The sequence below is a fragment of the Herpailurus yagouaroundi genome, unplaced genomic scaffold (assembly GCF_014898765.1).
Source record: "Herpailurus yagouaroundi ecotype Mexico unplaced genomic scaffold, PumYag 140, whole genome shotgun sequence".
Classification (NCBI taxonomy): Eukaryota; Metazoa; Chordata; class Mammalia; order Carnivora; family Felidae; genus Herpailurus; species Herpailurus yagouaroundi.
In genome coordinates, this window is record NW_024412395.1 from 39,521,071 (window position 1) to 39,665,249 (window position 144,179).

At 37.8% G+C, this 144,179-nt stretch overlaps 1 protein-coding gene across 3 annotated transcripts; it reads right to left on the bottom strand.

The window, feature by feature from the left end:
- Positions 1-31,789: 31,789 nt before the first annotated feature.
- On the bottom strand, positions 31,790-108,669 carry ACVR1C (activin A receptor type 1C). Of its 3 annotated transcripts, none has more exons than XM_040475134.1 (9): positions 108,402-108,666; positions 73,358-73,588; positions 51,792-51,971; positions 46,901-47,131; positions 43,906-44,073; positions 42,383-42,539; positions 40,488-40,612; positions 37,472-37,602; positions 31,790-32,106 (listed from the first exon to the last, which is right to left on the bottom strand). In XM_040475134.1, exons 1-9 carry the CDS (start codon positions 108,472-108,474, stop codon positions 31,981-31,983), a joined length of 1,422 nt encoding a protein of 473 aa, XP_040331068.1. In that variant the 5' UTR covers positions 108,475-108,666; the 3' UTR covers positions 31,790-31,980. The 3 variants fall into 3 exon arrangements, with proteins under 3 accessions (XP_040331068.1, XP_040331067.1, XP_040331069.1); XM_040475133.1 differs by having other exon boundaries at positions 51,792-52,031; positions 108,402-108,663; XM_040475135.1 differs by lacking the exons at positions 46,901-47,131; positions 51,792-51,971 and having other exon boundaries at positions 108,402-108,669.
- Positions 108,670-144,179: the final 35,510 nt, after the last annotated feature.

Genomic DNA, 144,179 nt, shown 5'->3' on the forward strand with positions numbered 1-144,179 from the left:
AGACTAACTAGACAAGAGTCTGGTAACTGCTTTTAAAAAATGCATGACTTTCTGATGAATCAAAAGGGAGGTAAGCCTTTATGTTTTAAAGATGTTAAGTAAGGATTCTAGTCTGTCCTGGGAGTCACTAGCTCAACCCACTTTGAGGCTGAACATAGAGGCTGTTGCACTCCTCCGTCAGCAACTTACACATATTTTAAAAGTCTAGGGAATTATAGCACCACTTTAAACCCAGCCTTCCTCCCCAGCAAACACTTCCCTACTGACAGAAACTATTAGAGTTCTAATGTTGATCTGCCACTCAAGCGTATAGGTTAACACACAAACTCAGTGAGATTCAAGCCCCATATCTTAGTCCTTAAATAGGGTCTTCATTTGGCCCCAAACTGCCTTTCCAGCCTCAACCTCCCCCTCCGTTACTCTTGTCACAGCACGTATGTCTGTGACAATATCACGCTCTGCCTTTCTGCCTTGAAGGCTGCTCCCCTGCCTCCTACTCCAACACACACACACACACACACACACACACACACACACACACACACTTTGCCCACCTGGAAAATTTTTCATTCTTCAAGATTAGATGAATTCTTTTGGTTATTTCTTCCTCAACTCCCACACCGCCACCTTATCACATATTTATTTATATAGGTCTCTAAAGCTTGAATGTCTCAGGTTTTGAGATCATATTTTATTCCTTTGTATCTTCAGCAGCTAGTATTAAATTTTTGATGAAGTTAAATTTTCTACAGAACATCAATATAGCACTTATGGAGGCTGGCAAGGTGATCAATTACACTTGGTTTTACTCTTCATCTGGAAGCACAAATGGGAGGTTTTAAAATCCTTTATTAAACAGAGTTGCTAATGAAGAGAATAAAATTAATTAAATAAAATTTTCAGTTAAAATTATTTTTGATTCAAGAGCTACTATATTATCAAACACCGTTGTCATTCAGCTTTGCACCGTTTGGATGACCAGCGACTTAAGAGCTGGGACCATATGCTACTCCAGTGGTAATAATGGCACTGAAAAGAAAGGATAGGCATGCTTACGCAATTGCTGTAGGGGACAAGAAATGACTCACCCTCAACAGCAACAACAATGCTAGTGGAAACAACTTATTTCTGGTTTCAAATCAAACAGGAGGAGAACAGGAGGGAGAGGAATAGGGAAGGACCCAGAACAAAAGAAGAAAGGAGGAAAGAGAAGGATTGGATTTCTGTAAAGAATTATTCTTAGAATTCGTCGTGGCCATTTTTCTGTTTATAAAAGTGAGAAATATAGACATTCTTAGCGGTTATACAGAACATAATGATGGGCAGTTGAAGGTAAATACTACTTAGTAAAAAGTTGCTCTGTCTCCAGAGCCACTCGCAAAAAATTATTTTAGGATATCCTGCTTTCTTTCAATATGTTTAGGAAGGTTTCTTTCATTCTCTAGACTTGAAATATTGGTATCTGTTTTCTAGTTTTACCCAAAGTCAATTTTCAGAATTCACTAAGAGTCAATGATCAAACAGTGTTGCCTGGTACTTTTGTGTGAACCTCATGTGTGTATGTATACTCTTGTATGAACCTGTGCATTATATATATATATATATATGTGTGTGTGTATGTATATATATATATATATATATATATATATATATATATCACAGTTCTGGTGGGCACAGTAAAATACTTTCATATAGATGATCAGCTGGCTCCAACCTCACAACAACATTTCAAAGTGGGTTTGGCACCTGACACATGAAGAGACTTCATTTTGGAGAGATTTAGTATCTTGCGGAATTAAACTCAAGCAGTCTGATGGTACTCCCGAAGTGTTTTCTACCCCATCAGGCCATGTGAATACTTTAAAACTTATTAGAGACACAGCTTTGGTTCTTTACATTTCTTTACAAATGTCTGCACCCCCGTTTACTGAGCAAGAAGTATACACATGATAATGATTTTTTCCTGGATACCTGGAAATCCCCTAAGAAACCAGATGTCATTGAAAGGATGTGTTCTCTGATTAATTAGACCTCATCACCATGCAAGCAAATATTTGTTTTCGGATAAAATCAAAAACTTTCCATCTAATTAATCCCTTCGCAGGCCATGCACATTCATTCTTCCCGCCATATCCAGCAGAGGGCAGGATGCTCCCACCAACAGCCGGCTCACTGGAGCCACCAATCAAACCAGCACAATTACCCAGAGCAGGGTTCCCGCATAATTAGAGCAGTTATCATTTTCTCATCTGGATCTGAAAAAGAGTTCAGGCTTGAGCTGAGAACAGGGGCTGTGGGATGGAGACTGGGGAATGTCAAGGAAAGTTTTGCTTTGGAGGCTGCCCACATTTTGTTGGGATTTGATCTTCAAGGTACCTGGAAACTAGCGAGTTCCAATTATCTTCCCAGAATAGCTTGCTGAGGAGGCCACCCTGGGGGATTAATGTAAGACAGAGCGTGATCATTTGTTTCTGGTTTTAGGCTGTCTCAGGTCACAGTGGGCTATTGCGCTCACAGGCCTTGTCGGGCCCCCCCACCTCAATCCATCCTGAACCTACTAAATCCCCCTGTGTCCTTCAAAACTCCTAATGGCTCCCCACTGCATAGCCTCCTCTGTCTGACATTACTGCACATCGATATAAGAGAATGACCTCTGCTCCCTAATTCAAAACTTCCCTTTCTGTCCCTAGGTCCAGTTCTGGAACCATCTCAAGAAAATTTCTGGAAACCTTGGCCCTGCGATCATTACCAAGAAACTTTCACCAAGTGAACCAGTAGACGAAGGCTTTGTGCCAGGTCTTGGGTTTAAAAAGATATACTCCATTCTTCTAGTCCAGTTTATAGCATGGTAAATACAAAATGGAAGGGAGCAGAATGAGTCTCCAGTTCACAGGAGACAAACTTCTAGCCCAGAGTTTTCAAACTATGGTCAAAAAGTTTGTCAACTGTACCTCAAAGGCTCCCAGAGTGGAGTGGCGACTAGGAGTGTGGTGGTCACTTGGGAAGGCTCTGCATTATTCCTCAGTCCACTCCTCTCTCCTCCCCTCCCTTCCCCCAACCAGATGAGAGCAGTTCCATTTTTACCTGTATTATTTATGTACACCCCTGTGTATTATATGATTTCTTTTTAGAAAAGGAGCCTGTAAACATAAGCAAACAATGTGTTCATCAGTAATTACAAAACAAGATAAACGTTAAAAACAGCATGAAAATCATTGCTCAAAACTTTAAAGGCCTTTCTTTTTCTATTTTTTGAGGGGCGGGGGGAGAGACAGAGAGAGGGGGGACAGAGGGTCTGAAGTGGACTCTACTCTGACAGCAGCTAGCTTGATGCGGGGTTCAAACTCATGAAGGACTTCGACCTGAGCCAAAGTTGGATCCTCAATCGATGGAGCCATCCAGGTGCCCCCAAAGACATTTCTTTATTGTTTAAGTAACCTTGCCTGGAAAGAAAGAAAGACCGGAGGTGGATTGGAAGCTGGAGGGTGAAAGAACGGGCACTTGCATACTTACATCTAGTCTCCAAAGCCAGAGATGCTTCCCAATAAATATAGGGCTTGCATTGAGCCTGAAGGAAGAGAGGCATTAAATAAAGGAATGGAGCATTCAGTCACTTGTGAACAGAGCATTCCAACCAGTGGTGGGTACTCCAGAGCAAAGGTGAGAGACAAAGGTGCTTGCAGGGGCTTGCTCAGCAAAGAAAGACTAAGGTTATGGTTTTCTGCATGTTTATTGAACAATGTATTCAGCACTGGGACAGAGTGGTGGATGAGATAGATGGGCACCTATCTGTGTTCATGGAGCTTATATTCTAGTAGGGGAAACAGACATGTGACTGTAATTTGATAAATGCTATGCTGGAAAAGTACAGGGTGCCACAAGATCATTCTTAAACTCTGTGACTTGTACCACCTCCTGGATTATGCATTTGTCCCCATCACTTCAATTACTCAAGGAATCACCTATTCTAATAGCACCGAGTCCTGCCTGGCTCTCCAAAGAGCCTCCCCCAACCCCCAAACAAGACAAAATCAAGTATGTCCTCTCAGTCACCTCCAATCTGGGACTGGTCCTCAGTCACTGTCTCTTTGTCTTTCGTGACCTTGATATTTTTTAAGAGTAGGGGTCAGTTGTTTTGTAAAATGTTCTTCAATTTAGGTTTGTCTGGTGTTTCTTCATGATTAAATGGAAGTTATGTATTTTTGACAAGAAATTGCAGAAATAGCATCATACCCTCAGGGCATCCTGTCAGGAAGTCCAGGATGTCAATGTGTCACATTATTGGCGACGTTAATTTTTATTACTTGGTTGGATAGTGTCTGCCAAGTTTCTCCACTGTAAGGATACTACTTTTTCTTTGTAATTAGCATCTTGTGGTGAGATATTCTGAGATTATGCAAATATCTTGTTTCTAATTATATGTTTACCCACTAATTTTAGCATCCATTGAGGCTTCCCTAAAACAATTATTACAGTGGCATTTGCCAAATGGTGATTTTATATTTCCACTATTCATTTTACATTTACTCATTGCAATTCTACTGTAAGGAAAACCAGTCCTTTCTTTTGTGTTTATTTAGTTACTTGTTCAATTATCTGTTTTATCCATACAGACTTGGATATTTATTTTATCCTATGAATTATAATCCAATATTCCCAGTTTTGGCAATTGGGAGCTACTTCAGGTTGGTATCTAATCTTTTCATTAAGCTTCCACCCCTCTTCAACGTTTACTTTCTAGTACCACAACATGATCCAGACTTTCTTCGTGTTTTCTGTGCTCAGCCTTGGACTCAGCTATTTTATTGAAAAATAGTGCTTAAAAAACCAAGGCTAGGGCATTAGGTATATTCATTGTTGAGGTGTCATTGTTTCTAGGTCTTCTAAGTGAACCAGAGCAAGGAAATATATACATGCATACACACACAAATACATGCACACCTGTATCTATCTCTGCATCTACCTCTCTCTATATATGTATTGAAAACCAGTAGTTAAATCTTATCTCTATGATCCTTATCCACAGGGTTCATTCTAGCCTTCCCTCTTTCCTCATTTGTAACTCCTTTGGACAGTAATAAATTGGCCCTCACTATCCACAGTTTATTTACTTCTTTATTCAATTTTAGAGTATACGTAGTTACAGAATTACTAATACAAACCTCTGATGAAAATAAATTTACTAACAAGAGGGCAATATTTGTGTCTTTGGCCTTGTAGACCATGTTCAAAGTACTGTTTTCCAATATTAGGCTTATCTTCTTTTATATCTCATTTGTTAGAGTTGTGGTATTTATTTCTAGCAGTTAGATTCATTGGTCACCATGTGTATTCTCTTTGCCCCCCCCCCACATCTTGATGGATATTAATTATCTATTTTTTAATATGTGAAACACCACTTGGTCCTAAAAGTCAGAACTATACAAGATGGTGGGCTTAGAAGTGTGCCCCCATGCATGCTTTCTACCCACTCTTACTCCCACATCCTTTCCACTCCATTCCCACTTACCTCTGTAGATAATCCATCACTTTAGTGTATAATTTATTCTTCCCATATTCCTTTTTGCCCAAATGAGAAGAGGTATGTATATATTTTTATATCTCCTTTATTTTTACTTGAAGGGTACCCTACTATTGATATATGTATTTTTCTTTCACATAAAAAATATATTCTGGATATCACTGAACGTTGGTTTGGAAAGGTATTCTTCATTTTTTTTTACAGCTGCATAATACTCTCTATTGTGTGGATGAACCATAGTTTATTCTACTACCCTCTTATGTATGAGTATTTAAGTGTTTTTCCATATTTTGCATTCACAAACAGTGCTCCAATGAATAGCACTGTGTATGTTGTTTGTATTGCTGTCTTCAGAGTAACTTTCTGGAAACAGGATTGAGTCAGAAGGGAAATGCATATGTACCTTTGTTAGTTATTGCTAAATCTTCGTGGGGAGATTTTCGTACCTAATGATGTCCAAGCCCTACCCCAGAGGTTCTGACATAACTGACTGAAAGATGGCACCAAGCATTGGTGTCATTTTTTACACTTTTTCTCACTTTATTGAGGTATAATTTGCACCATAAATTCACCCACTGTAAGTATACAATTCAATAATTTTTTAAGTAAATTTCTAGTGTTGGTATGTTTTTAAAGCTAATGGAAATCAAGTTTAAGACCACTGAACTGGTACACGATTGTTGGTACCACATGGTACCACATGGTGTCACTATTCAAGGCACATTGTGCTGCTTGGAGGCTCTGGGCTTTTCTTATACGACAGCGCCCCTGCTGGTTTAGATCCAGTGGAACCTGTTTCACACTGAACAAAAGCATGTAGCCCCAAATCAGTCCTTATTCTTCAAAGCAGAATTAGAATCACTGGGCTCTAAACATTGCATTGGAGGGAGCTTCCAGTCAAAGTTACACACTTATGCAAAGCAACTTTCCTCCAGTAGACTCTCGTGCTGTGAAACTGTGTCATGAAACCAGACTTCACTTGTGACTTCTTTAAAGGTGTTCTCTCTTTTAAATTTTTTAAATGTTTATTTATTTTTGAGAGAGAGAGAGAGAGAGAGAGAGAGAGCAGAGGAGGAGCAGAGAGACAGAGGGAGACACAGAATCCGAAGCAGGCTCCAGGCTCTGACCTGTCCACACAGAGTCTGACACAGGGCTCAAACACACAAACTATGAGGTCATGACCTGAGCTGAAGTCAGATACTTAGCCAATTGAGCCACCCAGGCAACCCCAAAAAATGTTCTCTTATTCATGCCAATTAGTCCCTTCTGTCCCAGCAACCAGCTGAAGCATAACTCTAAATGAATGAGAAGCCAACATAAATTTTAAATAATTCCCATATGAGACAACTCTTTGGATGTCTTCCTTAAGAAGCACTCATACAGTTCCATATAAGAAGGGTGTAACCAGCATAGACCCAGTCTGGGAAATGGTGGGAATGGTTTTCTTAGGCAGGCGATATCTGAACAGAGCTTTAGTTGATGACTCCTAATTAATCTGGTGAAACACAGAGAGGTAAAGGAGTACACATCCCATGCAAAGCAAGCAGCTTGTGTGGAGAACCAGTAGGAGGAAAGGACAGGAAGGCTAGCATGACTGATGCATGGAGAGGTTATGGGGGAATATGTTACCAGACTAGATGGGTAGACCTGAGCCAGATCTTTCAGACCCTTTCAAGCCTGAATGATTTTGCTCCTAATCTTCAAATCAGCAGAGACCCACTCAAACATTTTAAGCGCTGGATTAGAAGAAGGTAAGGGGGAATTGCGTGATCATATTTACTGAGAAAAGTTCACTGTGACAGCAGCAAAGAAAACAAACTGACGAAAGTAGCTACTAGAAGACCAACTAGGAAACAAATGCTCTGAAACAGAAAGAAATGATTTTTTTTAAAAATCTGGCTGGTGACTGGAAAATAGTGCTAATATTGGGGAAAAACAATAGATTGACAGGACTTAATGATTGGTTAACTCTGGCACTGAGAGAGAGAAGGTATCAAGGATGACTCAAGTGAACAGACTATACCACCCACTCCTCCTGATTGTAGTCATCTCTGGTTCATCCCTCATTACTCCTCATCATTCTTTTGAAACATTTAGCTCCTCACTCTCTGTCATTCTCACCATCCTGTGATAATTCTCGATGATTTCAATGTATAAGCAGATAATCCTTCCATTACTTTGATTGTTTGGCTCCTTGATTTCCTCTTCAATCATTTTGTATTCTGTGCTACCTTAGCCACTGATGCCCATGGACATATACTTGACTTTTCACTAGTATTAATTGAAATCCCTCCAGAGTTTTATTTGTAAAGCCCCCTTCTGGTACTCCAACTTCAATAATCCTTAGACCCCACTGGGCCTTGTCTATTGATCCTACCAAGATCACACTGTCTCTCATTCCATTCTGTGCTCATTTTCATTACTATGCAAGTTAAATTCCAGAACCAATCATTCCAATCACTCTTTCTTGTATCCTCAACTCACTTACCACCCCCCCCCAATCTGTGGAATCTCTTGGCCAAGCCACCATTATGACAGTTAAATAATGTCCTTTGACGTTGAGTAAAAATAAGGTGAATAAAGACACCTTGTGTTCTCATCTTAAGATCCCATCTCCTTCCTTCTCTCTACTCTATAAGCTGACCTATAGGGACTACATGTACAGTACTCTCATGCCCTTTGGCTTTCAAATGGTCCAAGCAATGGAGAGGCCCAGCAGGAAATGGAAAGGATAGAAGATAATTGATTTCTATCTGGTTTCATCCCTGCAAGCTCACCAAAGGTTGTTTGTGTCCCTATATGAAGTCAGTTCACTGGCCTGCTGTAGGGAACTCACTCTCCCAAATTTTGGAAAACTCTGCTCCCACCCTGGCCTTCCCCTCTAGAGATGTTAGTAGCTCTACTTCTGGTAAACCTGGGTTCCTACATATCTCTGTAGTTCAAGTGCACCTTACCTACAATTTTTTTATTACATTTATTGTTCAGATATATTGACATAGTGAAATGCCATGAGCCAATCAACTTTGATAAATGTATGTACCTGGAAATTCCACATTCTAATCAAGATATAGAACATTTCCATCTCATCAGAAAGTTTTCTCATGACCCTTTCCAGTCAGTGTACTCTCTGCCACGGCAAGAACTGGTCTGATTTCTATCATTACAGAATACATTTGATTATTTTAAACTTACATAAATTGAATCATATAGTTTTTATTCTTTTGTGTCTTGAGTCTTGCTCTCAACATGATGTCTATGAGATATATCACATAGTTGAATCTTTAATATGCCTCCTTTCACCGTCTTATTCCATTGTATGAATATACTACAATTGATCTCTTCTAATCATGGACATTCTAGTGGTTTCTAGCTATTGGCTTTTATACATAAAGACGGTATGAGTACACTTGTACAATCTTTTTGTGGGCACATGTTTTCATTTTTCCCAGACAATTAAAGAGGAATGGAAATGATGATTCTTAGGGAAAATCTATTGTTTATCTTTTTAAAGAAATTACCAGTTTTTCAGAATGACTGAATGATTTTATATTCCACAAACAATGTGTGATAGCTCCAATTACTTCATAGTTTTGCAACATTTGGGGTTGTTATATTATCTCTATGTTTATAGATATTTTACAGAGTGTTTAGTAGTATCTCATTGTAGCTTTAACTTGCATTTCTAATATTGAGTATCTCCTCATCCACTTTTTAACCATTTGTTAATATTCTTCTGTGATGTGTTCTAATTTTTTTGTCCAGTGGGGAGATGAGTATTTAGCTTCTCATAATTGAATTATAAGAATTCTTTTTATATTCTCAAAACAAGAATTTTTATATTCTCAAAACGAGGCCTTTGTGCATATATATTTTGCCAATATTTTCTTCTATTTAATGTCTTGTCTTTTCATTTTCTGTTGATTAGAGGATAGAATTGTATCAATGTTAATTTCTTATTTGGATCATCGTACTCTGGTTATCTAGGAGAATGTCCTTGTGTTTAGGAGATACATATTTAAGTAGGTAAAGGTAAAGAAGCATCATGTCTGCCATATATATGAAAGAGAGTGATATAACAAATGTAAAACATTAACATGAGGAAACTAAATAAAGGGTAATCAGGAATTCTTTATACTAGCAATGTTTCTGTAAGTCTGGTTTTTTCAACATAAAGTTAAAAAAATATATTTTATAAGGGGCACCTGGGTGGCTTAGTTGGTTAAGTGTCCAACTCTTGCATTTGGCTCAGGTTCATGAGATCGAGCCCTGCACTGGGCTCTGTGCTGAGAGCACGGAGCCTGCTTGGGATTCTCTCACTCCCACTCTGTCTCTATCTCTGCCCCTCCCTTGCTTGTGCTCTCTCTTTCTCTCTCAAAATAAATAAATATTGAAAAAATAATTTATGATATCAAAAAATCATAGGAAGAAAGGATTTTAATAGGAAAGATAATGTTTTTTACTGAATATTTGTGTCTTCCCCAAATGCATTTATTGAAGCTCTAACATCAATGCGATGATATTAGAAGGCAGGGCCTTTGGGAGGTAATTCGGTTTAGACGAGGTCACGAGGGTGGAGGCCCCAAACTGGGATTAATGCCCTTATAAGAAGAGGAAGGGAAACCAGAGCTTCCAGCGAGAAGGCAGCTGTCTGTAAACCAGGAAAAGAGCCCTCATCAGACACTGAATCTCCCAGCACTTTAATGTTTGACTTCTCAGCCCCCAGAATCATGAAAAATAATGTTTTGTTTTTAAACTATTCACTCTATGGTAATTTGTCAGGGCAGCCCAAACAAAGACAGAAAGATTCATCAAACTTATGGGCTAATGGAAACTCAATTTATTTAGAAACTGATGTATGTTGGAAAGGTACGTAGAAGGTAAGTGGTAGAAACCTTAAATGTCATACTAAAGGTAGTTAATTGTATTCCTGAGAGCAACTGGGATAAATTAACAGTTGTTGAACATTGGTAAAACAAATATGATGGACTATTTTAGTAATATTAATCTGGAAAAAATTCTTGGGAAAACAAGAGGCTAGTTGGAGACATCACTTAATGAATAATTGCCAGCCCAGCAAATGAAAATTTGGACTTAAGTGGTAATGAAAGTAGAAAATCAGGGATAGACATGAAAAGAATTATGGTGCATGAGCTCTGAATGGGCCGTAGAAATCTATAATTTTCAAATCTCTCCAGAAAATTCTGATTCACAGCCAGCCATGGGAACTTTGAGACTAGAATAGGTACTGGCACCCTAAAGTGACATTAATTGAGACATAATGTCAATTATGGGAACCAGATTGAAGCTAAAGAAAGCGGAAAGTTACTATAATAAAATTGTGGGTTTAATTATTTTAAGACAGGACACTTAAACAAAATAAAAATTCAAAGTACTAAATCCAAAGGAAATGTAATGAAATTAACAACTTTGTATTGAGCCAGATATATGGATGGGACTGTTCAATATTGTTTAGGTTCATATAGTGTCACATATTGATTAAATTATAATGCCTTTAAGTTGTTTTTAATTTTTTTTTGGGGGGGGGACACTATCAATGAATAAAAACATGTGTGATACAATACAAGCTCTATTTACTCCCATTCCCTTTCATCTCCCTCATTATCCTGAGCTGTAAAAACCTCTCTTGAATATTTCCTAAGGAGTGAATCAAGTGCCTGTTCAGAAGACCTTGCAGTTACACACTTAATTCTCTGTAATTTCTACCTCATGAGCCTTTACAGGTCAACATAAATGCTTTTGTCAGACAAAATGGAATAAAGTCACCCTGCCAAAGTCAAAGGAACAGCATATACCATTTTCTTTCTTTCTTCCTTCCTTTTCCTTTGTTTCTTTCTTTTTTCTTTCTTTCTTCTTTCTTTCTTTCTTTCTTTCTTTCTTTCTTTCTTTCTTTCCTTGTTTCTTCTATCTTTCTCTCATAGGATATAAGATCCTATCTTATAGGATATAAATAATTACTAATAGTGAATATATTTCTAAGAAAATGAAGTTTGGCTAACCCAGAGATTAAATACACAAGCAGATAATGACATTAAATGAGAGCCAAACTAATAAAGCACTTGCTACATTAAAGGAAATAAGTAAATAGCAGCCTCCTCTCCCACCCAACTCCATCCACTATTGGAGGAGGATAAGAAGTGGAAAAAAAAATTGTCACAATTTGAAAATAAAGTTCATTTGTGCTTGCTGCCAATCTCAGGTCTCTCCCCAGGCAATAATTAGTTTCTGTTGGGTCCTGTTGGGATATGGAGTTTTTTCCAAAAGGGGTGCAGAGAGGTTACAAAGTAGCTTTCAGGAATATTTTTTGCTTATTGTGGGTGGAAATAGAGAGTAGGCAAAGAACTCTGGGAACAAAATTGTCTCTCCCACAACTTCTAACATTTAAAGATTCATAGTAGTTAATGAGCTGTTCTTTTAAGGTGCAAAGGTCTCATAGGGTTAAGCCTCATTTGCACCTGGGTGTCATTAAACAAATAATCTTTTTTAGCTAAAATTCACGGCAGAATTTAAGGGGAGGAGATGTGAAAAGCCTTTTGGAGAAGTAGGGGAAATGGCAGATCCAGACACCTAGAGGCTCTGAGGGCAGTGAGTATCTGAAACTCAGGGAAAAGATGGCAGGTGGCAGTATGCTTTCAAAGGAAAAAGGGTTAATGGCCAAATTCAGCGCAGACATTTTGATCAGAAGTCAGAGAGAATGAATGTGTACTACTCATATTCCAGCAAGACTTAGAGATGACTACATTAAGACATTCAGACCCATAACAATTGTTTTTCTTTTTTCGATACAAAAATTATAATCACTACAACAATTTTGCAAGACAGATATTATAGATAGCATCATTTCCCAATTTAGGAAACTTGCCCACAGAGAAATTGTGTGGCTTTCTCAAGGTCACAACAAAGCTCATAAATATAAGGGCAGAATTTGACCATAAATTTTCTTGACTGAAAAGTGTGCCTTGTTTTCAAGGAAGGCCTGTATACACTTGGCAAGCTACAAATCTCTTCTTTCTGCTGGGCTCAGTCTTCTCAGGCTAGAGCTTAATGGACTTTTTAGTTCAACTCAGTGTCTTTCTGGTCAGCCTATGCCTTTCCCCAGAATTGGGTCAAAGAGTGGAAAGAATTCACACTGTGGATTCATGTACCCTGGGATTCACAGCTCAGCTCTCCCACTTACACACTATGTGACTTTTGGTATATTTCTTCATCCGTAAAATAGATGATAATACCTAGCTTACAGTATTCTCGGTGTTCATCTGAGTTATTTATTGCTGCATAACAATCACCTCATAATCTAGTGGTTTAAAATTTGGTGTTTATTTTGCTCATAATTCTGTAAGCTGATCAAAGTCTGGTAAGGATAACTCATCTCTGCTCCACTCAGTGTCAGCTACGGAGCTTGAAGCCTGGGGAAACGTAAAGGTTCCATTACTCACAAGTCTGGCAATTGATTCTTGGTGCTGCCTGATACCATAGCTGGTGCTGTCAGCCAGAACATCTATACGTGGCCTATCCATGTAGTTTGGCTTTCCTCCCAACATGGGATTCCAAAGGTCAACATTCCAAGAGAACAAAGTTAGGTGGAAGCTCTATTCCTTTTTATGTCCTGGCCACAGCATCACTTTTGCAGCATTTTATTCACTGATATACTCACTAAGTAGACCCAGGTTTTAGGAGATGGGGCATGCATTCCATTGAGAGGAGTGATAGCAACCTCCCGAAAGAGCATTTGGAACCAAAAGTATTATGGAGGCTGTTCTTGGAAACTAAAATCTGCCACAATGCACTTTTAGGCCATAACAATTCACATCTCTTCAATATGCAAAGTATACCCACTTTCAGGGCACCTCGGTGGCTCAGTTGGTTGAGCATCTGACTATTGATTTTGGCTCTGGCCATGGTTTGGAGTCCTACTTTCAGCTCCACATGGAGCCTGCTTATCATTCTTTCTCTCCCTCTGCCCCTCTCCCCGCCCCCCACTTGTGCACACATGCTCTCTCTCTCTCTCAAATAAAATAAATAAAATAAAATAAAATAAAATAAAATAAAATAAAATAAAATAAACAGATTCACTTTCTTTGCCATGATCCCTCTCTCAAGCTCATCAGGCATCGGCTTGAGATCCTGGATTTTGTCAACTAAATCAGATGAAGTTCTTTGGGTGTGGTTCCTTGGGTTTAGCCTTGACTGCCATTCCTCTGGATCTGCAGATGATTCCTCTATTCCACACACACCTGACAAACAATGATGTGATAGATGGGGAAAACTATTAAATGTACTCACATTCAAAAAGAAGAAACAGGATGAAACACAGCTGTCTGGTTCATTCCAAAATACAACCAGAAATGGTTATCAGTTCCTTGACCAGGGCTCAGTCTTACCACCTAAGAGTTCTCCAGGGCTCCTTTTGCTCTGTCTTTGGGTTCTCTCAACCCGCTGTCCTATCTTTTCTATTCCATAAAAACGTAGATCATCTTTGTAGTTGAATGATTTTCTTAGTCTGCTTTCTGCCCATAGATTTTTTTGGAATACAAAGCCCTCTTAATTGTGTACAGTCTTTATCCTTTTCAGTACAAGAAGAGAAAATTCCTTTAAACAATTTGTGGGTTTCTTATGAATCACTTTACAATCCACCCCAGTACACAAAGTAATATGTCCAAATATCACTAAGATAAGCCTTTTTTCTAACTTGGGATTTCTTTAAAGGCACCTACCTTATGATTCTTAGAAACCCTATTGTTTTATGTAAGGGATCTGTGAAGCATCCCTTAAGATCCTTAGGGGTACTTCTGTCTATTTGAAGTGGTCTATAAGACACTATCTTAAAATTTTATGAGGTTTTAACAAATGGTTTTAAATTTAGACCATGTTTTCCTGACAGCACCCTGGATTTGATCTCTGCTCAGAAGCCACATCTTAATTTTAGCATCATTTGCCATCTGGAGAGGCTGGGAATGAGAAACGGTTTTCTTTTCCAACCCAGCATGTCCTGGAGACTTTATATATAACAGTTCTTTCTTTAGCTCATCTCTCTTCCTTACATTTTACTACAGGCAGCTAGAAACAGACAGGTGGCAAAGCATTCTCAACCCTCTTTCTGCAAATCTTCTTAGCTGCAAAATAGGTATGTTTCTTATTTTCCACCTTACTGCAGGAGACAATGTTGCTAAACTTTCTGTCACCAAATCACAAGAGTCTCCTCTTCTCCACCTTCCAATGCCATTTTCCACTCTTTCTTTTAAGTCTTCACCAACATCCTTTTTAGGTCCATGAGGCTTCATATAATGGTCTCTTTGACCCCTTTAAGATTTCACTGACACTTTTAAAGATCCTTCCCATTTCTGCCTGCCTCCTGGTCCTAAAGCTGCCGCCACATAACTTAGGTTTAACTCTGTCCACACTTTACTTCTTAAAATTGAAATGTGTTCCGGTTATGCACTGCTGCTTATAAAAGCACCCTAAAACTTAATGGCCTAAAATAATGATATTTATTTTGCTCAGAAATCTTCAGTTTGAGGAATACCCTGTGGGATTGCTCATCTCTGTTCAGTTCAGCCTTAGCAGGGGCATCTCAAAGACTAAGGACTGAATTAACATTTCACCTCTGCTCCATGATGGGCTTGGTAACTTACCTGGTAGACCTAAAGTTTATGAATGGCTCTCAGACAGGATCCTGAAATCATCTGAGGGCTTCTTAACTCATATGTATGATGGTTGATACTGGCTGTTGGCTGAGATCTTTACTGGAGCTGTTGGTCAAAACTTCTATGCATGACCTTTCCACGTGTCCTTAACTTCCACCATGTAGCTGAATTCCAAGAGTGAACATTTTGAGAAAAATAGTGAGCCAGAAATAATATGTATTGCCTTTCAAGACTTTGACTCAAAAGTCATGTAGGTCCCTTCTGCTGTAGTCTTTTCGTTGAGGCAGTATGTTGGCCCTAAGTTCAAGTGGCAGAAAGAAAGATTCCATAGACAGGACTGTGACAAGTTTCTGGAAGGGCATGCGAGACTAAAACATATTATTGCCACCATTTTTGGAAACATACAGTATGCCTCAAAAGAGTTAAACCAAGTAAGCATGCCTGGGTGGCTCAGTTGGTTAAGTGTCTGACTCATGGTTTCGGCTCAGGTTATGATCTCATAGTTTGTAAGTTGAAGCCCCACATTGGGCTCCAAGCTGACATGTGGAGCCTGCTTGGGAATCTCTCTCTCCATCTCTCTCTACCCTTCCCCTGCTCACTCTCTCTGTCTCTCTCTCAAAAATAAGTAAACTTAAAAAAAAAGAGTTAGACAAAATAATTTACATCAAAAAGTATATGTTCAACACATGGCAGGTTCCCAGTCTCAAAATATATATATATATTTCTCTTCTATCTTCACCCCAAATACTGCCTGAACATGGGGTATATTCATGATCATTAAAGATAATTCGGATTGAATGTAAAAGCTAGTCAGTATATATCTGTGCACATATATTTTTTTGATGTGGAGAAGACCCATTAGATTCTTAAAATATCAATGACCAGGAAAAACGTGAATAAAAACTACTGCTATGGTCTGTATCATACATACACTAGAGTACACTATAAAAAAAAAAAATATATATATATATATATATAGGAAAAGGGACCTATCTCCTGTGTGTGGAAGGTCAATTTTACACATGTTTCCTATGGAGAAATTAGCAGAAGGAGAAAGGAGCATTGATGCAAAAATATTTACATTTTCTATCATTTTATAATCCAATCAATATGCATTGCATATTTTTAAGCAAACACATATTGTCTGTTTGTTCCATCCTGCCCTTAAATAAGGTCTCTCAACTGAAAATGAAATCAATTTGCAGTAATTCAGTATTCCTATTTCATTAGAGTGGGTACCAAAGTAGGTAGATTATGGTAGTTGTGAAAGCCACTGACGACAGTGTCAGCCTGCCCTGGAGTTGTTTTTTTTTTTTTTTTCAAATTTCAATAAACAAGCTCTGGTTTCATGAATCTATCCTCAGAAGACTTTAAGCTAAATTTATGTGGATTATGACTCAGAGGTGGCCAAGCCATTTGAAGGAGGAACTAATGAAAGAAAATTATTTTCCTCTTCTATACCAATCCTTACCACTGTAATTCCCATTATCTACCCCTTCTTGAGTAACAAAGAACAGGAAATGAAAGAATACACACAACCGGAAAAGAAAAGAAGAAAAAGTGGTAGTCATTACAGGGGAGCATAAGTGCCACATTAAGAACCACGTCACATACTATGTGACTTTTAGCATATTTCTTCACCTGTAAAATAGGTGATCATACCTAGCTTACAGTATTCTTGGTGTTCATTTTAGTTATTTATTGCTGCATAACAATCCCTCATAATCTAGTGGCTTAAAATTTTGATATTTATTTTGCTCATGATTCTGTAAGCTGATTAAGTCTGGTAAGGACAACTCATCTCTGCTCCACTCAGTGTCAGCTAGGGAGCTTAAAGCCTGGGGACAAAATCCTGTAAAGGCTCCTCACCATTCTCAAGGAGAAAAAAAAGTGATAACTGTCAGAAATAAGATAGAAGTATCAAAAGTATATATAATTACCTACATTCATTTAGAATAATAATCAGTGGTTTTGTTTTAGAGTTCTGTAAAAGTTGCAAATTTGGAGAGAACTAACACAAAAGATCCAAGTAATATAGGTACCATACAAAATATTATGTTCAAGCTATGTCTATGATGAAATTGAACATTGCAGGTACAATTCTGAAGATGTTTGCACTGCATACAAGTAGTCCATTCTTCTAAAGTTATTATCATTCAGGGGTGCTTGGGTGGCTCAGTCGGTTAAGCGGCGAACTCTTGGTTTCACCTCAGGTCATGATCTCATGGTGCGTGGGTTCGAGCCCTGTGTTGGGCTCTGTGCTGCCAGTGCAGAGCCTGCTTGGGATTATCTCTCTCTCTCTGTCTCTCTGTCTCTCTGTCTCTCTGTCTCCCTTTCTCTACTGCTCCCTCATTTGTGCTCTCTCTCTCTCAAAACAAATAAATAAACTTTACAAAAAAGTTAGTATCATTCACTATCCCCCCTCATCTGTTTATACCAACCCCTCAATATGAACAAATAATCATGAAGCTCTTGTGACCTTTCTCCTTGTCCCCTAGTCACTCTTTATATTACAAACACATATTAATAAATTGAACACTTCCAAAATTTTACATTAGGTACTGGTTCTGTTGCATTTGACCTGATTTAGTTTTAATAGACTGAGTACATGGACTAGATAAGCTGGATAAATAATTGGAAAAACAAATAAAATACATTAGGAACTTTAAAAAAAAATAAAGACTCTTCTGCTTCCATCCATAACAGTATCTGGTACTATAATTGCTTTCCTGCCATAAACAGCTGAAATTCTGAAATGGATGAAATATATGTGCAATATATGTGTGAAATATACATGAGATATATACACGAAATATATATACATGAGATACATATGCATATACATATATATCAAACTTACAACAATAGGAAGCAGCACCGGATTATAATCCATAAAACAAGGGAAACACATGAAACAAGCATCCCCATTAGGATCTTTTCCTACATACACTCCTTGGAGGAGGGTGAGAAAGGAGGAACCAAGCTAAATATGGCAGTCTGGTTGAGTTGAGGAGACAGAGTCTGGAGTTTGAGAAAGCTAAGATAACTTGTATTTGCAGAACAAGGGGGAGTTTTACAGAGAAATAGTTTCCAAAGTCTCCACTGAGGGACCTTTGATTCTTTTGCTAAGTGCTAAGTTGTGCTACTTGAGGTGCATCTTCGTGAGACAAGGCAAAGAACACTTATTGAGAAGCTGTAAACTGCACAATTTACAGAGTTGACACAGGTCTGGGATATGTTTGAGTATTAATCAGGCGTAATATGAAAAGATTGAAACCTGGGGCACTCAGTTAAAATCCTAAGAGAGTCCCACCTGTCCAGTATGGTTAAACTAGCTCTAGGATTAGGCTACTCTAGACCCACCCTAACAACGGTTAAAATGACAAGACCTAAAAGAATAAAATTATTCCTCAAGCCTTTTCAATGCCTTCTAAATCAAACTTCCAATCTCCAAAAAAAAAATGACAATAAAATCCAGACACTCAATAATATAAACTTTATGATGTCTAGCATCTAATAAAAAATTACTAGGCATGCAAATAAGGAAAATATGATCCATAAACAAGAGAAAAAGCAATTAAAAAACAGGCCTAGAGGAAGACAAAGACTTTATCACAGTATTATAAACACACTTAAGGACTACAAGTACATACGAAAATAGTGAGAAGAGATATGGTATTTAAAAAGATCTAAATAATACTTCTAGTGGTGAAAAAGACAATATCTGAAATGAAAATTTCACCAGAAGAATGAATCAGGAGATAGAAAAAATGCAAAACAAAGGAATAATGAACTTGAAGTCACAAGAAATCAAAATAAATCAAGTTGAAGCACAGAGAGAAAAAACCAGCAGAAAAAATGAACCGAGTTTCTACTCAGTTACCAACAAAGCAACGCCAAGATGTCTAATACACATGTATTTGAAGCTCTCTATAAAAGAGAAGACAGTTTATGTGGCAGAAAAATTCTGAAGAAATTGTGGGAATTAGCAATTTTCCAGATTTGATGAAAATTGTACATACACAGATCCAAGAAATTCAATGAAACAAAAGTAGAATGAAAACTAAGAACTACACCAAGGCCCATCATAATCTGATTGCCGAAGACCTGTGAAAAGAGAAAATCGTAGGACAAGAGCAAAAGGCCACAACACACAAAGAGGAAGATAAGAATTAGCACTGACCTTCTCATCAGAAACAACGCAAATGGGAAGATAAGGAAACAATGACTTTAAAGTGCTGACAAGAAACACTCACAAACAAAATAAGAAATCCTGCTAATTTAGAATTCTATGTCCAGTGAAAACATTCTTCAGAGGTGAAAGGTATTTTCAGATTAACAAAAGCTGAGAAAGGAAACTGAATGCTGTACAAGGAATGTTAGGAAAACTTGACTGAATAGTATCAGATTAAAAATCAGGTCTACACACACAAAAATGACGATATCGAAAATATGATGGAAAATAGTCCTTATTTATGGGGAGCCTGGGTGGCTCAGTCAGTTGGGTGTCTGACTTCGGCTCAGGTCATGATCTCACAGGTCACGGGTTTGAGCCCTGAATCAGGCTCTGTGCTGATAGCTCTGAGCCTGGAGCCTGATTCACATTCTGTGTCTCCCTCTCTCTCTGCCCCTCCCCTGTTCACACTCTGTCTCTGTCTCTCAAAAATGAATAAATAATAATAATAATAATAATAAAGAAAAGAATCTTCATTTAAAATTGTTTAAATCAATTTCATGATTTAAAATATATTTGACAATTTAAAGCAAAAATTAAATCAATGTATTGTAAAATTATACCATATATATAAATAAATCGCACAACAAAAAAACGCAAAGGACAGGAGGGAGAAAATGAAAATTTGTAAACTGTAAATGTGATGTGATGGTATTCAAGGTAGATCAGGATAAATTAAACATGTCCTAAACTATATAAGGTCATTCGTGAGCATAGAGAAGGCAGATAGAAGAGGAATGAGGAAAAGGTCCACTGTGGTGGATAGGGTAAGTGAATGGGCGGAAAGCAGATGGGGACAGACAGTGATACCTTGTACAAAAGTTTGTTTCAGGAAGGAGAGAAGAAATAAAGAAGTAGCCAAGCCTATGAATTTTTGAATGTCATCTTCCTACCTGATTGTAAATTGGGGGCATTTACTAAGTACTTCGTAGCAAATGGATTCTCAGTAAGAAGTTCATGATATTACCCATGTATTTCTGGTAAAGGAAAAGCTGACTTAGAGAAAAATGCATTTCATGAACTAGTTCATGTATTATATAAAAGCAAAGATGTCGATTGCAGTATAGAATTGAAATGTGTTTTTGCCTTCTTGCTTTTGCTCTGTACAGAAAACTAGACTCTTTTTCCTTGTTCTGGTTCGCTTATATCTCTGTGTCACCTTGTGTTTTACCATTTGAAAAAAAAAAAAGGCGAACTCAGCAGTTCCTTTTTCTTAAACTGCTTCAGTAACCAGCAGTTGCCACATTAAAAGCTTCAGCTGGAAGATTATAAAAATAGCTTAATGCTTCCTAGCAGGTAACTACTTTTGAACCAATTCTCCTTTTGGGGATGGAGTGAGGTCAAATCAAATGGCCAAGGAAGGACGGGCTATGAGAGAGAAGAAAGCTGGTTGACATTCAAAGGGCAAAAGGGCATTGTGTTTGGAATGTTTTGTGTAAATGTTAAACAGTGCCCACATTTAACCACCTGCTTCTTGTTTAGAAGAGTTCAAACGAACAATTTCAAGCACAATTGAGTAACACTCAAAAGAAAATCAACTGTAATTTCCTAAGTTGCTGAAGCAAGGGTTCTTCTATGAAATCACCATTAGTATTTCTAAACCCAATTTGATTATATTTGAAATGTACTGCACACAGTTCAGTGGCACCTGGAAAATTTTCATGCAGACATGGAATTACGAGGAAGACCTTTTGAAATGATTGTTTCTCTCTCTCTCTCTCTCTCTCTCTCCCTCTCCCTCTCTCTCTCTCTCCCTCTCCCTCTCTCTCTCTCTCTCTCTGTATGTGTGTGTGTGTTGTAAAAATCCCTGGGTTATATTTGCAATCATACTAAATTATTAAAGATGAAATCTTTAATAATCTCTAATTTCTTTTTCTATCTTCCTTGTGAATATATTCTGCTTTGCTTGTAAGACACATTACAAAGTAGAAAAAAGCACCATATAAAGACACCTATATCACACCAACTGTAAAGCTCATCTTAAAATTCTTCCCCTGTCTGCTATCTCTAAATATCCACCAATTAGGGAAGAAAGGTAATGGAGGAATCCTCAGGTCTGACACATCTCCTAAGAAGGTAACATTTTGAGTTCCTTGATTAAATCTAGGCGGACCTTTGTTTGCTTTGCTTCTCTTTATCGAACTTCACGGATATTGCACTTTTTACAAATTGAAGGTTTATGGCAACTCAGCATTAAGTGAATCTATCAGTGCCATTTTTCTGACAATGTTTGCTCGCTTTGTGTCTCTGTGCTGAATTTTGATAATTCTTGCAATATTTGAAACTTCTTCATTATGATTATACTTGTTATGGTGATCTGTGATCATTAATTCGGACTTGCCAAAAGCCCAGAGGATGGTTGGCATTTTGTAGCCATGAAATATTTTGTAATTAAAGTATTTACATTGTCTTTTTGGACATAATGCTCTTGCATGCTCAAAAGACTACAGGATAGTGTAAACATAACTTTTATATGTACTAGGAAAACAAAGAATGAATTTGACTCATTTCACTGTGATATTTGCTTTGTTACGGTGGCCTGAAATCAAACCTGCAATATCCTCAAGGTACGCCTGTACCAACTTCCCATCATCCTTGCTGCTTTAAGACCCTCAGTCTCCCTCAGAGGTAGGATCAAGTTTAAGTGCTGTAATCTGAACCTTATAAAACCCCTCTATGCTACTTCTATAGGTTACTCACTGCCTTGAGCATTCCTGCCTTTGTTTCAGACATTTTTCCTACCGGGGACTTCACTGTCAATTCCACTTATACATATTTTTCCCATCCTACAGGATCAATTCATTAATTTTCTTGAATATTCCAACTTAACTCATACCTCATTTCTATGTCTTTGTTATCATTTAATATCTGTACCCACACTCAACCTTAATAATTTTCTTATAACATCTCTTATATTACCAGCTTCTAAGGTGGGGCAGCTATTTGTGTGCACGTCTTGTGTTCCTTAAATAAATTATCTTCTTAAATGTGGGAGCTTATTGTTTCCTTGGGAGTACCTACAATAACTGTTATGATACTATGCACTTTGCAGCAATGTTTGATAAAAATGTGTTGACTAATATGGGGGGGGGGGGAGAATTTGAACCTATTTTAATTACAGAAGTGACTGTAATTACAATTTTGTTAGATATAGCACTAAAAACAATAAAAACTTCCCTATAGGAAAGCTTTTCTCGTTAAACAAATCTTAAAGAAACTATTCAAATCAAAGTTCAAATACTTTCTTTAACCACGACATATATGGAGAGCATTTCTTTAAAATCACACTTGCAGAGGGGCGCCTGGGTGGCTCAGTCAGTTAAGCGTCCGACTTCGGCTCAGGTTGCCATCTCACGGTCCATGAGTTCGAGCCCCCGTCGGGCTCTGTGCTGACAGCTCAGAGCCTGGAGCCTGTTTCAGATTCTGTGTCTCCCTCTCTCTGACCCTCCCCCGTTCATGCTCTCTCTCTGTCTCAAAAATAAATTTAAAAAAATTAAAAAAAAATAAAATAAAATCACACTTGCAGAACACCCCATAAGACATTCTGGATTTAGTTAACCCCTAATCTCAAGGAATCTATCCTAAGGGGGGAAAAAAGTTTGACTAGCCGATTTTAAGTTCACTCACTAGGTAAATTATTTCATCACTGTGAATGTTCCTCAACTTTTGCACACATTAGTGTTAAAAAAAGAAAGTTGCTGAAAGGCTGTGACAAAGTTAGAGCTGTAAAAACCCACTACGACTAGTCCTGTGGAAACCAAAGTGTTTGTTTTATGTCGGGCATGGGTTTCACACTCTAGACTGACAGAAGATACATACTTTGCTTTCCTCTACAACTCCAAAAGAAGCTAATCATGAAGCCAAATGAGAACCCGACTTAATGGTTTGTGAGGAAGAATATTTAAGTGTGAATCCGGTTAGTACCTATTTAATGCAATGAGGACACATGAATAAAACTGCCCTCAGAATGAAAAAAAGAAAAAAAAATGAAGCAAAAGAACTTAAGAACCCGTACCAAAAGTAAAGCCAATGCAGTATTCTGCCTCTCCGTGCTAAGTCCCAGAAAACACTCAACTTTGTAGGGTTGAAAATATAAACCAAACAACCTAATTTTCCCATCATGTCGTTCTGCAACAGCCACTATAAATTTGGATAAACCGTTCCTGACTGGGTTTGTAACCACCCTTTAAGATTTATTACAGACATGGGGGAGGGGTGGGCAGGTAATGAGTCCCGCAGAGTATTTCTCACTGTGCACAATATATTATTCTTCATGTTTTAAAACTACATCTTCAAACTTAAGAAAAGACTCCTTCCTAGTCCTAGGGCTCAAGGTATATGATATAATATAATACCAGTTAATGCAAAGTACTATAAAGAAAAATAAGAGGCGTGTGGGTGGCTCAGTTGGCTAAGCATCTGACTCGTGATTTCAGCTCAGGTCATGATCTCAGGATTGTAGATGGAGCCCCAAGTGGGGCTCAGCGCTGAGCGTGGAGCCTGCTTGTGATTCTCTCTCCTTCCCCCTCTCTCCCTGCCCCTCCCCTGCTCACATGCAGATGCGCTTGTGCTCTGTCTCTCCCTCAAAAAAAGGAAGAAAAAGAGAAAGAAAACAGGCTAAGTGGACAGTGAATGGCAAAGCATGGCAAGAAAGGCCTGTTTGGTGTGATATATTCTTTTTTTTTTTTTTTTTAATTTTTTTTTTCAACGTTTATTTATTTTGGGGACAGAGAGAGACAGAGCATGAACGGGCGAGGGGCAGAGAGAGAGGGAGACACAGAATCGGAAACAGGCTCCAGGCTCTGAGCCATCAGCCCAGAGCCCCACGCGGGGCTCAAACTCACGGACCGCGAGATCGTGACCTGGCTGAAGTCGGACGCTTAACCGACTGCGCCACCCAGGCGCCCCTGGTGTGATATATTCTAACAGAGACCTATGCCATACAACTATCTGCGGGAAGCATAATCCAGGCAGAAGGAATTGAGCAAATGCCCAGGGCAGGCAGATGTGTTGCAAGTTCCAGGAAGAGCCGGAAGCAGAAATCTGGAGAACAGTTAGGGCTGGGGGGGGCGGGGATGCCAGAAATGAAGGCAAAGGAGTTGTCAGGTTGACCACATGAGTGTTCAGGATTTTAAATGTGAAGAAAGCTATTTTTGACTTGAGAGCAGGCCTGCTCAAGAGTCTTTCAGTAAATGCTTAAAGAAGTACAAAGAATGGATACTCTACAGGAAAAAGAGGACAAAGACTATTTTGCTGAGTTTCGTGTAGAGAAATGTCTGTTGAAGAAGCGAGTGTCTCTTCCAGAAAGGAAGGGAGAAAATGTCCAGTGACCATTGGAGCCAGCATTTGAATTTCCAAGACCCCTCCATTTACTGCATACAAATATAAAGATAATTTTTAAATAACAGAACACAGAAGCCAAAATATGACACATTTTCTTTTTATTTAAAATAGAGCTCTATATGCTTCACAGAAACAAGTGCAAGGAGTGATTGATGTATTAACTTTGCCACTTTACAAAACAATACATTTTCAGAAATGCATACATAAAAATATAACATTTAGGCAGATAAGTATTTACATTGGAGGCAGCTACAGTTAGTTATGCAATAATATTTTAAAAGCTTTAAAACAAATACTTTTATGACTTGCTGTTGGGAAAGTTAAAAATTTTGGTATGAAGGCTATCACTGAGTTCTTACTAAATTCTAAAATACTATTATTTCTAAACAAAATAAGTATATATATTACTATAAAATGCATATTTCCATAGACTAGAAATTAATGAAATATCTGAATATTATTCATTCCTCTTTGGAATTTGGGATTTTTTTCAGCTTCAACAATTAAAATTACAACTATTAGAACTGCCATCTGCATTTTTTATACAATTTATTGCCCAATTCTCACTTTGAAACCTAATTTATTTCTTTATATTCCTTATATACATTCATTTGGGCCTATCTGTTGAAGGGTAATATCTTTTTACATACCTATGAATATTAGCCAGCTTACAATAAGTCTTTACAACAATGATTCTTTTCACAGTAGTTCAAGAGTTCAAGGCATGTTTTGCAATGTCAAAATGCAATGGTTTTGACATTTGTAATATGTTCTTAGGTATAAGAAAAGTCACACTACCAAAAGAAAAGTATAATTAGTATTAGTACTTTGAAAGTCAATCCAAAATTCTTTTTTTTTTTTTTGAGATATGAATCTAATTTTCTGTTTTTAGGACATTTTAAAACCTGACACACAGATTGCGTTTGAATAATTTTCTCCAGCGTAGGGTCAGAAGAGTACAAGAACTTGACACTGGTCATTGTCGAAATGAACTACAATTGAATATTTTGGGTCAGATACACTTTATATGCTGAGAAAATAAAAGTTGGATGTTTAGAAAATATCTTAATTACTTATATTTAGTGTATTGAAAGAAATGGAGATATTAGTAAATCTCATTTTATACCCGCATTAGCTAGACAGACTTTAGGCATGTCATTGCCTCTTTACAGGCAAAGTCAATAACAGGTTTGCACATGAAAGGAAAACTCAACTGGAATATTAAATGAGGTTCCACATGTCTGGCTGCAGATTGTCTGGGTTGAAAATTAAATCAACAGAATACACATACAATCTCTTTTGCTCTCTTGGAAATGCCAGGATGAGAATCTAAAGAATTTTTCCCCTAAGTTCTCTAGTCAATTTATAGATGTCAAAAAGCATTTTGAAAATGTAATTCTCGTTTTCTTGAAGATATACAAGCAGGGCCCTTTTTCTGAAGATATATAGCATAGAAGGTGCTTTTCTGAACAATATAAAAATGTTTAAGTTGAGGAACCAATTGCAGGTTGGATTTCAGCTCCTACCCGCCTCTCAGCTGAGAGTATTTGTGCAGACATACCCAGCTGGGTGTGGTGACACTCAGTATAAGGCTAATTTCCTAATACATTCCTAATATCCGAATGCATTCATACTCATAGTGGCTCTGTGGACATTCAGGTTCATGTAGTCCAAGGTAAAAATCTTGCAGTTAAAACTATTACATCTGGAGGGAAATTTTTCTTGTAAAACATGGACCAGTGATAAGAAAATATAGCCATATCTGAATATATTAAAATCTAGGATGAGGCAGAGTGATATTCTCCCAAATGTTGTGTTAATTTACAACTGAATTAAAAAGTATCCTGGAAGTTCTTAATAGAGGGATTTTAAAATGGGGATTATTACTTAATTTCCATACAATGTTAGGTTATAAAGCATACGGCATAATGGCTTCATTTTAAAAGATGGCCAAAGCAAAATAAAGCGCTTGTATGAAACAGCAGAGATAAATTTAGCAATCACATTATGAGACATATATTTCACATTCTCTGTCCAAGTCATCATCTCTGAAGTGGAATTTGGCATTAAGGCAAAAGTAGACATTCCTTATATGTTAGCTAAAAGCTAGAATATAACTACACTGGTAGTCTTTTTAAAATGTAAAAGAAAATCTTCTCTGCCATTAGCAAATACTCTCTTTATTGTGCCAAATGAAAGATCACTGGAAAAGGCACGAGACAAAACCTCTCACACGTGGCTATGGCACATTACAATCATTTTAGGAAGTTCCGTGCAGAGCAATCTGAACATGAGCTAGAACACCTAAAAGAACAGGAATTACAGAGTGATTGGAACTGATATCTGGCAAAGAGGTTTTTTTTTTTTTTTTTTTTTAAATTTACCAAAGAAAGTGAACGCCAAAGATAAACTAATGAGAAGTTGAGAAGAGAGAAGACAATATGCTACTAGCCGTGGTCTGAAAGTCAACTACGAATCAGCTCTCACTCCCCATCCCAGGCGTAAAAAGAACAATCCCTACAGAAAGGGGTGAAAAAATATAAAAAAAAAAGAAGCAGAAGTGTCTCTTACCATTCCTTGCCACTTGCACTAAGAAATTCTACATTCTCACAGTTCCTAAATTTTATTCAGCACTCAGTGGTTGCCTACCTAGCTTGACAGCTATTTTACCACTCTTCCCTGGCCTGTTACAGTTTTTCTCACTGACCTCACCATGAGTGAGCAAATTATTTTAGCAGAAACAAAAAGAGAAGTGAGATTTGGTCATCATCACTAAATGGCACGTTATATCAGTGCACCTTCAAGGTAGGTTTAGATGCAGGCTAATGATTTTTTAATTAGCAAACGTTGAATGTGGTAGGGCCGTATGGTGGGTGTCACCACTGGGTTTTCCTATTGGTTCTAATAACTAGCAGTCATTTATCTCTGATCCTTGGTTGTGTCATCTATAAAATGTTGGGAATTGAATTATAAAGTCTCCTGCATCCTTGGCATTTTCCAAATTCTGGTTTTTGTCTGTGACACACCTGAAATAATTCAGACCACCAAGGGATTCTCTTTTATTAGAAGGCTAAGTAATTAGAACGGTTAAGGTAAACAATAGTTGGTTGCTTTTTAAAATTAGGGACTAAAGATAATTTTGGAAGAGAGTAAGGGAATATTTTAAAAGGAGGTGAGAAAAATAATGGAACATAAAAGTAAAGCTAGAGAGAAAAAAGAATGTCAGATATCTGAAAATGTGCATTAAGACACTTTGAAAAAAATGCCTATTATAGAAATTCTATTTAATATTACCACTTTAATGAAATTTCTGTATTCCAACCGACATTTTTTTCTGTTTAGAAGAAGCCCTCAGAAGGAAAGGATTACTGTCTTCACTAAATAGCGCATAACATCCATGCAAAGTATTACCTTATGGAGGGAGCTAATACAAAGCATTGTCAAACAGACCAGCATGTTTTACAAAAGAAGAGATATTTAGAATATCTTTGAAAACCACAATGATGCCATTTTAAGACACTAATTCTTAAATATTTCTAAGTTTTCTCCGTTTCTAAATTTATTTAAAGGAATGCTTGTTGAAGACATCAACTGCCATCAACTTGACTCATTTGCTACTGTTGCTTTCTTAATTTCCTGATGGGAAATAAAACGTCCATAGTTTAAATAAATTTATTGAAACAAAAAAACATCTCCATATTTATTTTAAATAAATAATCAAAAAGTACTCCCTGCTAAACCATTTTAAGTTGAACTTTGTATAATGGCGAACGTGGGCTCCCTGCTTTCAGATGATTTGCTCAGTAGGTTCCCTGGTATTTTTACGTAAACTCTAAGACAGCCCTGAGTTTTCTCTGCCCCAAAAAATCACATGGTGGCAAAATTCCAGCACAGTAGTAGTTTTGTTTAATAATTCCCACTAAAGTAGAAGTATTAAGAATAATAAATTATTATGGAACTTGCAACCTAATGAATCTATCACAGATCCTCGTTTTAAGATAAAAGCTGATTTTGAAGTCTTCAGACACTGCAACCAGGTTACTATTTTCATACAATCATGGAAATTTAAAATGCGAAGTTAATTGAAAGTATAAAGATGAAAAGCAAGTGCTATGCCTAAAATAGTGCACGACACAGTCATGTTTCACTTCACTTTCAAGTCAGAACATAAATTAACAATTCTAGATGTGACATGCCAAATACTTTAGACATAGAAGAAAGCACCCAAGCACACAACAGAATCTTTACCAATTACACACTTAAACGTGTAGCTTAAAGGCAACAAGTTCATGCTGTAATATTGACGACAAATAATGTTTCCCTTATTTTAAGGAAGTGATGCTGCATAGAAACTCCATCACCACTTTGTACTGACATTTCATAAATAGCATTCCCCAAGCTTTAAATTATACCCAAAGTCAAAATATTTGAAAGGAGTAAAGAACAATGACACAGTGAGCCTATGAAAAATATTTTTTGCTTATAACACAATTCAAATGAAATAAATACTACACAATGATATTTCATCAAAAACAAATAATATGAAGTTTAACAGTATACGTATATACAATAAATTTGTTTTATGTTCTAAACTTTACCCTATTTTTGTAAGTGCATATTTTCTATTTATAATCATGTTGAGAGTTGAGAGAAATTAGAACTTTTAACTTTTCTTTTAATCATTTTTGTTAACCTACCTCTTTTCTTAAAAAGTGCATCTGGTGATTGAGATGTAAGACTAGTTAGAAGCTACAGTTAACCAACATGAAAACAAGAAAAACGTCTCAAAAGGTAAAGATTCCTCTAGAGGAAAAGTTGAACCAAAAAAATATGGAATCATATTCGGACACCCTCAAATAAATTATAAAACACAGTGTCAAGGAAAATTGGGGATGTTAAAACATTCCCTTAAAAATTAAATAAGTATATTCACCCAATATAAGTGAATAAAACAGGAGATATTATTCTTGTTTATTTTGACAATCATGTAGCTATAGTACAACTACAGTAAATAAATAATTTCATTCTCATATATTCATAAACAATCTCTGAGAAATCAAGGTAACAAGCACACACAAGTTTACCCCTTCACGTAAGCTCTTTTTAAAATCCCTTCACATAGTCACTTTAAAAAACTGATGTCTGCAATAACCAAATGAAGATACTGTCTAAATGTTTTGCAGATTGAAAGCAATTTCAGGAACCCACTGTCTTACAGAATTCAAGACTTTCTACTTTGTATTCTATTTGTCAATTTATTTCCTTCCCCCCAACCCAACACCTACATCCCTGTTCCCATTTCCAAACTGGCTTTTAAAATCCCCAGGGGTAGAACGTATCCATATTTTCTCTATTGGCCCCAATATTGTGGCAATGAAGATATGGGGTCCCCTATCTTATTTAATGAATGGATAACTGCATGAATGACAGTGCCACAGCCATCAGATTTGGACCTTTGATATCTTATCCCAGTCAAACGAAGATGGGGTCAGTAACATATTTCCATAGTGAAATGAATTATAACCAATAGATTGTGCTCTACATGAAAATACATAGATATATCCTTTAGAACACTGTTACTCAAGTTATGCTTTGTAGAACACTAAAATGTGGGACAGTAAAAAGGTCTGCCCTGTTCTTAATAAAAAGGGTTCCAAGGTCAAATAATTTGGGAAATCTAATTCAAAGAAATTCAAGTAACATCTCTTAACTGCTATATTCCTCAAAGCACATGATATACTAATGTGCAGTATCACTTTCTAAGAATCTATCAAAGAACGGTTTTGGCCTTGGAACATCTCAACAGAAGCGTGTTCTAAGGAACAGAGTTTAGGAAGCAGTGTTTTAGGACAATAAAAGATAGCATGTTAAATCTCCTTTACCAAAGGAGAATTACAGATTTGAAGGAAATACTCAATGTTTCATGTATTATTCAGAATTCATCACTTCTGTCTCCACAGGAAGCAAAATAAAGCCGAAAGTATCATGAGGCTTCTTCTGCATCTACTTGCTCATTTTGAAAGAGTAGGGAAATATCTATTTACAGTTACTGAAGAATTTTCTTAATTTTTCTCAAAACATCTCCTGCTTTCCTCTTCCCTCTGTTCTAAGTGTGTATGTACAAAAGTAGTAGGGACCTCTGAAATAAATCTGAAAGACATCTTCTAACAATGGATCTATATGCCCGATTAATCTCTGGAAGTACGCAGAACACATTAATATTTATCTAACAAGCAGGTGGACTATGAAATTTCCATGAGGAAAATGCCAATGGGTATTGTCAGAGTTCATGCAGGTCCATTATGATTGTGCAAAATGACCCGATTTGTCTTCTGTGTGACTAGACCGCGAATACCACCATGAAAGATGTCGTTTCTGCACAGGGAGAAAAGAACTACACGGATTTTAAGGGAAAGGAGGAAGTTGGCTAAGTCTACAGATTATCACAAGATTTGGACCAAGGTCCAGCGCCACCACTAGCTATGTGACTTTTGGGATTTCTCAGTGTCTCAAGCTGTCAGATGTCTCATTTGGAAATGAGAGGAAGTAAAAATTTTAGTGGCTTTCACACTGTTGCGGGGCTGCTGTGGTAGAGGCTTATGGAGAGCAGGACACTGGGAAGAGACAAGGCCAAGGAAGTGGCTACTTCTGACCTCACTTTCACCTTCTAACCGAGCGGCTCCCCTTTTACATGTTTTAGACACTGAAGTTCAGAGCAATATTTACTTTTTTAAAAGATCCTTCTTAATTAAAAAAAAGAGAAAACCACAGATTATATCATCTAGAGTTCTGCTGAGATATAATGTGCTCTAGTTCACATTTTTAATGAAACTGTTTTCGTCTCAGGAAAAAAAAATGCTTTTACATTTCTTTTTCTTCATTCATGTGCTCTTGATTCAAGTAAAATAAAACCTTAATGGCTTATATTATTTTTATATAGCTTATTTTATGTTTTTGTCATATCTTACTAAATAAAAAAGATGAATCGATGTGTTGCTTTTCAAAATAAAATTAAAGACAACACAGAGATGGGATGAAGTCAACTCCTGCCCATGCTTGACTTTAGAGTTATTTTTCATGCTGCCTTTGGGCTCTTAAATACTGTCCTGCATTATCTTTGAGGTAGAACAACAACAAAAAAAGGCAACAACATTCACATAAAGAGGGAAAATGAGAAAAGAAAAGCTGTGAGAGACTTCTTTTTAACACAATTATCATCATTAGGCTTTGCAGTCTTCTTTCACACAAAGTTGAGAAATAGTCTTCTTAATACGAAGGGCGGTCAGGCGGGCTGCCCCATTGGCATACCAACACTCACGCATTATTCTCCCCATGACTCGGAGTGCCTTTAAAAGAGAAAAATATCAATCATGGTAGCCCATCACATAAACACAGTACAAGAGAAGTATAACCACAAACCCAGGAACTGATGCTAAGGTCTGAAGAAAATCGTAAACTTAATATGAAAAGATAAGGACCCAACCTCCTTAAAAATCCAGTCAAAACACACACATTAACATTAGAGAAACTAACTTTTCATTGAAAGTGCAATCCATTGATTTCTGGGAATATGGAAAAGTGGCCAGTTTTTAAAACCTGAGAAAGGCCATGAAAGCCAAAAAAGGGATATGGGATGAGTAGCAAATTCCCCATAGATTGGTCTGAATGGTAGGTACATATGTGTATACTTTTTTCTAAATTCATCAAGCTGTATATTAAGATTTGTGCATTTTAGCGTATGTGGATTATGCCATCTTAAAATAATGATCTAAGTATAAATATCAAAAATTCTGAGTTAAAAAATAAAACCTGTAAAGTGAACTGGTAAATAAATAAATACTCAGAAAGGAAAATAATGAGAAAAGATGAATCCAGAGAGATGCAAGAAATCACTGAATCAAGTGGCCACTCTGGCGACATCTGCTGATCTCATAGTCTAGACTTTCAGAATCGACGAACAACATGTGAAAGTTAGGAAACACAGCCCGAAGTACACAGAAGGTGTCAAGTCAAGATGTTTGCCAAGTCCTGAATATAAGGATGAATCAGTCTGACAAGGAATTTTGTAAATTATCTAAATTTATTTAGATTATCTAATAATTTTGTAAATTATCTAAATTTTGTAAGTTACCTAAATCTTGACTCTTGGTAAGGAAAAAAAATCAAGCTCAGGCCTTAAAATGTTAAGCATTTTAAGCAACAAGCCTAAGATCATGACAAAAATTCAAGCACAAGAGTGAAGAAAGTACCATAAACAAGGATCAAGTGAAACAACAAGCAGTAAAATCAGACCCATCAAAACATTAGATGCTAGAATTAAATGATATAAAATATGAAATAAATATATGAAAAATAAATTTTTAAAAAGCAAAGAGAAAATTCAAAATATAAGTTAAAAAGATCATTTTTTAAAAAAGAAAAAGTACCAATAAAACATTGTGACATAACTCTTCAAAGAAAACCAAAGCAAAAATAAAATATTGGGACTACAACAAAGTTAAAAGCTTCTTCACAGAGAAGGAAATCATCAACAAAATGAAAGGGCAACCTACAGAATGAGAGAAGATATTCACAAATTATATATCTGGTAAGGACTTAATATCCAACATATATAATTTATATATACTACTCAACACACACAAAATACAAATAATCTGATTAAAAAGTGGGCAAGGGACCTGAATATACATTTGTCCACAGAAGATACACAGATGGCCTACAGACACATGAAAAGATGTTCAACATCACTACGCATCAGGGAAGTACAAATCAAAACCACAATGAGATATCACCTCATACCTGTCAGAATGGCTAGAATCAAAGAGGTAAGAATAACAAGTGTTCATGAGGATGTGGAGGAAAAGAAACCCTTGTGCACTACTGGTGGAATACAAACTGGTGCAGCCACTGTGGAAAGCAGTATGGAGGTTCCTTAAAAACATGAAAATGTAAATAGTGTACGATCCAGTAATTCCACTATTGGGTATTTACCCACCACCCCCCTTCACAAAAACAGCAATGCTAATTTAAGAAGATACATGCACTTCTATGTTTATTGCTGCATTATTTAGAATAGCCAATATACAGAAGTAGCCAAGTGTCCATTGATAGATTAATGGATAAATTAAATGTATCTATATTTACATCTATATATATATATATATATAAATAGAAATGTATCTTCTCTATCTACCTATCTATATAAATATATATATAAATCTATGGTGGAATATTACTTGGTCATGAAAAAGGACGAGATCTTGCCATCTGCAACAACATGGATGGACCTAGAAGGTATAATGCTAAGTAAAATAAATCAGACACAGAAAGACAAATATCACATGATTTCACTTGTATGTGGAACCTAAAAGACAAGTGAAGAAATCAATGAACAAAAAGCAGAATCAGACCCATATAAACAGAGAATAAATTGATGGCTATGAGTAGGGAGGCAGTGGGAGGAATGGACAAAATAGATGAAGGGGAGTGGGAGGTACAGGCTTTCAGTTATGAAATGTATAAGTCACAGGGATGAAAGATATAGCATAGAGAATATAATTAATGGTGGTGTAATAGCATCATATGCTGACAGATGGTAACTACTACACTTGTGGTGAGCACAGCATGATATATTGGGTTGTTGATGTTGTATACCTAAAACTAATATAATGTGTCTCAACTATACTTCAGTAAAAAAACAAACAAAAAACCTAATAAACTCACTACCTTTTTCTGACTGAAAAAAAAAAAAACTTCTTGACCTGAAAGATGAATAATTTTAATACTATTTAATATTATCATTAATATTTTTTATTAATATTTTTTATTAAAAGAAACTAAATGGATGAGATAAATGGCAGGTTAGACACATTTGAGGGCCAAATTAATGAACTGGAAGATAAATATGAGATGCTACATAAAGATACAAATATGGAAAACAGTAGAGAATAGAAGACACACAAAAAACTGAAAGGTCTAACATGCATCCAATGAGTTCTCTAAAAACGGGCAAGAGAGACAATGAGAGGAGGAGCTATCTGAAGAGATAATGGTGCAGAATTTTCCAGAACTGAAGAACATCACAAATCCTTGGAATTAGAAAGTCCAAAAATTACAAGAAAGATTAATCAAGGGACATCTATACCAAATACATCATAGAGAAACTGCAGAATACTAGAGACAGAGAAGTTCTTAAGGTAGTCTGAAAGAAAAGATAAAGGAACTAAAAAAAAAAAAACCAAAACAAAACTCAGTTGACTTCTCAAAAGTGATAATGAAAGCCAGAAGACAGTGAAATAACAACTTTATTTAGAGAAAATAACTATGAACCTAACTTTGTTTATGATAAAGAACAAAATAAATTTTCAGATACCCAAACACTGAAAGAACTTACAACCACTAGGTCTTCCTAAAAAACCAATTTACATAAAATACATTTAAAGAATGCACATCAGGAAATCAGAAAATGATCTTAGAAGGAAGCTCTGAGAGGCAAAAAGTAACGTTGAATAAAGAAAATGATAAACATGTTAAGTCTCCACACACAATAATGGTATAAAATCACATGAGTATCTCATGAGATTAATACAAAATAAGAAAACTAAATACTGGACACAAATGGACAAAAATCGCTTATATCAGCAATGTACAAAATTGTTTGCATAAAAACTATGTTAGATCTTTTCTAGGAATGCATGGTTGGTTTAACAGTGGAAAATCTACAAATGCAATTTATCACATTTAGAGACAAAGAAGAAAGGCCATATCATCACCTCATACAGAGGAAGAAAGTTTTTATCAAAACAAAGTCAGCTTTTATTTAACCTGATTAAAGTTATGAGAAACAAAACCTACAGCAAGTATCATACTCAAAGGGGAAATACATAAACTTTAAGGAGTAAAACAAAGATATCCAGTATCAATACTTTCAGGCAACATTATATTGAAGTCCTAGAAACTGCAATAAGAAAGAAAAGGCTTGAGGATTGGTGCTAGAACTCTCATTATTTGGAGACATGATCATCTATGTGGACACCCCAAAAGAATCTACATTTTTATACTCTAAGAAATTTTTCCACAACACATGTTGTTTAAAAATATTAAAATCACACATAAGACAAAGAGCAGAAAAAGAAATTTTACTCTAGCAATATAATGAACTACTGCACAGATATGAAAATGAACAGATTATGCTATACACATCTGTAAGGGAAAGTGAAAAGAAATTAAGAAGAGTATCTATAGTAAGTTTCAATAATATGTTTCATAATTACACAAAAGTAAACAATACATTTTTAGTGTATGTGTGTATGTATGTGTGTGTGTGTATATATATACATATACATATATATATGAAATACATATATATAACATATATATTTTTTCTCCTACAAAAAAGCAAGGCAATAATAAATCATCATAACAGTAATCTCTCAGAGGGGCAAGGAATCTTTGAATGTTCTATGTTTTAAACTCGGTAGTGAATTCACTGCTTCTCATTTTATTATTATACTTATACTTTACATATATGTTATATACTCTTCCATATACATGAAATTATTAATTTTAGAAAAAAAACGCACTTAATTTCAGTTTGGTTGTAAATGTCTCAAATTCTTCTTCTAAAATAATTAGTGGATAAGATACCTATACGAAATAGAAATATCAAGACATAAATCTTCCCTTAAGTGGAAAAAGAATTGAATAAAGCATGAAAGAGGGGGGAAATGAGGAAAAAACCTACTGTATAAAATAACCCTTAGGATAAAGCCAAACTAAAAATGTCACTTTCAAAAGACCTCACATATTACAATTAAATATGGTAGAATATATAAGGGGGCTGGGAGAGATTAAAGCATTAAAACAGTTCTGGAATTAGTTAGGTGGTCTGTAGTCTTTGCCTCATCTTCCCTTCTTTCTCCGTGTGCAAACTAGAAAAGTCTCTTCCCTCACATAGGGCCAAAGTAGCACTGCAACGACCATTTATTGTGTGTATATTCCATGGTGGTCACTGTCTGTGCCGTTGGGCATGAGGAGATAACAAAGGTCTTGGCCGTGAGGAGGCTTTTCTGATGAAAGGAAATAAGCTCAAACTTCAGCAAGTTAGGGGTGAGAAATAATTTAGTGACTCTAGGGATGATTGAAATTGTAATACTCTGTCTGGCATGGACATAGACTACCAAACATGTCTGTGTCCTTACAGTTACCAGCCTCTTTGCAGTCAGATGGGACTGTGTGACTGACTCTGGTCTATGAACCATGAGTGGAAATGATGTGACTCACCTGAAGCCAGAGCATCAGAGAGCCACGTGTGACCGTCCAGCTCCTCTCTTTGCCTGACCTAGACACTTGGAAACTATGCGTTGAGACAGCAGCATCCCAAGATCAAAGTTACCTGCATTACTGAATCAGCACAGGGAGCACAGCTGCCTGACCTGTTGGGGACTTTACACAGCAAGAAATCAAGTCTTGTTGTGTCAAGTCATTGGGATACCAGGGCCTGTTACTGCCACTTGACTTAGCATTCTGTATATATATAGCTAAAAGAACTAAAATCCTTCTGAGGACTGATGCAAGGACATACACTTACATACGTGGAAAGAATTGGATGCCTAGATTAAGACAGAAGAACTATGTAGTCTCCAAAAACCTTCCCTGGTAACTTACCTCAGAATTACAATAGGTAAAACATATATAAGAACACAGCCTTACTTCACAGCTTTGCCACTGGTTGGGGATATTTGGTCGAAACTTCTGGTCACAAACAACCTTCCGCATTTCCTCTACTGATGGATCTGAAGGCACCATGTCATAATAAGGCAACTGGTACTCCTCAACAATTCCTATAAGAAATTTGCATGATAAATTTCCTAGTGTGAATAATAAACAAAGATGCTTATTTCCAAAGACAACCAATTATGTCTTCTAGGTACAAGGGGCACCCTGGGAAACTGGAAAGTCAGGTTTAATAAAATTTTGTGTCACTATGAAACCAAAGATATAGGTATTAAGTGCTCAGCTGAATAATTATTATATAAGTTTATAAAATTTATATTATGAAAATGTATATAATTTTGATAATTACATATATCTTATATAAAACAAACATATCTATTTTATGAAGTATATAATTTTGACAATTACATATTATATATTATGTATGATTTTATAGAAATACATCACATTTACAGGATTTTAACAATGATATAAATGTAAATATATAAAATATTTTACATAATTATAAAGATTATGTAAATTCTGATTTATATAAAATACCATTGTGCAATTCAAAAGTAATGCCTAATTGAAAAACTTATAGCATGGCCTCATTGCTCTGGGAATGAAGTATGTTTCTCCATGAAATAACCTTTTCAAAACAGAATAGCTTACTCTTTTTGAAAATTGATGGGCAATCTTTTAAACGCTGTGTTTCTTACATTTGGATTATAGAAGTACCATACCTGAGAATGTGCCAAAGAAGCAGCAAAGGTACTAAATAAGGACAGTTCAACATGAAGGTTCATATTAAAAGAGTCTCAAATACAAAGACCTGATCTAAATGATCAGAATATTACTTGAAATTGAGAATTTCCTTATAAAATTGCTTTAACTATAGTACTTTTAATGTAAAATATTTAAGATGTGCCCTAACAAATTACTATTTCAATAGTTGAAGAAAATTTAAAGACAATGACCTAAAAGCACATCTAGACAATTAATTTTTTTTTAATTTTTTTTTCAACGTTTTTATTTATTTTTGGGACAGAGAGAGACAGAGCATGAACGGGGGAGGGGCAGAGAGAGAGGGAAACACGGAACTGGAAACAGGCTCCAGGCTCCGAGCCATCAGCCCAGAGCCTGACGCGGGGCTCGAACTCACGGACCGTGAGATCGTGACCTGGCTGAAGTCGGACGCTTAACCGACTGGGCCACCCAGGAGCCCCTAGACAATTATTAATATGAATTAAAAAAAATTGTTACAAACATGTTTGAGTCATGCTTTTTACCATACACTGTCCTAAGCCCTTTACATGTTTTAATTTTTTAAATTTTTTTATTTATTTTTTTAACGTTTATTTATTTTTGAGACAGAGAGAGACAGAGCATGAGCAGGGGAGGGGCAGAGAGAGAGGGAGACACAGAATCTGAAACAGGCTCCAGGCTCTGAGCGGTCAGCACAGAGCCTGACGCCGGGCTCAAACTCATGGACCGCGAGATCATGACCTGAGCTGAAGTCGGACGCTTAACCGACTGAGCCACCCAGGCGTTCCATTCTTTACATGTTTTAACTAATTATTTCTCAAATCCACAGACTAAAAGAGGAACCGTATTATCCCTACTCTGTAGAAGGAGGAAATTGAGGCACAAAGAGTCATAAATTTGGTAAAGGTCATAGAGCTAGTAAGTGGCAGATCTGGAACTCAATCCCAGGCTCCAAAATCCTACTGTAATTTTATTGCTTCTATAAATAGCTTCATCTTCCTGAATAGTGTACTATTTCATCTGTGAATAAAAGGGGGAAAATTATGTTTTCTCATTCAAGTATAATTTTAACCTTGGAAGCTTAAAAAATTTTTTTACTCATTTGAAAAAAATGAGATTAGCGTAATGCAAAATGACATCAATGCGAAATATAAAAACTGAAGTTGGTTTGATAATGACAGTTGTTTTATTGAATGTTTACTATAAGCATGCTCTATACTAATTAATTAATTAATTAATTAAATCAATTTGTTAGATCCTCAAAGCCCAAGGGGTCAGTTTTATGATTCATTTTACAGATGAGGAAAGTGAGACCAAGTAACTTCACTAAAGTCAGATATTCAGGAATTTGCTAAACCACAGCTTAGTTTTAAGTCTTTCTTCCTTGGAAGTGAAAACTCTAATCCATTTTCTAACAGTAGTTAACTTTTCTCTGCTGAGGCCACAACTCCCTCAGACTGCATTTGTAGGGTTTCATCCTTTCAAACTCTTCCTCTCATTATTAATCTCTGAACTGCTAGGAGCATTGAGTCAGGAAGTTAGTCTATGCTCACCTCTGCCCACCATCGCTTTCTCTCTTCCACATGCATTATCACAGAGGGAAAAAAAAAACAAAACAGGAAAAGTCTGAAAGCTAGAAGACTTCAGCTCTTATGGCTCTTGTTAAGTCATTTAACATCTTTGGGTTTAATTTCTGGTATAAAGTAGGGTATTAATTTCTGGTATAAAGCAGGTGCCTGGGTGGCTCAGTTGGTTAAGTGTCTGACTTCAGCTCAGGTCATGATCTCACAGTTCGTGGGTTCGAGCCCCGGGTCAGGCTCTGTGCTGACAGCTCAAAGCCTGGATCCTGTTTCAGATTCTGTGTCTCCCTCTCTCTCTGCCCTTCCCCTTCTCACGCTCTGTCTCTGTTTCAAAAATAAACACTAAGAAAAAAAAATGTTAAGTAGGGATACAGCTAACTGCATACAGACTGAAGAAAATTTTCAAGTGCTGTGCAAAATATCATTAAGAAAATCAGAATTATCAGGAGAAATGTCACTCCCACCTAAGCAGTAATCACAATATAAAATCAGCATTATACGTAGGATGCTCCACTTTTGCCAATGGAAAGCTATCCCTAAAAGGTAGTCTCTTAAATTTTAAAAAATGATTCAATATGGTGCTTAGAAAATAATACATACAAAATCATATCTTATATTCAAAGCATCAAGGAAAGACAGATACAAAATTATCCCCAACATCTTACCTCCAACTGAACACCTTCGGGCTATTTCCCAATAAACCAGACCAACAGAATAGATGTCAGCTCGTTTGAAGGACTCGAAGATATTCACATTCATAGTATCATCAAGCATTTCAGGAGCCATATACCTTGAAAAACATGCACATTTCAGATTCTGTGTATGACTTTACAGCAATCCAGTAAAATACAATCTTAATAAATCCTGTCACAAAATATAAATTAGAATAGCTTACATCATTTTTAAAAGTAGATCTAAGTCACTGTAATAAATTAAATTTAAATAATACAGTTATTGAATGAACCATAATTAAAAAGTTTTTAAATAAAACCAGAGGTCATCCTACTCAGTGTCAAAGCACAAGTGCCAGGAGCCAAATGACTTGCAAAAAACAAGCTAGAGGGAAATTCAGTAAACAAAGCACTCAAGAGGAAAGAGGGAACTCAACTCCCACCAACAAATGTTGCCATGTAAAGCTCCTTGAGGGCAAGAAGCATCTCTTATTCATGGTGGGCCCAGGACAATAATGCAGTGCTCAGCAGCATACCCTAAATACCTTCTAAGAATGAACAATTTTATTTTATACTGGTTTCAAAATATATATACACAATATACATTGGCTACAAGAAAATTACAACCTTGTTTGAATAAAACTAAACAAAAGATATCTACAGGCCACAGGACCTGACTGAGTCTAGCTGTCCGAGGGAGATTTTGATGATTTCCCAAAATATTAAGATCAGGGTGCAGTACTCTCCCAAACTCTTAAAAGCTTTAGATCCTCTTAAGGAATCCAGCATCCAAGGCTTCCCTGGGGGTCCCTAATGTGGAGACTGTCATATGGGCAAGCTGAAGTTTGCTTTTCAGAGGGAAAAGAAGAAAGGTCCCATAGGGCCGCCTGGTTTGAACAAACTGCCCTGACGTGTTCCTGGGGCCTCATTAAATTCTAGGGAACCAAGAGAAGAGCTCAGAGTGATGGGCTTGGAATCTCTAATCTGGCTTGGAGGCCAACTGAACCAGAAATTCCCTACTCGCAAGATCCTTTAACAACTCCAGGAAAATGTTTTGGTTGTTTCTGATTTCAAGGTCAAGAGCCCAGGAATTATATCAAAGGAGCATGAACCTGATGTTCAAATAAAAGGAAATGGAAGTATGCTGGCTACAGGCTGGCCAGAACAAGAAAACACCAGAAATCTCACTCCCAACGGGCCTATCGTAATGCATACGCAGTATGTTCTGTTTATCTCGTTCTTGTTCTGAACCTTCAGAGATTCTGTTCCCTGAACGTGGGAAATATGTCCAAACTCCTATTATTTTAATATACATCAGTTTGGGAGACTTAAGGATAAGTACAATTACAGGTAAATACAAAAACTGTTACACGTCCTTAAATACTAAGGGAGTACAATAGCACATGTATGTATTTATTTAGAGTCCCTCACTTACCTTGCTCAATATACTGATTCGACATCTCTTGTTTAGAACCTGAAAAAATAGATCTAGCCCTGAGTTTCAGTGCATTTATAAGTATAAAGGCTTTGGAGGAGCTATATACTAATGACATGTTTTTCCTCCTATCCCTAGGAAAATGTATTCTCAGAAAGTGGCACACGAAAAATAATGTATCACCATCTCTTCCACCATACCTATCTACTGGATGCCTTACCCAAATGACTACTGTCTATACAACTAAAATGCCACCTGTCCCTGCTTTATAAGCATTATGCCACTGACTTCTCAATGACCCACAGAAGACTTCTTGCTTTCTTGGGCCTAATGATTTTCCATTCAGACCACTCGCCACCAAAAACACCAAAACGCACACACACATCCATCCCATGACGTCACGTTTGGGAGGCAGTCACATGTCTCAGGGTGCTACCAAAGCTAGTCATCTTACCTTTTGGTTCCTACTTTAGGATTCTGAGGTATGTCAATAGTGTTCAGTACTGAATCATGCTTCACAGCCAACCCTAAGTCTGCTATGGCACACGTTTCACACTTTTTCACTAAGATATTCTTTGATTTTATATCTCGATGAGCAATCGCAGGTTTACCTATGAAGCATAAGAAAAAAAATACTCCTTTTTTTTTGTTGTTGTTACTAAAGATTGACTCTCTCCAAAGGGAATCACGTTGAAGACCTGGCTCAAATGTCACCTCCTAAGACAAGTCTTGCCTGACCACACATCCCACATCCCCAGTCATTCTCCACAGAGTACCTCGTTTTGCCTTCTTCAGAACCCTTATTACTGGCTATATTGTTCATTCCCATGTGTGTCTATCTGTCTTTCCCAATTAGACTGTAAGCTGCCTAAAGGCCTGTGTCTTATTCATCCGCGAGCCTCTGATGCTCAGAACACTTGTTGGCACTTGGTGGCCACTAATAAATTTTTGTTGAATGAACAGGGAAAGAATTGGCATCGCTACAACCATGTAAGAATATAGCAAATATTCTCTTACAAACATGTTTCAAACTTTTACTACCCTACACCAGCAGTTCTCAAATGTGACCCTAAAATCCCTGGGAGTCTTTGAGTCTCTTTTCTGAATACATATCTGTGTGATATTACCTTTTCTTCACACACTTCAACCAAAACAACATATCGGAACCAAGTGGATGAAGAACATGCATGAGAATCCAGACATTAAGTCAGACATTAAGGAGATTTGCAAAAATGTAAAACAAAACCATTATTTTCACTAGATATGGTTTTTGTATTACAAAAAAAGGATGCAATTTTTTTAAAAGATGTAAATTTTTGAAACGTATTTCACATTTAATCGGTTAATTAGCATTCAGTAAATTAATAAATATTTTTTACATTTCTCAATTTTCATTCATAATATAGTAAATGTTAACAGGTAGAACCCAAATACACAAACACTTTTGGGATCCTCAGTAGTTTTTAAGAGGTTAAGGGCCCATGAATCCAAATTAGAGAATTATTGCCCTGTCTGGACTAATGACTTTCTAGAGCCAATTCTCTATTAACTCAATAAATAGTAAGGACAGTGCATATTATTTGGCCTTTGAATACATGATATGTAAATATCTTTTCAAGATCACATTACCATCTCCCATTATTTTAGTTATCAAAGGTAAATATTTAAGCTATCAATATTCTCTGAATATAGAGCATTTGCCCCCCCCCCCCCCAGTAAGATCTCCCAGGTGTATGTGCTAAATGGCAAAGCCGGAGCCACCAGTATAAAAACATTATTATGGCTAATATACACAATGGTGAGTATATAGATGAGAGTTGCCTGCATCATGATAATACCCTCAGTTTTATAAAGCACCTTAGTGCTTCTTTACATTTGATAATTGGAATAAATTAAAATACAAGGAAGCACTAAAACACAATTTGGTGTTTCCATCCTCATATTGAAGCAGAGAGAACTTAGAAAGAAAACACGTACCTTGTGTACCAACAATCTCCATATGTAAGTGGGCCAGACCACTCGCTATGGAAAGTGCCAGTTTGATCATGCCAGCCACTGTTACTACATTTCTATTCAAATAGTCATATAAGGAGCCCAGTTCATGGTATTCAGAGACAAGCCAAAGTTGAGTCCAAGTTCCATTATCTAAATGGAAAAAAAAAAATCATTTTGTTGCATTAAAAATCACTGTATTATGTTAAGGAAGAAACCAAAGGCTTTTAGCAAATGTCAGTATTGAAAATAAATCTGTATTGTTAACAAAGGAAAGTTAATTACTTTAGTGATGATGCTGACAGTCCAAGTTAGTACAGTAAAATTTCTCACTGAATCCCTGAAGATGTTGATATAATAAAACCTGTTATACATACTGTAGCTATAGGAAGCTGTGAGAGTAATTATGATAAGTGAACAAGTCTTTCTTATTCTCTCTATACATTGATAACACCACATTATAGGAAAAACTACTGACAGATGCTCTTAGGCTCAGTGTTGTGCTATAAATCACTCTGAGCTTTTAAGAAAGATTTTTCCAATAAAAACCAGAAATGCAACAAATGTACACAAAGTATTATCACTATAATAAAAGCCCAAAAATTCTAAGAATGTTCATGTTGTTCACTTTTCAAAATATGAAGTTGATTTTCCCCAAATGCTTACATTAAGAGCCAGTTATGAAACATTTTCAAATAATTTACTTCATCTAACCAAAAGGTAATCCATCTTATGAAATATTTTTACCAGAACAGAAATTAGCTTAAAACTTCTGTAGGTATTAGAGTCCCTAGAGTTAGTTTTAGCTTTTGGAATGGAGTCTACAACAGCCCTGGGAAGCCCTGACCAGTTCTGATGCTCAGAGTAGGAAGCCATAATAAACATTTGCTCCGGACTTTTCCTATTAAATGCTTTATTTACAAAAGCTAACTCTTAATCCAAATATTTAATTTCCAAATCCGGGTAGCGATAAAATTTCCTAGGAATACAAAAATGAACATAACGTGATAAAGCTCAGTAATAAACTGACCATGAATAAAACTAATCCCTACTCCTACCCCTCTCTCTGCTCAACGCCAATGGCTACCTTTGTCCTCTCACATTAACGTCTTTGTCAGAGAGTTGACTAACCAATGGAACTGTAAGTACCACAAAAGATTTAGAAATGAGGATGAAAGCAATGTTAGAGGTCATTTGAAAGCATGCACAAAGCCACTGATTAGTAAGCCAGTGACAGGTAGACCAGTTAAACTGAAGAAGGAGATCATCAGGGATGATGTCTTTTGGGCCTATTGTTTTTTATAATCAAATAAACATTATGATTAAATTAGACCCATCAAGCTGATCCATATAACTAAAGTCATTACTGCTTTGACAACAATGCTAATTAATCTAATCAGTAGGTATGCTTCAACTCAATCTTAGGAAGGAAAAGTTCTTAGCTCACTAAGAAATGTCTCATTTTCGATAGTCTGGATATATTTTCAAAGTATATGTAGTTGAGAATTTGGAAAGAACATCTTTCTTTTTAAAGCTCATCTTGGCTTTACTCAGTCTATACCTACCCACATGAAAAAACACAAACCATCAGCAAACACAATTGCTACCAAAATGTACAATAACTCCAGGCCTCTCTTATGTCATCTAATCAATAACAATAAAGCTTATAATAGATCAAAATAACCATAGATTTTAATTTCCATAGGTAATGGTGAGTCCCTGATACCCATAGATCATCTGTTTTTTAGATAGATGTTACAATCTCTACCTCACCAAAGTTCTTCATGAATACTACTGATTCAAGTCAAAAACATTGAGTGGGTCAAATTTTGCTTCCCTTTGTGCCTTGTCTCCCTTTATTCAGGGAACTAATGCACAGTTAGATGACTAAAATCTATGCAAAAAGAAGAAAGTACAGGTAACTCACAAACTTTATACCCAGTCCCTGATTACTCAGGGATTTACACCATATTTTCCAAATACAGATTTAAATACCAAGACACTGATGTTCTGCCTTGCTCCTCAAAACTCAAAAAGTGATACTGTTTAGGGTTGTTGATGTTAAGCCTCAACATATAAATCATGCTCAAAGTACATTAATAGAAAATTTCACTAGAATTGATTTGCTGGCTGCCATTCTGATAATGTTCATGAAAAATTGGAATTCTGGAGTTGAAGCCTGTTCATACAGATGAGAGGTACCGTCCTAGCAAAGGTGGATATTCAGCTAGCATTCATTGGTATGTCTGTGCCAGTTATTAAAATATTGAAATATCTCTGTCCTCATCAGCTAACAGCTGCTATCCAAAATTCCAATCCCATTCCTTTGCCCTAGACACCCAAAGCAACCTCCCCCACCTCCCACCCCAACCCCTGACAAGGTGCCTCCAGATTTCTCCACGAACCAGAAAATAAGGCATAAAAGCTAGCACTGCAGGGTTCTCTCAGGACTCTGTTCCAGTTGAATCTTCTATTCTGACTGGTCGATTCTTGTGCCATACCAGTCACCAAATACTTTAAATATCAACCTGGCTATGGTGTCATCATGATTTCATATCACTCGTCTGCCCTGCCTTTATTGTATGGATCTGTATGTTTATCTGTGGAGAAGAGGAAAAGCATTTTCTATCCTCAATAAAGAAATTAGACTAGATTTTATTAAAACAAGGACATTATTTAGTTTGATCTGATGACAGACATAACATTTTTACTTGATGAACTCAATTAGATTGAAAATACCTTTGTTGGGGGCACCTGGGTGGCTCAGTCGGTTGAACGTCCGACTTCGGCTCAGGTCATGATCTCACAGCTTGTGAGTTTGAGCCCCACACGTCCAGCTCTGTGCTGACAGCTCAGAGCCTGGAGCCTGCTTCAGATTCTGTGTCTTCCTGTTTCTCTGCCCCTCCCCCTCTTGTGCTTTCTCTCTCTCTCTCTCAAAATAAATAAACATTAAATCAAAAAAAAAAAAAAAAGAAAATACCTTTGTTGTCAGCAGCTATGAAACCAAGTATGTTCTCATGTCTCAGCATAACCGTCTGGTAAATTTCTGCCTCACGAAACCAAGATCTTTCATCTCTGGAGGAGAATATTTTTACAGCCACATCTTCCCCACACCATCTTCCATGCCAGACCTCACCAAATCTACCTTTTCCTACTATCTCCTGAAGTACGATCGTCCTTGCAATTGTTCTTTGAACCAACAGAGGTAGACCTAACCAAAGAAAAGATGAAATTGATTAAAAACAAGGGAGTGCCAGAAAAGAACCATCATAATGGCCATTATTTTCACACAAATAGGGAAACATTTAAGTGCTTTAATAATTTTACTGATTTTAAAGAAACTAGCACCATTATACCAAACCTTAATGTCAAACCATTGCTCAAAGGAATACTCCAAATTCTTACTATGATTTTCTCTTCTCATATTCACAAATGAAAATTTCCTGAACATAGACTACTGCTACATATATTTGATTTTTCAGAATTGCTGCAAATCTCCCCGATTTGCCCATTAAAATCAGTCAGGTGTTAATGGTTAAAAAAAATATGCCGTTAGCCTCTAAAATAAAATATAATGCTTCTAGTACAACTGAGGAAGCAGAAGAACTCTCTGTGTAAAACTGCCAAGTGAAGAATAAAATTCAATAATCAAGGGAGGTAATCACGTTACACTAAAAGTGAGGTATAGTCATAGAAAATATCAAATGGATATTCTGTGAACAAAAAAAAAATTCAAAGAAAATATATTCTGAGTGTATGTAAAAAGTTCAGGTTCTTTGAACTAATAACCTCATGCCTAGAATTCTTTCTTAAAGATTTAACTGCAAAATGCAGAAATATTTATGTCAAAATATTTAATATGTTATTGTTTATAGGAAATAGAAGGAAAAATATCAGATAATAGAAAAATTGTTAAACATTGTACAGAGATTAAGAGAACAGATAACAAAGACCTGCGTTCAAATTTCAGCTGTGCAACATAACCACCAGCAAGTAACTGAACTTCTTTGAGCTTCAACTTCCTTATCTAAAAAACAGGGGCTATGGAGGGATTACTCCATAGGGGTAATCCAAGAATCAATAATCACGTTAAGCACCCAGCATAATATCTGGTATGTTAAGTGATCAAAATGGCTAGGCCTTAATATTCTGAGAACGGATTACTGAGAGTAAGTGATAATGATGCTGCTTATGAGGTATTTCTTAATGACATGCGAAAACACTTTTGCGATAACGTTAAATGAAAATAGCACAGTAAATTCTATCCATCTAAATGAGCATACCTAGCTATTCAAAATAGGCACCGGAAAAAGGCTAAAAAGGAAATCTATTAAATGCTCTGACGGTTATTTCTATTTAGTGGGATCGGGGTGAATTGTGACATTCTTCCGTCTAACATACATTTTCTTAATTTCCACAATGGGTACTTACTACAATTATAATTAGAGGAAAATAGTTAAAGAGGTTACGGTACAAGCGTACTCTGGAAAGTCATGTTTAGTTATTATCATTGTAGTGGGATGGCTCGGAACCTCTCACTGCAACAGCCCTCTGAGCTCTGCAGGCTTCAGCCTCTGCTCCTGAAATGTGCCACGGTTTATTCAGATGTTCTCATCCTCGTGAGAACCACCCACTGTGGCTAAACAAGCACAGACTATAAGGTGGCTATTATGGGTCTTAACAATTAGTCACGGAGCCCCACGGTCAGCAAGTTCTGAGTTCGTCTAGTCCAACTTTATCATTTTAGAGATGAGAAAATCGGGGTCCCACAATAATCGAAGACTTGCCCAGAACTAGGCCGTAGTGGGAGGCAGAGCTACAACTAAAACACAGGTCTTCAGTCCAAACTCTTGCTCTCACCATTCAGTGGATACCACCCCACCCCCAGCCCTCTCCTGCTCGGAAGACTTCCAGCAGCAAACTATAAAGGCTGTTTTTGTAGACTACAGTCAATTTTACTACTTGGCCACACAATAAAAGTTGTACTAACAATTAGCAGGCCAAATTTCAATCTCAAACTCTCTCCTCCCTCTCCCATCTTGCACACACACACTCGCAAAAACATCACATCAGAGCTAGATAAGCCTGTGTTTTCAAACTGCAAATTGATCAAGTGCATGACCAATGCCCCAGACCATGGGCAAAGTAAGAGAACATCATCTAAGGTATTCAGCATGGCAATTAAGCTGAGACACTAAAATTCGGTGAAAGTTGCTTTGGTACCTTTCAAGGCAACCATTCCAAACAATCTAGTTCTGCTTATACGCTTAGAAATTTCATTAGAAGAAACATGGACTCCGCTTCTCCATGTAGGTTCATTTCACTCTTCTTTTGTTTTTTTTAAACCAGGGTTTGTAGAAGCTGATGCCTATCTGATGGAAAGGTAACTTTCAGTAATGCCACTACTCATCAGAAGTGTTATCTGGGGAGAGGAAGGCAGCAATGTGCCCAGACTCTTAGAAGCCACCTGAGACACGATCCGTTCTCAGAAACAGTCCCGCGGAACATCGGTCCACTTGCCTCTTAGGATTTCTATCTCTTTGAAATGTGTCCCTGACCCGGTCAGGGATAACTTTCATGATTTTGGTTTCTCAACATCTAACAAAACTGCCTTTGCCTACAGTTTGCTGGCCAGTTAAGAAAAGCAAAGGGGAAGCAGAACCACCTGATTTCCTCTCAGTGAATGAGTTTTCATGATGGAGGCATTGCTGCAGCTGGACCCATTCTCTCTGATTACCAAAGGCATTTTTAGCCAGTGCTCACTGCCAAATGTATGTATCTGACTTGGAGAAAAAGTGCCTAAAACTCTTTCAAACTGGTCATTTAAAAAAACCATCTGTGCTTTGGTATATTTACAGCTTTCTTTTTAAGAAAGATCTTAGAACATCCTGGGACACCTGCGTGGCTCAGTTGGTTAAGTGTCTGACTCTTGATTTCAGCTCGGGTCATGATCTCGTGGTTCGTGAGTTCGAGCTCCACGTCAGGCTCTGTGCTAGCAGTGGGGAAGCTACTTGGGATTCTCCCTCTCTCCCTCTCTCTCTGCCCCTCCCCTGCTCGCTCTTGCTCTCTCTAAAATGAATAAATTTTTAAAAAAGATCTTAGAATAATATAGAGACAAGAGCCCAACAGTTAATAAATCCAGATTTAGGTTTAATGATGCACAAAAACACCACAAATCTTAATATTAATTTTTTACTTCATGTCCTGACTCATGATTACTTTCTTAAACTAAATATCCAGTCTCCAGTTATAATATCGCTATTAATTTTATTTGAAAGGGACGTTCTTAGTCATCTTAAATATATTCCAGGAGTAGCTCTAAAATACACATTTCTATTTAACATCTTCAACTGAACTGAAGTTTTGGGGGGGGGATATTAAATAGGAGGTTATTTAATCACTTGAACCTTATAAAGATACTATATAAGGTTTCAAGGAACTGGGTACAAATCAGAGCTCTCTGTGCTCATATTTTGTGCCTAGAATGTCACCAGTGCTCAGGAAATTAGGGAACAGTAGTCCCCAGGATGTAATAGGGAGGACTGAGTACCAATTCTGGACAGTTTTACTTTTAAACGAAGAATGCCAGCTTTCTATGCAAGAATTTAATTTGGATTTTAGTTCTACAAACTTTGCAGTTTGGAGACAGTTCTTTCCAATATTCCTCCTTTGAAAACATGCTATCTAATTTATGCAGGGATGGCATAAACACTGAGACCCTGTTCAATGAGAGAGCAGGCAGTCTTGCCCTCAGAAGCAACAAACTGTGTGCGCTCTCTGGATGACATAATTAGACCTCTCTTTTCTGGACTCCGGTGAGCCTAAAGCTGCTTCATGTTAAATATGGATGCTCATACAGATGTTACCGCCACTCTGTCGTCTGCCCTTGTTAATCGTGCCACGCTCCTAAAGGCCATGGGCTGGGGAGTTTCTCAAAGTCCGCTTGGGGGAATCATCCTTAATGATTCTTCCAAAGCAAGAGGGGATCCAGGGCCTTCTGAGGTGACCCACCTCGGCTCACCCTAGTTCACATGTCTGCAGTACCACATGCCCTCAGGATTCCTGGATGTACACATGAGGAAAGGCCAGATTAGAGAGTCTGTTATTACGGAGGAATCTGCTCTGTCACCAGAAACCCAAAATGCCCTCATATGGTTTGTGCTAAGAAAAAGGTTCAGTGAGGACATAAAATAGCCTCGTATTTTGAATGGCTTCACCAGGGGTTCTGGAGTTCCATTCAAGAGGAATAGAGTTATCGTCTCACCTCGGCAACAGCCAGCAGAGGAGTGCTGTGCTGTTCCCTATCATCTCTGTTTCTATGCTTTTAGAACACATTCTTGATTTTGATTTCAGGTCAGCTCTGTGTTCACTTCACACACACATCCCAGGGGATGCTGCGGATTCCGAAGACTTTCATAACCATGAGCAAGGGCACTCTAAGAATACCACTTTGCACAACTAACAACATCTTTCCCCCAGAACCCAATTCCTTAAGTATGGTAACGTTTGTGCCCATGAAGCATTACTAAGAGAGCCACAATGATTATCACCAACCATAACAGAGGCAGGGGGGAGAAGAGAAATTCTTTCTTGCTTCAAAAAATAAGTTGTGAAGGAATATAAAAGTGAGACTCGGAACACCTAAAGGCAGACAAGGCAACTGAGAAGACTTAACTCTTTCAGCCGTGACGTTTTTTTCTCTTCATCAAATCCTAAAACAGGTTTCTATACCAGAACTTACCAGGTACCACGCTGAGCACTCTAAATGATGCAATTCATAATACTGGGGCCCTTTTCTACAGGTTAGAAATTGTTTTGATTTATTTTTAAATGTGAGTTTTCTTACTGCAAAATGGACAGGGGGCACATACCAGAGCCAGAGCCAGAGGCCGTCACATCGTATATCAGATCTTTTAGAGTTTTTCCAGCATTTACCAGATTGCACTCAGAGAGGGGTTCCTCCACATTCTGTCTCTTTTTCTTCCTGTCTGTGCACTGGCGACCTTGGCACGCCCATATCATCAGCGCCGCTGCCATGGACAGGAGGCAAACTGGCACAGTAATAACAACGGTCAGCTCCATGGGTCCGAGTTTTGGGGCATTTGGAGATGCTTCAGTTAAAAAAGAAAGAACACGACCATAAATCAACCCATTTAAGATACTCTAGAAATTGTAACCAGGATCACCAAAATTTCGCATCATTGATGTGGAGCTACCCAGCACGCCAGAGTTAGGATGGAGATGGGATCCAGATGGGAGCCAGAGTTAGGATCATGGAAAGCACCAGCACACGGGAGCCCTTTTCAATCCTCCAAGGCATTTGCCATTTTTCTACTATCGTCTCCCCATTCCTCAGCAGTCCATCCTTGGAGCACGTTCATTCACTCATGCCCCAAATAATTACCGAGCTCTTGCAATAGCTCTTGCCACCATTCCAGGTGCTGGAGATACAGCGGTGTGCGGCAGCCAAATCCTTCCTCTGGAGCTGCTTGTGTTCCCACACGCCCACTGAACAGATGGATGTGCAACAAGAGGCCTTACGCACTGTGAGGAAGCAGAGGGGCACGCGCGTGCCGCCGGGATGCCCCTTGGCGGCAGAGTGCTCCTGGAAGCCGCTCTGGGAGGCGACAGGGAGCAACGCCCGGAGGGTCTCCGCGAGCCGCGCGCCAGGCAACGTGAAAGCAAGTGTGCAAGACCCCGAGGTGAGGCCCATTCGGGCTGCTCAGGCACAACCCGTGCCTGGAGGGCAGTGAGCGGGGAGGAAGGCAGAAGAGAGCGAGGCAACCAAGACAAAAGAGCCTGTGGGGTCTGGTAGGCTAAGCGAAGGGCTGTGAATTCTATTCCAAGTAGGAGCTGTCGCAGGCCTTGGAGGAGGCGAACTACGGGATCTAAGGTTCATCCTGCGTGGCCGCAGAGGGGCGCAGGAGTAAAAAGCGGAGAGACAGAGGGAGGGGACCAATGCAGTCATCCGGGCGCGATGGTCTTGGCTGAACCTTCGCTGAAATAGTAGGACTTCCTCCCGGGTTCTGGTTCATCCTCCACCCTTTTGCTGTTGTGTTTTAATCCCTGGGTTGTATCACCACCTGGCACATTATATATGCTTAACCGACTGAGCCACCCAGGCATTGTTCAATTCCCTCCAAAGAACGCATGCTTCGTGAGGGAAAGAATTTTGTCTGCTTAGTTCTCAACTCTATCCCCAGTGTTGACAACTGGAGACGACGAGTAGATCTTGAAATGGTGGAACCGCTAAAAGTTCTACTAGTTTGTTCTTAGTAAGCAAAGGATAAGGTTTTTAGTTTTAGAAAAATAAACATTATCATTGAAACCAAGCAACATAAAGGGTGTAATCAAATTTGTGACTCTCCTGTTAAAACACAGACAGCCAATTTTTCTAAAGTTCATCTTGCATTTAAGAAATCTTTTTAATTTAGGGGAAATAGTGATACATTAAAAAATCTATGATGACAGGTATTTCCTGTATTTTTCAAAGAAATTATTTTGACACCTGAAATGAGTACATAGTTCATTTTCTTTTCATTCACTAAAGACAGCCTCAGCATCAATTTAATTTCATCACTGGGTCCTATCATTAGGGATGCTGGTTTTTGTTTTTAATAAGCCTTGGGAAGTATCTGATGGGATACAGGAATAGAATTCTGGAGTCTTAGGTTCTCAGACATGAAGGAGAAGTGGAAGAATGCAGACTTTGGAGAAAGAGAAGCCAAAGTGAGATGACACTTTCTCCATCTGTGGCTATAGTGCCTTGGGCAAACTGCCCCAGCTGACTAGGCATACCCAGTGAGAGGGTTAGAAAGAATGCATAGAAAGCAACGCCCAGCACCTGCACCTTAGCATCTAAACCGATGACGGTGATAATGGACCCTGTGAATTAAGCCATTCCTCAGAATTCCTTCTTTGCAATCCCAGAGAGCTTATCATATTGAATACGCTTACATTTGGCTTACGGTATGTCAACCAGAATAGGTAAAGACAAATTTATTTATTTTTTTTTTTAAATTTTTTTTTTCAACGTTTTTATTTATTTTTGGGACAGAGAGAGACAGAGCATGAACGGGGGAGGGGCAGAGAGAGAGGGAGACACAGAATCGGAAACAGGCTCCAGGCTCCGAGCCATCAGCCCAGAGCCTGACGCGGGGCTCGAACTCACAGACCGCGAGATCGTGACCTGGCTGAAGTCGGACGCTCAACCGACTGCGCCACCCAGGCGCCCCGACAAATTTAAAATAAATATTATGTCATTCTCAAGGAAAAGGAGTCATCAAATTCCTCAAAAATGTGTTCATGAAAGTTTCATCATAATCATAAAAATATGTACATGTATATATTTTTTTTATTTTTTTATTTATATATGAAATTTATTGTCAAATTGGTTTCCATACAACACCCAGTGCTCATCCCAAAAGGTGCCCTCCTCAATACCCATCACCCACCCTCTCCTCCCTCCCACCCCCCATCAACCCTCAGTTTGCTCTCAGTTCTCAACAGTCTCTTATGCTTTGGCTCTCTCCCATGTATATTTTTATCACTGATAAGTGATATATTTAAAACTGTTTAGAGAACTCTGGAAACAAACATAATCCACGCTCTTCCACTTTGCCCCGGGAATTCTGGCAGACCACCAACCTTCCCTCTCCTAAAGGTCTCAGGGTTCCTCTGAAGTCATTACAAGTTGTACAGGTGCACACGAGAAGAGGTTGGCCTTGAATGTTCTTACGACAAGGTGCTAAAAGAGTTCCCTGACGTGACTTTGTTTTGGAAATCATTAACTGTTGCACGTGCAACTTCGAAAGCTTGCTAATATAAAGCAGTTTTATCATCCATTTACCTATGGTCTTTCAATCTACATGTCAAGTCGTACCTAGATTTTTAGGTCCTCGCAATGCTATTCTAGGAATTCTAAGAAGGCCACAGAAAGCATTTAATGTCTTGCAACCTACATAAACATCTACTTGAGTGTGCTTTTAAAAATAAAAATAAAATTTAAAAAATAAAATTCAAAAAATAAAACGCCACTATTAGCTACATTTATCAGGCTATATCTTATTCCGATATATGTTATCAGGAACTATCAATATAAACATTAGAGTTAAAAAGCTTATTGATTGTCTTCCTTTTAGTAAAGCTCTATTAAGCAGAGCTCAGATCATCACTATGGCAACCAATAAAGAGGCGAAAGGTCAGCAACCCTGAAAATAGAATACTCTCTATAAAAGTGTACTGCTCCCGTGAAGGTTAACAGCTCTCAGAGATGTTTATTACAGGTGGGCAATGTTTCTACTTTTGTGAACAAATTTACTGATACGAGTTAGTAATAAAAAAAGATTACTCAGCTAGAAAAGGCTAGCAACAACATCCAGAAAGAGCTCCTTAAACACTGAGCAATTTTTAAAGCAAACATTTGTAAAACTATCTTCTAAACCAAATGTGGATTATAATCTCTACAGGAGATAAATGAAGAAGAACTGTAGTCTATACCAAATGAGTCATGGCAAAAGGAAATAGTAGCACAGTTAAGAATACATTTTAATAAGTTACCTTTGATGAGCATATTAGTTTTTCTAGCAGGTTTTATATTCTTGATCATAGGAGAACGCTTATTATTCAATAATTTCCCATTTGAGATTGACTGTGCCAACTGAAATGCATTCTCCATGTTATAAGCACCTCCATGGTTTGGGCAGTGCTTCGTTGTTCATTCATGTTATTTCACTCCTTAGAAAATTAAGTAGAATAGAATGGGAATGGGGAAAAGCACTAACCCAGATGGGTGAGAGCCTAGCTCACAAATACCTCCCCTATATAAGCTCTACAATACATTGAACCAAGACAACAGAAGGAAAGGAAGTATTAGCAAGGCAGGGAGAAGAGAACATTGATCCAGATGAGGTAGAAGATTCTGGACATCTGGAGAGAGTCATGTGAAAGGCAGATGAACGTACAACAATAAGATAAGACAAAAGAACAACAACCGAAAAGAACGATGAACGGATAGATGCAATACTCAAAACAAAAAGAAAAATATGGGCACGATCCTCATGATCCCCGTGTTTCCTTCCTTGCTGACCTCTTCTCTGTCCTTATTATAAGTTCAAAACTTACTGATGTTTATGAGACTTCTATGAACTTTGAATTAATTAGTTTATATCTCCTTAGTATTTGCTATTAGCAGGAGATGGCTTAGAACTGAGTTATGGACTTGATCAATTGCTTCAAATGGCCCATACTGACCACTGGCACGGAAATCTTGTAGAATGTCTACGTTCTATGTAAAGACTTTTTTTTTTATACTGTATTTGAATGACCTTCAAGTGACTAGAAACTTAAACATTATAGTGGAGTGAAGAATAGAAACTCTTTGAGAGTGACTGAAGAGCTATGCACTGGCTGGACATCTGTTGAAAAACAAAATCAGACAAAGAAAACAGAGGTCTCCATCGAACCAAAGTGAATTTTTTGTGAAATTTATAAGGTTAGTGCTCCATTCCCAGAAGCTGCTGTGGCAAGTAGCATACAGAATTTAAAAAAGATCCAAAAAACCCCTGAAGAAACCCCAGACTAATATTAAAACCACTCCTATTCCTTTTATTAAGGGTTTTTCCCTAACTGAAAAGACACCACCCTGCAAGGTTGTATCCATGAATGTATAAATATCAAGTCTTCAACTGCCTCCCCACCTATTCCCCACAAAAGGGGAAGCATTTCTTCCTCCTGCTTGTAGCCTGTTCTCAGGCAGTAAGCCAACCCAAAAAGACAATGTTCCCTGAGATGCTTTCTGATGGGTCCATTTCTGTCCTGGCACATGGAAGAAATGCCACCACGGTCAACTGAATGATGTGGTCCATCCACCTACCCCATAAACCCTCTATGACACAGGCCTGTGGCATCAGTGAAAAGGCTTTGTTTAGTTTAGTGTAGTTCACAGGCTTCTGGGGCAAAATGTGGAAGTAATGTCTGCAGCTAAACCAAGAGAGAACACATTGCCTCTAAGATGTTCAAAGCTCCCTTTTTAACTAGCCCAACAGGAATCATTTCTTTTTCAAAAAACAGAGTGACATGCTAAGCATCGAAAAATCTCCCAAATCTTCATGATGAACCTCCTTTAACCTGCCATTTCAAAACATCATTAAATGTGGATACCATCATTTCAAACATTTGCTTGACGGTAATGAAAATGCATTTTGAATTAGTTTCTTGCTGCTCTCCTAAAAGACTGGATCCAAAGGGATTGCTTTGTATAACTTTGCACTGAGAATGACTCTTGAGAAAAGATCCCAGAAAGTGGGGCACAGTCCACATCCTGATGGAATTTAAACCCTACTAAGGAATACATGATCCATCTGGGGAACAATTCTAAAGCAATTTTGAAAATAAAAAATATGAAGAAAACTATATAGGAGCAAGGGAAATGGGAGGTAAGAAAAGATCATCATGAAGAATTCTATTCATGATAAATCAGTCTAATATAAAACAGCATGGAACTGCACTTACATGTGGAAAGTCTACAGATGTGAAATAGAATGGGTCTCAGTTGCTAAGTCAAAAATACTGGGTGTATTTGTCTAACACTCCTGTGTTAATTCTGTACTCACTAATTTCAGGAAGCCCTCCACTACCTAGAGCTTGTCCTAGCCTACTATTCTTTACGGTGACCCTTACAAATGTCACCAGGAATAATTCAGGCAGAAGTTTATTCAATTGGATCTCTCCGACATACTCCACTATAGGGAACAGCAAATGGTCACCTTTCTCTGCAGAGCAAGAATAATCATGTCAAACAGGTTGTTTCTGATCAACATGAACCTCAAGTACTGAACGAGGGCAGATTTTGTAATCTAGAAATCCAACTGAACGATGAGAAATAGCCTGAAAATCATTTCTGCCTTTTAACAATCAGATGGGCCCTCGATTGTTTAGTGCTCAGTCTAAAAATGGCTACCTGCATACACCGTCTTGTCGGTCTTCTGGAATGATTTCATGATTTTATAGCATGCAGGTTGCACCACACATAAAAATATTTCCTGACAGTTCTTATGTTCCTGGGCTTCTGGGAGTATGTGAGGGACACTGGGTATCTTCAAATCTTCTTTTGTCCACTTTTGTCTCAATTTAAGAAAAATAATGTTTTTACATTTTAAGGAATGAGGAATGTGAGATTGAAGAATATAATCTTTGGCACAGGGAACTTAGAACTTTAACTTAGGCAGAGACGAGATTAATAAAATGTAGAAAGGAGAATTTAAATCAGCTCCACAGTTTTTCTTAATTTCCCCACATGCACCTAAAAATTAGTTTATTCATATGTCATCAAAACACATATTCTCAAATGATACATATTTGTAAAGAAATTAGTTGGTAACTACTCAAGGAATATTTCAGGTTGTTTTTTTTCTTAAGGCAACCCTTTACATGGGAAAAATGAAAGATCCTTGAAAGTAGCACCCGTATCTCCTACCAGTTTCCCCAGCTCATAGCAAAGCCTTGTTCGGAGAAGGCATTTGAAAATACTGACCACGAGGGAGAAGTTACACTTCTCTGTCCTAGAGTTCATGCTAGTATAAATTCTCCCACAGCAAACACATTCACAGAAAGCAGTTTGTTCACGTGGAAAAGACTGATGTGAGATAATCCTATTTTAACCGAACCCAATGTCCTGTACATGATAATCACACAAAAAGTATTTCACTAAACAGGTAATAGTATTTACTTAGCATTACTAAGAGAGTAGGGGCTTACATAGTGTGAAATCCTCAATTTAGAACTGGTTATAAATTTTACTTCCAATTTCCCATTACATTCCCTATGAACAAAATTTCATAATCGAAATCAGTGTACTTGTTTCCCGAGATAGGAAATGCTTCCTATGTTAAACTTTAAGAGCACTTCTTTGTGTGCTTATATTTCATAGCACTTTCTGAAATATAAAAATCAGAGCACCTTTCAGTTTATGGAGGGGAAAAATACCCTGTCTGGCACACCTGTCAGGTGCGCACCGAATCCTCAGAGAATGAGCTATAAATGGATTTGTTCATGTGATGGCAGAACAATTCCACAAGGGGTCCCATGAGTATTTCTCAGCATGGAGATGTCACCTTACGCGGACTACTACGGCAATGGATTCGTTTAAAATAGAAAGCCATGATAAAATTGGAAGACAACAGTGAATTTTTAAAAGGACTGTAAATAACAAGACTTTAAAATCCCCAAAGAATAATAATATCTGAGCCTGCAATTTTTATAATTATAGCATCCTTTGAAATGACTAATTTTTGATAAATCTAATTCTAATGTTTTGGCAGCTTATCTTCCTTCAGATGCAACCCTTTAGTTTGGTTTAAATGAAAGTCCAATTTAGACATGTACCTAATCAATAAGCATTGTTTACCTGCTCTGACTGATATAAATAATCAATTTTCCTTTTCTCTTTACACAACTGAGAACAGAACAGGAAGATGAAAATTGTATGGGGGTTAATAAAGCACCCAATATTTTAATGTTGTGTGTGTCTTTTCTTTATTGAAGCCAATTATTTGTAAAGCAAAAAATATAATAGTATTATTAAAATAGTATGTGAAATCTGAAAGGAAATTATTACTACATTTAGCCTTTCAAGCACTGTGAGTTTTAGTAGCAGAATGGGAACAAAGATACCTGGAACTTGAATGTTTTTGATGAATAGTCTATTTCCATATGAAAGGTGGTAATTAGTGTAAGCAAGAACTAAATAGCAATTCCTATCAAAATTAGCCCAGTAAATAACCAGTTTCTCTTGCCCAGGTTTCCTAAACTTATCCTAGATGAATTTTCATGGAAAATTTTAGAGTGTTCTTGATGCTGTGTGACATCACAGATATTTCTCTGAGCATGACTCTGATGTCACCTAGGGTCAGAAGAAATCATTTGTTACAAACTGAAATGCATACATTTTAATAAGGGAGAAAAGTAAGATACAAAATTGTCGAAAAACTCAACTATGCTAAAGTAGAAATATATTAAACTATTGATAATGTAAACTTTAGGCCAGTGGGTATAAGCTCAGTACATATTGAATGCGTGAATGAATGAATGAATGAATGAATGAAAAAACAGGGAAAGCCCATGTCCACTAAGGAAGAATGACTTGCTTCTCAGTTTTAACCAACTGATAAATGAGGAAAACCTCAAGAAAGCCATAACTGATTTTTCAAGGACAAGCCAGATATCTAGAACTTTTATATTAAGATTCTTAATTTTTAACAATGTTAAGAAATATGTTTCTTTCCTTTTCCAGAAACTGTAGGTCAATCAAAACCTGTCTGTTGACTGGATACAACCCATATGCAGGTAGAACTCTGGATGACTTGTTTTGTTGTTTCTATATTCATTAGAATTGGGTTTCATTACAAATAACAGAGGAAACCAGACAAGTTTCCTTTTCTTTTTCATGTAAAAGAAACTTGAAGATGTTGAAGATGTCCAATGTTAGTAGGGTGACACCATGAAGTTTTCAGTCAGGCCCCTGTCAGTTCCCCTGTTGCCACCCCTGTGGTGCAGCCATCACCCTCATGGTCCAAGGCAGCCACTAAAACTCTAACCTTTACATCCAGGCAGTGTGATGGATGGTGGCATAATAACGTGCCAGTTCTGTTTCAACAGGTCTTCTCAGAAGTTCTTCTAAACACTGCCACTCATCTCATTTGCCAGAACCTAATCATATGGCCACACTTCTCTGTAAGAGCAGTGGAAAATATTGTCTGTTAGGAGGACAGCTATATAATCTGCTGGAAGTCTAGGTCCTGCTTCTAAATGGGTATTGGGGGAATCTAGATGTCTTTGAAACACTTATCTATAGACACAGTAACCTTTGATCTATTGGATTTTTTGGTTAGAAAGAGAACATATGTGCAAAACAAAAACCAAGTCAGACAGTACTGTACAAGAGTTACTAAGGAAAGAGCTACATCATGTCTTCAGCTGCTCAATACTCCAAAACCAACTCAGACGTTAGTAGAATGTGCAACCTCCCATTAACTTGCCTATATGCAAACATTACTTGGAAACTTGATGTTTGTTGTGAAATATAATGAATAAACAGAAAAGTCCATACATTATCTAGGTTGAGTATAAAAAGAATTATAAACTCCCACACATCACGTCCCTCCTCATCTCCCCGCCTTTTCTTCCACTCTGAGATACCCCCACATGATCACAACCTTTTTCCTTCCCCAAGGGTAACCCTTACCCTGATATGCAAAATAATGATTTCCTTGCCCTTGTACTATGGTTCCCAGATCCCTTTTCTTACATGGCTCCAGGCATTGGCATATTTGTATACATGTTCATGAATCAGAATGGCTTGAAATTTTCCTTTCTTATACTGGCTTTGTTGGGTTTGATATCAAGGTTATGAATAAAATGAGTGAAGGAGTGTCTCCTCTTTGTCTGCATTTTGGAAGAGTTTGTGTGAGAGTTCTCTGTTCCTGGAAGTGTATCAAAATTTTCTAGTAGAGCCTCTTTTCTAGTAGAACTTTGAAATTTTCTTTCTGGGAATATTTTTTACTACTTTTTTTAAAAACTTCTGATTCAAATTCTTTACTGTCATAAGACTATTCAGGTTTGGTATATTATAATTTTCTAAAAATTAGGTTGTTCGTAAACCATCTTGTTTCAACTCTATATAGTCTCACTAATTATTTTATCTAATTGTTTTATCACTTACCAAGACTGTGGCATATTAAAACCTCCCTCTGAGATTGTGGACATCTCTATTTCTCCTTATAGATCTCTAAGTATTTTCTTTATTTTTGAGTCCCATTGTTAAGTACATAGAAATTTAAGTTCATTAAGAATCCCTGGTAAGTTGAAACTTTAGTCACTATAAAGTTACTTCTTAACTCTAGTAATTTTTTTGCATTAAAGTTAATTTTGTCTGGCATTAATATAAATAAACCAATATTTTTGTTTGTTTAATATATGTATGGTATATGCTTTCTATCGAAACAATTTCACATTTCTGTAAATTTTCATTTATCAAGACATTTTTTTTTTAATTTTTTTTTTTAACATTTATTTATTTTTGGGACAGAGAGAGACAGAGCATGAACGGGGGAGGGGCAGAGAGAGAGGGAGACACAGAACTGGAAACAGGCCCCAGGCTCTGAGCCATCAGCCCAGAGCCCGACGCGGGGCTCGAACTCACGGACCGCGAGATCGTGACCTGGCTGAAGTCGGACGCTCAACCGACTGCGCCACCCAGGCGCCCCTATCAAGACATTTTTAAAACAACATTTAATTGGATCTGTTTTCTCCAACTTAGTATCCTTTGTTTAGTCTATTTACATTAAATTAATTATATTTAATTATTACTAACATTTGGATACTTTCTTATTGTCACATCTGTTGTGCGCTTCTTTCTCTTGCTTTTTTTTTTTTTTTTTACTACTTTTGGATAATTTTTATTGTTCTGTTTCCCATTGTAGATTAGAAGGTACATAGTCACATTCTACTCTTTCAGAAATAATTTAGCAATTACAACAGGGACATTTCAAAGCATAAAGATTAACAATATATTTACCATTCTCCTAGACAAAAACAAGGCCCTTGGAAAATTTTAATTCCATTTAACCTTCTTGACATACATAGTATATAAAAAATAGTATTCTATGTTGAATGACCATTTTATCTTATTTTTTTTTAAACCTCAAAAGACACCATTGCTGTTGTAGATTAATGTTGTTTAGAATCAGTGACATATTTATCACTTTCTTTGCCTTTCATTCCTCCCTGCATGTCAGAACTTTGGTATAGTTTCTGTATGCCTGAAGTACACCCTTAGAGTTTCCTTTATCAAAGAGTTTGATAATATTAAACTCACCTATTTGTGTTACTTTGAAAATGTCTTTTGCTAAACCTCATTCTTTAAAGATAGTTTTTCTAGGTAGTATTCTGGGTTACCAATTCTTTTCTTTTAGAATATTGAAGATAAAATTCCACTTTTCTCCTTTTACTTTTTGCTTGAAAAGACAATGCCAGTTTTTCTGAACTTCTTTGAATTTCATTTACCTTTTTGTCTGTCAACTTGTAGGATTTCACTTTGTCTTTGGTGTTCTGTAGTTTTACTAAGCTATGTCCAGATTTAGGTATCTATTTATTCCTCCTCTTGATAGTCACTGGATTTCTTAGATTTGTAGATTGGTGTTCATCAATTCTGGAAAATTCTGAGCTGTTACTTCTGCAGACTGCTTTTGCCCAAACCTTTATCTCCTCTCCTATGGACCACGATAGAAAGCCACATGTTAAATCTTCTTATGTGTTCCTCTCTTTGTCATCCTCTTGTCCATATTTTCCATTATGTATTCTCTGTATAACTGCATACAAAATAACTTCTTCTGACCAGTATTTCAGATCCCTAATTCTCTCCATAGCTCTTTATATTCTATCTAATTGTTGTTAAACCTATCCATTAAGTTTTCAATTTTTATTATATTTTTAATTTTAAAAAGTTTTATTTTGTTCTTGTTCAAATCTAGTAGGTCACTTTTTTATAATCCTCTATCCTCTAAAAATATTTCCAAATTCGCCTTATGTTTTTTTTTAAACTTAGAAGAATATTTGATCTAGATTTATTTTCTGAGAATTCCAATATATGAAACCTTTGTGATCTTTCTGCTGTGTGTTCTCTTCTGCTGGCTCATGCATGCTGCCTTGCATACCTGTATGCTTGGGGTGCTTATTCTTCACAAGGTACTGCTCATGTACTTGCAAAAGGGTCTGTTTTGTCTGGTTGAGACCTAACATTAAAGTCCCTTCCTCTAGAGAGCTGGTACTTTTTTCTTGACACTTTGGTGCACCAATGGTCTGGGACTAGCTTAAAGAAAGTTCTTCCTCTGAAGAGTTCCTGTACCACTCATGCAATGGGAACTTGGGCCTAAAATCCATGTGATGTCCAGGCTATGATCACAGCTTCACCAGAACAGGTTTTTTATTTTTCTTGTTCTGCTTAGTTAAAAGCCCAAACCTCCTCCCTGGGGTTAGAAGGAGATGGGTTTATATCTGGTTTAAACTTGCAGTAAGGAAAGAGACCTTCGATATCTCTGCTCAACATGGTGGCTTCTATTAGATGATTCAGTTTGAGCAAATCACGTTTCTTGACCTTTGCTATCCTTCAAGCTTGAGATCCCTGATAACAAAACCTTTTAACAAAAATTTTAACAAAGGCTTAACGAAACCTGATAAAATTTTCCTTATTAGAAAAAGCATACACACATGAGGAAAAAAGTATCAGAAAGTTATATAATAATGTTTTAAACAATAAGGTTGTTTGCCAATTCCCATAAGAATAAATCTGGAAATAGGCTGGTGACATTGTTGAGTCTCTTTGTTAATGAATCATAGGATCAATCTACTTCCAGATTTCCTACCATGTTGAGTTAGTGAACTCCCTTATTAAGACATTATTATCTAAGTTTCTGATACTTTTAGTTGAAAACAGCTTGACTGATACATCACTCTTACAACTTATGCAAATCTAGTGGGCGGGAAAAAATGGTTGTTTTAATTGGCATCTCTCCAGCTATTAGTGATGTTGAACATCTTTTTGATGCTTGACCATTTAGAATATTCTCTTCTGTAAAATTTGTTTGTGTCTCTTACCCATTTTTCCCTTTAGTGCTCTCTCTCCTTCTCTCTTTCCACTCTCTTGCCATGCACATGCACACATGCATGCACACGCACATGAGCTCTTTAACTTCCCATAGTTCCTACCTTTTTCCAGTCACACATGTGGCAAATATTTCTATCCCATATTTAACTTATCTTCAGTTTTATTTATGTTATCTTTCATTACTCATTTTTATTTTAGTTTGCATGCAGTTACATCTCTTTTCCTTTTATAACAGTTGGATTTCCTGTCTTATTTAAAAACAGCTTCCATACTATAAAGTCATAAAAATCTTTTTTTCTAAATTTTCCTCTGACATTTAAATTGTTTTATATTTCACAATTAGATATTTAATCAAGCTGTAATTTATTTTTGTATATGGTATGACACTGTGGTACAGCCCTGTTTTCTTCCAGATGGATAGATAATTATGCCAGCATCATTTCAAAAATAAACTATCCTGGAATTTCCATTTCTGCCAAGTTACACTTTAGATGTCCACAGAAACCCTTCTTGGTACAGCACACAAAAATGCTGAATAAAATATAAATGAAAAACTTTTTTTCTATTACGTGATTAAGCTGGTGAGAAAAGAAATGAATTGCTCAGAGCCACAAATAAAGTGAAAATCCAAAGAGGCGCTTGAGCACTTGGGCTGCTATTTACCCTGGAAGCATCTGCCAGCTCCTGGTGGTTACATGCTTAGTTTACCAGATTGTAGCACAAGATCAGGAGATAAAACTTGGTTCCTGAGACAGGGAAGGGCCAGATCAGAGACCCTCATATAAATCAGGCAACTATGAATGGCATTAAATTGAAAATAAAACAGTGTTCTGCAGACAAAGACAGGGTGTATGCTCCTCTATGTGTCTGTCTCAATCTTGACTTTGGTATAGCAAAACATCTTCAAGGGTTTCTTACCCCAAGTGTGTACCATAGGCAGGCTTCGAGCCTTAATTCATATTACATGTTGGCCAAAATAAACCTAATCAAAATATTGAATGGGTTTTGGTTGGTAACACCCCCAGATACCTAGTGGAAGCCAATGTAAATCTTCTCTGGAGGAATATATTTTATATATATATAAATATATATATATATTTATATATATATATTTATATATATATAAATATATATATATACGTGTATATATATATATATATGTATATATATATATATATATATAATTTATTGTCAAATTGGTTTCCATACAACACCCAGTGCTCATCCTGGAGGAACATATTTTAAATACAGGCTCCAAAAATTTCCTCCACATAAGGTTCCCCAAAACCTGAGCTCACATTCAAAAATCACAAAACACATGAGGAAAGTAGCCATCAAAATATGAGTCAGCAAAATAAAATCCTAGCACATTCAAACTCGCAGAAACTGTAGATATTAAAATTATCAGATGCAAACATTAGGAAATAACAGGGGAAAGATTTCAAGAGGCATAGAGAAGAGATACAGAAGGCCCAGCTCACACAGACTCGGGGAAGGAATTGTGAAAAGTGAGGAGAACTTATTAGAAGGCTCCCAGATCAAACCCATCGTACATACACCCATTGTACATACATATCCAATGTGAATGGAACTTTTTCATCTATTATTGTTTGTGTGCCATACCTGGATCCCCCAGTGCCCCCCCCCCCAACCAAGGGCACACCAATTTGTGTCAACAAGCCTTTTATTTTTGAAATAGAAATATTCTTGAAGAGTTAAGAATTTACTCTTTACTTTTTTAAAGATGTTTATTTTTTGAGAGAGAGAACACATGTACATGCATGGGGGAGGGGCAGGAGAGGTAGAGAAAGAGAATTCCAAGCAGGCTCAGAGCTGTCATCACAGAGCCCAACATAGGGCTGGTGATGAATGGTGAGATCATGACCTGAGCCAAAATCAAGAGTGGGATGCTTAACCAACTGAGCCAGTTACCCCGTATCATTTACTTTCAAAGGTAAATTTTTCCCACTCAGTGGCTTCTCTCCTAAATTCAGAGGAAGCTGAGAGTGGGCAATCTGCAGGAGTTATGAGTCAAGAAGTTTCCTGAAGCCTGGGAGTACTAAGTTAAAGTCAGAGCTGGAGTCTGGAGTCAGAACAAGAAAAGTAGCATCCAGAAAGGAAAGAGGATATTTTTGGAACTGAAGGTAGCTATTCTTATCTGGTCTAAAAATAAACAAGAAGAATACATTAGACAGGGTACATTACATAAAGTATATGTTTCTCTTGTTTAACTGATTTGCACAATCTATATTTAATTTTTAAATATTCAGTACTACACTTGTTTTGTAAAAATAATGACATATTTGCTGTTAGTAGAAATGTACTCAAAGTACTAGTCAAATAAATGGCTGTTTTTGGAAATGGATGTTGCCTTTCAAGTTTTACATAGGGAAAAAAAAGCCTCTAAATATTTGTGATAATACTTGAACTTGGAAGGTCACTCCAGTGACATCAAAGATACCAGCTTCAATAAGCTTCAGGGAAGGGAAGCAAGTTTTCTAATATTAGATCTCCATCAAACTATAAAACTGTTTCTATAAAAAAAAAAAGTATGATTAACTCCTAAAAATTAAACCCATGTGCAGTGTCACAGGAGAAAGTGTTTTTTAAGGGCAAATGATTGAATTTAATGTGATCTAAGTCAATCTTGCTTGCAATGATCTAAATTAATTCTACTTAAATCTAATACAACTTAGTATAAAAAATGAATGGGTAAAAGATTTTTAAAGGCCATTTAGAAAAAAAAATTTAAAAAAATTTTTAACGTTTATTTATTTTTGAGAGAGAGAGACACACAGAGCATGAACAGGGGAGGGTCAGAGAGAGGGAGACACAGAATCTGAAAACAGGCTCCAGGCTCTGAGCTGTCAGCACAGAGCCCGACGCGGGGCTCGAACTCACGGACCGCGAGATCATGACCTGAGCCGAAGTCAGACACTTAACCTACTGAGCCACCAAGGCGCCCCAGAAGGAAAACATTTGAGATTAAAACAGTAACTAGATTCTTAATAGATTTTTGTACTAGTAAATTAAAATAATAAGTGTCCCTGCTCCATTTTAAATTACCACATTTTCAAATACCAACTAAAGTGGTGTTTTTTGAACTGTGAACAACCTATTAGTAGGGTCTGACCAGCGTTTTTACTTGAGGAAAATGCATAGGGTACCTCACAGGAAGGGTAAGAATATTTTGTAAAAGTCTTGTTTCAGTAGAGTTTGCATTCAGGTTGGGGGAAATTGTATAAAATGTATTTCTTTCTGTGTGTCTCAGTGGAAACATGTATAAAAGCCACTAGTCTGGGTGCCTGGGTGGCTCAGTCCGTTAAGCATCTGACTCTTGATCTCGGCTCAAGTCATGACCTCAAGGTTCCCGAGTTCTAGCCCTACATTGGGCTCTGCCCTGTCGGTGCAGAGCCTGATTGGGATTCTCTCTCCCTCTCTCCCTGCTCCTCCCCCTCTCGCCTGAATTCTCTCTCTCTCTCTCTCTCTCTCTCTCTCTCTCTCTCTCTCTCTCAAAAATAAAATAAATAAACTTGGGGCACCTGGATGGCTCAAGTCAGTTAAGCGTCCAACTTCAGCTCAGGTCATGATCTCACAGTTTGTGGGTTCCAGCCCCGCGTCTGGCTCTGTGCTGACTGCTTGCTCAGAGCCTGGAGCCTGCTTTGGATTCTGTGTCTCCCTCTCTCCCTGTCCCTCCACCACACATACCTTGTCTCTCTCTGTCTCAAAAATAAATAAACATTAAAAAAATAAATAAAAATAAAATAAATAAACTTTAAAAAAAGGCCACTAGTCTAAGGTTTTAGGAATTAGAGCCAAACACTTTAAAAGGATTTTTAGGAGGGAAAGAGCGAGCGCCTATAATTCTCCAATTGCTGAGTTACAATCGCACAAGCAGAGAGAGGAAGGGAGAGAGAAAAAGTCCAGGTCTGTGTTCAAGGCAGGAATTTTATCACAAAGAAACAAAGCAAGAGGCCAATTGTTACAGGACTTAAGCACAGAAGAGCATCAACTGAAATATCACAAACCTTGGTTACTACACCTATATCAAGTCACTACCCAGAAACGGCCCCATAGTCTGGAGTGCTGGGTGAAAGAACCAAAGAGCCAAGGATCCGCTTCACTTTCAGAGGAACCAAAAAGGGAAGTCCAGATTTTCCTGTATCTCTTCTGGTCACCTCTGTACGTTTTCTTCCCCATTTTGCCCATTAATGTGATGTAGAGCACTAACACCGTAGAAATGTCACACTGCTTATTTTTCAGAGTGCTTTTATACATTTCATGTATATGTAACCAGATTTGAAATGGACAAATCCCTACTAGCCAGAGCAGGGGATATCAATCACGCTCACTGATGACACGAGAACACTGGCGTTGTTGGCACGGCCTGTGTTCAGTGCTCAGCCTGGAAGTCCCTTTCCAAACAGCTGCTGCTCCAAATACAGCTAATAACCGTTTGGTGCTGCCTCACAGACAGAACGACCCGACCCAAGATGCCTGCGTATACAATCCTATTCAATTTAATGTCAATTTACCATACAATGTCGCTAAAAGAAAAAAGTTCTTAGTTTAAGAAATTTGAATTGAGTAAATGTCACAGAGCATTTTTTGTAGACATATTAATTACTGGCGAGACAACACGTATCTTCCCTGTTATAAGTAATATTTGGAAATCAATGAATGTAATCCATCACATCAATAGACTAAAGAAGAAAAATCTTGCTATAATCTCAAGAAATTCAAGAAAATACTTGAAAAAAATTAATATTCATTTAGGATTAAAAAGACCTCCGCCAAACTAGGAATTAAAGCAAATTTCATCAGTTCATAACAGGAATCTCAAAAACCTACAGTTAAAATCATACTTAATGGTAAAAGAGAGAGTGGTAATGAGTAATACTCAATACTCATTACTCATACCTAATGGTAAAAGAACATTCACTCCTAGGACCAAAAAGGCAAGGATCTTCACTCTTACCACTCCTATTCGTCAACGTATTAGCGGTCCTAGCCAGTGCAAAAAAGCAAGAAAAAGAAATAAAATGCAAACAGATCAGAATAGAAGATGCAAAATTGTCTGTATTCACAGATAAGATGATTGCGTATGTAGAAAATGCCAAATAATTTTTTAAAGAGCTACTAGCACTAAAATAATGTGCTTTGGCAAGCTTGTCGGAAATAAGGTCAATATACAAAATTAATTTCATTTTCATATACTAACAATTAACATCGAGATATTAAAAATAGCATCCAAAAACATGTGCTACTTAGCGATAAATTCAAGAAAATACACATGAGACCTGTTTCTTGACAAGCACAAGACACTGCTAAGAGTAACTGAAGAAAAACTCAATAAATGAGGAAACATGCTATGTTCATGGATCAAAGGATTTAATATTGTTAACATGACTGTTTTCTTCACATAATCTATATCTTCAACTCAATCTAATAAAAATCTCAGCATGTGCTTTTGTAAGAATTGTCAAATCAATTCTAAAATGGAAATGCAAATGCAAAGGATTCAGAAGATCCAAATCAATTTTAAAAAAGAACAAATTTGGAGCGGTCACACAACTTGATTTTAATACTTACTACAAGCTACACTAATAAAGGAAGTTTAATAGCGATATAAAGAGAGACATCCATAACCCTCGAACAGAATAAAGAGGCCCGAAATACACCCACATATATATGGTCATTTTATGTTCAAAGTGCCAAAGTAATTGAAAGGATAGATTTTTCAACAAATGATGCTGGAAAAACTTCATCTCTATATAAAAAAATAAATTTCACCTAAACCTCACAGAGTAAGAAAAATTAAGTTTAAACTGATGCAGGCCTAAATGATTCTGAAGTGTTAAAATTTCTGGAAGAAATTTATGTTTCTGGAAGAAACGTAAAAGAAAATATTTATGAACTTTGCATAAAGACTTCTTCAATTAGGACGTGAAACATATGGAACATAAAAATAAAAATATATAATCCATCAGTTTGTAATCTACTCTGCAAAAGACACATTCAAGAAAACAAAATGGCAATCCACAGAATGGGAGAAAATAGTCAGAATACACATATCTGATAAAGGACTGGTTTCCATATATATAATGAAGCTTTACTTTCAACCGTAGGAAGGTAACCCAATGTTTTTAATGTGCGAAAGATTCGACATTTATAAAGGCAGATATGCAACTGTCCAACATGCACATAAAAATAATTGAACACCATTACCGGTCAGGGAAATGCAAATTAAAACCTCAATGAAATACTACTACACAATCACTTGAATAGCTAAAATTAAAAAGAAACTGATTGTAACACATGATTGTAAAAGTATGGACCAAATGGAACTATCATCATACATCTCTGCTGGGGATGTAAAACTGTACAATTTCAAAACTACTTGGGAGATAATATTTGTAAAATGAATAGATACTCATCATATGATCCTATAATTCTGCTCTTAGATATTTTCTCACAAGAAAAAAAAAAACATATCCAAAAACTTGTACATTGATGTTCACAGCACCTTTATCCACAATCTCCACATGGAAACCACCTGAATACTCATCAGTAGGCGAACAGGTAAAACAGCCATAGGAGATCCATAGAATGGGATATCACCCCACAGTAAAAAAGGAACAAGCTACTAATACATCCAACAACATGAATACATCTCAAAAACATTCTGAGTGAAAGAAGCCAAATGCAAAACAATATCTTCCATAAGGACTCCTTTTTTTGAGAAACTCTGGGAAAAAACAAATCTAGTCTACACTGACAGAAAAGAGATCAGTCATCTAGCCCTAGTCAAAATGAGGATTGACTGAGAACATTTTGAGGCGATGGAAATGTGATAGTGGTTACATGGGGTATGTGTGTGTCAAAACTCATCAAACCATACAATCAAATTGTGTGCATTTCATTATATCCCAACTGTACCTCAATAACATTGATTTTTGAAACAGACTGGTTCCTACCTGGACTTGAGGGTGGAACATAAGCTTCTCGATAGTTACACAGAGTTTATAGTTGGGCTGGAAAGGACCTACATTCTAGCTGCACTAAGTATCTTTAATTTGCCCAGCTGCACATGAACCAGGTTATCCTCGAAGACCATTTGTTGCTGTCAAAATACTGTCTTGTGCCCATTCTGACTGGCAGAACCTGGTCTTGTGGGTAATTCAATATTGGGAAGACATATCAAAGATGCCATGGCCACAGGCTAATGCAGAGACCTACCTCCCCGTCCTTAATCTTTTGGATCTTGGTCATGGGAAGACAGCATAAGGTAGAGGGAGCCTTCACTTCACTTCAGCGTGTCTTGGGCCCACAGATAACCATGGGAGAAAGTCTAAGGGAAGAAAAGTACCCAGCATAGATGCCAGATCACCACCAAATCAAGGATGTCTATGGAACCTGAGACAGAGAGAATAAATGTGGTCTAAAAAATCAAGACTGCAAGTAGCCTTGGGGATGAAATATGCCAAGTATGGCTTCTTCTGCAGTATATAGGATAAAGCTCTAGAACAGTGTTTCCCAAAGAGTGCGACAAATACCAGTGGTGGCACGTGTCCCTCAGAAATGATTCTAAGGGTTCTTGAACCGACTTGGAGTGGTCAGCAAACACAATTTAAATAACATTGAATCACATGATATTTTCTCTCTAGTTCTCTCAGTGTTTCTGTATTATCAAAAAGCCTCATTTGGGGCCAGTATGTCTATAACATCACATTCTTCTCTCTTTTAAACAAACAGAAATATAAAATACCTAACTGAAATACAGTAGCTGTACTACAGTACATAGTTATCTTTTGCTTACACTAAGTAAACTGGCTTCTCATTTGTGGTAGTGATGCCAAGTTTCCACATCAAATAAATGTCCTTCAGTAAAAAAGGGGGACAGTGAATTTATACAAAAAAAAAAAACGGGTTAAAAATACTACAGTAGAATATCGATATAGTGATACAGGAACACCTGAGGCTGCATAACAGTACCTTAACATGTTGCTTTGTAAGGAAGACTATATACCTGCGTGTAGATATAAACACATCAGTAAGTACTGAATTATTACCAAATTGATAAATATGAAAGAAAATCCACTACAGAACATTTTCATGTCATAAATTGGCTTGTGGTTTTAATGACTTGCCCCTTAATATCCCCCAAAGTTGCAGATTCCACATTGCTGATAAAAGACGAGATTCAGATTTTCTGTCTTGTAAATTAGGAGAAAACACCACGAAATTGGGGAAAAGGCAGGAATATACGTGCACAATAATGAAGAGTTACATTCCATTCTACCTCCATCTTCTTGCTCATGAGTGCTTGCTCTCGAGTGCAGGCAGGCAGGCAAAGAAGATACGCAGAAGGTGCCCATGAAAAAAGATTTTGTCTCCATAGAAGTCAGCAATCTACTATTTTTAGTTTTGCTCTCTTTTCTCTTTTTTTCTTGGTATACATTTTAATTTCTTTCCTTTACAAGAATCCATACTAATGGACATTTTACTTTAGGTCCATTAATCACTTCTGAGAATACAACTCACATGGACAAACGTCACAATTGTTATGCTGTTGTCAGTGTTTTGACAGTCTTGTGCAATTAAAAAAAAAATCAACCTCAGCTGTGCTCTAGAGAATATTACCAGTCAAATAAGGAGGGAACTGTAAAACAGATTTTCTTATTTAAAGAAACATCCAACAGTTTGATTTCTACCAGGCTTCTAATTTCCCGATAGTAAAATTACATTTGGGATGAACAAAGATAAATGCCTTACCTTTTGGAAGGTGCAGTGTTATGTTGTTGCAGAAATCTGTGAAGCAGCATTCAGTTTTGGTAACATTGTTGGAACTATGACAGAAGACTTGAGCATTCAACTCTGGGAGAGAGACACAGGACTTGATCACCTGTTCTTTCCCATTGGTTAGCATAACCGAGGCCCAGCATGCTCCTTCAGTTTGGCAGGTAAAGTTTGAAGAGTCACACAAAAGACATACACACTTCAATCCTGGAAGTGTAAGGCAGAAAGCTTGAAGATTCAGAAAACATCATGCAAATTTATTTCATAATACTTGAGTACAAGAGATCAATCTTAATGAAAATTGAGGTAGGGTTTAAATGAACAGCATTGGGCAAACACATGCTCCCACTGTTAGTACCTCTCAGTCATGTGTTTTATTAAATAGGAGGCCCAAATCATCCTTTATTATTACTTGTATTTTTGTGAATTTATTCAGTTGCGACTATATTTTAAAATCATTTTACTGTCCACGGTCTAAATCCCACCTTCTTAAACCCAATTGGCTTATTCCTAAGTCAATAGCTCCTGTGAAATGCTAGGATACTGTAACACAGAAACCCAGGGGGACTGTCCAGCATCTCTTGTAAAGTGTGGTCAGAGAGCTGTGTAACCAAACATCCACTGTGCTCTGTTCATTTACCCTTTCTCCTTTAAACATTCAAGTACATGTGCAAAACACACACCTAACCATAGAAATCTACCACTCTTGGGGCACCTGGGTGGCTCAGTCGGTTGAGCATCCGACTTCAGCTCAGGTCATGATCTCACCAGTCCCAAGTACAAGCCCCACGTCAGGCTCTGTGCTGACAGCTCACAGCCTGGAGCCTGCTTTGGATTCTGTGTCTCCCTCTCTCTCTGTCCCTCCCATGCTCATGCTCTCTCTCTCTCTGTCTCTCAATAATAAATAAACATTAAAAAAAATTAAAAAAAAAGAAATCTACCACTCTAAAAATAATAGTGTGATCCTTTACGTTTATATTTGATGATATTTTAATATTATTGCTATTGCCACAGTACCTTTAAGGCACTGATGAGCCATTATACTTCCCCTCTTGGCTAAGAAATACATGTCAAAAGAAGAGTCATTTGAACACAGACCATGACTTCAGGCACTTCTCTTTAATGAACACACCTATTCCAGAAAACATAACACATCAACAGTAGAATTTAACATATCTACATAAATAAAATTTCAAAACTGAGACTCTGCTAAATTAATCTGTTCACTGCACAAGTTTCCTCACTCTTCCCCACTTACTACACACACACACACACACACACACACACACACACACACACACACATCCACCTCTCACATACACATTTACTCCCATGTTCTGAGTGGTGCCATATTTTTCTGTCCTGATGTAAAGTATCTCTCACCATAAAGTTCAGTGGTTGTGACAATTTATTCAAATTTTATTTAATTACAGTTTTTAAATAGTACAATACTAAATAAGGCTTTTGTATTATTACTCTAATGAGCTTTTTGTTAAATTATAACTGTTCCCCACAATTATCTGAATGTAACAAATTTTATAATAAAATCATTTTTACTGAAACTAAAGACCTTAAATTGCTAATTGCTGAGGGGCGCCTGGGTGGCGCAGTCGGTTAAGCGTCCGACTTCAGCCAGGTCACGATCTCGCGGTCCGTGAGTTCGAGCCCCGCGTCGGGCTCTGGGCTGATGGCTCAGAGCCTGGAGCCTGTTTCCAGTTCTGTGTCTCCCTCTCTCTCTGCCCCTCCCCCGTTCATGCTCTGTCTCTCTCTGTCCCCAAAATAAATAAATGTTGAAAAAAAATTTTAAATTGCTAATTGCTGAAATTGTAGCTAATTTCCTAACTGCACAGTATTTGATACATAAATGACAATTTTTATCCTCAACTTCAAACACCAATATAAAAACAAATATGGATAATATTCCTTCATAACTGGGTGTGTAAGAAAGAACAAATTACATACTGAAAAGCAAAAATTATCTCTTCTTTGGTACTCTTTCTTGATTGGCAAGATACCCTCTCTATAAACATTTTTATTACTATGGGCTAAAAGAAATACAGTCATAATACAATTTTGTTACCAACGTTGCACCAAGCACATAGTTCACTCCTCCATTTATTCCAGGGGTGACTAGTATAAATAAATACACAATTGACCCTTGAACAACATGGGTTTGAACTGCACGGGTGCATTTATACATGGATTTCTTTTCAATAAGTGCAGTACAGTACTGGGGCGCCTGGGTAGCTCAGTCAGTTGAGTATCCAATTCTTGATGTTGGCTCAGGTCATAATCTCATGGTTCATGAGTTTGAGCCCCTCATTAAGCTCTGCACTGACAGTGAGGAGCCTGGTTGGGATTCTCTCTCTCCTTCTCTCTCTGTCCCTCCCCCATTCATGCTTGCTCTCTCTCTCAAAACATATAAACTAAATTAAAAAAAATTATTATTATTATTATTTTTATTTTTTTTATTTATTTTTTTTTTAATTTTTTTTTCAATGTTTATTTATTTTTGGGACAGAGAGAGACAGAGCATGAACGGGCGAGGGGCAGAGAGAGAGGGAGACACAGAATCGGAAACAGGCTCCAGGCTCCGAGCCATCAGCCCAGAGCCCGACGCGGGGCTCGAACCCACGGACACGGACCGCGAGATCGTGACCTGGCTGAAGTCGGACGCTTAACCGACTGCGCCACCCAGGCGCCCCTAAAAAAATTATTTTTAAAATGCAGTACAGTACTATAAGTGTAGTTTCTCTTCCTAATGATTTTTTTTTAATTTTTAAATGTTTATTCATTTATTTTAAGAGAGAGTCATGTGGATGAGAATGGGGAAGGGCAGAGAGAAGAGAGTGAATCCTGAGCAGGCTCCACTCCATCAGCCTGGAGCCCGATGCAGGGCTTGAACTCACGAACCACGAGATCATGACCTGAGCCGAAATCAAGGGTAAGATACTTAACCGACTGAGCCACCTGGGCATCCTCACCTAATGACTTTCTTAACATTTTATTTTCTGTAGTTTCTTTACTGTAAGAATATGGTATATAATATATATCATAAAGAAAATATATGTTAATTGTTAATGCTATTGGTAAGGCTTCCAGTCAACAGTAGGCTATTAGTAGTTAAGTTTTTGGAGACTCAAAAGTTAAGCAGATTTTGAACTGTGTGAGGGGTTGGTGCCCCTAACATCCATGTTGTTCAGTGGTCAACTATACTCATTTGTTGATATCTATGTGCTACAGTCGAACCTTATAATCCACACTGATTAGGATTCAGTAGAGCTAGATATATAAAATCCAGGTGATTTGAAAAATATTTTAAGTCACTTTCCTTACATAAAAGACAGTTCATATAATGGCTATCCATCCACCTAGGTGTCTTCTGACGGTGGAATCTCTCTAGTACCTCTATGACTGATCTGCCAAAGGCCTTCAAATCCCAGTTATACTAGCTTTGAATTTTGGTCATCACTTGACCCCTCTGTGCCTCCATTTCCTTATATGAAAGAGGAGGAGAAGAAGAATATACCTCCTCATACTGTTGTTGTGAAGAATAAATTGATCTAGGTAAAGCTCTTAGAACAATGCCTGGCACACAGGAAGCATTATGGAAACATTTAGTGACCATGCTTTCTCCTACTAGAGGAGGTAAAGCTAGTTGTATTATGTAACAATTGGAATACATTCATAATCCATAAAGGAATGGCTGAATGAACTAGGGTGTACAGACCGTTTAAAAGGCATCACAAAAAAATGCATCCCTTTCTACTCTGTGGAGTGAGTTGAATGCTCTCCTTCTCTTAACGTCCCAGGCTAGAACCTAGACAGCCACACAGCAGGATGGTGTCTGGCCATGGTCCAGATACAGAACTCAGGAAAAGAAGGTCTCAGTCCTACCTCGGTCACTAACTTGCTCATTGACTTTAGAGAAGACATTTAACCTTCAGGGCCTCAGTGTCTTCTTCTGAAAACGGAAAATGAACCCGGGTCAGGGCCATAGATCCCAAAACCTTGAAATATCATAGAGTGCCACCATTTTACAACTCTAAGATTTTGTACTTGATGGAAATTTAGAATTATAAAATATAGAAAACGCTGACGTTGAAGAAACTTAATCCACTGTGGTCATTCTTCACCCTCATATTTTAAGGGGCTGAAGTTGGGAAGAAGAACTCTCCTGACACCCAGTCTCAAACCAGTTGTTACTAGAGTCCTCATCAAAGTCTCCATGAACTTTCTATTTCCAAGAGAAGCCTAGCCTGGAAATCCAGGCAACTAACTATGGAATATGGGTCCACCGGGTGAAGACAACCATAAAGCACTCAACAACTAAGCATACATTAGTTTCACGTGTGTTTATCATTACGTATAATTCCCAGTGACAGTGTGGGAGTTAGTTGTCACCATTTCCATTTTATAGAGAATGAAATGAGGCTCAAAAAGATCAAGTGACTGAATTAATGTAGCAGTTATCAGACTACTCAAGCGATGTTGTTTCTGCCCTACCAAAGCTGACACATTTTTTTAAAAAGACAGGTACACAAACCATTTTGCTACCTCACTGGTTTCTAGCAACTGAATCAAACACAATTCTAATACAGCAGAAAGAAATTAATAATTAACACTTGACCATTGAGGTGTTGATCTGTACTGTCCTAATTACCTTTTAAAATACAGTTGATATTTTTAAAACAAATTCTACCCACTTATTTTCTGAGGAGACAAGCAGTTAAATAAAAGTCAGTCATCATGTGCTTTGCATCTACAGAAATAACCTTACCTTTCAGGTCGTCTAAGTTTTGTATTAAGCACAAACATTTAAGTACCTAAACTGCTACTTTTTCTTAGAAATACTACTAGCTCCTTATAAAAATGATTAGATACTAGCTCTTATCGAGGAAGAATGTGGATACTCCCTGGATGTTTAATAAGCTATAAAAATTTCCTTCAGTTTTAATTAAAAGGTACCAATTAGAAGATTAATTCCGACCTAGGTGATAGAGTTACAACATAGTAAATGCCACCTTACTTTAAGTGGCGCATGATGGAAAACATCGACAAAACAGAATTTGCTGATAATGGCTTCAAACATCTGTTAAATATTCTCATTTATTCCAGGTCAACTGGCAGTACTATAGCACTGATGGAACACAAACAGCAAACTAAAAGAAACCTAAGATGTATATCTAACATGCAACATAATTCAGTCTTGCATTTTTCATTTCCCACCAAACCACTCTATGGTCACATTTGGTATATAATTAAATTATATTTATATCAACCACCCTCAACATAGAACCCTTGTGCTGCCAATTGAAACATAAGCTGCCCTTAGTGATTAGACTTATGCTTTCATATTTTGTTTTTTAAAAGACTGATGTTAATTGAGTCAATTATACTAGAATATTCCATGACAGGATAAATCTGGCTGTTAGCAGACAGCAGTCCAGCCTTATGTTTCTTTATTTTATACTTTCCCATTATAATGTACTTGAGTCATATGGAAAGGGATAGCAAATGAAGTTGAAGAAGGAGGTAATTACCCGTAATAAGGAGGTCCATTAGAGTTTTCCCCACAAGAAAGATTGCACTTTTCTTGTGTCTCCTCCCACCCCTTTAATAAGCCCCCTTTCCCCCTTTTTGCCAATTAGCCTGTAAAAGCCAAGACATCTGTTACTCACAAGACATCTGTTACCCACATAAAACCCTAGGATGTGCACATTCCTAATCAACCAGAAAATAAATTTTCATCCATCTTTACATGTGATGGCAAACACACCCTGATGTCCAGAAGTGTAAAAACCATCAGACTATAGGGAAAAAAACCCCCAAATTTATCAATTTGTATCTATGTGCTATTCTTGTTAAAAGGCCAAGTATTTGTTCGGGAAATATTAGCTATTTTAAAGGGGATACTGTTTTCAAAAAGTCGGTTGCCTATATTTTGGGTCTATATGCTGAAATATCTATTGACTGATGCCTTACACATATTTCTGACACATACCCTTTCCTCTTCTCCAGACATTAGTTGATTCAATTTCCCTAATTTTGAGCAAGCTATTGAACACAATTTTTTTTTTTAATTCATAAAACTGTCTCAAATTTGACCGGTCGAATATGTAATCTTTTCATCATTTGCAGGCTTCTGAGTTAACAAAGGAACAAGTCAAGCTCGTCCATATGCTGAATCTGAAAAGAAAACCAGGACGACTAGTACTAGTGAACGTGAAGGGAAGCCAGACAGGGTCAAAGGAAATCAGGCAAAGACCTATCTTCCCTTCTACTCCTTCTCAACATTGATTTTCTTCTCATTTGGTCATTTCAAATAATTTATCTTTCTTCACGGTAAGGAAAAATATAATAGAGAAAGAAAGCTGCCTTCATAAAATATGGGAAATCTGAATACAAACTTTTTGACCAGATGAGTTTTCAACAGACATTCAACTTGTAGAAATTCTACTTGCCAGGCTGTATCAAAGGACAGTCAGAACCCCTAACATATGAGAATACACCCGGCACAAAGGAAACTGTTCCTTTGCGCAAAGTGGCAATTATGTCCCCTGTTCAGGAAGGCCTCATCCTTATAGCTGAGAAGGAATGGAACAACTCTAACAGGAGGGATTCTATCCAGGAGAATGGTTTTCACTCTCAGCTGCGGGGCTGTAATCAGGAAGAGCCCAACACATTTTGAATTACAGAAGTAGCCATTTTGAATGTCCGCAGTCCACAAGCAACACTAAATAAACCTCAGGTTTCAGCTCACAAACCTCAGGTTCGACCACAAACCACCAAACACAACTTCTCCCCATCTTAGATTCCTCACCTGAGAGATGATAAGGTCAGGAAGCAGATTAGGAGATTTCTAAAGATCCCACCCACTTTACAGTGCTTTTCTGCTCTAGGCCCGGGTCGCCATTCTCAATATAAGTAACTACAGTGTTATCTTAGCTAAAAAGAGAGAGCACCCAAAGGATTGGCTTAAACCCCCAAATTCACACACGGGTTGTTCAGTGGATAGGAGGGTCCTACTAGTTCATAAACTGACAAAATGTCTCCAGTCGGTATTAAAGATGATTTATCCTGTCCTATCTCATACAATGATCCAATGCCTTAACCAACATAGGCATAAGATTTTTCAGAAGTGAAGAGAAAGTTCACAGCCGGTCTGAATTGGGCTAGACACCCAGAGTCTTATCTAATCCCTCAATTAGATGGACACAGTATCACAGAAATGGCATGCGAGACCGAAGGCTATTAACACCAAACTATGGCAATCTGACTCTACAAAATGGAAATGAAAACATTTTCCAATAACGTTTAAATGGCTGACAAAAAGAGCAAAGTTTAAAGTTGGTCAGGATTATATTACTTATTTACCTACCGCCTCAAAATTGTGACCATATACAGAAAAGATATGCACTATGGCATAATGTCAAATGCTTTTAGGGCAACTTAAAAATTTTTTAACAGAGGGGCACCTGGGTGGCGCAGTCGGTTGAGCGTCCGACTTCAGCCAGGTCACGATCTCGCGGTCCGTGAGTTCGAGCCCTGCATCAGGCTCTGGGCTGATGGCTCGGAGCCTGGAGACTGTTTCGATTCTGTGTCTCCCACTCTCTCTGACCCTCCCCCGTTCATGCTCTGTCTCTCTCTATCCCCAAAATAAATAAACGTTGAAAAAAAAAATTTTTTTTTAACAGAGAAAAATGATCAGGTTAACCTTTTTGCTTCTCAGCATAGTATTAAATGTGAAGCTCACTTTTCAAAGGAGGGCTTTTCCAAAACTACCATTAAGAACATTAGCCCCGAAGCTCCCACAGCATGGTGTATATATATACATATATATATGTGTGTGTGTATATATATATATATATATATATATATATACATATATATGTGTATATATATGTATATATATATGGCAACCATAAAGGGGCACAACCGAATCTAAAAGGGGGATGACAAAATTATTTGTGTGGATTTTTTTAAAATGTCCCCCATGAAAGCATGAAAATGCAGAATTCTGAGCCGGGGAGAGGACAGCCTTTTCCTTCCTGCCTTGGGAAGTCAAGGCAGTAGTTTGCAGCAGGTTGGCAGGGGCAGAGTTGCATGAGGACTGCTTTTGGCAATAGTGTGACGTCTCTTAGAGTAAGTCCTTGTTTCCTTAGGGAGGGCACATTTCCTGCAGTCCTCTGGCCAGCTTTAGATTTCGTAGCCATGTACGTAAGAAAAGGACCTCATTTGGGGTCTCCCGTATCAGAGCAATCATGTCAAGGAAGAAGAGTGTTCTTGATCGCAAGACACGTATCCTCTGCTACCCCCCCCATGGAATTCTCACTTAATTTGAGAAGTTAGATGCTTAGGCTGGCAGCTCAAATGGTGCCTCATCAAACTCTCCTCTCAATCTGGGTTTTTGTTGTTGTTGTTGTCTTGTAGTTAAGAAAATAGGTATGCTCAATGGATTGCAATTATATTTAGAGTAAAACAAAATCCATAGTCATGATTGTGACCTCATAGGTTAGTAGGTCTGGGTTGTTCCCACTTCTTGAACCTCCTTTCTTTTAACTCAGCCCTTCAGACATACGGGTCTCCTTTTCATAGTTCTAGAAAATAAGTTCTTCCCCACTTCATGGTTTTTGCTCTCACGGTTCCCTTTGCTGTAGTATTCTTCCTCTCCTTCTAATTCTTCAGTGTCAGCTCAAATGTCACCACCTCAGGGAAATCTTCACAGTCTCCTCTTTGACAAGTGATCTGCTCCCCATCCTTTCTGGTATATACTGAAATCTGTAGTTAGCCTATTCATTGTATCAGCCTTACTAGAAAGAACACTCTGTGAAGGCAAGGATCTTTCCTGCCTCATCTACCATCACATCCCCAACACCTACAATAGGGTATGCAGATGATAAAAAACAAGAAACATGTATTAAATTGGTAAGTATGAAAAACTACACAGATTAATGCTAAATGGCCAAACATATAAAAAGACTCACAACCATGTAACTATTCTCATTGTGGTATGTTATCTTCCAGTCTTTTTCTTTTTTTAATGTTTTATTTACTTTTGAGAGAGAAAGAGAGACAGACTGCCAGTGGGGGAGGGGCAGAGAGAGAGGGAGACACAGAATCTGAAGCAGGCTCCAGGTTCTGAGCTGTCAGCACAGAGTCTGACATGGGGCTCGAACCCACAAACCGTGAGATCATGACCTGAGCCGAATCGGACGCTTAACCAACTGCTCCACCCAGGTGCCCCTGTTCCATATAGGTTTTCATAGTTGAATTCTACCTATAAACACAATTTTAAGTGCTGCTCTTTTAGTCTATTAGCATTATATCATGAGCTTTTTATAATATCTTGTTTATAGTCACTTAACAGCATTCATAGACCTACCATTAGTGTAACTGGATGACATCCAGCATTTTCTTGCTTTTAGACATTTCAGTTGTTTCCCATTTTTGCAATTAAATAACACCTTACTGAATATGTTTGTGGATTAATCTTTAACCAAATTTATTTTCTTAGGCTAGAGTCCCAGAAGTGGAATTTCAACATCAGACCTTCTCAATAGACACTGACAAATAGCTTTCCAGAAAAATTTTATCAATTAAGATTTCCATTGGCTTTATATGAAAGTACCCATTTCACATACACTTGTCAGCATTAGATATTCTCACTAAAACCTTAATAAAATGATAGATGGAGGTTGCAACTTATTTTAGTTTGCATTTCCCCACTAATGGGGTTGAACTTTTTTTTTTCAAATATTTCCTCTGAAGTTCCTCTTGGGTGAATTTTTTGTCCATGTCATTTAACTCTGTTAAATCTGAAATTTCTTTCCAATTTGAAAGAGCTCTTTATAAAGATAGAAACCTTTTGCCATAGGTATTACATGTAACTTTTCCCAATTTCATATTTGCTTCTTCCTAATGTAACATCTTCATTGTTTTTGAAAAAAAAAAATGATACTTGCACCTTGTCAAAAAGGAGTCAAGCAATATACATAATATAAAGAAGTAAAATAAAATAAATCACCCCTAATCCCATATCTACAAAATGACTAGTGTTATCATCCTCTCCAACTATCTTTCTATGGAGTTTTACTTATGGAGATTAAAAAAACTAAAGCAACAGATGGAAATCATATCAACCAATCTTTTACTCAGCACTTTCTTCCTATGCCCTCAAGCTCAGGAAATACTCCATCATTATGTGTGTATGTGTGTGTGTGTGTGTGTGTGTGTGTGTGTGTGTGTGTGTTTTATTCACTTAACCTCTATATGTATGCAGTTTGTGATTTATGTAATTTGCTTATGGTATTAGATAATAAATAGATCTAATAAATAAATCTCTTTGACAGGTGATAATGGGATTACTTTATGGTAAATTTCTAGATGTTAATTTTTAAATTATTATTTAAAGAATATCGTATTAACCATGGTTCTTCGGAGAAACAGAACAAGTAGGATGTATATGTATATTTACATGTATGTATACATAGCATTGTAAAATATATACATGGGGGGAGAGACAGACACAGAAAGAGAGACACTTATTCCAAAATTTGCCGGGTAGACTGCAGGGAAGAGCTGATATTGGAGATCAAGTCTGAAGACCTTTTGGAGGCAGAATTGCCTCTTCTTCTGGGGACTTCAGTTTGTTTTCTCTTAAGGCCTCCAACGAATTTGATGAGTCCCACCCGATTATGGAGGGCAATCTGCTTTATGGAAAGTCTAGTGCTTTATTTTATTTTATTTTATTTTATTTTTATTTATTCTTCCAAGATTTTGTTTAAATTCAAGTTAGTTAACATATAGTGTAGTACTGGTTTCAGGAGTAGAATTTTAATGATTCCTCACTTACATATAATACCCAATGCTCATCACACCAAGTGCCCTCCTTAATGCCCATCACCCATTTAGCCCATCCCCCCCCAACCTCTCCAGCAACCCTCCCTTTGTTCTCTATAGTTAAGAGGCTCTTGTGGCTTGCCTCCCTCTCTGTTCTTAACTTCTTTCATTTTTCCTTCTCTTTCCTTATGCTTATCTGTTTTGTTTCTTTTTTTTAAATTTTTTAATGTTCATTTTTGAGAGAGGCAGAGAGAGAGAGGGAGACAGAATTTGAAGTAGGCTCCAGGCTCTAAGTCTGACTTGGGGCTCGACCTCGTAGACTGTGAGATCATGACCTGCACTGAAGTCGGATGCTAACAAACTGAGCCATCCAGGTGCCCCCTGTTTTGTTTCTTAAACTCCACATATGAGTGAAATGATATGGTATTTGTCTTTCTCTGACTTATTTCGTTTAGGGTAATACACTCTAGTTCCATCCACATCATTGCAAATGGCAAGATTTCATTGGTTATGATGGCTGAGTAATGAAAATATTACATACATAATGGAATATATATCACAACTTCTTTACACATTCATCAGTCAATTGACATTTGGGCTCTTTCCATAATTTGGCTACTGTTGATAGTGCTGTTATAAACACTGGGGTGCATGTACCCCTTCAAATCTGCATTTTTGTATCCTTTGGATAAATACCCATTAGTGCAATTACTGGGTTGGAGGGTAGTTCTATTTTTAATTTTTTTGAGGAATCTCCACACTATTCTCCAGAGTGGCTGTACCAGTTTGCATTCCCACCAACAGTACAAGAGGGCTCCCCTTTCTCCACATCCTCACCAAAATCTGTTGTTTCCTGAGTTATTAATTGTAGCCATCCTGACATGTGTGAGGTGGTATCTCATTGTGGTTTTGATTTGTATTTCCCTGATGATGAGTGATGTTGAACACGTTTTTCATGTTGTCTGTTAACCATTTATATGTCTGTTTTGGAGAAATGTCTTTCCATGTCTTCTGCCCATTTCTTCACTGGATTATATATTTTTTGGATGTTGAGTTTGATAAGTTCCTTATAGATTTCGAACACTACCCCTTTATCCAATATGTCATTTGCAAATATCTTCTCCCATTCCGTAAGTAGCCTTTTAGTTTGTTGATCGTTCCCTTCAGAATATAAAAAGAGACAAGGAGTTTCTAAGACCAGCAAAAACTAAAGGACTTCACGAGCACAACCATCTCTGCAAGAAATATTAAAGGGGACCCTTTGAGCGGGAGAGACCAAAAGCAACAAAGACTAGAAAAGAACAAAGGCAATCTCCAGGAATAGCAACTTTATAGGTAATACAATGGCACTAAATTTGTATCTATCAATAATTACTCAGAATGTAAATGTATCAACCAAAAGACATAGGGCATCAGAATGGATTTAAAAAAACAGGACCCATTGATATGTTGCTTACAAGAGACTCATTTTAGGGGAGCCTGGGTGGCTCAGTAGGTTAAGTGTCTAACTTCGGCTCAGGTAATGATCTCGTAGTTCATGAGTTTGAGCCCCGCATCGGGCTGTGTGCTGACAGCCCACAGCCTAGAGCCTGCTTAAGATTCTGTGTCTCCCTCTCTCCCTGCCCCTTCCCCACTTGCATTCTGTATCTCTCTCTCAAAAATAAATAATGTGATATAGAAATAAAACAAAAAAACAAAAAACAGTAGAACAGTTCAACAAAACAAGGAAAATCTACTGCTTTAAATGTTAATCTTATTGAAAAAATGCCTGATAACAGTATCCACACTGGTGTTTGCCTATACATGCAGATACTATGGCGCAGCCAAGTTGACATATAAAATTTACTTTCCCAAGTATTTATTATACGTCAAATTCCATGGTAAGAGCTAAGAAGGTAGGAAGGGAGAAAAGAGAAAAGACCATTCCCTAAAGGAATTGTAGAGTTAAAGGACATCATGATAGTGTGGTAAAAGAGTCACTTATGTGTGCACAATGTGTTGGGGGACAGAGGTTGAGCAATGCTTAATCTAACCTGGGGTGGGGGTGGGTAGGAGCAGGGAGGTAAGATTTCCTTAAGTTGAGTCTTAAGGAGCACAATTGTTCTTCACCATCCCCAGCCCTCTCTCCTCCTTCATAGTCCCACCCTACCTTCTCAGCTCATCAAAGACCCTCTAGTCAGCCCCCACCAGCCTGGGGATACCACGGCAGTCCTCACCCAGCAGACAGTGAAGTAACAATGTCTCCTGTTGTGGGGCTGATATGTACCGACTTTAACCTGCCCCCACTTTGCTAATGTGTTCTTGTCACACCCACCCTCCACGCGGAACTCCATTCCCAGTCCCAACAAGCATTTTGGCACTGCTTCAGAGGTCCCCTGGCCTCAGCTTCTGGTTGGAAAAGTTCAGCCTTCACTGGAGTTGCAGGATGCGGCTTAGAGCCCTTACCCAGGGCAAGGCCCTGGGGCTTCTGCCTGCTCTTCACCTGACTGGTTTGCCAGCCCCCTGCTGGGGTCACGGGGACCCTCAGGCTTTGAGCCAGGCAGTGGCATGAGTGCATTCCAGACTTGTCAGCTCCTGGCTGGTTATGCCCATTGGTGCTTTTCTGATGCACCTGGGTACCACCTAGGTGTAGCAGGGAGAGGACACAGTTTGCTTTTTACAGAATGACCTCAACACTGCAGTAGCATTTCTCAAGCATTTTTAAAGCCCATATCTACTTAAACAAAGAAATCTCACACCTCTAGTCTTCTGTCAAGATTTCAAAATGAAATGTATAGCTTATCTAAAAACAAATCCACGTAGTGGTGACTTCACTGTGTTTTCATCAGAAAATCTGCCCTCTGCTCTTTAACCCCTTTGAATATCACCACTCTCAGTAGAGAAGAATGGCTTTGAAAGGCACTGCTTGCTAGATCAGGATTTATTGATATTATTTAGAAAGTGATATCTTTCCAAATTATAAAAGGAAAAACTAAAAACTGGTAACTAAACCCTAAATACTTATTACAATTTAGGCTCTATTGGCCATATACTGCTGATAGTCACATAAAATCATACTTGATAGTGGTTACCAGATTTGGAGATTTCACCAACTAGTTAAATTTCAGAAATAATTTGGGACTCAACCAGGGTTGCACTAAATTTTTGCTTTCCCTAAGGAAGAACATGGGACCAGAGGGAAGCAATCTCTATTACCATCATTTCAAAACAGAAAGGTTATTAGAATACCAACCAAGTGTAGAAGAACATAAAGCCATTAAGGACTGACTTTGCCAAGATCAAGGATATCTTTTTAAATTTTCAAGTGTTGAAAAACATAATTACTTTTATAATGTCATATTCCTTTTGTCTTTATTAGATACAAACTGTTAATCTGGGGGTTGACCACATACCAGAAAGTGGAGCTTGAGTGGCCAACCTGTTTGTGTACTTTGTTTTGTTCACAATCCATGGTCACAATCTACACAGGAATGCTCTCTAAAGTGGAAAAGGCAATATTCCACGGGGCTATTTGTACTCAGTATGGATATTCTGGAAAACTGAAATAATAAAAGCTGAATAATAGTAGCCACCTACCCCAAGCTACAAAAAAAACTAATAGTCCCAGATCAGTTGTCTGGCTAACAAGGGACTTCCTTGTGTAGTGAACGGGCTACCCTGCCTTTCAGCCTCAACTCAATGAGCTCCCTCTATGCAATGCCTCCATCAGTAATGGGGCACAGATCTTAACACTGTGTGTGATCAACCTGCACATTTAGGTCTATTTTACATGACCTGGAGGATGATATAGAGTTTTTGGATCATTACAGACCTGTGTTCCATATATTGTTTGTCAAATCTATGATTTACTTGATGATAAATTCTTGGTCAGGAATACATCATATAATTTTAATACTGTTCTCATGGGAAATTATGACCAATTATTACCAACTCCTGAAAGATGTAATTTCCAGCAACATCTTGTACTGATAAGCAAAGACTGCTACTCTGTTGCATACAGAAATGAGCCTGCATAAAGAGAACAGTGCAGGAGTTCTAATCAAGTCTGGTGTATATAAGGTCCATGTTAGGAGACCTGAGGTTCTAATCCTAGTTCTGTTAATGTGGCCTTTGAGGCTTCTGTGTCCTGATGATTTCCAAATGTTCTGAAGTTATATGACCCAAACAAGTGAATGCATCAATGGCCGCCATGAAGTATCAGAAAAAACAATATGAATGTTTGATACCCAAAGAAAAAAGAAGTTGTCCTAGAATCATAGTTCACAGAGAAAACTGTTCAGGAGAATACTCTCTCAGTCTAATAAGGATTGAAGTGAATAATCTGAGCGCATACTTTGGAGATCCATGAAGTCACAGAAATCTAGTTTTGTGTTTTCAATCTCCAGGAGGCAGAAAAGACAAAAGATAGAAACCAAACGGGAAAGGACCACAAAGAATTCAGCAATGAAAGGAAAACAGGAGCCTACAACATGGTCAATCTATTCGGGATGAAAACATAAGTTTTTTTTTTTCAATATATGAAGTTTATTGTCAAATTGGTTTCCATACAACGCCCAGTGCTCATCCCAAAAGGTGCCCTCCTCAATGCCCGTCACCCACCCTCCCACCCCCATCAACCCTCAGTTTGTTCTTAGTTTTTAAGAGTCTCTTATGCTTTTGCTCTCTCCCACTCTAACCTCCTTTTTTTTTCCTTCCCCTCCCCAATGGGTTTCTGTTAAATTTCTCAGGATCCACCTAAGAGTGAAAACATATGGTATCTGTCTTTCTCTGTATGGCTTATTTCACTTAGCATCACACTCTCCAGTTCCATCCGGAAAACATAAGTTTTTAAAGCTAAGGAAGCTCTCACCTGCTTAAGGGATACAATTAAAAATAACCAGTAAAGAAACAAGTAATCAATAATTAAGAGTCAAACTACAGGGCTAGAAGAAGATGCAGATAGAAAAAAAAAAGACAAAATTATCTCAAGTTTCAAAATAAAGTAGCAAAGAATTAAAGTCCTTGAGTTCTCAGGGGTTCACTTGTCAGAAATTTTCATCATGATCCACAGTTATTCATTTATATGATCAGATATGGTAAGGAATAGATAATTCTCAATCTAGAAATAAAAGGAAACTATCCAAAGTAAGATGAGCTAACTAAAAATAGATTGGCAAGTGAAGAGTTGAAAGGGGAAGAGAAGGGCAAGTGATATAAAAGGAAAGTTTTTCTTAGAGGCTGATCCCAACCGGGCCTCTTTCTGACACTGACCCCAGGACTCAAAGGTTTGGCTCGTAGACTATACAGCATGCATAGTATGCACGCATGAAAAGGACAGCATCAACTGCCCCTCTATTCATAGAAGGTAGCTGGGAGTAATTGCTGAGGAATGGGAAGTGAAATTTTTAAATCCACAATTTAAAAAAATATTGATAATTTTCATACTTTTAGGGATTTTCATAGATGCTTTAGAAGGTAGGTCAGGGGCATCTGGGTGGCTCGGTGAGTTAAGCATCCTGACTCTTGATTTTGGCTCAGGTCATGACCTCATGACTTTTGAGATTGAGCCCAGCATCAGGCTTTGTGCTGACAGTAAGGAGCCTGCCTGGATTCTCTCTTTCCCTCTCTCTCTCTGCCCCTCCCCTCCCCCAAATAAGAATAAACTCTTTTTTAAAAAAGGTGGATCATACAGCTTTCCCTGGAATTACATTTTTTGTTGAGCAAAGTATTATTAAAGCAACTGTTTTTATTGCAGCTGCACAAATATATATCAAGACATAAAAGTGAAGCAATATAAATTAGAGGACCTCAGAGAAGTCTCAAAGAGTTCATAGTAGCCAGACCAAAAGGAGAGTCTAAAGGCAGCTTGGTTGGCCTGTCTCAGTTTTGCTGGTTCTCTTATGATAAACAAGTATAAAACAATACCAAAAAAAAAAAAACAAAAAAAACAAAAAAAACAAAAAAAAAACAAACAAACAAAAAAAAACTACAGCAAAGAAACAAAGAAAAACCTTATCTGTGTAGTTCTGTTCACTTGAGTTTAATATTACCAGAACTCAGCAAGGTGTAGTGCAGAGATCCTGTGCATCTGAAGACTCTCCACCCGTAGTTGAACTCCTGAGCCACTGCTACACCAGTTCCACGGCCAGGGAAGTTATCACACCTTTCTCAATATGACTATACACTTGTGAAGCAGGGTGGGTAATTCTTATCTCACAGGGTTTTTTGTGGTTAAGAGATATTTTAGATAAAACATCTGATGCACAGCAGATGTTTAAAAAAAAAAAAACCAACAAACCACTAAAAACTGAGCTCCTGCTATTATTCAGAGCTCAACATCCAAGGCCCAGACCACACTCCCTAAATATAACCCTTGGTGTGGCCAACAACCCTTCTGGCTTTGATTAACTTCTTCTTTGGTAGTAGACTGCCACTTCAAGGTGATAAAATTCGCAGCTCTGACACCAAATAGACATTTTTGTTAAAAAAGAAAAAAAAAAACCTTTTGGCATCTGAGCACGATCAACGAGTGGAAGTTATCTAGGGGTGGCTGGGTGGCTTAGTCGGTTAAGTGTCCAGCTCTTAGTTTCAGCTTGGGTCATGATCTCATGGTTCGTGGGATCGAGCCCCACATCGGGCTCTGCACTGACAAACTGGAGCCTGCTTGGGATTCTCTCCCTCCCTCTGTCCCTCACCCACCCATGTTCTACCAACCCACCCCCATCAAAAATAAATAAACTTAAAAAAAAAGAGTGGATGTATCTAGAAATGTTCACTCTCCTACATTAGTTACTACATTATTTTTCTTCCCTTCTCAACCAATTATTTCTTGGGTCTGACAAACAATTTGGGAAGGACAAATGCTTCAGTAGAAAAATGAACAAAGCAGATGATTAGAGAAAGAAAAACTGTCAATAAATGTGAAAAGTGATACTTAAGACTCATTAGAGATTCAAAATGTAAAATTAATACAAAGACATTTCTATTTGCCAAGTCATAAATGATTTTGTAAATTATAACACCCAGAAATGGCAAGGGGTTATCAGTGAAATTTCACCTTTGTTCATAGTTGGTGGAGTACCAGGTCATAGAAACTTTTGAGAGGACAATCCGAAATGTTTGTCTCAGGAGCCCTACAAATGTTTACATTCTTTGTGATTGTATTTCCACTTCCTCTTCATGAAATAATCAGGAAAACAAAATTTTACTTTAAATCTCCATTGCAGCTATTAATCACAAAAGTAAAAATTGGAAATAACCGAAATCTCCCTAAATCAAAATGTTTAATTTCGACAAAACATATGATGGCATAATATGCTGTTTTTAATAATATTCAAATAGAATGAAAATTGCTCACTGTAAATATTAAATTAAAAGTAGAATCATTCAGGATATGATCTAAATTTACATACATATGCACAGAAATAAAGACTAGAAGGAAATAACATCTAAATATTAATAGTGATTTCCTCCGAAGTAAAAACTAAAGATGATTTTTCTATTTTTCAACTCCTTTCTCTAATCTGCTATAATGAACACATATCATTACTGTAATCAGATACTAACATCTTATTTTGTTAAAATCATGTCTTGCTCTGTGAAAGTATTTCATTCACAGGGATTCGTTTTGGAAATCATAGGGATATCTTCAGTTAGCAATTCTGCATAGGACTTTAAAATGCTGCTGGCGGAATCTGGTGAATGCCCACATGCCCTCTGCCATGTTACCCCACAGCGTACAGTAACTCTATTTTCCAGACCCAAAATTGGAATTCTGTGGTCTAAAAATAGGCTAACATATGCGAAAGCAGGGTTGTCCCTGAAAATTCAGGTACGTGATTATAACAGAATGACTCCCACTCAAGACTGAAAACTTACCTGATCCTGAAATGTAAACCAACAGATTTGCTAGCCTGATGATCTTTCCATAACTTGACACCTCGCCTTTAAATCTGTCTTGGAAGAGGGTCATAACAGGTATAATGACTCTCCCTGACTGTGTAGAAGACAATCAAGAAAATGCTGACTGCCCACTGTGTGCATGACACTGTACTGAACAAGAGACCCTCCAATCTAACTCAGCAAAATGAAGTTTGTTAATGCATTAATGAGCCCATGTATAGACTGCTGATGCATGCAAACTTCTCCATAAGCAAGTTTAATGCTATAGTAAACCAACAAAAAGAGCCCAAGCAGCCTATAAGTGCTCCCTCGTAGGTGATAAATGACCTTTCAAGTTGAACCAAATGCTTTCACCTAAAAGAGCAGGTGAGTAATGCTGCATTTACAATGGGCTTTATCTATGTATGGATGATGTCCCTTAGTTGCAATTTCCTTTGCTCAGAGAAGAAATCACTACTCCAGGCTAATGAATTAAACATAGCCTAATTTATCCTAATTTGATTTCATTTCTATCTGCTTTAAGCCATTTTACAGAGTGCGGATGATACACACAAAAACCGTTTAAACAGAAATCCCTTATTTACATAGAAGTTATATAACAAAAGCAAATCTATTATTTGTAATTTTAAAATGTTTTGTTCATATAACTGACCCTATAAGTGCATATGGTAAAAAAAAAAAAAAAAATAGCATAGGAAGAATTAAAGAGTGACCCACCTCTCCACAGTCTCACTTCACAAAGGCAGTTTTACGTATTGTTGTTGCTGTTCTTTAGGACATTATCATAGGACATTAACTCTAAAAAATATACTGCTGCTCTTAATTAACCAATGTGAAACAGTATCAGCTGACTTCTTGATTTATGTAAGACTTCTTACTTCTCATACATGCTCTTCAATTTGGGGAGGAGGATCACGCTTATTAAGATTTAATTTACATATAGTAACATTCATCCTTTTTAGTGTACAGTTTTATGGGTTTTGACAACTGCATTTCAATCATCCCTCCTTCCAGATTCCCTCATGTTCTCTTTTAGACAACTCCTCCTGCCACTCCAGCCCCCAGCAAGCAATGATACTTTTTGTTCCTGTATGTTTTCCTTCTCCAGAACATCAAATGAATGCAGCCCTTTGATTCTGGCTTCTTTCATTTGCTTCTTAAGGCATTCATTCATGTTGTTGTATACATCAGTAGTTCACTGAGCGGATATAAAACAGCTTGTTCATCCATTCATAAATTAAAAGCCCTGGGTTCCCCCACCTCCAGTTTCTGCTGATTAGGGATAAGCTTGTAATAAACCATACTCTATAGGTCTGTGTTGGAAATAAGTTTCATTTCTCTTTGCTAAATATCTAGAAGTGAAATTACTATACATGTTATGTAAAATAGAAAAAGTGTTTTCTAAATTAGCTATCCTACTTTATATTCACCAGTAATGTGTGAGAGTTCTAGTTGCTTAGGATTCCTACAGACACTTGATATTGTCATCTTTGTTTTCTTTTTTTTTTTTTTTTTCCTTTTGGTTGTTGTTTGGCTTTTTTAGCCATTCAAATAGATATGCAGTAGCATGTTGCTATGGTTTTAATAAGGATTTCCTCAATGACGAATGGTACTGAGAAGTTTGGGTGCATTTATTTCCATTCATACATCTTCTTCAGATCTGTTCAACTCTTTAGCCCACTTCTTATTGGGTTGTCTTCTTATTATTGAGATTTGAGAATTCTTTATATATTCTAATTCAAGTGTTTCATCAAATACATGTTGTGCAAATATTATCTCTAAGACAAGGCTGTGGGGCTTGTCTTTTCATTCTCTTAACAGCATCTTTCAAAAATATAAGTTTTTTATTTTAATGAAGTCCAATTTATCAAGATTTTCTTTTATGGATTGTGCTTTTTGTGCTTTCATATTAAGAAATGTTGCTTAGCCCAAGATCAAATTTTTCTTCTATGTTTTTTTTTTAGAAGTTTTTATAGTTTTAGATTTTATTTTAGGTCCCTGATTCATTCTAATACTTGTAGATGTGCAAGGTGTATTTTGAGGTATTTTCTTTCTTGGATGTCTAATTATCCTATCATCATTTGCTGAAAAGATTATCCTTTTACCATAATATTGTCTTTGTACCTTAATTTAAAAAAATCAATTGGCTACATAGGAATGGGTCTATTTCTGGTTTCTCTATTCTACTAATCAATGTGCCTCTGCTTTTGCCAAAACGCACTTTCTTAGTTATCGTAGATTTATAAGTCATCAAACAAGTTACTGTAAGCATGCCAACTTTGATCTTCTTTTTCAAAACTGATTTGGTTAGTTCTTTTGACTTTCCATACAAATTTTAAAAACTTGTTGAAGTCAGCAAAAATCTCTGCTGGAATTTTAATTGGAACATTGAATAGGATTACATTGAGCCTATAAACCAAATTGGGGGATAACTGCCATATTAACAACATTAAGACTTTGATTCTGTGAATATACTATATCATCCGCTTAGATTTAAAATATGTTTTATAGTTTTCAACATATACACCTTCTGTATATTTTCATTAGATTTTTACCTAAGTATTTCATGGTTTTTAGGTGCTATTGTAAATGCCTTCCTTTTTTTCCAATTTCTAATTTTCATTTGTTAGTATATATAAAATACAATTGACTTTTTATATTAACGGTGTATCTTGCAACCTTGAACTTGAACTAGTATTTATCAGTTCTAATCCCTTTTGGGGGAGATTCTTTGGTATTTTCTACATATAAAATAAAATCATCTGTGAATAAAGAAAATTTTACTTATTCCCACCCAATCCATATGCCTTTTACACATTTTTTCTTTTTCTTTTTTAATTTTTTTTCTTTTTTTTTTTTTTTTAATTTTTTTTTTCCAACGTTTATTTATTTTTGGGACAGAGAGAGACAGAGCATGAACGGGGGAGGGGCAGAGAGAGAGGGAGACACAGAATCGGAAACAGGCTCCAGGCTCTGAGCCATCAGCCCAGAGCCCGACGCGGGGCTCGAACTCACGGACCGCGAGATCGTGACCTGGCTGAAGTCGGACGCTTAACCGACTGCGCCACCCAGGCGCCCCTACACATTTTTTCTTAATGCATTGGCTAGGACTTCCAATGCAGCATTGATTAGAATTGGTAAGAGCAGATATCCTTTCCTTGTTTTCACTTGTAGTGAGAAGCATCCAGTCTTTTATAGGTAACGCTGATGTTAGCTATAAATTTTCTGAAGCAGCTCTTTATCATGTTAAGGAAGTTCACTGCCATTTCTAGTTTGGTGAGAGTTTTTATCTAAGATGTTAAGTACTGTCATCCGGTTTTTATGTATCTATTGATATGATCATATTTTTTTTCTTTAGTTTTCTGACATGGTAAGTTGTAATATTAAATTTTTGAATGTTGAACCAGCCTTTCATTCCCAAAATAAACTCTACTTGAACAAGATGTATTATTATGTTATTTTCTGTTTATACTGTTAGATTTGATAATATTATATTGAAGATTTTTGCATCTTTATGAGAGATATTGGTCTGCAGTTTTCATCACTAAGATGTCTTTTCATAGTTTTGGTCTCAGTGTAACAATGGTCTTATAAAATGAGGTAAGTGTTCTCTCACTTCCATATTCTGAAAGAGTCTACAGAATAGACATTATTTCTTCCTAATTTTTAAAGCAATCTCTACACTCAGTGTGGGGTACTCTGAGATTAAGAGTCACATGCTTTACCAACTGAGCCAGTCAGGTGCCTTCTTCCTAAAATTTTTTGACAGAATTTACCAGTAAATACATCTGGGATTAGTTTTCTTTAATAAAAGTTATCCAGGTTATCTATTATTTCTTGAGGGGCCATTGGTAGTTTGCACTTTTCAAAGAATTTGTTAATTTCCTAAATTTTCTAAGAATGGGCACAAATATATTTTGAAATATTTCCTAATTTTTATTTTTATGTATGTAGGATGTGTAATGATGCCCCCTCTTTCACTTTTTATATTGGTAATTTGGGTAGTTCCTCTTTTCGGTGGCAAATCTAGCTAGAGGTGAATCAATGTTATTGATCTTAAAAAAAAAAGGTTTTGGTATTCTTGGTTTTCTTTAATGTTTCTTGTTTTTTTTTTTTTTTTAGTTTTCAACTTCATTGACTTCACCTTACCTTTATTATTTTATTCCATCTGTTTGCTTTGAGTTCATTTGCTATCCCTATAAATTTCATTCTAATCACTGCTTTTGATGTATTTTATAATTTTTGATATGTTGTAGTTTCATTTTCCTTTAATTGAACATATTACCTAATTTTTTAAAACTTCTACTTTAATCCCCTACATATAACACCCAGTGCTAACTGACTTGGATGTAAATTAAAAAGTAAAAATAAATAGTAAATACATAAATACATAAATAAATACATAAATAAAACTAAAGTGGGTTGATGGAGGGAGTAGGGTGGGGGATAGGTTAGATGGGTGATGGGTATTAAAGAGGACACTTGTTGTGATGAGCACTGGATATTGTATGTAAGTGATACATCACTGAATTCTATTCCTGAAACCAATATTACACAGTATGTTAACTAACTAAAATATAAATAATAAAAATAAACTAAAACTTAAAAAAAACCCTTCTACTTTAATCCAGGAGTATTTAGACATTTGTTGCTTAATTTTGAAATATTTGGTAGTTTTCCAGATAAGTTCCTGTTCATTTCTAGTTTATTTCCATTATGTTCAGAGAAAATATTCTATATACTTTTAATTCTTTTAAATTTATTAGGTTTGTCCTATGACCCACATTATGGTTTTTCTTGATTAACATTCTTCTAATACTTTATAAAATAATATATATTATCTTGCAGTTAGTTGGAATGTTAAATAAATGTCAATTAAGTCAAGTTGGTGTAAAGTGTTTCTCAAATCTTATATAAATCCTTACTAGTTTTTGGCTCCCTTATTCCATCAGTTATGAGAGAGGAATTTAAAGACTCAAAATATAATTATATACTTGTCTGTTTCTCCTTTGAGTTCTATCAATTGTTGTTTTATGCATTTGAAGCTCTATGATTAGGTGCATACGCATTTAAGATTATCACATCTTCTTGGTGAAGTAAGCCCTTTCTCATGGAATATCCACTGCAATATTCTATTTTCTGAAGTCCACTTTGTCTGTTATTAATATAGTCACTTTGGCTTTTTTATGATTTGTGCTTGCATGGTATAACTTTTTCTCATAATTCTACTTTTAATTTATTTGTGTCTTTATAGTTAAAGTGGATTTCTTATATTAAAAGTGACTTTCTTAGAGCCAGCATATAGTTAGGTCTTGGGTTTTGTTTTCCCAATCTGATAATCTCATCTTTTTAATTGTTGTACTGAACCACTTACGTTTAATGTAACTATTGATATGGCTGAATTAAAATCTACCATTTTGCTAGTTGCTTTCTATTTATTCCACCTGTTTGGTGTCTTTGCCATTTTATCATGATAAGGACAAGAAGAAGACAATGGAAGAGTATGATAATAAGGTTCTTAGATTAAACTATGATCATTTAAAGATGGATATTACAAAACTTGGAGCAACCACTAAAAATAAAACAAAAAATTTAGCTTATAAACTAATAGTAGAAATAATACAGAATACTAACATTCTGTCAATTAAACCAAACAAAGGAAAAAAGGAATAAAGGGAGAGATATAAAAACAAGAGGATATAGTTTTAAACACAACCATATTGATAAATACATTAAATGTATAAGGTCTAAATTCTCCAGTTAAAAAACAAGTATGTAAGATGAATAAAAAAGCAGGACCCAAGCATATGCACTCTTCAAGAAGCCCAATTTAGATATATGATGTATACACACACATAAATATATATACACGAGTATACATATATACAATGAAAGTTTAGAAAAAAAGGATGGCAAATCTATGATATGCAGGCACTCAGCCAAAGACAGTTGAAGTAGCTATATTAAAAGAGATATACAAATAGTAAGCATAAGAAAGCTGGGATAGCTATAATAGACTTTAAAGCAAAGAATATTACCACTGATAAAGATATGCCATAATAATAAATAACACCAGGGATAAAGTGGGAGATTTCCTAATGATCAACATGCATTAAGAGTACATGACATGGGAGAACTGGACAGCAACATGCAGAAGGTTGAAACTAGACCACTTTCTCACACCATTCACAAAAATCAACTCAAAATGGATAAAGGACCTGAATGTGAGACAGGAAACCATCAAAACCCTAGAGGAGAAAGCAGGAAAAGACCTCTCTGACCTCAGCCGTAGCAATCTCTTACTCGACACATCCCCAAAGGCAAGGGAATTAAAAGCAAAAGTGAATTACTGGGACCTTATGAAGATAAAAAGCTTCTGCACAGCAAAGCAAAGAAAACAACCAACAAAACTAAAAGGCAACCAACGGAATGGGAAAAGATATTTGCAAATGACATATCAGACAAAGGGCTAGTATCCAAAATCTATAAAGAGCTCACCAAACTCCACCCCCGAAAAACAAATAACCCAGTGAAGAAATGGGCAGAAAACATGAATAGACACTTCTCTAAAGAAGACATCTGGATGGCCAACAGGCACATGAAAAGATGCTCAACGTCGCTCCTTATCAGGGAAATATAAATCAAAACCACACTCAGATATCACCTCACGCCAGTCAGAGTGGCCAAAATGAACAAATCAGGAGAATACAGATGCTGGAGAGGATGTGGAGAAACAGAAACCCTCTTGCACTGTTGGTGGGAATACAAACTGGTACAGCCACTCTGGAAAACAGTGTGGAGGTTTCTCAGAAAATTAAAAATAGAACTACCCTATGACCCAGCAATAGCACTGCTAGGAATTTACCCAAGGGATACAGGAGTACGGATGCATAGGGGCACTTGTACCCCAATGTTTATAGCAGCACTCTCAACAATAGCCAAATTATGGAAAGAGCCTAAATGTCCATCAACTGATGAATAGATAAAGAAATTGTGGTTTATATACACAATGGAGTACTATGCGGCAATGAGAAAGAACGAAATATGGCCCTTTGTAGCAACGTGGATGGAACTGGAGAGTGTGATGCTAAGTGAAATAAGCCATACAGAGAAAGACAGATACCATATGTGTTCACTCTTATGTGGATCCTGAGAAACTTAACAGAAACCCATGGGGGAGGGGAAGGAAAAAAAAAAAAAAGAGGTTAGAGTGGAAGAGAGCCAAAGCATAAGAGACTCTTAAAAACTGAGAACAAACTGAGGGTTGATGGGGGGTGGGAGGGAGGGGAGGGTGGGTGATGGGTATTGAGGAGGGCACCTTTTGGGATGAGCACTGGGTATTGTATGGAAACCAATTTGACAATCAATTTTATATATTGAAAAAAAAAGAGTACATGACAATCTTAATGCATATGTACCCATTAAAAAAATATTCAAATACATGTGGCAAAAATAGAAAAATCTATTTTTCTAACAAATTCACACGTATGTTGAAGATGTCAACAATCCTCCCTCTGTAATTGATAAAACAAGACAGAAAATCAGTAAAGATATAGAAGACTTGAATAACACTATCAAGCAACTTGACCTAAATAACATTTATAGAACACCCCACCAAACAACAGCAGAATACAAATTATTTTCAAGTGCCTGTAGTACATTCCCTAGACCAGACACATGCTAGGCTCCAAAACAAATAGATAAAACCGGAAAAACTAAAATCATACAGATTATGTTCTCTCACCCCCAATGGATTTAAATTAGAAGTCAGTAACAAAAAATAACCTGAAAATCCCCAAAATATTTGGAAATTAAACAACAGATATCTAAATAACCCCCAGGTCCCAGAAAATCCTAAAGAAAAATAAAAAAAAATATTTTGAACTCAATAAAAATTAAAATACAACATAACATGATTTATGGATGAGCTAAAGCGCTTGCCAAGAAGGAAACTTAAAGCTTTAAATGCTTACATTAGAGGGGCACCTGGGTGGCTCAGTCAGTTAATAGTCCCAAATAGCTCAGCTCTTTCGGCTCAGGTCATGATCTCGGGGTTTCATGAGTTTGAGCCCACGTTGCACTCCGTGCAATGACCATGCAAAGCCTGCTTTGGCTTCTTCCTCTCTCCCTCTCTCTCTGCCCCTCCCCTGCTCACACTGTCTTGGTCTTTCAAAAATAAATAATAAATAAACTTTAAAAAAAATAAATGGTTATATTAGAAACAAAGAATGATTTTCAGTGAATGATTTAAGAAAAGGTCATCAAACTAAGGCCAACTGGCTGGCTTATTTGTAAATAAAGCAACACATATTTGTTTATGTACTGTCTATGGTTGCTTTTATACAAAAATGACTGAATTAAATTACAACAAAGACTGGACCACAGGCCTAAAATATGTATTATATGACCCTTAAGGGAAAAGTTTGCCCACTGTTGATCTAGAATACCAACTGAAGAAGTTAGAATAAAAAAGAATACATTAAACTCAAAGTAGAGGAAGGAAATATGAAGTTTAGAGTTGGAAAAAAAAAACCCTGAGAATCAAAAAAAACAAAAGCTATTTATTTAAAGAATTTTAAAAACTTATTTAAAGAATTCAATAAAATTGATAAACTTCCAACTAGACTGATCAAAGTAAAAAGAAAGAAAACTCAAATTCTTGATTCATGAATGTAAGAGAGGACAGCGTTATAAATCCTATAGATATTAAAAATAAAAAAGAAATATTAGGAAAAATTTTATGAAAATGGCAATATCCAAAGCAGAGTTCAGTAAAAGCAATTCTAAAGGAGCATCTTCACTTTGATTTGACACAATAAATCTTAGTACTTTTAAAGAGGTCTAGGGGCGCCTGGGTGGCGCAGTCGGTTAAGCGTCCGACTTCAGCCAGGTCACGATCTCGCGGTCCGTGAGTTCGAGCCCCGCGTCGGGCTCTGGGCTGATGGCTCAGAGCCTGGAGCCTGTTTCCGATTCTGTGTCTCCCTCTCTCTCTGCCCCTCCCCCATTCATGCTCTGTCTCTCTCTGTCCCAAAAAATAAATAAACGTTGAAAAAAAAAATTTAAAAAAAATAAAGAGGTCTAGTTGTCTTAATGAAGTCAACTTTCTTCTCTGTGCAAAAGTAATACTTTTAATATAATGTAGTTAATTCATAGCTAGAGAATAGCTGTAGGAAAAAAAGATTTAAAAAGAAAGAGGTTCATTTAATTATGTATTTATTATCATGTAAGAAATGTTCTGCTATATTCTTTATTTAGTGTTTCAAATTTACAATGTATGATTATCTATTTCCTGGAAACATACACTACAGATTGTAAGTAGAATTTGGGTGAGAACAAGTCTCACTTTGATTATTAGAGCAGGCAAAATATTCACAGAGCAGATCTTTACCCTTGAAGAGCAACAATTGGAATGGAGGAAGAAAAATAAACATACTTTTAGGGGAGCAGGCCAGGAAAATGTCATCAGATGAAATCATGAGATGTGATGAGTTAATACTCTTTAATATATTTTGGCTCTGTTTTAAAACAATCTGGTTTCTTAAAGCTGTGTTCATCTGGATTACAACCCTCTGAGTTAACATCTCTTAGATAAGCATGTATTTATGAAACTACACATTTTGCATTAAAATGATCATTGTCCAGACCATAATGGGTTAGATTTCTTTCTTTATTTTTTCTTTTTTTGAGAGAGTGTGCACAAGCATGCAAATTGTGGAGGGGCAGAGTGGGAGGGAGAGACAGACAGAGAGAGAGAGAGAGAGAGAGAGAGACAGAGAGAGAATCCTAAGCAGGCTCCAAGCTTGACCTGAGATCATGAACTGAACCAAAATCAAGAGTCTGACACTTAACTCACTGAGTCACCCAAACACCCCTGGGTTAGATTTATTTCTAATCCTATTTTTGACCACAGAGTACTTATTTCAGTCAATAATAGTGTTAAACAAAAAATTTACAAAGAAATCAATCAATATACAGAGATATGGCATCTTTGTCTATCATTTTACCTTACCATGAGATAAGGAAGATAAAACAAATTAGAAGAAAATATATGTGTCTCACTTTCAAAACTAAAGCATCCTAATCATTTTTTTGATGTGAAAACTTTAATGAAAAAGTAGATTGATCTAATTTAGGATCCTTAAGTCACTGGCAAATTTAAATTGTTTAAAAAAAATAATAAGCCAAACTCTTGACTCATACTGAATGATTCACCCATGAGTTCTTGAGGGGATTAATTTAAAACAGTTCCAAAGAAACAGTATATTCACATATCTACTCTAAAACACAAAAGAGGACAACAGAAAAGGGAAGTTATTCTAGAGGAGAGAAAATGAAGAATCAGGACAGAGCAGAACCTTGTTAGCCTTGTTGGCCAATCACAGCAAGTGAATTCAAAAGCCACACAATAAGGCAAGGGAGCATCTCCTCAGATATGGGGTGTTGGCTTCTATGGAAATAAAGTCTTCATGTCTGTTTCACACTCCTACTCACCTCCTCCCTCCCTTTTACTTTTCACTGGATTCCTATGTGTGAGGAGTAGCGGTTTTACTGTCCCCATTCCAGAGAACCAAAAGGCACACGTGCTTTAGAGATCCAGCTTTCAAAGAACATGAAAGGCACAGGGTTCATGACCAAGGTCCTGTCTTCTACAGAGGTAATAAATGAGGGAAGGGCAGGACGTGCTTTCTAGTATAAGAGACCCAGCCACCTCTCTGCACAGACCCTCCATCTTTTCCTCCCTGAGCAACAGCCTCTGACATTATTGCCTGAAATGTATCAGAGGTGCCATGAAGGCTGGATTAATGTGAGGTAATAGAGACAGAGGTCCTCCGCTCCGGCAACATGGCCTCACTTTGTAGGCGCAACAGCCTTTCGATCGTACTGTCGGGGGCCAGGATTCTGATGTACCACAACTCCCCTGTCCTTTACCCTTAGGTTGTTGAATTGTTAAAAGTTCTGAAAAGAGGAGTATATTAGAGTTCTGCCATGCAATTTGGGGAGGGTAACCAAAAAAGTTACTTTGCTTTATTTTGCCTCCCTTTTCTGGATATCACCCTTAGTAACCTCTCTTAGACTGGAGAGACGCACGGCTAAGACATGACAGTATTTGGGGATTCCCACGTCTCCTTAGGAAAAAATGGAAATTCTATATCACTTCTGAACATATCCCTTTATTATCTCAGTTTCTTAAACAATGTAAGGATAAAACTGGAGATCTGACCATCAGTTGTGAAAATTTAAAACATAGAAAATTTTAAACATAGAAAATTTACAAATTTAAAACAAAACAATTCAGAGGAGGCTTCCCAGATATAAATAAGGAAAAATACATAGTACATTTTTTGTGCTAGAATTTTTCCTTTTTTTTCCTGTTTAGTTCTGTTTTCTATTTACATTTGGAAATTAACTCTCTTGTTTTATTATTTGTTAAACTCTTTATATACATGTGAACATATCCGTTTGAGCTTATTAACGATCCGTGCATAGAGTTGTGCATTATACATCACTTTCTTCTACAAATCTCAAAATGAAGCCAATACTAATCATTTAGTAGCAAGTCAAGACTTAGCTAATAGCAGAAACTAAACAGCCGCTAGGTGATATTAATGTATCCCTGCCCATTTCCCAAAGGTCTTGCAAATGACTCCTTTAGGAATCTGCTCTAAAACCTCAATCTGCCTCAGATTACCAGGTCCTGTGAGGCATACCGCCTCCCTAGCTCCAATTCTGTCCATTCTCCACTCTCCTTAACCTTCTCTTATTTACAATGAGAGATGCAAGTATGGCCAAGAAAAATACAACTGTATCTTGGCTACTGCTTGGAAGCACTTCCCCTAAAAGAGAAAAACATAGGAACACTTATTCAAAAAGCAACTACTCTAAAAATGCATCTGAAAATAACAATAACATTCAGAAGACCATGAATGTGGGCAAAACCAACTGCTTTCACACAACAATCATTTCCAGGGCATCTAGAGAGTTCTAACTTTTTCACAATCCTTTTGTGTAAAGATGAGGATTGTAAGATTAGGAAAAGCTGTCTCTCTCTGTTCACAGAGAAACAGTGGAGACATGCCATGCAAACCACTGGAAGTGACCGTTCGGAGATTCATAGAGGGATGGTGGCAGAGCTGGAATAGAAGTGGTAAGAGACAAGTTCTAGAAAAGAGGTCTATACTTCCCTTTCTAATCTAACGGCTGGGAATATAGGTAGCAGAAGCCGTTTAGCTCACCACATTTCTTTTTAATGTTGGGTTGCCAGGTGAAAGTACAGAACGCCCAGTTAAATCAGAATGAAGTGGCAATTAATTTTTTCAAAGTTTATTCATTTATTTTGAGCTCGAGAGAGGGGGAGGGGCAGAGAGAGAGGGAGAGAGAGAATCCCAAGCGGGCCCTCCACTGTCAGCACAGACCCCAATGCAGGGCTCGAACTCACGAACCTTGATATCATGACTTGAGCTGAGACCAAGAGTAGGACACCTAATGGACTGAGCCACCCAGGCACCCCAAACAGCAATTAATTTTTAATATATGTATGTCCTCTGTCATACTTGTGTCATAATTATACAAAAATTATTTGTTGTTCTTCTAAAATTCAATTTAATTGGGTGTTCTGTGCTCTGCTAGATCTGCAACTCTATGTAATGTGTCTTTTAAAACTACCTATAAATACCCTTGGCCCTTGGTTTTTTAGCTTCAGCCTAGAATTGTGCCCTGAACCCCATACCCCAAAAAACCAGCTGTATCTCCATGTTAGTGTGTACTTGGCATTTTAAGCTCAATATGCCAAAACCGAGCTCCAGCTCTCTGCCACCAATCAACTCCATCCCTGCCCAGGGTGGGGGCTCAGCCGGCCCCACCCCACTTAAGGGTCTATTCCTCCATTGCTTGGATCGAACATTTGGTGTCAATCCCCATTCCTTTCTCACACCTTACATTTATTTTTGTAGGATGATAGCAAATCAAAGGAACTCTCTTTGATAACTTCTGTAAACGTGAGGCTAGATAACAGGTTGAGGCACTACAGTTAGTGAAGAAGTATGCCCCCGAGGACTTCTGCACAGAGATTCTCCTGAGCCAAAGAAGTCTTTTCCTTGGAACCAGAAGCCTCTTGTCACATGTGTGTCAACCAACCAGGAAATGATCCTGCCGAAAGAAGGGCAAAGGTGGAAAAGTCTTTTGCATTTACACATTCAGCCAGCCCAAGGATTTCACTTTCACTTCGGGCACAGCTTAAAATGTACAGAGCAAAAAAAAAAAAAAAAAAAAAAAAAAAATCTCCCTAACTGACCCCCTCCCCCAGGTTATTAAATGAAACGGTTATCTTTTCACTTTTATAGCACCAACATCTAGCTTACCCAACTCTTAATAATCCTTTCCCAACCAGCAGACCAAGGAATTTCATAAAATTAGTAGAGAAGGCAATGTCTAAAACCATCTATTATCCCAATCACAGCTTCAAACTTCAGAACCCCAGGATATTCCGTCCCAATCCTTTGTTTAGTACGCATGATAAATGTGAAGTCATGTCAGGTCTTTCTTACCAAATAACAAGGAACTCAGAAACTAAATACCTAGAGTAACTTGGAGGAGCCTAATTGTTTCATCAGTCCAGACCAACAAATATTTTCTCTAAGTTTAACCAGCAGTTACCCTCTGAAATTCTCATCAAGGAGCAATGGTTTCTACCCCACTGCTAATGCTGACATGCCTCAGGTGATAGAGATACTGGGGAATAACAACCAAAGTAAAAAGGTGTTATTGGTTTATCAACGTCTTCAGATCCTAGTGTCCTAGGCCGGGCACTCCGCAGAGTCAACTTGGAAGGTGGTGTTTTCTGTCACCCAGCAATGTCATAGTGCCAACAGCAAACTCTCATATAACATGTCAACAATGACATGTACTGCAAAAATGAGCCTTAGGATGAACAATGTAATTTATAAAAGTGACTAGGTAAAAACAAAAAAACGATGCAGGTAACCACATGAGAAAACAATTTAAAAGATGAGATAAATTGGGGTGCCTGAGTGGCTCAGTCAGTTAAACGTCTGACTTTGGCTCAGGTCATGATCTTGAGGAATCTCAAGATCGAGCTCCACATCAGGCTCTGTGCTGACAGCTCCGAGCCTGGAGCCTGCTTCGGATTCTGTGTCTCCCTCTCTCTCTGCCCCTCCCCGGCTCATGCTCTGTCTGTCTCTCTCTCACTCTCTCAAAAATAAACATTAAAAAAAAGATGAAATAATTATACTACCTGACTCCCTCTACCAAATCATCAAAGATCTGTTTAAAAGTTAATATTCAAAAAAGTAGACAGCAATAGACATTGTTTCTGTGGGACACAAAGAAGGATAAAGTTCTCAAAAGAGACTTGAAAATGATTCCATTTTACACAGAAAAAGTTCAGTGTAAAATTTCAATTTTGATAAGTACTTTCCTACTATATTGACACATTATCTCCATATCAGGCATTTTTCTGAGCCTTCAGATTTTGAGGAAAAAGTCAAATTTGAATGATCTATTTTTTTTTCTTTTTTGTACATTTCAATGTCAAAAGTCTCCATGCCTTTTAAAGAATATAGCATGGCATGTTTTCCTATATTGGTATGCCCAGGGTCTCTGAAATTTTCTAAAGATTCTGTCATATGACAAAATATACCTTTCAAGCTAGATAAAAAATAATTGAGTATTTTTTAAAATGTCTACAGCAAAGTTATTAGCTCCCTAAAATAAAAAGGGTTGTGCAGACAGCCTGTGGAGGCAATTTCACAGGTGTCTAGTCAAAACTGATATGTCGAAAGCTTTTTTCTTTCTTTCTTTCTTTCTTTCTTTCTTTCTTTCTTTCTTTCTTCCTTTCTTTCTCTTTTTTTTTATTTCTTGGAAATTCTATTAAATCTATCAAGAGTAGTTTGAGTATTCCAAGTTAGTGAAGTTTCCAATCATTTCTTATAAAGCCTTTCCCATTGTCAGTTTTCTTCCCATTGATGAATCTACTAACTCTGAATGCAAATATTTCACTTTATCCCATCATTTCCTGGACGGTCTCTAAGTGATGGCTGTGTCTCCTAAGAGGCTGTGCTTTTCCAAAGATAACTAAAATGCTTTAATCCTCATATATTATTAATTAATCAGTTCCAATAATCAATTTTCATTTGAATATTGTATTTAGTGATTCTCTCAGGACATCTGAAACACGAAATCTGCACATGACAGCAATCATACTATTCAAAACATTCCCCTGCACATGTCACTAAAAGGAAAACTACCCACCCTGGAGTACAGCTATTAATGTCAAACAGATTGTCATCTAGGAAAACAAAAATGCATCAGAATCAGCTTCGGACAAAATACAGCTCTACGGAAAAACACCAGGTTTTTGTGTGCAAATGTCTTAAATCTCTGATTGAAATGTTTGAAGAATGAGTTAGCAAGGAATCTGCCGCTGGTCTCCACAACCAAGGATAATGTTATAAGGAAAACAGTTTTAGAGTTAAAGGGTTTTTCATCACAGCACACTAGGATTTTAGCGAAGATGCATTTGCCCCAGTTTCTAGTAAACATTAGAAGAAACGTTGGTTTTTAGCTTGGGCCGAGGGCTCTATTTAGCCTATCAAGGCAGAGACCTGTTAAAAACGCTGGGGCGCTTGCCAGAATTTTTTTCCCCGGCAACTCTTAGTAAAGATCGTACCTCGAAAGCAATGTGCGTTGCAAACCACGCAGATTTAAGCTCCCTCTCCCGCCTACATCGCTTGGCACCAGCGGCTTTTGAGATATCCCTCGCCTCCTAAAACTCAGACCGAATCGCCACCACCATTCCCCACCGCTTCGCCACCACCATGCCACAATCCTTGCTCAGCTCTCCTAACCTCAGTACAGGGCTTTCCCGAAGCCCCCGTATACGGGGGAACTCCTGGCGCCACTCAACTCCCAGCCCTCCGCACACCCACAGACACGCTCTCCTACTCCCTCCGCTGCAAACTACCCCCAAATTTGTCACCCACCTCACCCCTACTAGCCATACTCCCACGTCCCTGTCGCTTTTTCCTCTCCTCCTGGCGGCTTCGTCCCCAACACACCTGTCTACCCCTATGGTTACCAGCCGTCAGAGGTGCCCACGCTGCGCCCTATCCCGAGCCCCCTCAGTCCAGCTGGCTCTTCCCACTCCAGCGCTTCCCACTCCGGGAAGTCCAAGTGCTCGCAGCACCTTCTAGCCCACCCGCGTGCCCACCTGCAGGCCGCCCCAACCCCCACCCCCCCGACTCCCACCTCACGGGCGCGGGCGAAGGAGCGCCCGTCGTACCTGTCGAGAGCGCGGCGGCGGTGGTGAGCAGCAGGAGAGCCTGGCGGAGCGCCGCGCACAGCGCTCGGGTCATGGCCACCAGGCGGCCGCTCCGGGGCTTCGAGGTCCCAGAGCGGAGCTAGGCGGTCCGGGCAGCGCGGGCCGCTTTGAAGTTCCCGGGCCGCGGGAGGGAAGCACAGCCCGGCACCCTTTTGAAGAGCGCAGTTGGCTCTAATCCATGCGGGCGCTCCCCTCTCCAACCTCCCCCATCCCCCGCCCCAAGCGGCTGGCGGTGCGCGGCGCTCCTGCCACCGGCCCCGGCAGCAGGCTGCAAGGGGGGTGGAGGGGGACAGAGCCCGCCCCCGCTGCGCCTCCGCCCCCTGCGCCCTCTCGCAGCCGCCCGGGGCCTGGCGCGGCCGGCCAGGCGGGCAAAAGCCGCCAGAGCGCCAGGCAGTGAGACCGCCCAGAGCTGGGGGCTAGAAAAACGGTTGGGTGGCGCGGAACCCCCAGGACCCGATAGCTGGGAAAGGCGTTGGGACACGAGGGAGAGCCCGACTGAGGCTTTGGGAAAACTTAAACCATGCAGCGGTGGCTCCCTGGTGGTCTCTCTACTGTCTCCTACAGGAGATCCACCCGTCCAGGTCTCCAGACATTCGTTGGTAGTCCAGGGCCCTAAAGGTTTTCTAACTAGACTGAGCCGTGAGACAACCACAGGTATTCGTGCGGGGCTCATCCCACCACCATGTCCTGGCGGTGCATGCTTCTGTGGAAGGGCGCCCTCTCTGTTCAGCCCTGGAAATAACCAATTCCCTGACTGCCTTAGCTACCTATAGTTAGGCCTTAAACTTTCTCTCTTACCTGAGGTTTCAGGTAACCTTCCCCTCTAAGACTGGCCACCAAAGCTGGACCACCTGCGCCCGGGAGATATGACCATCATGCAGGCTTAGAGGCAGAGGACTCCTCCTATGATCTTTGGAAGCTACCTTGCAGCGGAAATACTGGGCCAGGGGAGGGGAATCCTACCCACGGATTAAGGGAAGGTGAAGAATGATTTAAAGTAATATATTGGAAACTTGTTTGGATTTAATTCCTGGCGCTGCTTTATCGAATGGTTTGCTTCCCGTGTGGGCTGTGATTGAAAATATAAGGGTAACATTACCAGCTAATAAAAATTAGCCCAAAATTCAATTCATATATGTAGCCTGTACGCTAAAGTGGATGAGTTTGTTTTAACCTGAACAACACAAAAAGCCAAGAAGCAAATACTGGTGTTATTGCTACTGTTAAGGGGCTCCTTGGAAAGCGATTGTCATATAAATTAATTGTTTTAGAGTAGGAGATATTATGTGCTTCCTCACCCACCTCAGCTCTAAATAACGTATGTTCTTTCTGAGGTCTACGAAAGACTTATGATGAAATAATGGATATAATTGACTTCACATCAAAAGATCACAGTAGTGGGGGTGCAATGTTTGTTGGATTTGGTGACAGTCCTGAGGATCTCACCCCCACCATTACCACCTTGGATGAATCAAAACATTCCTAAGCGTAAAGAAATTTTGTTCTAATTTTATTATGGATCCAAAAAAACAAAACAAAACAAAACAAAAATGGAGATGTGGGACAAGCCTGAGCCCTTCCAGACACCCACAAAACAGATGCTTTAAAAAAAAAGGCAAGAAAATGCTAGGGCACATAATATTTTGGCTGATTTGGCTTGATCACTATTTGATAACTGAACTATAGATTGTGATCTACCATTGGATCATGAGATTTGGAGCTGAAAGAACAGGTTTTAGTGTCTGGGCCTGCTTCCTCAAAAGTAAATGGCACTTCATCTCTCCCTGTTTCTTGGAACCGTGGCCAAGATGTAAAAAGAGTAGTGAATGTGGAAAGCATTGGTAAATCATCAGGCATTACACTCTTGTCAGGTATTTACTTGCAATATTTGTTTTGTCTCTTGAATACATGTCTCTTGCATGTTGGCAAGCTCTGATCTTCTAAAAAAGCGAGGGTATTAGCCAAGAAGTCTAATATTGAATGACTTTAATATTCTAAACAAACGAAACACTGTCCTGTGAGTCTAATAGTGCATCGTCTGCTATGGTATCCACTTGCCAGGTGTAGAGAGTGAGCACTTGAAATGTGTCTAGTGCAAATTGACATGTGCTCTAAGTATAAAATACATGCTGGATTTCAAAGACTTAGTACCAAATAGAATGTAAAATATATCATTAATAATTTTTACATTATTATAAAAATATATCATATTATATATAAAATATATCATATTTTTATATGATCATGTTGAAATGATCATATTTTGGAGGTATTGGGTTAAATATATTACTAAAATTAATTTCACATATTTCTTTCCACTTTTTATTTTTTTTTTATTTTTTTTTTTTATTTTTTTTTTAACGTTTATTTATTTTTTTGGGACAGAGAGAGACAGAGCATGAACGGGGGAGGGGCAGAGAGAGAGGGAGACACAGAATCAGAAACAGGCTCCAGGCTCTGAGCCATCAGCCCAGAGCCCGACGCGGGGCTCGAACTCACGGACCGCGAGATCGTGACCTGGCTGAAGTCGGACGCTTAACCGACTGCGCCACCCAGGCGCCCCTCTTTCCACTTTTTAATATGGCCCCTAACATTTTTAATTAAGTATAACTTGCATTATATCTCTGTTGCAAGTACTGGTCAATGATTCCTCATCAAATGGCAAAGATCATCATCTTTGCCTTAAGCACTGTATTAAAGAAATAAACAATTGTTAATGCCTTGCCAGCCAACAGATAGCCAGCCAATAAAGGAATCAGGATCTTTTGAATTCTTGGCACAAAGTTCTGTGACACATGCACACACACACACACACACACACACACACACACACACACACATTCACACACCTATGGAAATTAGTCCACTCTTAATCCAATACCTTTTTGTATGAACTATTAAGAAAATGCTTTTCAGGACATATTGAGTGACTCCTGTCATTTAACATAAGCAGTACAACACATTGTTGAATATGTGATACAACACATCTTTTATATTTTTTGTACATAATAGAAAAAAATTCACATGTGAGGGTTTTTTTTTTATCCACTGGAAAGAATTTACATGCAAATGTGTTTCTCAGGACTTAATCTCCCCCCCCCTCCTTAATCATCTATTTGTACATATTCATTACCATAGCAACATTACATCATGACTCCTGGATTCTCATAATCAAAAGAAAACAACAGCAATAATCAAGAAGTTCATAACCCACCAGCAAAATAGACTTTGGGTGAATAATTCTTATATAAGCAAGGGAAATAAGCATAGGGACTTTAAACTGTAAAGACTTGATACATTTGCAGAATAACATTCCAAATTAATAAGGCAAATAAATGTATATAATAACTGAACTTTGAAAATGACTGTTGCGCCTGGTTGTTTGGGATTTTTTTTATCATACATGTTTCTTTTTTTGTTATCCTTTCTAGAATCTCTAATGCCATGCATCTTAATTTTTCATTTCATCTTGGAACATGAACTTATCATGGAATGAGCATATGGTGAGGAGGCATACTACGATAATTTGCTATATACTATCAAGGTCTAATCTGTTCTCATTTTACTGCATTTTTCCTTCCCTAAACTTATATTCTCCCTAAAGGAGCATATGATACATTCATTTCCACTCATCTCACCTAGTAATCCCAGAAATCTTTATATTAGGGACCCTTGACTTCACTTCTGTTCTCCTCCTTCTCCTTTTGATCATTAATTTCATTCCATGGAAACAGTCATGTGTTTTAGGACCTTTATTTAGGTTCTATAGTATTGTACCTTCAATGCATCTACCTCATGTGGACAGCTCAGGACTCATAAAGAAGAAAAATAATGGCATGACTGTGGATGATACTGGGGCGTAACATAGTTTCTTAACTCAACTGCCACTGCTAAAATTTTTAAAGTACTTACATTATCTGTTTTTACCACCTCCCAGAATGGCTGCACCCCTTCTTTGATTTTCCATGTCCTTTTAATACTATTAATATGGTCTTTCCACATAATTCAAACTTTGTCTGCTTTCCCTTCCACTGACCAATGTCAGTGTGCTGGGCTAATTAGCTGCATTCAATACGGACTCTGTAAAATGCAGGTCAGAGATTCAGTTCCAAGTAAGTAAGCCACTACTACTTGGCTCATTACCTTAGAAAGGACCTGTAATTATACTCCTCCACAGTGAGGTCACAAGGAGGTTGAGAGAGTTATAGGATTCATACAAATCCATCCATTCCTGAGTGAGTAATTTAAAAAAAAAAAACCACAGTTATTTCAACCCTAGCCAAATCAACATGGTCGTTCTGATGACCTTGACTCAAGCAAAAGAGTAGTCTAAAGCTGCTGTGTTGAAGGTGGTAGCCAACCAGCTACTTGTGGCTCTTGAGTACTTGAAATATGACTAGTCTGATCTCATAGGTACTGTGAGTGTAAGATATTCACTAAACTTAAAGACTTAATACCCCTCCCCCTGAAAAATCTTAGCAATTTTTAAAATTAATTATGTGTTGAAATGATAATATTTTGAATATATGGGATTACATAAAATATATTATTAAAATTAAGTTGACCCTTTTGCCTTTTATAGCAGCTAGTAGGAAACCTAGAATTATGTATGTGGCTTTCATCATATTTTTATTTAGACAGTGCTCACTTCATGAATCTTCATCCGGTGTCAAGGATCATTTTTCCTTAAAATTGTAGGAGAAAGAAGCCCTTTCTTCCAAACACATAGATCCAGCACAGTTATCTTTTACTCCTTTCACTCCTTCAATAGTGGCCCACATTCAATCAACAATAAAATCACATTTATTTTCCTTTCATGTTGTCCACTGTCATTCACACTGTTATTTCCACAGCTCAAGCCCCTAGTAACTTCATACTTCATACTTGAGTTGTTATAATTACAAACTAAATCGCCTCCACAACTTAATGTTATCCCCATCATAATGTATCGTCAAGACTGCCATCAGAATAACTTTCATTAACATGACTCTGATTATGTTTTCCCTTGCCCTCAAATCTTCAATGATCACCCTTGCATATAGAATCAAGGCTGAATTTTCTAGCCTGCTGGTTCTCAGACGTTTTGATATCATGATCCCTTTACACTTCAAAAATTTTGAGGACCCCAAAGAGCTTATGTTTAAGTGGGTTATAACTATCAACGTTTATCATATTAGAAATTTAATTGAGGGGTGCCTGGGTGACTCAGGTCATGATCTCACAGTTCTTTGGTTTGAGCTCCACATGGGGCTCTGCACTGGTGTGCAGCCTACTTGAGATTCTCATTCTCTCCTCTCTCTCTCTCTCTGCCCTTCCCCCATTCATTGCTTTCTCTCTCTCTCTCTCTCTCTCTCTCTCTCTCTCTCTCTCTCTCTCTCAAAATAAGTAAACTGCAAAAAAAAAAAAAAAGATTTAAATTGAGAAATTCTTAAAACATTAAAACACAGGCATACACAAGCACACAGTCCATTAGCCTTCAAAGCGATGACATCATTACACATCTTGTAGCTTCTGGAAAATTCCATTGTACCTTTGTGCCAGAATGATATTGGAAAAGACAAGTTACATGTTAGCATTACCTATAGACATAGTGTTCACCTTGTGAACACCCAAAATGGTCTTGAGCACCCCCCAGGGGGGCCTTGAACCATACCTGACGACCTGCTGGACTGGCTCATTTCTCTACACTCTCCCTTGGTGACCTAATCCTTTCCTTTTCATTGTTTATTTCTGTGTTACACGCTCAAGACTCCCAAGTCTCTGTTTCTAGCCTTGATCTTGCTCATGAACTCCAGATTTGTATATCCTACTGCCATCTCCAAAGGTGGTCAAAACTGACATGTGTAAAACAGAACCTGCTTCCCAATCCTACCACTCCCCCTATCTTACTTATCTCACTAATTGTCACCACTCAAGCCAGATATCTTGTTTTGTTTTTTTTTCCTTATCTCTCCCTTCTTTCTCATCCTTTACATCTAATTAACCAATAGTTTCTATGGATTCTAACTCATACAAAATCTCTCAATTTTTTTTTTTTTTTTGCTTCTTTCCACTTCCCTGCCATCACCCTACTTCAGATCTACCATCTTCTTTTATTTGAAATGTCAAAAAAGTCCCCTAACTGGTCTCACTTCCTTGGGGTTTACTCTTCCCCAATCTATCCCTGTGACCCTTCAGCCAGAGGGATCCTTTAATAGCACAGAGGTGATCATAACGCTGAAAGCTATCTAACACATATTGCCATTTCAAACAACAGCAGTTCTAACATTGACATCTGAAATCAGCTTGGCGCATAATAAGCACTCAGTAAATACTTGTTGAAGGAATAAGTAACACTTAAGAGTGTTCCTTAAAGACAGTCTGGCTTGTGGGCTAAGTCATCCCAGCAAAAGAAACTTGAGCTATACATCCGTCAAAGTTTTTAGTTGCAAACAAAGAAACCTACCTGAATAAGTTTAAGCAGGAATTAAACTTATGAAAGAATGGTTAAGTAGCTCATGGGCTTCTCTAGAAAAGTCCACGAGCCAGGCTTGGAAGTTATGTGGCCAGGGACACATGCCACATCCTGCCACAGACCTGGCCTCAGAGATGCCCTGCCCCTACCCCTCCCTGAAGCACAGACAGTGCATTTTGCACCATTAACACCCTGACGCTGGACAATGGATGATTCTGCTAGAGCCTCTCCAACTGCTACATCTGAACGTCAGCTGTAGCTTTCTCCGTCCTCCCTGAGGCTTCAAGGGGGGGGGGCTTGGGACCTGAGCAGCAGGCTTTTATAGAGAGGTAGGGACTCATAAGGTAGGAAATTCCCCCCAACTGGATAATTGTTTTCAGGTGTTGGTGCCCCAAAAGGAACAACAAGCTGAGATCCTGAAACCTGGGGTTCTAGTCTCACTTTTCCAGGATTGAGGCAAATCAATCTTTCCAAAGTTACAATCAGAAACTGGGACTTTGCCTATAAGCCCTACATAACCACAGCTTTACCACCTTCTATACGCTTCAGCTATAAAATGGGAAAAGTACCTCTAAGACTATTATACAAATATAAAGTGGTGGTAATGTTAGTGTCACAAAATAGGGATAGTATGTTCCCAGGCAGAGAACCGTTGGCAATGACAAGATCGCGTGGAGTCTTTCTGAATTTCAAAAACGTTGGACAAACACAAGGAACATATTTTCAATCACTTAGGTGAGAAAGGAAAGAGTAGAATACCTAAATGTAATTTAAAAATCACAAGTTACATTGTTTGGTTCTATTTTTGCTAAAATTCTTTGAAAAATACTGAATCTTTGTTTACCTTTTCTGTTAGGATGATAAATGAAGTTTATGTACAAATACTGATTGGCATGAGTGACCTGTTTCTAAGTAAAAGGGACCACATATTTGTGTTTGTTCTTATTTGCCTGTTTCTTTGTCTGGCAGGGGCTTGGTTCTCCATGTTTTTCCAAGCAAAATAGAAAACATAAAATGTAGAAAATTTAAAAAGATAGCAAATGACAAAAGCCCTAAACATATATGTACACATATCAAAAAGAATCACTTTCCATTCCCTCAGCCTAAGCCACTTGTCCATAAACTCAGGTATCAGGGCTTCTTATGGAACCTAATAGGAAAAAAACTGAAAAGAGCAAGGATGGGGGACGTGACTGTCCAAAGCTCCAGAGGTGCAAGAATGAGACGGAAGGGAAGGATGGTGGGTCGTCTCAATAAATCCAAACTCCATTATTTCCTGTCAGATTTTCTATGTGACCCAATAGCTTTCACTATTCTACTGCCAGCTGGGTACCTGTCTTGTGATAAGGGCCCCTAAATGTATCTCTGCTCTTAGAAGTTCATAAGCCATTAACAACCCACCTACTTCCTTTGCGATGACTCTTACATCAGGACTTTCACTTGCGCAGCAAACCATGACATTTTGGACAGTGGGTTACGTTATTTTCTTGGTGCTTCTCTCCTCCTTATCTATTGTGTAGAAATGTAAAATACACTGATACCTCTACGTATGCATTTTCTGGGAGTGAGATTCTTCTGAAGACACCCTGCTGTGGTTGGGGAAAAAACCACCCAGTACTTGGCCCATCACTCGAAACCAAGTTGGCTCATAGCTTATCATTTTCCCCACAGGGCAAAAGGACTCAGAGCGGGATCTGTTGCCTATCTCTACTTGAAAGTAAATATGCCTCAGTCCAAGAAAAAAGGTAAAGTAAACCCAGCTTGCCTTTATTATTTCCAGCCTCTCTTATTTCTTTCCTTCCTGTACAAAAGGATCCCATCTCTGGCCCATTCCTCCCACTCAAGAAATGTTATAAAATCATACATGATTTGGTTGATACATTGTATTTTGGAATGAACAAAATTCTATCAGACTACCACTGTGGCTGGGTATTTGTATATTTTGCCTTTAAGCTTTATTTTTTGGGGGTGGGGAGGAGAGAAAACTTTTTCTTAAATGGCTTTCAAAGAACAGCAACCTGATTAGGGAGAAATCTGAGGGTTATGGATAAACTTTAAATGTTACTGTAAAGAAGATGCTAAAGATATTTTAAGGAGGCCAGAATCTTGCTCAATAAATTAAGTCTAATACCTTCTGTGATTTCAATGGAGAGAATATTGTCAGGTGGGGAAAGAACTGGATGGATAGATACCTAATAATCAATTCTGCTACCACCACATGGTCCCAGAGAGTGAGGACATGAGGGATGCAAGCAGAAGAAAGTTCTCACCCTGTGACACTATGGCCCAAATGCGGAGCACAACCGTTCCTTACATTTCTAGTACTAGAGTCGATACAGGAGCATTTAAATAAACTCCACTTGAAGCTCAGATGTAATAAAAAGGGAAACAAAGCCAGATTAAAAACAAAAGCATACAACTAGGCGACATAATTCACAAAATATCACTTGCAAATGTTTTATCTTGTAGTCCCTAGAGAGGCAATTCTCCCTCCTCCCCCACCTTCAGGCTCCTTTCCCCGCAGCCTATTTGGCAGAAGCCATCTTTAACGAGGTGGAGGCTGACCCCAGAGAGCAACGGATGTTTCCTCTTGCATTTTTAAGCCTACCTTCTAAATGTTCATTCTTTTCTAAGAATCCTCCTCTTCACCACATCATTGACTCCAGGAATATCCAACTCTTTAAAATGAAACTCTTTACTCTCTGCACGCGTGCACACACACACACACACACACACACACACGGTAGCAAGGGTCCCAGTTCTCTGCAGCACCAGATTTCTCTCTTCGTGAATGACTGCAGTCAAGCCCGAAATCAAAAGCACCAAAGATGAGTTTCCCTGAAGAGGGTGGCCGGTTCCATTATTCTGATGCAGCTGTCTCTTTAGAAACCAAGCCCAGAAAATAAGGTAGGGGCAGGGAAGTGGACAACCTGTTGTCATCTGCTTCTTCGAGGTCCTGAAACATGTCATGCTATATAGCACAGAGACATCTAGCATGCTCTGGTGTCCTTAGGAGATACAAAATGGAGAACAAGAATGTTTTTAGACTCTTTCATAAACCTCAGAGGTCAAAGTTTCTGGTAACACATGGCATGGAAGCAGATAGAAAACTTGCTACTTTGGGGAGCTCCTGGGTGGCTCAGTTAGTTGAGCATCTGACTCTTGATTTCGGCTCAGGTTATGGAGCCCCATGTGGGGCTGAGCACGGAGCCTGCTTAAAATTCTCTCTCTCTCTCTCTCTCTCTCTCTCTCTCTCTCTCTCTCTCTCCCACTACCCCCTTCCCCCACGCATGTGCTCTATCTAAAAGAAAAAAAATAAAAATAATAAGTTTGAAAACTTGCTAGTTTCTATCTTGATTTCATTAAGACTACTTCCACAAAGCCCCAAAGTTTTACTTAACTTTTAAGTTTTCTAGGCCATTAATACACCTTTAGTGTATATATCAAAGCACAATTGCTAATAGCTGTCTTTTCTTCATTCATTCATAGATGGAGTGACCATGATGTGATGGAAATAGTTTCTTGACACCTAAGTCAAACACACCTAGATTCCAGAAACTCCTTCTGTTAACAAAAACCTAAGTAATCAACATAATTGTTTAGCAATAGTTATTGAACACCTACAACATGGAAAATGTTGTTCCATGGTCCTATAATACACAAGAAGATAAATTTGATCTGTCAGAGGTAGTAAGGAAAGTTTGTGGTAGAAAGTATGTTGAGCAGGACTTGGAAATAAAACAGAAATTAGGTGGGGTGAGTGTGTGTGTGTGTGTGTGTGTGTGTGTGTGTGTGTGAGGCACACAGGCAAGAACGTGCTTGGTTTTAGGGGAACCTGAATAAGGCCAATGCAACAAGATGGGAAAGTACTAGAGATGAGTCAGAAGAAATATTTAGATCAGGTGGGTGTCTTTTAGGCCACGTTAAGAATTTGGGTCCTAATTTTTAAGGTAATGGGAAGTCACTGAAAAACTTCAAGAAAGAGAATGAAGTACCCAGATTGAAATGTTAAAATGTCACTTATAGATGCTAGTATGGAGAATGGGTTGTGCCTAGGCAAGAGAAATCTCAGTCACTAACTGGGAGGATTTTCAGTCATCTGGGTGATAAAATATTTTTGGCAAGAACCCATTTGGGCAGGGGAGATGGAAAGAAGGGAATTTTGTTGAGGAAGGAGTAGGCAGGAAAGGAGAGGAATGTTCTCAGTACGCCCCAGGGTTCTGATCTCTGCACTGAACAAAGATGCCATTCACTAAAAAATGGAACACTGAGAAGAATCAGGTTGGGTGGGTATGAATTCCACTTAGGAGTTTAAGTTTGAAATGACCGTGAGACACCCAAGAGCTGAGGAGGGAGGAATTAGAAAAATAGGTCTAGGGTTCAAAAAGAGTGATCTTAGCTAGAAGTACAAATTTGAGAGTTCTCTTGATATGCAGGAGGTAATTAAATTTTTTTTAATGTTTATTTTTGAGAGTGAGACAGAGAGACAAAGCACAAGCTGGGAAGCAGCAGAGAGAGAGAGGGAAACACAGAATCTGAAGCAGGCTCCAGGCTCTGAGCTGTCAGCACGGAGCCCAAGGTGGGGCTCAAACCCAAGAACCTTGACATCATGACCTGAACCGGAGTTGGACGCTAGACCAACTGAGGCTACCCAGGCACCCCAGCAGGAGGTGATTAAAACCAATACGACTCTCCGGATATGTGTTTTTAAACCAGACATCAAATAAGAGTGTCTTGAGTTTTTTCCTGATTTGTTCTGGTCTCCCAGCAAAGCTCCATTGGCTCTTCTTGACTTAAAATGTTTTCAAGAGCCATACTTTATGGCACCAAGGTAGAGACTCTTAATCAATTACTTACTGTAACTACTTAAGAAAATTCAAAATTTTTCCCTGAGAAAAATGTTGACGTTATGCGTAGATACTACTATACTGGTCAATTCCTGTGCCGGCGTGTTGATCTTTTGACTGAGATAGACTTCACATTTACATACTCAAGTGCACACAACCGAAAGAGAACTTTGCCCCTTTGAATCTGGGGTTTATTTATTTTTTAAAAAAATTTTTTAACATTTATTTATTTTTGAGACAGAGAGAGAGAGCATGAACAGGGGAGGGTCAGAGAAAGAGGGAGACACAGAATCTGAAACAGGTTCCAGGCTCTGAGCTGTCAGCACAGAGCCCGACACGGGACTCGAACCCATGGACCGCGAGATCATGACCTGAGCCGAAGTCGGATGCTCAACCGACTGAGCCACCCAGGCGCCCCTGTATCTGGGGATTAAAGCATATGGCTTTCACTAGATTCACAACACAAAATAGACACAATAGAGCTAATTCTTGGAAAATCCAATCGTGCATGAAAGTCATTTTTGCCCAAGATAAGTATCTGTGGGGGAGGAGAGAAACAAGACAATCCTCTACTACGTTAATCAGTAAGAAAACATATTTGCCCGGATGCCTGGGTGGCTCAGTTGGTTAAGCATCTGTCTTCAGCTCAGGTCATGATCTCATGGTTTGTGGGTTCAAGCCCCGCATCTGTGCTGACAGCTCAGAGCCTGGAGCCTGCTTTGGATTCTGTGACTCCCTCTCTCTGCCCTTCCCCTGATCATGCTCTGTCTCTCTCTCAAAAGTAAATAAATATTAAAACAATTTTTTTGAATAAAATAATTTTAGAAGTATAAAAAGAAACATGTTTGCCATTGAAGGTGTTTATATTATTTTAGTTTGTTACATCACCGTGAGGACCATTTTGTTCTATCTGTGAAGGTTAAGGTTTTAACAAATTTCTGCAAGATGTCAAAGCTCCGCCTCTTTTTAGACAAAGTGGTAGAAAAGGAAGAGGCAATGGATGTTAGATTTTTAATTTATATTTCTTTGTGTTCCATGAAGAATTTGAGAGGCCCTACAATAACATATGAAAAGTATATATTCAAAACATGGAAACATACAAATCAGAGTAGATGGCCATGACTAAGGAAAACGTCAAATGCAAATCTCTGGGCCAAAGACCCCTGCACAGGTACGAAAGTTGGAGTGCAGATTTGAGTCTGACATTTTGGCTTTTGGATAAAGGGATACATCATTACATTCTTTAGTATACAGAAGGAAGATATTGTCTTTCTTCCAAAAGTAATTTATTGCTCGAGGTTTTCTTTAAAAGGCTCCAAAAGATATATTTAAAAATACACTCAAAAATATCTCTCAAGTAAAATGCAGTAGTAGATTTTGTACAGCCATTTCCAGTAGCATGCTTCAATTCAAGATTAGGACCGAATCCCAAACCAAATCCATAACAGCAATTCTGTGAAGTGAGAGAGTAGAAGGGAGATGGCCTGCATGGCCCAAATATGTGGCTCTGTGGCGGCCTAACTAAGTCCACAGCTAACCTCTGACATAGACAGATGACCAGCCCTTCACTGGTTTAGTGAGCCATTCTAAGGGAATCCGAGTAAAACTGTTATCTCCAGGAAAACATATGTTGCACGCACACACACAACAAGGTAGCGTATAAATTCAGAATATTCGCTCATCCTTCAGAACTTGGGTTGTAAGATAGCATTTTAAGTGCCCGAAGAAAAATTACATAAAAAAACTAGAAGTGGCATGAGGGAGTGCTTAAGAGTATATGCTCTGTCATCAAAGAGAGCTCAGTTTGATTCCAGGATCTACTCCTTGCTGGCTGTAGAATTTTAAGCAAGCTGGGGCGCCTGGGTGGCTCAGTCGGTTGAGCGGCTGCCTTTGGCTCAGGTCATGATCTCAAGGTTTGTGAGTTTGAGCCCCACATCGGGCTCTGTGCTGGCAACTCAGAGCCTGGAGCCTGCTTCTGATTCTGTCTTCCTCTCTCTCTGCCCCTTCCCTGCTTGCTCTCTGTCTCTCTCTCAAAAATAATAAACATTAAAAAAAATTTTTTTTTAATTAAAAAAAAAAAGAATTTTAAGCAAGCTGTGTAACTTCCCAAGCCTCAGTTTTGGCATTGATAAAATGGGGCCAACCAGTGAGGATTAAATGGGATAATGTATATAAGGGACTTAGCATATTGTTTCTAACATAGTAAGGACTTCGTTAATAGTAGCTATTAGTTATCATTAGTTTAATCAATCAATAATTAATTGAAGCCATCATTTCTGGTTACACTGTTTCCATTTCCCTGTAAGACCAAAAACATCAGAGATCATCAATCCACAAAACACTATGCTTATACATAAATGTAAACTATTTCTCTAGGAAAGATACATATAATCATTTCTCAGATTTTCAATAAGATCCACGAATGAAAAATGTGGAGACCACTGCAAAAAGGCAAACATAAGTTGGCTCTGTTCTTTATGAAGGTACTGACTCACAATTACTCTTTCCTACTCTTCATTTTAATAGGACACTCATGAACTCCAAACATATTTATCTTACGCGTTGTTTCTCTAAAAAAAAAAAAAATAGCGGTCTCATGGCTCACTAAGTGTCACTAAGCTCTTTTATTGATCTGATTCTATTTCTGGACACTCTGTCATTGACAAGTATGTGTGACCCACCCCATGGGTCCTCGGGTACTTCAAAGATGCATCAACATAAGAAATGATAGAAAACCTCCCACTGAGCTGTGTGAAATGGCTTTAAAATCCCTCCCAAACTTCTCTTTGGGGCTTCCTTCTTCAATTCCCTGAGTTATTTTACTTCTGTATCACTACTGCCTTTTTTTTTTTTTTTTTTGCCTAACACAGACTTCCCATTTTTGTCCTTTTAAAACCTAGTGTTTATAATAAGAACATTCTTTTTGTTGGAAAACAACCAATCAGGGTAAATCTCCAAATCTTAACTCTTCCCCACAGCTTATTGCATCATGCTCAAAGATTCTTTTGTTGTTGTTGTTGTTGTTGTTGTTGTTACTGCTAGACATAAGACATGGCTTGTTGTTTATTTTTGTCCCAATTCAGAACTATTCTGAATGCTTGAAAGAATCTGCTTCCATACAACCAAGAATTTACTCTATTGGCATGAACATCTTAAAGCTTTAAGATTTGGAAAGTTTCCAAAAAGCCTTGCAAAATTAGGGTTAAAGATGACGCCTGTGAATCTAGGGGTGAGTGAGCTTCGTTTTCTGCAAGCTTTGACTTGCTAACGTGTTTATCCATTACGTGGCTCAAGTAAAAGCCATCTCCAGCTCATGCCATTGCTATTTTTACCTTTGTTTCAGTAACACAATTTCTGCTGTTAACATTTAATGCAAATATTACAACAGTGAATTTCTCACCTCAAATAATTTTTAATATTCAGATAATATCCTCACTGCAAACAAAGCAGGCCCTTTCTGAATGCCCACGATAAATAATAGATATTTACAGTGCTTATTAAATGCGAGGGTTGTATGCTGGTGTGTCGTACATTCTTTTTTTTTTTTTTTTCTTTAACGTTTATTTATTTTTGAGACAGAGAGAGACAGAGCATGAACGGGGGAGGGTCAGAGAGAGGGAGACACAGAATCTGAAACAGGCTCCAGGCTCTGAGCTGTCAGCACAGAGCCTGACGCGGGGCTCGAACTCACGGACCGCGAGATCATGACCTGAGCTGAAGTCGGCCGCTTAACTGACTGAGCCACCCAGGCGCCCCTCGTACATTCTTTACCACACTAGTGTGAGAACGGCTACCCTTCCTGCATCATAGGTGAGATAAACTAAGGCTCAGAAGTTTGAAGCAACTTGCCCTTACTCATTGAGTGTAAAGTTCTGAATTTTAACTCAAGTATGTCTGACGCTAAAGCCCTTGCTTCTCTGGCTAATAAAGAGAGTCCAGTGAATTTCATCAGGAACAATGAAAGAACTGTATGAAACTGTATTTTTGAGCTCCCGAACCTTCTAATTCAGGAGATCTAGGTGGAACTCGGAAAGCTGGTAAGGACTGGATTAATGGCATCTATTGTTAGCTGTTAGTTCCGCTGCTTCAGGTTTTTTAATAGGACCAAGAACATTAGAGAAGAGGTTATTAATATTCAAAACATTGCATGAATATGCAAATGTGAATCTCTGGGAAACGGTCCATAATCTTGTTCAGATTCTCAATGAGGCCCTCAAACCAAGAAAGTGAAAAACCACTGGATAGAGGCAAACACAAGTAGGTTTGTTTCTTTTTTTTTTTTTTTTAACTAAGATTTCTACTCACACCTGACTGCATTTTATTCACCCTTTAAGAATACCAATGTGTTCAGAGCAGGCAGGCTTACTGTATATATTTTTACTCCAAACTCTATAAGTCACAAAATGTCCATAAGCTCTTTTATTGTTCAATCACAAATACCTTGTACCATTCCATTTTTCACATTAGTGTGCTTCATCTATCCCATAGACCCTTGGAATCCCAATGCCCATGAAGTTCAGATTCATACCCAGTTTGGGGAACAACTACTGTTTACTGAATCTCTTGGTGTGACATTAATCGTATTTATTAGCTAACACCTCTTTATTAACTAGCACTAATTAGTGGCTCAAAATAACAAAAGTTTTCCTAAATATGTCTCGTACGTGGATAGATACGAGAGCAGCCTTTACACGGGATAAATCTTACTACTACAACCAAGTTCATAATATGAATATAAAGCTGTTTATGAACATGAATGCCTGATCATTAGGAATGTCATCCTTGCTGTGAGATAAAATTCATCATCGAAGCACTAGGACCTGTTCTCTGAACTAAATGTTATGTACGGTGCAGCACACAATGTTGGTTATTTTCTCATCACTCATCATCCCCTTCTTTTTGATTTGCTTGTTTCCATGTGTCTAGCCCCACGGGATGTATCACCCTTGGTGCAAGTCATTCTCCTTTGCCAATGATCGGTCTAGTCGTGGGCATATAACACAGTTCTTACTCATTAACAAGGAAATTGGAGGTGGACAATCTCGGTGTTCATTCGGTGAATCACATTGTCATCAAGAACCACGGTTCCATGACAGGTTCCTGCCATACATTGATCTAAATCTATAATTAAGCATTGTTGTTTTCAGTAAAAACAGAATGATTTCTGTACGCTTCAAAGCTGGAATTATCCCACGGCATTTGTATCTATTAAAACTGATTAATGTAAAAATAACATCTATGAAAAACTGATCAATTTGATCCCATGTGATATATATTATATATTAACTTGTACATATTTGATCAAATTAATCAGTTTCCAATGAATATGGCTAATACGAAATAATGTCTAGAAGCCTAGATAGAGAATATTATAGGCAGGATGAGGAAATTGATCCCAGACACTTCATCAAAAAGAACATTTCTATAAACAGCTGAAGGGATAATCAATTGGTTACCCTACTGCAATGGTCCAATATTCTTTGGTTTCTTCGCATTAACGAGAATCCTGAAGAGTTGGTTTAAGAACAAGAACCTCAATGATGTGAAATGCTACAGACAATGTTTAGAAGAATAATTTATTCACACTATTCACAGTGATTATGGCTCAAATACTTGTCATGATTTTAGCAAGGACTCGCATATTCTGGCCGTTTCATAAGCACAGTGTCATTGACAGAACACAACCACACATGTTTCTCAACAATTCACCTTGGAGGATTGTTTTAAAAAGTCCGTAAGCAAGCTTGATTCAAATGTATTTAGTAGCTTATGTACAATTTTACATAATATATTACATGTGAAAAAAGAATTTGTCTATTCACTCAGTCCAGATTGTTTTGTTGCTGTTCTCATTTTGTTTTTGCTGGAGAACACTTTCCTATTGCCTAGCATTTACTGTGAAAGGCTCTAGCAAAAAGCCTTTTCATCGGAGAAAACATACTAGGTATTAGGAGCTGGGCGGGGTGGTGTAGGCCAATGCAAGAACTAAGAAGCATCTAGTCTGCCTGCCATAGAAAGGAATCAATCCGACTGTTGAAATAACAAATGGAAGTCAGAAAACTTGGGTTCTCTTTCTGGCTTTTCAACCAACTACTATTATTTCAGGGGCAAACTACTTAACGTATTATGACAACTAACATTTATTTAATCCTTGCAACACGGTGAGAATTTTACCAAGCACTGAAAGTAAGTTTTCCCATTGAACAAATATATTATCCCTACGAGGGGGCTAGTATCATTGGCCTCATTGATAAGATAATTTCTAAGGCACTTTTTTTTTTTTTTTTGCTTTAAAATCAGTTTTAACATCTATATTTCCAGGTCCCTTGTCCTTCAGCAAAACATAACTCAGCAAGAAAAATAAGTCTTCAGTGCAAACAGATATACTGCAAGGTTATACATAATCAAAATGTCAAAGTTCAATTTAATAAATATTAATTCAGCACTGCAGAGGTACCCTGTGTAGTTTGGCTACATAATTGATAATACATTGTACGGTTACACAAATATGAATAAAATATCCAAGATGAGAAAGCTTCCAGTTTAGGGAAGAAATGGCAAGTGTAAACTGATCAGTTTAATAATACGAAGCACAAACTATGATGGAGATATTCTTGGGATGTTTCTACAAGGAAGCACAAGGCAATTAATCCATTCTGAAATTAAGGGAGAATTGGTCAGAAAAATCCTCCTCTGGAAGTAGATGTTCAAGGGGGAGCCCTAAGCAGGGAGTAGGAGTCAGCCAGAAAGGGAGGGGTGGGTCACAGAAACGGCAGAAGAAAAGACACAGGGCAGTGGAAGAGAACGACATGTGTAGGAAGAAACAAGTACTTTGATGTTGGAACCTCACCTGTGAGGCAGGATATAGCGCATGATGAGACTGGAAAGGAGGGTAGGGCCTCATCATGGGGGAATTTAATTTTTTTTTTTTTAATTTTTAATGTTTACTAATTTTTGAGAGAGACAGAGGGACAGAGTGCAAGTGGGGAAGGGGCAGGAAGAGAGACGCACACAGAATCCGAAACAGGCTCTAGGCTCTGAACTGTCAGGGCTGGATACAGAACTCGCCCGGGGCTGGAACCCACGGACCACGAGATCATGACCTGAGCCGAAGTCGGCGGCTGTAACCAACGGAGTCACCCAGGTGTCTCTAAATATTATTTTAAAAGCTAGAAATCCTACTCAATGGGTGATGGCCAGCAAAAACACTGCATATGTTCTCTATTTACCTCCACTGTGCCCGAGCTAATAAAAGATCTACCAACCGTCCCCCACGGCACCTGGTCACAGTGTAGTAGTCCTGCTCAAGTAGTGTTCTGTGCAGTCACCACTAATGGATTGGACTTGTACTCAACATGGATTCCACCTGCCATTCCAATTAGAGCGGATGAGCAGCTAGCCAGACTCTCTTGTTGAGCTAGCTGTATACAGCAGCTAGGGGAGCTTGTTAAAAACATGAAACATGGTGTCAAATCTAGCACCCTAAGGGAGGCCGCATGGTTTGTGTTTTTTTATAACTTCCACAGGTAGCCCTGACGCTCTGCCATGTTTGGAAACCTACGATAGGGAGCATTCAGGACAAGGAATAACATATATCCCGAATTGCCAAGTGGGGGGTCCATAAGCGACATCTGGCTTTCATCCGTTTCATGGCTAAGTGACTTTTATATATTATATTTTGTACATACTGTTGTTTTTTTACTTCTCAATATTTAAAAATTGGTAGAAATCACATAGAACCAGGATGTTTTTGCTTCTTTTTGACAATTAGAAAATCGGCAACACTGGACTCCTGTTCCAACATGGTGGGTGCCAGCTGGAGCTGAACGGAGCTGCCTGTGTTGGAGGGAGCAGACACTCTTTCATCATAGTCCCCCTCTCTTCTTGCCTTGGCGGTTCCCTGCCTCAGCAGAGCAACATCGCTGCTGTTTACCGCCGTGTTTCCACTTTTGTTTATCCAGATAGTGTGTACAAGAGAAGAGGAAAGTGAAATATTTTTTGGACTCTTGTCTTTGTCAAAAGCAAGAAAACGAACGACAGACCACAGAGGTCAGGCTTAGAGGTGGAACATTCAGGGATATTAGGGCATCGATCTCTTTTTCACGAAATTTGAAGAAGGATTAACGACGTCCCTGTGCAACGGCTTTGCCAAACGACTGTTTTCAGTCAGTTTCACAATTTTAATAATACCAGGGAAGTTTCATCCTGCCGCTGTTTTTCTTCCATGTTAGAGAGCAAAAGTTCAGCAGAGCACAGCAGAGAAAGAAAGTCCATTGCAGAACGTGACCCTCCTTGCCGCAGTGCCGCATTCTGTGTGACGGGGCTGGATACAGTTTGTCAGCAAAATCGCCTCATTACAACGGGCTCCAGCTCTAATGAGGACCTCGGCATTATCTTAAAATATGTGCTGTGGCGAGGCCAGTCCTAAATTTAGTGGTTTATGAGCAATCCTGCTACGCTTCCCGATTATTTGTGATCTCAAGTTTGAATTTCCAATGGTATTCTGAAAATATAAATTATCTTGGGTGAAATTTTAGGAGTAGTCATTCCATTAAAGTTCACAGCAAGCGTCATTGTCTAAGGATAACATGGGTGCAGGGGCTTGTTTTGTTTTAAGTTTGTTTATTCATTTTGAGAGAGAGAGAGAGAGAGAGAGAGAGCATGCATGCAAATGGGGGAGGGGCAGAGAGAGAGGGGAAGAAAGAGAATCCCAAGTGGACTGAGGGCTCTCAGCACAGAACCTGATGTGGGGCTCAATCTCATGAACCACGAGATCATGATTTGAGCTGAAGTCAAGAGTCCAGTGCTCAACTGACTGAACCACGTGGGAACCCCTGTAGGGTTTGTTTTGTTTTGTTTAAGTTTTAGTTACACAGTGCATATGAATATATTCTAATCATAATCCATTTAAACAACAGAGAGGTATGGAGAATAAAAAATGTGACTCTCCCTTACCTCCCCATTGCCCCCCACGGACCCCACTTTCCATTATCAGAAGTACTCAGTTAGCATTTAGGTGTGCCTTTTTCCAGACATCTTTTCTACATAGTTATATATCTGATATATACTTTTGTCTGAAGGATTTCTTACCATTTATGGAATCACACTATGCATGTTATTCCGCAACTTGCTTACTTATATAACATGTTTGGGAAATCTTTCCTCATCAGTACTTACCATTTTTAACCATTTTTTAATGTTCCATATTGACCACTACTCTTTTGATAGATATTTAGGTTATTTCCACTTTTTCTTTCTGATGTGGCAATTAATTCCCTTAATCGTATGTCTTAGTGCACATATGTATATAGAAAAGACATCCAGAGGAGCGCTTGCCAGTTCAAAGTGTATGTATAGGATGATTTTTTAGGTACTCCCAAATTACATTCTACCTCGAATGTACACATGCTTTAGACTATTATAAATATTTTAAGTGTCTCTCTGAAGGGCAAAAATATTTCTCTGTTTGAATTTCATTCTAACATTTTTAACATGTTTATTGACCATTTAAAAATTTTTTAAATTTCTATTAGGTTGGGTTTTTTTTCCTCCCAATTTGCATGAAATCTTAGCTATTAAGGCTGACATCTTTTTATGTATAGATGTTGCAATTTTCTTTTGTCAGGTTGACAGTTGTCTTTCAACTTTGCTTTTCACATCTATTGCACAGAAATTCTCCGTTTTAAATACTGAAATCAGTCGATGCTTTCCTTTCTAATTTGTGAATTTTGCGAATCCCCAGGAAGGCTTTACCTACTTCAGGGTTATAAATATATTCTCCTTTCTTTTCTATATGTGTTTCTCACATGGTGACCTGGGTTTGAATATCATAATTACATCAATGTGGGTCCACAGACTTTTTGAAAAGCTTGTTAGCCACTGAGCATAAGCAAGTGTCTTCAGGGCCCAGGTGGCAATGGGCAGTGCACAATTAGAAACAGATCCATTCCCTGACTTTTAACAGAATCCAGCTCTAAAATCCTGTGGCTTTGGGAGCATGGCACGTCCAGAGACAGCATCTTAGACAATGACATGCCCACAATATGCACCTTCGTCATCACTCGGGCTCCTGTCCAGACCAGCAAAGGCAGCTGTCTCAAGGGGACTGTCCCTGACAAACTAACTTTAATGGTCACAACAAGAATAAAAATATTATTAGTTATTAATAACTATGTTAGTAGTGATTATTATGACGATCACGCTTAATGTTGCCAAGCACGTATGGGGCAGTGGGGATACCATGTGTCATCTCCTTTAGTACACCCAGCAACCTTATCCTGTAGGAATTACTGCCTCTGTGACCATTAGCATCTACTCACGTTTTCTGAACGTGCCACAGAGCAGAGCCAGAATTTAAATCAAAGTTGGTCTAACTCCGGAAGCCATGATTATAGCCAAGGAATGATCCAGCCTCATACTTAGATGATTAATGAAATAATCCTTTGATAATATCCAAAAAACAACTGAGGAAGCCTAGTGACGGGGGTGAGGTCCTCAAGTAGAGTAAGTAGGCGTTTGTGTCACGTAAGTTAAGGTTCAATCTATGTAAGTGGAATGAAGTTTGGTAGAGAAAAAGAAACAATAATTTCTAGATGGATATAAGATCTAAATGTGATAAAAAAAATCAATTCGTAAAAGTACCAAAAAGATCAAGTGATTTTTAAAACAACTTGGAAGAGGAAATAAGCTTTCTAACTATCAAACAAAAGTCAGAAACCACTAAAATAGATGATAAATTCTCCTATGTAAAAATGAGAACTTTCCTCATTGCAAAAATGACCAAAAGTCAAATGACAAATGATAACTTTTGGAGAGGAAGGTGGTGGGAATTTACAATGAACATCTGTAATAAAAGGCCAGTAGCCTTAAATGAAAAGAGTTCACATAACCCAGTAAGAAAAGTCCAAGAACCAAACTGGGAAAAACAGGTGCCAAATATTAATAGAAAAGATTTTTTAAAATTGGTTCTTAAACACATGAACTATTGTTCAGCCTCACTGATAATTTTTAAATATAATAAACAGAATAATGATGAGGTTACAGTCTCATCTACCAAATTGGCCATGATAAGAGAAGGAGAGAGAAGGAGAGAGGGGAAAATTATGTTGGGTAGCGTTGAAGGAAAATGCATTAAATAAAATTAATTATGAAAATATGTATTTCTCATACATTGTTGGTTGAAAACTATATTGGCATATCCTCCCTACACAGGAGGCTTAAAATTTTTTAATTTTCCAAAAATAAAACAGCACATACTCTTTGATCCAATAATTCCACACTTAAATATGGTGCTGCAGATATATGACCTGTGAAAATGGTATGCATATAGATATTTCAATAGCAAAGGTGGAAAACAACTTAAAAATATTTAACGTCATTAAATATTTACTATTTAATAGGATGAATAAATTGCACTATATCCATACAAAGAAATATTTCAGAATCAGTAAAAAGAAATAAGCAGCTTAAACAGACTACTCTATTATTAAATTAAAAACCAAAATACAGAGGAGTGTATAGATTATGGTAATATTTGTGGCAGGGGGGATTTTATATACATCCTCCCTTCCCTGCCACACACATATACACATACAGAGAACTTTTCTGGAAGGATTCAAAAGAATGTGAAGGAAACAGAATGGTTGGGAAACAGGAGTGTGAGTGAGATTTATTTTTCACCATATACTCGTGTGCACCTTTTGAATTTTGAATCAAGTGTAAATGATGCCTATTAAGATTATAACGATTAATGTTATTGGGAAATTTACAAGGATAGCTTCAGCAGGAAGTATTTTCTATAGAAAGAATATTCAAGATGACTTCAATACCTATCAACAAGGAAATGATCCTTTTAAAGTGGTACATGGAAGAGTGTGCAGCTGTTAAGACATTAATCTTCACAGATGTTCACTTTTAAGAAGAAAAAACACCTACAGGCAGAATAAACGCATCCCCATGTTTATAAAACAAAAACTGCATATGTGTATGTATATGACGACATCTAGAGGTGTTTGTAAAAGAGGGTCTGGGCATTTACACGCTATGGACACCTGACAAATAGGGGGTAGCAGTGGGTAATCATTCTAATTCTTTATCCAATTCTGCGGTGTTTGAATTGTGCAAGGTCATGTGTTATTTATTATTTGTCATTTATTTATCACTAAATATATATAGTTTTCACAAATCAAGTCACTGAGACCTTATTTGTAAATGGAGGATGCAGAACTCAAGAAACCAGTGGTTATATAATATTAAGTTACTTTATTATTTTTCTCTGAGTTTCCCAGACATGCATAGTTTCCACCTCATCTACTCAATATACTCAAACATTAGTAAATGTATATAAAGTAAATGAAAAATATTTATTTGTTTATAATATATTAAAGTTTATATGCTGAAATTAACCTATAGTCAACATTTAGACATCAACACAAAGAAGTTTTTGATAAAGAGCTATAAAGATACTTGATTGGGTTTAAAAAAACAACAACTGAGGTTTCAAATTAAGAAAACAGCCTCAATTCTAACTCTGAATTTCTTATTATGTATTTATTCTTTTGAAGCCCTGTGTCAGGCCAATTTACAGATGGTCTGGTGAGCCACAGGAAAATAACCCCAGTTAGCTCATGAATCATAAGCAGTTACTCTAAATAGTTATTAATGCAACTTCTCAAGGCATCTGTTTCACCTCAAGGGAACATTTTACCCATAAGTTTGAATCTTGCTCAAAAGTAAAATGGGTAGATTGATGCTCTGCTTATAACTAAAGCTGCCTCATAATGAAGTCCTTTGGGTACTTTATAATCTAAATTCCCCACCACAAAGAAGGATTAAAATTAATTCAATTTCACACAGAAGTTCTGTTCTGTAATTAACAAAGTTTATAAGAAGGCCCATGTTCAACAGACTTCACAGTTAAAATGTTGACACTCTGAAAGGCTAGAAGACCTTCACTTTCAGATTTTTTTAGAGTGCCAGCTATTAATGTGCAGGAAGCATGTTTTCCACATGTTCTTTAGTGTACTTGAATCTTTAGTTGTATTTAACAGCTATTAAGCAACAATGAGTTTTCCATTTTTTTTAAAGTCACTTATCTTGTGTATGCCTAAAGAACTAGTCCTGGATGGAAATAAAACCCTCCAAGCATTCAAGAAGACAAATCAAGTTCTGTTCAAAGTTATTCAAGTCCTGTTCAACTTTGTTCCAAGGATGTGGATATTCAACTTTATCGTTTTGGATAGGAAGAATGCATACTATGTATGTTTGCAATGTAACAACATGACTCAATTATAAATGATATTAAAGAGAATGGGTGTAAGAATACTGGACCATGACAACCCTGCATAATTAAGTACACTGACAATAAAATGGCTTTCCTAAAAGGGTAAAGATGGATGATATTCTATGTCATACATGAAATATCCACATTAATAGGGCTTCATGGTAAGCAATGAATGTAAAAATATCCCAAGTATTCTATTTTGATCAACAGGGTAAGTCTCCACCCCTACCAAATATTTTGTTTATGGAAGAATGGAGAGCTTTGGTTTCTTTCTTTTTATCCCCTATGAAATGGACATTCTGGTGAGGGTTGCATTACCTAGAAAATAAGGGCAAATTATAGTATTAGAAAGAACACTGTATTGGAAATCAAGGAATGTGAGTTCTAATTAAAACTCTGTCAAGAACTGACTGAGTGCCAAAGAAAGTCAATTCTTCTCTATGGTCCTTAGTTCTCTCATTTTGCAAAATAAAGAGCTAACTTTAGAATTTCCCTAAGTTCTCACCAGGTCTAAGGCAATATAGAATAATGTTTAAGAGACTGTCTTCAGTAATATGTACTGGTTGTGTAAATCTGGCAAATTATTAACTTTTTGTGCTCCCAATTCCATATTGGGAAAACCGGGATAATAATAATGTATACCACATTGGATTATTGGTAGTTACCTGTAAGTTAATATGTGTCAAGAGTCTAACACACTCCCAATAATAATGATGGAAATGATGATGATAATAATAGCGGTGATGTTGATAGTGATGATGATTTTATGAACTGAGCATCATGAGAGAAGGTATGGTAAAAACATTCGGATCATCTACAAGCTGTATAAAATCCTAGAAAATATGAAATATGATTAGATATACTGGTCAAAGGAGAAATTCATTTGAGAAACTTTGTAATATAAGTCTCATCTATATTTACCATTTTTGAGACAACTCGTGCCTCAGAAGTTTAATCGTTGGGTCACTAAATCCTCAGTTCAATTAACTGCTTTAAATACCAAATTACATTAAGCCTAAACATTGTATTTCAAGGATAGGCATTCAAAAACAGTCAAATATAAGTTTTCTATTAGACATAGAGACTCCTTGAGAGTGATACCAACTCTATTATTCCTTGTCTTGTTCTTGTCCAATGGTAGGCATCATACCATGCTTCTTTTAACATCCTCACTCAGAAATGTTTGCTTCTCAATCATTTAGTCATAAAATGTTAATCCTTGAAGAATGGTCCACTCATCCAAATGAGTTATTATAAAAACATGAGACTAGCATGCAGAACATGTGAAGGCAGATCAAAAGATCTGCATTGTATTTCTTACTCTTTCCATTTTGTCTCACTCTGTCAAGATTCTGGATTGTTCAGTGCCCACATATGACATTCTTAAAAGTTACAAGAACACTACCCATCCGTTCTCTACATCATTTGAAGAAAAACAAGAATTTATAGCTGATAGTTCATCTTCAGATTCTAAGATCCACTTTTCTTGAAGTAACTAAAATATTGCAGTTCTTCAAAATGCGAAAATAAAGTGTTCCTGGTACCTTTCTTCACTTCCCTTTTTTCTCTCTCTCTCAAGAACAGAGCCACCATTCAATACTCTTTTATGAATCCATTCTCAGAAACATTTAGTCACATACTCCTACAAAAAAAAAAAATAAAATAAAAGACTCTTCACAAGTCAATGAATTAATCCATGTACCACCTGGAAATGGAAATTCTTAATACCTAGGTCCATAACCCTTCTGCCCAGATGGCTAGCAGTTTCACCCCTGAATTTAGCTGGTCCATTGGTTCTCTTCTGATTCATGGTACCTGCTTTCTCTTTAGTGTAGCCATTCCCTGGAGGAGCCTAGTCCAGTGACTGACAACATGCAGCAACTTGGGCAGACCTCCAGGAAGTACTGCTTTGCCAAAAGATGGTGAAACTCTAGCTTGATGTTCTCCCCTTCAAGTCCATGTTGTCCTCGCAATCCTTGTGGGTGTGGGGTGGGTGTAAAATTTAAAACCACTCTCCTTTGCAGAAACTCTGTAGTTAATAATTGACTGGAGCTATTACCAATGCACTAGACTGACACAAACCAATGAGAGATGATAGAGCAACACGGTCAAGGATGCAGTTATTTTTAATAAAAGGTACAGTGGTTGTAAAAACAACTGTCAAACTCAACCACGCTTTTCCTGGGAAAGGCAAATCAAATGTGTTTGTGCTGTTAAACATATTTTCTATACTCTCTCCCAGTTCAGGGGGACAAAATCAGCCCTCAGCAAAATTATAGTAAGTTTTTTTTTTGGGGGGGAGGGGTTATCTAATCTCTTCTTTTGTCCATCCAATGCCCAAGGATAAACAAGTTCTTTTTTTTAATTTACTGTAAACTGCAAGCAGATATTCAATCATGTTAAAATTTTGTGTGAGATCAGCATAAATTGACTCAAAGTGAGGGCCTGAATTGTTTTCCTGCAAATAAAGTATATGAGCTTTAGTAAATAGACTCAGTGACTTCTATTTTGGGTACTTAGAAGTTCATTTTTACTTATTGGATGGATGTTATTTTTCAAATTTTGAGATTCTTGAATTAGTGAGCTGGCGTTGCTAATGAGCACATTTATCATTGCCTTGTAGTCTCTTAGTCATCTCCATGTCTACTATTTCTGTCATGAAATATAAACACTCAAAGATCAAAGGCTCTGTCTAAGCCAATTCACACAGGTCTAGCTAGGCATGAGCCATATAACAAGCACAGTCTTAATGCAGGGTAAAAGCAGTAAAAGAGATTTTAACAACAACAACTCAAATTTGTAATGGAAAATAAAACTCGTATCTTCCAGCTTGGCATAGAGCTCCATGAGGACAAAAATAGTGACTCACTTACCTTTTTGTCCTCAACAGTGAATACAGCATCTGGCATATCATATATTAGTCCCCTTAATCATTAATTGTTGATAATGAAAAAATAAAGGAGATCTTTTTAATGGACTCATAACACAATGTGGCACAGTGTAATGGCTAGAATACTTACCCATTGTGAGTCTTTTCCATCGTCTGTAAATCGAGTTCAATAATATCTATCCAAAAGGGTAATTGTAGGGCCTATACTGACACAGGACCTGTCCCATGGCAGGTACTATTTGCTGAACTGGAATCTTAGATACTTTAAAGTAAATTAATAGGCAAAGAGACAGCATGAGCTTCACACACTCACAGAGTTTGTTTAGATCAGAATAGCTTGTGACAAGAAGGGGAGGTGGACTTTCCCTCAATATGGGGAATATTTATAGGTAGTCTCCATTCCCTAGTTATGGAGACTATATTTACTAACACTAAAGGATTTGATAAGAACAACTTGCAATAGACCATATTCTTAAATCTGTATAATTGCTCCCTGAGCTATTGGGCACTGAGTCATCCAGAAGCACTAGGGGCACAATTGAAATTTAGGTCTATAAACCCCCTTAGGCCAGCATCCTCAATCCTGCTCAGCTAAGAGACAACTTTAATGAATCTATACAACCAGTTTCATATTCAAGGGCTTAAATATCCGTTTTGGAGTATCCAACTCTCTCTCGTTTTCCTTTTATTTTTCTTTTATTTTTTAAAAAAAATTTTTTCAACGTTTATTTATTTTTGGGACAGAGAGAGACAGAGCATGAACGGGCGAGGGGCAGAGAGAGAGGGAGACACAGAGTCGGAAACAGGCTCCAGGCTCTGAGCCATCAGCCCAGAGCCTGACGCGGGGCTCGAACTCGCGGACCGCGAGATCGTGACCTGGCTGAAGCCGGACGCTTAACCGACTGCGCTACCCAGGAGCCCCTTATTTTTCTTTTAGACACAATTTTGATTTTAACAGATTCATTTGCAACTGCATCAAGAAAATTGTTAAGTAAGTCAAAAGAAAATTATATCATAATCAGTTACATTTATTATTTAATAGCTATAGAAATGGATTTAATGTGGACAGAAAAATGTGTCATCAAAAAACCATGGTTTCTAAGCCAACCTTGTCCCCTATTACGGTGGTGAATTGTGAAAGTGGCTAGGACTATTCTATTCAGGTTTCACAAAATACAGAGTATGCTTTTACCCAATTAATAAACTGATAAATTTAGATTATATAAAGTGTTCCTCTTTTATAAAGGAATCGGAGCCCAAGGTTAGTGAAATAAACAACTTACCAAAGCAACAGCAACAAAAACAAAGAAACCAACTTCTTTTATGTTCCTCACTGTGACAAAAGGTTACAGTGATGGGGCTGATGATATTTATTAAATTTCCCAGGTTGACACACTGGAACCACTTGTTTACCACAACAAGAGAGCACTCCATGTCCTCCAGATTTTATTTTGAATTGTTGGGGAGGGTAAACACATCTCCTGCTCTAAAGAGGAACATTGTGTGCTGTGGGAGACATTGTCTTACCACCTAAGTAACTTAAAGAATATTCTTCAGGTCTTACTGGTATTCACGTAGAAGCACTGTTTGATGGTAATCAACTTATTTCTTGCATTGGAACAGGCACTATCATGCTTTCCCACTGTTCGATATTATTCTTGCAGGGTTCCAGGAATTGTGCCCAGCGTGATGTCTCAAGAGCAATAGAAAAATAACCTTGTTTTGCATGACTTTTTTTTTTTCCATTTTAGAGCTACCATAACAAATTATGAATAGCAAATAACTTTTTTTTTTAATTTACCAAACTTCTCTCCGTCAAAGTTATTAGTACCAACTGAAGCCATAGGAGAAAATAAATTATAAACAGTGAGGTGGATAAAGAGAGAGTGGGTATTTTTGTCACTGCAATCAAATGGAGCACTGAGGCATGTAAGAAAACAGCAATTGCTTCTGACCAGAACCACTAATCCCCCATAGTTGCTCTTGTACTCAAAAACTCTTCAGGGTCGACCTCCTCCTTCATAATCAAAGTATGTGCCTGCCTGATGGTATGATTTGAGGAGTACTTGGAGTCTCTCTGGCCCCCAAATATTCACCTTGTCAGTTTTTATGGCCCATTATTAATATTCCATTGTGGAGGTTGTATTCCTTGGGGTTAAGACCTATGGCTTATTAGCATAGTGATACTCCTGAAACCCATAAACGGTAGGCCATTATCCAAACTTCCTGTACATCTTAGAGGTAATGCCTTCTCAAGAGTGAGCTCCTTTGGAGTTCTGCTCTGTCTCCTAAGGCAACTAGATCAGTGCTCTCTAACTTTGGTGTATACACAAATCATCTGGAGATCTTGTTAAAATACAGTTCCTGATTCAGTAGGTCTGGGGATGGGCCTAAGATTTGCTCTGTTTATAATAAATTCCTTGATGCTGTTGCTGCTGATCTATAGGCCAGACTTGGAGTAGCAAGTTCCTAGTCTTTTACCAAAGTCTCCTAGCTTGTGACACAAGACAAGGGGTCAGCAAGCCTATATTGTAAAAGGACAGACAGTAAATATTTTAAATTCTTTTTATTGTTTATTATTTTTGAGAGAGAGAGAGAAAGAGACAGAGAGCAAGCAGGAAAGAGGCAGAGAGAGAGGGAGACATAGAATCAGAAGCAGGCTCCAGGCTCTGAGTGCTCAGAACAGAGCCCAATGCGGGGCTCCAACCCACAGAACGCGAGATCGTGACCTGAGCTGTAGTCGGCCACCCAGGTGCACCAAGACAGTAAGTATTTTAGATTTGTAGGTTACAGGGTCTTCACTGAAGCCATTCATTTCGGCCATTGTAGCAAGAAACTATCCACAGACCGTACAGAATTAGGCATGGCTATTATAATAAAGTGTTTGAATAACACTTTATTTACCAAAACAGGCAGCAGGACAGATTTGGCCCACAGGCCATGGTTTGTGGACCCCTGCTCTAACCATGCCTATTCAAGGCATGGAAAAAACCATTCAGAATTCAAGCACGAGAGCAACCAGGAAGCAAAACTGTGAGTTTTAAGATCATCATGGAAAATGTGGAATTGCCTTCGGAAGCGTAGCCTGGTGCTCTAAACAGACAGAACACAAGAAGTGGAGTCACCAGAGTACCCAACCACTTACCACTTTATAAGTTTACACATAACTTGCCTTGTGCTCATTTTGGGTTTACCCTGGCAGAATAAGGGACCTAGGAGTAGGAAAGGGACAAGTTTGTATCCTGTGAACTCAGACCCCAACCACCAGTCTTTTGTTGATACAGGGAAAAATCAATTAAAAAAAATTTTTTTTTGGCAGCCAGGAGAAAAGATATTCCTGAAGAGCACTGTGAGGTTCACTGTGCAAGCCACACACATGGCCCTCCCCTTTGTCCTGCTGACTCTTGTACTTAACCACTCCACTTGACAGCTTAGGCATGTTGACACTCTAGTAGGCATTCTCGTATGCCCAGATGCATTCATTTACACATCAGATATTTACTGAGCATCAATGTTGTAGCTGGGATAACCAGTACTCCTGAAGAAAACATAGATAAGACAGTCCTGACCCCTGCCCTCAGAGTTTATGTTGTAGTGGGGGCTTTAGACAAATAATCACATCATTAAGCTTCACTATCATAAGACCCGGAAGGCAGGAATACTGGTGCTGTGAGCAATAATAGGGCAGACACGTAGCTGAACTGTGACCTGAAGAATGAGCAGCTGTTAACCAGGGTTGAAAGAAGATGCAAAGAGCCTCAGGGGGAGAGAACTGTATGGCAATAGTCTGGAAGCAAAAGAAACCATGTATGTCAGAAGAACTGAAAGGCATTTAGTAAGACTGAAATAGAGTAGAAGTAGGGGATGGTGAGAGATAAGACAAAACAGTATGCAAAACCCAAATAATAAAAAGTCTTATAAATAGGGCGACCTTATAATCTATCAACTAAAGCAGAACACATTTGTGAGTGAAAGGAGGGACTGTTAATTATGCTGAAATAACAAGCATAAACAGAGACTATTCCAGAAAAGTGAGATATTTGGTCAGCTTACTTTTAAACCATATGAAGGAGATAGGTCTGTATCAAAGCTCAATGGGAAGCTGTTAAATATTTAAGGCAAGTGATGACATGACCATATTTGTGCTTCAAAATAATTTTTCTGTACACCTTACAGCAAAATTAGAGACATTATTAGGCAACTACTACAATATCCAAGTGGGGGATAATGGGAGCCTCAACTAGAGTTGTGACATTAGGTGTGAAAGAAGTGGACAGAGTCAAGAGCTACTTGGGACTTAGAATCTGCAGGACTCAGAACTGATTGGATTGGCCACTGGGGGGAGGTGGCAAGGCAAATGTGGAAAGGGGAAGTCAAGGATGAATTTTTGGTCTCTACTCTGAGCAAATGAATTCACAGTGCTGACATTCAATAAGATTAGGAAGCACAGAAGTCACTATAGATTTGGTGGGATTATTGTGAATGAAGCTTTATGTATTGTAAGTTTGAAAGGTTATGGAATAGTCCAGTGGAAATCTCCAGTAGTCAATCAGCTACATATATGAATATGAAACACACAAGGAAAGATCAGGATGGAGATATGATTAGATGGTCATCACCTTGTAGATAGTAATTGAAATCATAAATTGTCCACGTAGAATGTGCACTATGAGAAAAGAAAAGAAACTAAGCTGATATGACAATTCACAGGCTCCAGACTAAGACATGCAAAAACATTAACTTCCTTTATTTTTGGAAACATTACATTACATTTTACGCCCTCTCAATAAGCATCCTGGTTGAGTGAATTCCTCTATGAACAGTTACCATTTATTAAGTGCATGTTCTACAAAAGGCATTTATATAGCCAGACACCTAGTAGGCTTCTTCTTGTATCTCTGATGTGAACTGATATCCAGACTATGTAAGATCCTTAGCAATAGACCAAGCTATGCTCAATCTAGAATTTCTGCTAAAAGAGGTAGTGATCTAAACTGGTCATTTTTACAAAAAATGAGACCAAGAGTATGACCTCTGAGACTATCAGGACAAAATGAGAAACTTTTCTCCCTCCCAATAGTTTGTATTGGAGATCCCCTCTTATCTGTTCCCAGGACAACACAAATGTAATTCCATCCCAGCAGTTGCCACTCTGTACTGTATCATCCATTTCCTTGCCATTTTTCCCATGAACTGGAAACATTTGATGGCAGGGACTGTATCTTGTTAATTGCTGTGGCCCAAGGCCAAGAATAGTGCCTGATAGGTAATAAGACTCTTCAAATATTTGTTGAACGAGGAGAGAATGGGTGAAAAAAAAGACGTTTATAGTATCTTCTTCTCCAATGTTCTTCCTGGTATGTTTTTATTAACCTTGTCCTTGTTACTTGTAGGAAAGAACAATTTTGGTAAATTAAAGAAGCCTTTGGGTTCAGAGTGGTGTGCCAATCCCCTGTGTACATCGTAGAATCTGGTATCAGGATCCCTGAAAACTTTTGATTGGATAGGAAAAATCAACCATGTAGAAGAGAAGCCCTGTGGACACTAAATATTAAATGCTAATGAGAAAGAAACACCTCAAACAGCAAAACTACTCCTGTGGTATAGGATCTCATAAGTAGGGACTCACAGGCACATTTCTAGCTTGTGACCATGGTAAGTTAAATAACAAACAAGTCAGTGCTCCAATTTCCTTAATTATAAAATAAAGATACAATTCTCTTTCAGGCTACTAAGGGTGACTAAAGACATTTGTGTAAAGTACCATCACATGATGATGCAGGCCTACCCTGTACCACATCATGTCAATAATTAGTTGCCCGTGCAGACAAGTCACCTAATAAATGTAATCATTAATGTGGGTTGTGTTTTAAAATGTTGGCCATCACACACAATGCTTTTGTTTTATTGATTTGGTCAATAATGGCTAGTTTCTCAGTGCTGATAAAAATGTGTCATGGGCTTCACCAAACTTTGACAAAGAAAGAAACAGGAGAAGAGGAAAAATGGAAGTAAAGAGAGAAAAAGAGAATAAGTGTGTTCAAAGGAGATTACTAACATCATAAAATTGTCAGTGGTTCCCTATTGCAGAAATGTAAATTCTAAGAGGTTAGCAGATTTTCTGGAAACAACCAAAGCATCTAACTTAGGGAATGAGAAACTACAAAGTGGAATGTGAGGTTTTCATCCTTTGTGCATGTAGAGCTTCTCATCAAGAATGGGTAGAATAAGACTGTACATTTAACATGGAAACATCTGATTGTTTGTCCTGACAAATCTTTTGCAGTAAATCATGTAGTGCTCAATATCATTCATCATCAGGGAAATACAAATCAAAACCACTATGAGATACCAACTCACACCTGTCAGAGTGGCCAAAATTAACAACACCAGGGAAAAACAGATGTCGGTGAGGATGTGGAGAAAGGGGAATCCTCTTGCACTGTTGATGGGAATGCAAACTGGGCAGCCACAGTGGAAAACAGTATGGAGGTTCTTCAAAAAGTTGAAAATAGAACTTCCTTACAACCTGGCAATTGCACTACTGGGGCACTACTGGGCATTTACCAGAAGGATACAAAAACACAGATTTGAAGGAGTACACGCATCCTCAATGCTTATAGCAGCGTTATTGACGATAGTCAAGCTATGGAGAGAGCCCAAATGTCTGTCAACTGATGAATTGATAAGGAAGATGTCATATATATATTGGAATATATATATATATATATATATGAATGTCATATATATATATGAATGTCATATATATGAATGTCATATATATATGAATGTCATATATATGAATGTCATATATATATGAATGTCATATATATGAATGTCATATATATATATATACATATATATAATGGAATATTACCCAGCCATCAAGAAGAATGAAATCTTGCCATTTACAACGGCACGGATGGAGCTAGAGCACATGATGCTAAGCAAAATAAGTCACTCAGAGGAAGGCAAGTACCACATGATTCCACTCATTTGTGGAATTTAAGAAACAAAACAGATGAACATATGGGGGTGGGGTGAGGAAGAGAAACACAAACAACCCATGAAAGACTCTTAAAAATAGATATGAAACTGAAGGTTGATAGAGGAAGGTAGGTGGGAGATGGGCTAGATGGGTAATGAGTATTAAAGAGGGCACACGTTGTGATGAGCAGTGGATGTTGTATGTTAGTGATGAATCACTGAATACTCCTGAAACTAGTATTCCACTGTATGTTAACTAGAATTTAATAAAAATTTGGAAATCAAATTTTGAAGAATTTTGAAGAACCACTAGTGTTTTTGCAAGAGACTTTATATAGGGAATGAAATAGAAGGTTCAAAATTTTGAACCTGGAGAACTGATTATGTAATTTTATCAAATTGGAAAAGTTAGGAAAGTAAGACAGCCAGTTTCTGGAAAAAAAAAGTAATGCGTTCAATTTTCCAAATGTTAAGTTGGAGATGAGAGTTTAAAAAAATTTAAAAAGCATTTTGTGGTTGAGTTCCTTTGGGTAATATTTGGTTAATAGGTTTCTTTTTTTTTTTTTTTTCAACGTTTATTTATTTTTGGGACAGAGAGAGACAGAGCATGAACGGGGGAGGGGCAGAGAGAGAGGGAGACACAGAATCGGAAACAGGCTCCAGGCTCTGAGCCATCAGCCCAGAGCCTGATGCGGGGCTCGAACTCACAGACCGCGAGATCGTGACCTGGCTGAAGTCAGACGCTTAACCGACTGCGCCACCCAGGCGCCCCTAATAGGTTTCTTTATCACAGAACTTCTCAGTACCTTTAATAAACTAAGGTGCAAGAGGAATTTTAAGAGGGAAGACATAGCATATTATTTAAACTTAGTTGATTACAGACCATCTCACTGAGCTTGATATTCTCTTCTATGTTATAGTATTTACTAAAGTTCACATTTCAGATGCTGTGGCAGTGTCACTCAAGAGGAGTAGAGCCTGGTTTTGAAAGTGATTGGGTTGAGGGCGCCTGGGTGGCTCAGTCATTTAAGCGTCTGACTTCGGCTCAGGTCATGATCTCACAGCTTGTGAGTTCAAGCCCCGCATTCGGCTCTGTGCTGACAGCTCAGAGCCTGGAGCCTGCTTTGGATTCTGTGTCTCCCTCTTTCTCTGCCCCTCTCCCGCTCACACTCTGTCTCTCTCTGTCTCTCTCTCTCAAAAAATAAACATTAAAAAATTTTTAAAAAGAAAGTGATTGGGTTGATTTTAATGTAGTCATATGTTAAGAAAATATCCTAGG

What these genes read in the sequence shown, in the direction of transcription:
- ACVR1C (XM_040475133.1), bottom strand. Translation starts at nt 108,474, where the DNA reads ATGACCCGAGCGCTGTGCGCGGCGCTCCGCCAGGCTCTCCTGCTGCTC. An exon ending in CCGAAGGTGTTCAGTTGGAG is followed by an intron (nt 37,603 to 40,487) that starts GTAAGATGTTGG and finishes AATTTCTTATAG; the next exon opens with GAATTGTTGAGGAGTACCAG. An exon ending in ACCAGTGGCAAAGCTGTGAA is followed by an intron (nt 32,107 to 37,471) that starts GTAAGGCTGTGT and finishes TCTCTTTTAAAG; the next exon opens with GCACTCCGAGTCATGGGGAG.